Source organism: Anomaloglossus baeobatrachus, chromosome 4, assembly GCF_048569485.1.
Source record: "Anomaloglossus baeobatrachus isolate aAnoBae1 chromosome 4, aAnoBae1.hap1, whole genome shotgun sequence".
Lineage (NCBI taxonomy): Eukaryota > Metazoa > Chordata > Amphibia > Anura > Aromobatidae > Anomaloglossus > Anomaloglossus baeobatrachus.
In genome coordinates, this window is record NC_134356.1 from 659,605,611 (window position 1) to 659,719,418 (window position 113,808).

Below are 113,808 nucleotides of genomic sequence, written 5' to 3' on the forward strand. Positions count from 1 at the left end.
GAGGAGATTGAAGAAAAAAACCCCAAAAAGTTAAAAAAAAAAAAAAAATTTTTCTTTCCTGCAGTGTTTTTATTTCTTGCATTTTTTGCTGTATACACTGTAGGTGTTGGCCCTGCTGGTATCACTATGCCCCATGCCATCCTATCACAATATTTGCTTTCACACCCCATGCATTTCTTGTTTTCGGGCTGTGAGGAGCCATTTGTGAGCCGGGGCGGGGTGCACAGCATGGAAAGTGGGTCACACTGGCAGCCACACTCCGCTATGTCACAAAAATACCAGCTACCCCACGGGCTGGATGGGCTCAGTCACGTGATCCTCCTCAGCCGCAGTGGAGCACCAACTGCGCATGCGTCACTTTTTTCGCCCAGTGCGGTCCAAGCCTCGCAGAGATGGAGACGCCGCATCCAGCAGATGATTGGCAGCCGGCGAATGAATGAGTGGCCACGCCCCTTTCTCACTCTCCAGCCTTCCAGCCCGCCCCTCGGTGTCACGTGGCCGGCATTGTTGAAGCTGGCGCCGCCATCTTAGTTAGGCCGGCTGCTCCATTATTCTTGGAAACAAAGGGTGTGAGGAGAAGTTCCTGAGGACAAGGGACACTGTCCTGTAATAAACACATGTGCACTCATGAAATATCCACTAATGGAGGGACAAGGTCGTCAATAAAAAGTAATACAAGAAATAATTCGTTTAAAGTCAGTGGAAGAAGAAAAAAAAACATGAAGAGGGCTCTAATAAAAAAAATGTGAAAAATGGACTTTATATTGTCACTGAGTGCAGGATGATTCCATGTTACATGAGCTGGAGAGATGATTGCCGTAGTGATTATATATAAGCGGCCTATGGTGTAACCCGCGGCAACCAGTAATCCACAAGCGTGACCTCTGACAACTCCTATTCCCAACACTATGACTCTGAGGGTCCGGTGTCATCCAGAGGAAGGGGCTCAGCTCCATTCATTACAGGTCACTGCCCTGCCTGAGGTCATGATCTCCAGGGGTCTCAGTAGTCTGACCCCTAGAAATCTGTAACTTACCCCTTATTCAATGGCTACAGGGTTATGTATAGGGGATGTCCATTGAAGATCCTCTGCAGCAGGGGTCCCCAACCCATGGCTCGCAGGCCGGTGATGTGCGGCTCGGGGGCCTGTAATATATGGCTCGTAGGCCTATGATGTATGTCTAGTGGGCCTATCATATGTGGCTTGCAGGCCTATGATATGTATCTCGTGGGCCATGATGTGTGGCTCGAAGGTCTATGATGTTTGGCTCGCAGGCCTGTGATGTGTGGTTTGCGAACCCATGATGTGTGTCTCACAGAATCATAAAATCTCACAGACATTTGATGTTTGACTCGTGGGCCCGTGATGTGTGGCTCGTGGGCTGTAGTGTGTGGCTCAAGGGCCCGAGATGTGTGGCTCGTGTGTGATATGTGGCTTGTGGGCCCGTGATGTGTGGCTCGTGGGCTGTAGTGTGTGGCTCACAGGCCCGTGATGTGTGGCTCGTGTGTGATGTGTGGCTTGTGTGTGATGTGTGGCTTGTGGGCCCATGATATGTGGCTCGTGGGCTGTAGTGTGTGGCTCACAGGCCCGAGATGTGTGGCTCGTGTGTGATGTGTGGCTCGTGTGTGATGTGTGGCTCTTGGGCTGTAGTGTGTGGCTCACGGGCCCGTGATGTGTGGCTCGTGTGTGATGTGTGGCTTGTGTGTGATGTGTGGCTTGTGGGCCCGTGATGATGTGTGGCTCGTGGGCTGTAGTGTGTGGCTCACGGGCCCGAGATGTGTGGCTCGTGTGTGATGTGTGGCTCGTGTGTGATGTGTGGCTTGTGTGTGGTGTGTGGCTTGTGGGCCCGTGATGTGTGGCTCGTGGGCTGTAGTGTGTGGCTCACGGGCCCGAGATGTGTGGCTCGTGTGTGATGTGTGGCTCGTGTGTGATGTGTGGCTCGTGTGTGATGTGTGGCTTGTGTGTGATATGTGGCTCTTGGGCTGTAGTGTGTGGCTCACGGGCCCGTGATGTGTGGCTCGTGTGTGATGTGTGGCTTGTGTGTGATGTGTGGCTTGTGGGCCCGTGATGTGTGGCTCGTGGGCTGTAGTGTGTGGCTCACGGGCCCGAGATGTGTGGCTCGTGTGTGATGTGTGGCTCGTGTGTGATGTGTGGCTCGTGTGTGATGTGTGGCTCTTGGGCTGTAGTGTGTGGCTCACGGGCCCGTGATGTGTGGCTCGTGTGTGATGTGTGGCTCATGCGTGATGTGTGGCTCGCGGGCCTGTGATGTGTGGCTCGTGTGTGATGTGTGGCTCGTGTGTGATGTGTGGCTCGTGTGTGATGTGCGGCTCGTGTGTGATGTGTGGCTCGTGCGTGATGTGTGGCTCGCGGGCCTGTGATGTGTGGCTCGTGTGTGATGTGTGGCTCGTGTGTGATGTGTGGCTCGTGTGTGATGTGTGGCTTGTGTGTGATGTGTGGCTTGTGGGCCCGTGATGTGTGGCTCGTGGGCTGTAGTGTGTGGCTCACGGGCCCGAGATGTGTGGCTCGTGTGTGATGTGTGGCTCGTGTGTGATGTGTGGCTCGTGTGTGATGTGTGGCTCGTGTGTGATGTGTGGCTTGTGTGTGATGTGTGGCTTGTGGGCCCGTGATGTGTGGCTCGTGGGCTGTAGTGTGTGGCTCACGGGCCCGAGATGTGTGGCTCGTGTGTGATGTGTGGCTCGTGTGTGATGTGTGGCTCGTGTGTGATGTGTGGCTCGTGTGTGATGTGTGGCTCGTGTGTGATGTGTGGCTTGTGGGCCCATGATGTGTGGCTCGTGGGCTGTAGTGTGTGGCTCACGGGCCCGAGATGTGTGGCTCGTGTGTGATGTGTGGCTCGTGTGTGATGTGTGGCTCGTGTGTGATGTGTGGCTCGTGTGTGATGTGTGGCTCGAGTGTGATGTGTGGCTCGTGTGTGATGTGTGGCTCGAGTGTGATGTGTGGCTCGAGTGTGATGTGTGGCTCGTGTGTGATGTGTGGCTCGTGTGTGATGTGTGGCTCGCGGGCCTGTGATGTGTGGCTCGTGTGTGATGTGTGGCTCGCGGGCCTGTGATGTGTGGCTCGTGTGTGATGTGTGGCTCGTGTGTGATGTGTGGCTCGTGTGTGATGTGTGGCTTGTGTGTGATGTGTGGCTTGTGGGCCCGTGATGTGTGGCTCGTGGGCTGTAGTGTGTGGCTCACGGGCCCGAGATGTGTGGCTCGTGTGTGATGTGTGGCTCGTGTGTGATGTGTGGCTCGTGTGTGATGTGTGGCTCGTGTGTGATGTGTGGCTTGTGGGCCCGTGATGTGTGGCTCGTGGGCTGTAGTGTGTGGCTCACGGGCCCGAGATGTGTGGCTCGTGTGTGATGTGTGGCTCGTGTGTGATGTGTGGCTCGTGTGTGATGTGTGGCTCGTGTGTGATGTGTGGCTCGTGTGTATGTGGCTCGTGTGTGATGTGTGGCTCGTGTGTGATGTGTGGCTCGTGTGTGATGTGTGGCTCGTGTGTGATGTGTGGCTCGAGTGTGATGTGTGGCTCGTGTGTGATGTGTGGCTCGAGTGTGATGTGTGGCTCGTGTGTGATGTGTGGCTCGTGTGTGATGTGTGGCTCGAGTGTGATGTGTGGCTCGTGTGTGATGTGTGGCTTGTGTGTGGTGTGTGGCTCGTGTGTGATGTGTGGCTCGTGTGTGATGTGTGGCTCGAGTGTGATGTGTGGCTCGTGTGTGATGTGTGGCTCGTGTGTGATGTGTGGCTCGAGTGTGATGTGTGGCTTGTGTGTGATGTGTGGCTCACGGGCCCGAGATGTGTGGCTCGTGTGTGATGTGTGGCTCGTGTGTGATGTGTGGCTCGTGTGTGATGTGTGGCTCGTGTGTGATGTGTGGCTTGTGGGCCCGTGATGTGTGGCTCGTGGGCTGTAGTGTGTGGCTCACGGGCCCGAGATGTGTGGCTCGTGTGTGATGTGTGGCTCGTGTGTGATGTGTGGCTCGTGTGTGATGTGTGGCTCGTGTGTGATGTGTGGCTCGTGTGTGATGTGTGGCTCGTGTGTGATGTGTGGCTCGTGTGTGATGTGTGGCTCGTGTGTGATGTGTGGCTCGTGTGTGATGTGTGGCTCGAGTGTGATGTGTGGCTCGTGTGTGATGTGTGGCTCGAGTGTGATGTGTGGCTCGTGTGTGATGTGTGGCTCGAGTGTGATGTGTGGCTCGTGTGTGATGTGTGGCTCGTGTGTGGTGTGTGGCTCGTGTGTGATGTGTGGCTCGTGTGTGATGTGTGGCTCGAGTGTGATGTGTGGCTCGTGTGTGATGTGTGGCTCGTGTGTGATGTGTGGCTCGAGTGTGATGTGTGGCTTGTGTGTGATGTGTGGCTCACAGGCCCGAGATGTGTGGCTCGTGTGTGATGTGTGGCTCGTGTGTGATGTGTGGCTCGTGTGTGATGTGTGGCTCGTGTGTGATGTGTGGCTTGTGGGCCCGTGATGTGTGGCTCGTGGGCTGTAGTGTGTGGCTCACGGGCCCGAGATGTGTGGCTCGTGTGTGATGTGTGGCTCGTGTGTGATGTGTGGCTCGTGTGTGATGTGTGGCTCGTGTGTGATGTGTGGCTCGTGTGTGATGTGTGGCTCGTGTGTGATGTGTGGCTCGTGTGTGATGTGTGGCTCGTGTGTGATGTGTGGCTCGTGTGTGATGTGTGGCTCGAGTGTGATGTGTGGCTCGTGTGTGATGTGTGGCTCGAGTGTGATGTGTGGCTCGTGTGTGATGTGTGGCTCGTGTGTGATGTGTGGCTCGAGTGTGATGTGTGGCTCGTGTGTGATGTGTGGCTTGTGTGTGGTGTGTGGCTCGTGTGTGATGTGTGGCTCGTGTGTGATGTGTGGCTCGAGTGTGATGTGTGGCTCGTGTGTGATGTGTGGCTCGTGTGTGATGTGTGGCTCGTGTGTGATGTGTGGCTCGTGTGTGATGTGTGGCTCGTGTGTGATGTGTGGCTCGTGTGTGATGTGTGGCTCGAGTGTGATGTGTGGCTCGTGTGTGATGTGTGGCTCGTGTGTGATGTGTGGCTCGAGTGTGATGTGTGGCTCGTGTGTGATGTGTGGCTCGTGTGTGATGTGTGGCTCGAGTGTGATGTGTGGCTCGTGTGTGATGTGTGGCTTGTGTGTGGTGTGTGGCTCGTGTGTGATGTGTGGCTCGTGTGTGATGTGTGGCTCGAGTGTGATGTGTGGCTCGTGTGTGATGTGTGGCTCGTGTGTGATGTGTGGCTCGAGTGTGATGTGTGGCTTGTGTGTGATGTGTGGCTTGTGTGTGGTGTGTGGCTCGTGTGTGATGTGTGGCTCGTGTGTGATGTGTGGCTCGTGTGTGATGTGTGGCTCGAGTGTGATGTGTGGCTCGTGTGTGATGTGTGGCTCGTGTGTGATGTGTGGCTCGAGTGTGATGTGTGGCTTGTGTGTGATGTGTGGCTTGTGTGTGGTGTGTGGCTCGTGTGTGATGTGTGGCTCGTGTGTGATGTGTGGCTCGTGTGTGATGTGTGGCTCGTGTGTGATGTGTGGCTCGTGTGTGATGTGTGGCTCGTGTGTGATGTGTGGCTCGTGTGTGATGTGTGGCTTGTGTGTGGTGTGTGGCTCGTGTGTGATGTGTGGCTCGTGTGTGATGTGTGGCTCGAGTGTGATGTGTGGCTCGTGTGTGATGTGTGGCTCGTGTGTGATGTGTGGCTCGAGTGTGATGTGTGGCTTGTGTGTGATGTGTGGCTTGTGTGTGGTGTGTGGCTCGTGTGTGATGTGTGGCTCGTGTGTGATGTGTGGCTCGTGTGTGATGTGTGGCTCGTGTGTGATGTGTGGCTCGTGTGTGATGTGTGGCTCGTGTGTGATGTGTGGCTCGTGTGTGATGTGTGGCTCGTGTGTGATGTGTGGCTCGTGTGTGATGTGTGGCTCGTGTGTGGTGTGTGGCTCGTGTGTGGTGTGTGGCTTGTGTGTGATGTGTGGCTCGTGTGTGATGTGTGGCTCGTGTGTGATGTGTGGCTCGTGTGTGATGTGTGGCTTGTGTGTGGTGTGTGGCTTGTGGGCCCGTGATGTCCCAGCTCGTTGCATTAGCACACTGTCTGGCAAACAACTATGAATGACCCTTTAAAATGCTCAGTGGGAACCAAGAAGCCCCCGAGCTCCTTCTAAGCACCTAACAGAAGGTTACGAGGGAAAGGAGAACAAGGAGGACGTTATAGTTATGGGGTAGAATGGCAGGCGTGACATCCCCGGGGTGTAATGGTGGAGGGTTGGGGCTGGTAATGCACAATTAACCCTACATATTCTCATGATTTCTTTATACGTAGGCTTTATAATTTCAGAAACCCCATTAACACACATGGGAAGTGCATTGTGCATAAAAACGGCCATACTGGTCCGATCCCACTAATAGTGGGCCGTTATATATCACAGCGCCCCCTTGCCCCATGCTGATGCCATATAATATAAATATGACACAGAAGACACCAGATCTTGTTTTCCAGCATAGTCACTTCAATAGAAAAGTGTCATCCTGTGACTGAAGCTGACAACTACATGAAGCCCCAGACTGTATGAAAGTGGTACCTGCCCTTTTTAAAGATGGCGTCTCTCTCCCCCAGCCGTTTCCATGGCAATCAATGCCATCCTTCATTTCTATAGGACAAAGAAGATGCAGCGTCATGACGTCACGCGTCCATGCCGCCTTTGGTGTATATAATACAGAGGGGGAGGGGAAGAGCAGCTTAGTTGAGCAGTGTTGGCGGCGGGAAAGGGGCTGGAGTCGGCTGTGTCCCGGAGACCGGTGGCTGCCGGAGGTGTGGACAGGTGAGGGGCGGGCTGTGGCGGCCTCTAGGGGGCGCTGTGCCCCGGACAGAGGGGAGGAGGAGGAGGGGAGCGGACTGGGCAGTCATTGAATGAAGTGGGCGGGCAGTGGGAGGCGCCGCAGGGACAAAGGGGCCTGATAGCAGCGAGGAGCTCCAGGTATTGGGGTGCCGGGGGCAGGGCTGGAGGGGTGCGGGCACTGCCCACCTGTGAGGGGCAGGCGGGGTGATGGGCGCCCCTGGCACTGGCCGCTGCCATTCTTTGTGCCATGTCCCTGGCATCATGTGCCCCCATACAAGGCAGTGATGACTCTACTTTCTATAAGTTGTCCCAAAAGTTGGCATTGACCTTGGTTTTTGTTGCTTGTGATGGGCAAGTGGCCCTGTCACCTTGGCCGGGGCAAACTAATGACTGGCACTGATTGGAGGGGTCCCTGGGGGTGAAGCCCACTGATGGCAGATGTAATAGCAGCGATGATAGTGATGGGCACTGGGTGGCACAGACTTGGTCTTTGCATGCGTTACAATCGGCCAGTATCTGGGGGCACGCTCCTGCATATGGAGGTGCCATTCTCTGCCATCGCAGTGTATACGGCAGGTGCCATGAGTCTGGAGCAATGGGCGTTTGTTGGGCACAGGCTGGCATTGGTGACTTCCCAGACTCCTCCTGGATGAGGGGCATCATGGTGCCCAGCGGGCATAACTGGCTGCTTATTGCTGGACCTTACTGGGCACAGGATGCCCGGAGCCATATAGCACTGTTATGCCCATTGGAAAGTTGTCACTTTCTACATGCCCAGGGTGTGATGGTGTGACTGGCATGTGTGGTAATTTGTCCACATCTGAATTGGTGGTATGTACCGGTATGTGGCATACTGTTGGCACAGCCTTTGACATGTTATGCCCATCAATATACCCTGGATCAGGTGGGCTGCAAACAATGAGGACACGGGCATAATAGGCAGGGGGCAACCTCTGAGCATTGCTCACTATGGCGCTCTTCTGTATGGTGTCTTGTGCCATGCGGCACTTATATACGTTTTATTCCTGTACCCCTTTTGTTCCCCTCACAGCTGCCCTCGGGGTGGGTATAGGGTTATGTACAGACAATACAAAGGAAATGCCCGTGTCTATTCCATTCCGACTCCCCCATAAATAAAAAAAATCTTTAGTTTTATATAGCGCTATTAATTCTGCAGCGCTTTACATACATTAGGAACACTGTCCCCATTGGGGCTCACAATCTAGAGTCCCTATCTGTATGTTTTTGGAGTGTGGGAGGAAACCAGAGTACCCGGAGAAAACCCACGCAAACACGGGGAGAACATATAAACTCCTGGCAGATGTTGTCCATGGTGGGAATCGAACCCAGGACCCCAGCGCTGCAAGGCTGCAGTGCTAACCACTGAGCCACCGTGCCGCCCATACACATGCATGCTTTATTTGGCTGAGTGTACATGTCTACTCGATAGGGGACAGGTGCCAGCTGCTGCTAGACATCTCCAAGGGGCAAGAATGGGTTGTGTTGTAATCCTACCGTCAAGACGTCTTCATGAGCTTGGAATGTGATGGGTCTGTTTTGTTTTACGTTTGGCCACTTACAGACGGCTGGGGAGAGGGGGGCAGTCAGCTGCAGGAAGCATTTTTCCGACTGAAGAAAAACATTTCCCTGATGTCGGCCAATAGGGGACAACGGGCAGGATATGGTTCTGGAAGTGGCCCTGGTGGCCAAGGACTAGGAGTGGTTCTGAAGTAGAGGGAACTTCTGCCAGTGGCCATGGTGGCTCTAGTGCGGAGGGGTTCTGGAAGTGATCGAGGTGGATTCTGGGAGTGGCTCGAGTGCGGGGGGGGGGGGGGGCTAGGAGTGTCTTTGGTGGGTCAAGGGTAGGGACATACTCGTGGCTCAAGGAGTGTTGGAAGTGGCTCTGGTGAATTGTGGGTGCTTGAAGTGGCTCAAGGGGATGCTGGTTGTGTCTCTGGTGTCTTGCGATGGGTTAGGATGCTGGTGGTGGCCCTGGTTTCTCAGGGAGTGCTGGGATTTCTGGAAGTGGCCTTTGTGTCTTATTGGGGGGGGGGGGTGTCTGGAAATAGCCCTGGTGGTTGGGTGGAGTTGTGGAAGTGGTGCTTGTTGCTTGAAGGGGAGGTGGTGCTGGAAGTGGCCTGGGGAGTTTTGAAAGTGGCCCTGGTGGCTCAAGGAGGGACGTGCTGAAAGTAGCCCTGGTGGCTCAAGGAGGGACGTGCTAAAAGTGGCCCTGGTGGCTCAATGAGGGACGTGCTAAAAGTGGCCCTGGTGGCTCAATGAGGGACGTGCTAAAAGTGGCCCTGGTGGCTCAATGAGGGACGTGCTAAAAGTGGCCCTGGTGGCTCAATGAGGGACGTGCTAAAAGTGGCCCTGGTGGCTCAAGGAGGGACGTGCTAAAAGTGGCCCTGGTGGCTCAAGGAGGGACGTGCTAAAAGTGGCCCTGGTGGCTCAAGGAGGGACGTGCTAAAAGTGGCCCTGGTGGCTCAAGGAGGGACGTGCTAAAAGTGGCCCTGGTGGCTCAAGGAGGGACGTGCTAAAAGTGGCCCTGGTGGCTCAAAGAGGGACGTGCTAAAAGTGGCCCTGGTGGCTCAAGGAGGGACGTGCTAAAAGTGGCCCTGGTGGCTCAAGGAGGGACGTGCTAAAAGTGGCCCTGGTGGCTCAAGGAGGGACGTGCTAAAAGTGGCCCTGGTGGCTCAAGGAGGGACGTGCTAAAAGTGGCCCTGGTGGCTCAAGGAGGGACGTGCTAAAAGTGGCCCTGGTGGCTCGAAGGGGAGGTGGTGGTGCTGGAAGTGGCCTGGGGGGTTCTGAAAGTGGCACTGGTGGCTCAAGGAGGAAAGTGCTGTAAGTGGCCTTGGTGGCTTGAAGGCTTTTGTGGCACTGGTGACTTGGGGACAGGGGTGGTAGTGCTAGACGTTTCTCAGGTGGGTGCTGGTAGTGACCCTGCTGGCTCTGGGGGTGGGGTTGGTGTTAGCGGATCTGGCACCTCAGGGGGTCCTGGTAGGTGGTTGGTATTGCTGATTGCTTACAGAAGGGGGACTGATTGTGGGATCGGTCCTGGTGGTATTGAGGTCCACTGCTTGCTTTGGCCATAAGGGGTAATGCTGGCTAGATATATATCGGCGCCTATGGTGACCCCCTCCTCCCCCATGGTGGTTTAGAGCCGGACCCTTTCCGTTTTCCCTGCACATCACTGCACCCGCTCCGTTCACTGTAATGGGGTCTTGCCGCTATTCATTGCGCCTCAGGTTGCTGGCAGTCGCTGCTGTGCACTGGGCCCGGCGCTGCTCCACAGCAGTAGGACGTGATTTATCTCCTCCATTCTCCTGGGACCTTCGGTTTGTGAGTCTTGTGCCGCGTTCGTCCTCTGCTGCTCCCCCATTACCGACCATTGTTATCCTCTGTCCCTGATGGTCACGAAAGAAAAGCCGGTGTCAGAGGGCGAAAAGGAGGAATAATGGAGGTGACGGAGCAGAATGGCACCATTGTTCTGTAATACAAGTGAAGGGAGAGTGTCTCGCTGCTTTCTCCCTTCCTCACGTGCACTGGACGTTTTATGCTGCTATCCTCTCACTGATGGCACCGAAGCGCGGTGACTGTCCGAAACACTTTCTGCCTATAACTGGGACCCCCCCCCCCCTTCCCTGCTCTCTATGCCCTGCATCGCTCCGCTTTGATTTGCCCTTTAAATATTCTGACTCTAGAGCCCGATTCATTATTTGTGATCTTGAAGTAAACCTTGTTTTTTTTTGTTTTTTTTTTGTACTATATGCGGTTTTGTTGCGCCAATGTTTTCAGAATGGTTCACAAGTGTCTGGAAGAAAAGATGGTTTTATTTTTTTATTTTTTTTTTTTAAAGAATTTGACTTTTGGTGCTGAAAAGTCACAAAAAAGGTTAAATGCCTCAAATTGAAAACTGGTCCAGAAATATTTCATTCCAGGCAGGGACCGGAGTCAGATGCTGCAAAAAAGAGACATTTAATAAAAGTTGCATTTCACGACTCTGTCTTAAACGTCGGGATAAGAAAAGTTATTGAAAAAAAAAGGACGACTTAAAAAGTGGCGCAAAAGGAATAATTAGGTGCAAATACTAAAGTCACTGAAAAGGAGCAAATGACTCCAGAAAATGATGACTCGGGGGCCTGATGTTTTGTGTAGTGATGAGGAGGAAGTTATTTGGTCTCATAATGAAGAATGCCAGAGTCCCTTATTACCCGGGAGAGGGTCTGCACCGGGCGCACGTGCAGCGGGGAAATCTGCGGAAGAACCTGGGGTTTCAGCATTGGGTAATGAAAGGATTTCTACAGATGATCTTGGGAGAGGAGTCCATCCGCAGGGGGTGCAATGTGCAGATAAAGCTAAGGACCGTCCTCCTGTCACTGCGCATGCACTGCCTCCTGTATCACTCGCTGGTCATTTAGCGGCCACAGATCCTCTTGGAGGGGGGCAAGCGGTGAAGGTTGTATTAGCCTGGAGGGGGGGGTGACAGAGGCCCCATTTGTATGGGCCTGGAGGGGCAGCAAAGGCCCCGGTCGTATGGACCTGCGGGGGGTGGTCACAAAGGCCCTGGCCACTTGGGCCTGCAAGGGGGTGCACAAAAGCCCCCGGTCGTATGGCCCGCAAAGGGGGGGGGGTGGGGCAAAGGCCCCCGGTCGTATGGCCCTCAAAGGGGGGGGGGTGGGGCAAAGGCCCCCGGTCGTATGGCCCGCAAAGGGGGGGGGTGGGGCAAAGGCCCCCGGTCGTATGGCCCGCAAAGGGGGGGGGGCAAAGGCCCCCGGTCGTATGGCCCGCAAAGGGGGGGGTGGGGCAAAGGCCCCCGGTCGTATGGCCCGCAAAGGGGGGGGTGGGGCAAAGGCCCCCGGTCGTATGGCCCGCAAAGGGGGGGGGTGGGGCAAAGACCCCCGGTCGTATGGCCCGCAAAGGGGGGGTGGGGCAAAGGCCCCTGGTCGTATGGGCCCGCAAAGGGGGGGGGGAGTGCCTTGCCGTTTGGCAGGTCACTAATTGCCGCCGGTTCCCATGCCGCCGTTTGTTGGGCTGCCGATTGCTGCCGTTTACCGGGCCGCCGCTCGCTGCTGTGTCTCTTCCAGGGCACATAAAAATCCTTCAATAATTAATGCCGTTTCTTTGAAGCTTCTTTTCTGCTTGCTCCTTCTCTCCCTTGTGCTTTCCCCCTTCGTCTGGGTAAGCAGCGTCTTGCTCTAGAAACGCCTCGCGCTTTCTCCTTGAGAAGAACAGATTGTGTTTTATCTCTCTCCTCCATCCTAATTTAATTCATTTTCTGCCGTACCTGGACGTCGCCGGCCCGGCCTTGTAATTAACACAAGCAAGACATCAAAGTGCGAGTAATTTCCCGCTACAATCATAGAAGGGCGTTAATCAGATTCTTTGCTTTAATTAAATCTCCCAGTGCCCTATAAAATGAGCTGCCGGGAAGCGCCGGCCCCCCCTCCCCGCTCCGTGCCATAAATCGTCGCATTACTGTCGGCGGGCACCTATGAAGCGTTCCTCTGTGTTTAGTCAGTGACGGTCGGTGGCGTGGGCGGCTGCGTGTAACCTGACAGCTCCATTTTCATATTCTGCCTCCAGCCGGGAGCTGCTTGATCATTTTCTTTTTTTTTTTTCCCTCTGTTCTTGATTAATTTGTCACCTCTGCATTGTGCATGCGGCGGAGATCTGTGCACGTTGCGGAGTGTCTGCGGCTTTTCTAGATGGCGGTAATGCTGGCAATCTGGAATGAAAGCGAGGGAGCCTCCTGGTTGGGAGAGCCGTGCTCAGGGGTATCAATGAGGCTTTTTAATTGAAGGGGAATGCATAGTTTAGATGCCGCTCAGATCACATTCACCTCTATAGGAGCTGAGCTGCAGTACCGACAATGGCCACTACACGGTGTGTGGCGCTGTGGTGTTTGGTCTCCAGTCATGTGATCGGTGGGGCCGCCTAAGGTCGGACCTCCACTCATCTGATATTGATGGCCTTTCCTAAGGACAGGTCATCGTTACCCATCCCTGTTAAATGATTGAACATTTGTGCTCATGGTGGCCTGTAATGGCAGAGAACGGGGCACGAGGTGAGACGACCGCTTTAATGCCCCAGCGGCGGGTATATTGCACAATATTTGGTTATCTCGTTCGACTTTGTGAAAAGTAAGACACAAAAGGAAGAAAGTGACTCCGGCATCCGACTACGCAGGGTCTGCTTGTAGTCTGTTACCATGGAGACTCATAGGTCTGAATGGGAGCTGTAGATCCTATTGATTTTGGTGATGTACTCCCTCCTCCTGAAGCTGTCCTCTGCGGCCCTCAGGGCACCGGAGACCTCCCTGGGACAGCAGAGAGGCGGCACCCCCTAATGACCTCACACCAGAGCAGAGGCGACTCTTTTCCTTACGTGCTGTTGGACCACTGCTTTTGGGTATTTTTTTTTTTTTTTTTAAACCTTCCCGACATCCGACATATGAGGTGACTTTCCACAAACCGCCGTCCATGGCGCCACCGCAATCAGGTGTCTGCTGTGTATTATAGCTCACACCCTACTGCAACGTCCACGATCTGTATTAATGCCATTTAACTTCTTAGATACCCCCCCCCATCATTGCGTTATTTGCGATAGGTGAGGGGGGTCCCAACTTTAAGCCTGTCGGCACCCCGTAATTGTGGGTTGTCGGTATTTGCCATGATAATCCCAGGCTAAGTATTTGCCTTCGGGTCAGCCAGTCAATAAGTGTCCTTGTAAGGCTGACAGATCTAATATGCCGCAGTCCACAGGTTGCTCCTTTATCCTCTCTCCTCTTAGTTCTGATTTGGGGTACCCTCCACAGGTTGCTCCTTTATCCTCTCCCCTTTGTTCTGGTTTAGGGTTCCCTCCACAGGTCGCTCCTTTATCCTCTTCGTTCTGATTTGGGGTGCACTGCACAGGTGGCTCCTTTATCCTCTCCCCTCTTTGCTCTGATTTGCGGTTCCCTCCACAGGTCGCTCCTTTATCCTCTCCCCTCTTTGCTCTGATTTGCGGTTCCCTCCACAGGTGGCTCCTTTATCCTCTCCCCTCTTTGTTCTGATTTGGGGTGCACTGCACAGGTGGCTCCTTTATCCTCTCCCCTCTTTGTTCTGATTTGGGGTGCACTGCACAGGTGGCTCCTTTATCCTCTCCCCTCTTTGTTCTGATTTGGGGTGCACTGCACAGGTTGCTCCTTTATCCTCTCCCCTCTTAGTTCTGATTTGGGGTTCCCTCCACAGGTCGCTCCTTTATCCTCTCCCCTCTTTGCTCTGATTTGGGGTGCACTGCACAGGTTGCTCCTTTATCCTCTCCCCTCTTAGTTTTGATTTAGGGTTCCCTCCACAGGTCGCCCTTTATCCTCCCCTCTTCGTTCTGATTTGGGGTGCACTGCACAGGTGGCTCCTTTATCCTGCCCCCCCCCCCCTCTTTGTTCTGTTTTGGTACATATGGGGTGCTCTCCACAGGTCACTTCTGTATCCTCTGCCCTCTTTGTTCTGTTTTTGGTACATTTGGGGTGCCCTCCACAAGTCGCTCATTTATCCGGTCCCCTCTTCGTTCTGATTTGGGGTGCACTGCACAGGTCGCTCCTTTATCCTCTCCCCTCTTCATTCTGTTCGGTCTGTATCGGATTTGCTACATGACTGCTCTATGTGCAGCTCCCATGGCCGCCGGTCAGACGGAGGAGGCGGCCGTTTCCCTCCGTTGATTTATGCGCTCGGTCTGGAGCTGCAGTCTCTGTACCTTGGAGTAAGGTCAATTATTTCTGAATTACACCAGGAATCCTGACGGTGCAGATTTTCAGGGCACCGCGGCTGCCGGAGAGCTCATCTTTCATACTAAATCGTCCTGACTTGGTCCTCCCGGCTCCCGGCTCCCTGTAGTCGCGACATCTCTGCCGTATAGACACTGTGCCATGATGGGGTATAGGTGGTATTGGGGCTACAGGAAAAGTGGAGCTTGAAAAATGAGCTGGAGTGGACTAAGCCAGACCATGGCAGCCGATATATCGCTCGGTCCTTACTGTTCAGGATCTTTAATGTTCATATGCCGAATCGCTTTATGGTAAAAGCTGCAAATGATCCTGTACAGTGATCTAGAACTAACGTTGTCCTCTTCTCTTACAGATAAACATTGATAGAACCTCATCACCGAAGCAATGTCCACCCCAGATCCGCCTATGGGCGGCACCCCGAGGCCTGTCCAGTCCCCAGGGCCAGGCCCTTCTCCTGGTGCCATGATGGGCCCCAGCCCTGGGCCGTCTCCTGGATCAGCGCACAGCATGATGGGACCGAGCCCTGGGCCACCAATTCCCCCTCAAGGACCCAGCGGATATCCTCCTGAAAATATGCACCAGATGCATAAGGTTGGTCTTTTATACATGTGGGACTTGCAAGAAATCGACCCGTCACTTACGCTCAACCTGAAGATATTGGGCGGCATGACCACCCTCTGTTAGCCAGAGGAAAAAAATGTGTCTTGCCCTTCAGAACCTGATGCTGCCATGAATACAGCAAAACACGGACAAGCCTAAAGCTGTACCATTGCCGACATCTCACCACCACGGAGGGACTAATGAAAGGGAGGGACTAATGAAAGGGAGGGACTAATGAAAGGGAGGGACTAATGAAAGGGAGGGACTAATGAAAGGGAGGGACTAATGAAGACCAGTTAGCCCACTATCTAGTCTGTATGAAGGTTAGCCTTACATGATCTTTTTCCATTTTCCTGTGGTAGCCCATGGAGTCCATGCATGAGAAGCCTATGCCAGAAGACCCACGTTATACCCAGATGAAGGGGATAGCCATGCGGCCAGGTGGCCATTCTGGAATGGGGCCACCGCCGAGTCCGATGGACCAGCACTCACAAGGTAGATATCGCACAGATGGCTCCATATATATACTGTTATGAGCTGGCACTGTATACTCTGGCGGTCCTAGTCGTATAACTTGGATCATTCATGTCCCAGATACCACGGTGATTGCACTGTACATCGTTCTGATGAGACTGGTATATAATTGTCCGTTTTTCTCTACCCACAGGTTACCCCTCTCCCCTAGGCAGCTCAGAGCATGTACCAAGCCCGGTGCCCTCTAATGGCCCACCCTCCGGACCTGCTATCTCCTCGGGCTCAGGAGGGGTGACCATGGAGAATGCGGAGCCTCAGCAGCAACAGCAGCAGCAGCCGCCTCCTCCTCAGCAGCAACAGCAACAGCAGCAGCAGCAGCCGCCTCCACAGCAGCAACAGCAGCAGGCGACCCGCAGCCCAACACCTTTCAACCAGAATCAACTACATCAGTTAAGAGCGCAGATAATGGCTTATAAAATGCTGGCCAGGGGGCAACCAATACCCGATCAGCTACAGATGGCTGTGCAAGGCAAGAGGCCCATGCCAGGGATGCAGCCACAGATGCAAACACTACCTCCACCCGCTGCTTCCGGGACTGGACCGGTGCCCGCCTCGGGGCCAGCACCACCCAGCTACAACAGACCTCACGGTGAGAGGGTAACATAATCCCAAGCCTTTGATGTAATGCAGTGATTTCCATGCCAGTATTGATAAGTACAAGATGTCATATATTACATGACTGATATTGCCTCCCTGTTGTAGGAATGGCTGGACCAGCCATGCCACCTCCAGGGCCTTCAGGTGCTCCTCCCGTTATGCCAGGACATCCTCCAGGTGCACCCCCCAAACCTTGGCCTGAAGGTAACATTACAATATCACAGACCTGAAATCTGACTGGAAATGTGATCCTCGGCCTTCCCAGGCTTATTCTGTACCCTAATGGCTGGGATGCTAAAATCCCAGTTCTGTAACCCTCTGATTGCCATGGTCCTGCTCGTTCCTTCAGATTTTTTTGTTGTCTTTCAGGTCCGATGGCTAATGCCGCAGTTCCGGCCACTGCCCCTCAGAAGTTGATTCCTCCACAGCCAACTGGTCGCCCATCTCCTGCACCCCCTGCAGTGCCGCCTGCGGCTTCTCCTGTCATGCCACCCCAGACGCAGTCCCCTGGTCAGCCTGCCCAACCCCCGCCTATGGTCCACTATCATTCCAAAGCCAACCGTATCACTCCCATCCAGAAGCCCAGAGGCCTGGATCCAGTAGAAGTGCTACAAGAGCGCGAATATCGGTACGTCACAAGAAGACATTCCTTCACCTGACCGATTTATGAAGAATGTGTTGACATGTCAATATATGTCAATATATATTTTAATTTTTTGCACACAGGCTCCAGGCCCGCATCGCACACAGGATCCAGGAACTGGAGAATCTCCCCGGGTCTTTAGCTGGTGACCTTAGGACCAAAGCGACCATAGAACTAAAAGCTCTGCGGCTCCTGAACTTCCAGAGACAGGTCGGTCCCCTAAGACCTCTGTGGTAGGACTTGACCAACCATCTCCCAGATCATTCACGTTTTGTTCTCCTGTCCAGCTCCGACAAGAGGTTGTGGTCTGTATGAGGAGGGACACCGCCCTGGAAACGGCCCTAAATGCCAAGGCTTACAAGCGCAGTAAACGTCAGTCACTACGTGAAGCCAGAATCACAGAGAAGCTGGAGAAGCAGCAGAAGATCGAGCAGGAGCGCAAGAGACGGCAGAAGCACCAGGTGAGAAGGAGTTAATAGTCGGAAACCATATTCCAGGTAATGGTGGCTACAGCAGACTAATCCTGGCTGGATGTCTTCTTACAGGAATATCTGAACAGCATTCTCCAGCATGCTAAAGACTTCAAGGAGTTCCACCGCTCCGTCACAGGGAAGATCCAGAAACTGACCAAGGCCGTGGCCACGTATCACGCCAACACAGAAAGGGAGCAGAAGAAGGAGAATGAGCGGATCGAGAAGGAGAGAATGCGGCGTCTCATGGTGGGTCCTGATCAAGCAGTCTTTTCTCAAATGGGTTACCCGGCGGAGGTGAGGGACCATCTTTAACATTACCTGCGGTGATCTTCCAGGCTGAAGATGAGGAGGGCTACAGGAAGCTGATTGACCAGAAGAAGGACAAGCGCTTGGCCTACCTCCTACAGCAGACGGACGAGTACGTGGCCAACCTGACCGAGCTGGTGAGGCAACACAAAGCCGCCCAGGTACTAAAAGAAAAGAAGAGGAGGAAAAAGAAAAAGGTGAGAGCATCACATATGTTAGTGTGGAAGAATAGTGCTGCACCCATGTCATAAACCATCTGATATACCGTGTCCTGTATGTGCCAGATCCTGGAGAGCACTGTAGACGGACAGCAGCCGTCACTGGGACCAGACGGAGAGGTGAGGACAAAAGACGGGATGTTGGTGATGTACCGTATATGTTAGAAGGTGGGAGTTTCCTTGGATAACTACTTCTTCTTTTTCTTCACAGCCTCTGGATGAGACGAGTCAGATGAGTGACCTACCTGTCAAAGTTATGCACGTGGAAAGCGGCAAGATCTTGACTGGTGCGGATGCTCCGAAGGCAGGACAGCTAGATGCCTGGCTGGAGATGAATCCTGGGTGTGTGAGGAGTATTGAAGCTTTATAGGTCTAAAGGACAGTGTGCTCCTCCTAGTGGTGTGTGCCAAACCTTTGGCCAGTGTGGTCCCCTCTAATGGTGCATGCTAAACCTTTGGCCAGTGTGCTACCCCCCCTTCCCCAGTGGTGCATGCCAAACCTTTGGCCAGTGTGCTTCCCCTAGTGGTGCGTTCCAATCCTCACCTTTGGCCAGTGTGCTCCCCCTAGTGGTGCGTGCCAATCCTCACCTTCGGCCAGTGTGCTTCACCCCCCCCCACCTAGTGGTGCCAATCCTCTGCAGTGTGCTCTCCCCCCTAGTGGTGCCAATCCTCTGCAGTGTGCTACCCCTGGTGGTGCCAATCCTCTGCAGTGTGCTTCTCCCCCCCCCCCCCCCCCAGTGGTGCCAATCCTCTGCAGTGTGCTCCCCCCCCCCCCTAGTGGTGCCAATCCTTTGCAGTGTGCTCCCCCTAGTGGTGCCAATCCTCTGCAGTGTGCTCCCCCTAGTGGTGCCAATCCTCTGCAGTGTGCTACCCCTAGTGGTGCCAATCCTCTGCAGTGTGCTCCCCCTAGTGGTGCCTGTATGGTAGTTTGTTTGTTTTGGTTTTGTTTTGTATTTCTTTTGGCCTTTGGTCAGTCCATGACTCCATTCTTATTCTATGTAGATATGAAGTTGCACCGAGATCGGACAGCGAGGAAAGTGGATCTGACGAGGAAGAGGAGGTGAGCGATTCGCTTAGTGTGTGTGTGAATCAAAATCTCCCATTTTATTCAGTCGTTCATGTCCTCCCATAATTAATTCCAGGAAGAGGAGGAGGAGCAGCCGGCGCCTCCTGTCACCAATATACCTGTTGTGGATGAGAAGAAGATTCCCGACCCAGACAGCGATGAAGTATCAGAAGTCTACGCTCGGGAGATTATCGCGTGAGTGAAGGCTAATGCTGCAGGTTGTCTCACTATTGGGCTGGTCTAACATTCAGGTGGTCTCCATCCAGAGGGTGCACCTTGTATGCAGCGTACAGGTGGTCTTGCAAAGCAAAGAGTGAAATCTGCTGTTTTCTTCGCACACTTTTTGGAATGATTCTGATGTTATCACTGCCCGATATTCGCAGTTAATCCATTCCGTATGTTATCGCCTTAAAGAGAGGCCAAGTCACTTACTCCAAAACTTGATAAATCCCTGGGCTCCCCTGATTCGGACGCTTTTTTCCATTTTGCTCTACATCGCTCCTTTCCATAGATACTCCCTTTTATTGCTTTTTGGAGTGCACAATGTGAAATCTCTGTTTGTAGTACAACTGCGCGTTCCTTCTTGGCTTTCTCTGGGGGTGTACACTTTCATCCCTCCCTCCCAGATGTTGCCAGTCACACCTCAGCAGCCTCACACTGCTAGGCTGCCATATCGGTACGGTGATTCACCCCTTCCAAATGTCAGAGAAAACGTTGAAGGAATGCCCCGTTGCACTAAAAACAGAGATTTCATGTATTGTGCTCCAAAAACAATAAATGTGAATATCTCTGCAATGGAGTGCAATTGAAAGGAGCTTCAGAATCAGACGAGCTTGAGGATTTTACAGGTTTGACTTTAATTTTTGTGCAAGTGAGAGGTCTTCCTTTAATAGCCTCTGTAGGGGGCTTGAAGCTGTAGTCATCTGTTCGCTTGTGTTATACATAGCAGTGCATCAGCGCTGCCATGTATAGTAAAATCACAATTTATGAACGCCAGTTAAAGACTGGCTTTCACAGGAGGAGTACCGTAATGACACACACAGGGGTCTTCAGCAGACCTTCGACTGTCATGGCAGGCCATCAGCACCCCATAATTACGTTGTGGCCGCACTGATGGGCACATGGGATGGTGCTCCCCATTGCCAGTGCTTGTTAAATGCATTTCTTTGTCGCTCCATTGGGAGACCCAGACAATTGGGTGTATAGGTTCTGCCTCCGGAGGCCACACAAAGTATTACACTTTAAAAGTGTAACCCCTCCCCTCTGCCTATACACCCTCCCGTGCATCACGGGCTCCTCAGTTTTATGCTTTGTGTGGAAGGAGGCACACATCCACTCATGCATTCTCAGATTAGTTATATCGGTTGGAAGAAAAGAGGACCCCCACGGGGCCCCCGGCATGTTCCCTTCTCACCCCACTATGTCGGCGGTGCTGTTAAGGTTGAGGTACCCATTGCGGGTACAAAGGCCGGAGCCTCATGCCGTTTTCCTTCACCATCCCTTAGTGGCTCTGGGAGAAGTGGGATCCTGACCGGTCATCCATTCACTGGGACCGGGCTCCCTCCGCAGCCCCTGTGGGAATCTGCCGGACAGGAGTCTAGTCATCCTCAGGGACCGGGCCCTGCATCTATAAGGTACTCTGTGTCCCCATGGGGACTGTGCATGGAGCGCCTTCTTCCCGGACGCTGCAGCAGCTGCTGATTTGTGAAGACCGGCGGACTTCTGCGCCGACGGCGCCTGCTTGTCGGCCGCGGTCTTAAATTTAGTCCCCGGCTTCATCGCGGCCTAGTAGCAAAAATCCCGCCCCCGGGCCTGCCTGTCAGGGGTAAGGGCGGGACGGCCGGCCTGACGTCGGATGTGAGGGCCGGAGCATCCTGTATGTTTCCTCCCCCCTCACTGATCACTGTGGGGACCCCAGATTCCCGCACTTTTTCTAGCACCGCCCACGGCTCCACTCCTCCCCTGAGAGCTCCGGCAGCCATGTTTTTGGCATTCTGCCGGTGGAGGATTATCAGAGAAGAGCTCTGCAGCTCTGGGAGACCTAAGGCAGGGAATCTGGAGGACACACACTCCGCTTTTTAGCGGTCGGTAAGCCACACCGGTCACCCGGTGCTGGTCCCCCCTAGGGTGACGGAATAGATACGTATTTATATACATATTTCTGTTCGGTCGGGCTGTATACCCCTTCCCATTATACCCTCAGTGATCACTCTCCTAGGAGACAACAGCATGTCGTCCACAAGGAGCAAAGGTGCTAAGGCACAGGGTTTTTTTGCGACCTGTACCTCTTGTGGGGCTATGTTACCTGCGGGTTCCACCTACCCTCACTGTGAGCAATGCTCGACCCCTGTTTCGCTTGCTCAGCCGGAGCCTCGGTCACTAGTGGGCCCCTCCGCTCAGGTAGACCCTCCTGCTCCCCCTGTCCAGGCGGCAGGGACGGAGTTTGCTGCGTTTGCTGAGAAATTCTCTGAGTCACTTTCACAATCCATGGCTCAGTCTATGGACAAATGGTCTGCCAAGCTGCTAGAAGCTTTGCAGTCCAGACCGGTCCTTACACAGGCCCCGGTCCCCGTTGGATCGTCGCCTCCAGGCCCCTCTCGGTCCGCGCCGCAGCGCGCTCCCAGGTTGGGCCCTAGGTCCCACGTGGAGGACTCCTGCCCGGACCACAGTCCCAGACCGGCTAAGCGGGCCCGCTGGGAATCTTCCCCGACTTCTTCACGCTGCTCGGGTTCCCAGCTTGAGGACTCTCTGGAGGACGAGGCGGACGTCGCAGCTCAGGGCTCTGAACCTGACGTTTCCCTCAATCTTGATACACCTGAAGGGGACGCCTTAGTAAATGATCTTATCTCGTCCATCAACCAGGTGTTAGATCTGTCTCCCCCGCCTCCACCTGTAGAGGAGTCGGCTTCTCAGCAGGAGAAACACCAGTTTCGGTTCCCCAAACGTACACGGAGTGCGTTTTTCGATCACTCTAACTTCAGAGATGCTGTCCAGAAGCCCAGAGCGGTTCCGGACAAGCGCTTTACTAAGCGCCTTACTGACACACGTTACCCCTTCCCCTCTGACGTAGTTAAGGGTTGGGCTCAGTGTCCCAAGGTGGATCCTCCAGTCTCTAGATTGGCGGCTAGATCTGTGGTATCGGTGGCAGATGGTTCATCGCTAAAAGATGCCACTGACAGGCAGAGCTCCTGGTGAAATCCATCTATGAAGCCACGGGCGCGTCTTTTGCCCCGGCCTTTGCAGCCGTGTGGGCACTCCAAGCTATCTCAGCTTGTCTGGCTGAGATTAATACAGTCACACGTAATTCTGCTCCGCAGGTTGCGTCTCTGACTTCTCAAGCGTCAGCTTTTTCTTCCTACGCCATGAACGCAGTCCTAGACTCTGCTAGCCGTACAGCGGTGGCATCCGCTAATTCTGTGGCAGTCCGCAGGGCCATGTGGCTGCGCGAATGGAAGGCAGACTCTGCCTCCATGAGGTTCTTAACCGGTTTGCCGTTTTCTGGCGACCGATTGTTTGGCGACCGATTGGATGAGATTATTAAGGAATCCAAGGGAAAGGACTCCTCCTTACCCCAGTCCAAACCTAAGAGACCTCAGCAACGGAAAATTCAATCGAGGTTTCGGTCCTTTCGTCCCTCCGCCAAGTCCCAATCCGCTTCGTCCAGCAGGCCGGAGAAAGGCCAGAGGAACTCCTATGCGTGGCGGTCTAAGTCACGCCCCCAAAAGGCCGCCGGAGGCACTGCCTCCAAGGCGGCCTCCTCATGACTCTCGGCATCCCCGAACCGCATCCTCGGTCGGTGGCAGGCTCTCCCGCTTTTGCGACGCCTGGTGGCCACATGTTCAAGACCGATGGGTGAGAGACATTCTGTCTCACGGTTACAGGATAGAGTTCAGCTCTCGTCCTCAGACTCGTTTCTTCAGAACCTCTCCGCCCCCCGCTCGGGCCGACGCACTTTTTCAGGCAGTGGCCACTCTGAAGACAGAAGGAGTTGTGATCCCTGTTCCCCCTCAGGAACATGGTCGCGGCTTTTACTCCAACTTGTTCGTGGTGCCAAAGAAGGACGGATCATTCCGTCCCGTTCTGGACCTCAAACTACTCAACAGACATGTGAGCACCAGACTGTTTCGGATGGAATCTCTCCGCTCGGTCATCGCCTCGATGTCACAAGGAGACTTCCTAGCATCGATCGACATCAAAGATGCTTATCTCCATGTGCCGATCGCACCCTAACATCAACGCTTCTTGCGTTTCGCCATCGGGGACGAACACCTTCAGTTCGTGGCATTGCCTTTCGGCCAGGCGACAGCCCCACGGGTGTTCACCAAAGTCATGGCATCCGTTGTGGCGGTCCTACACTCTCAGGGCCACTCGGTGATTCCCTACTTAGACGATCTCCTAGTCAGGGCACCTTCTCGGGTGGCGTGTCAACACAGCCTTACCGTCGCTCTGGCGACTCTCCAGCAGTTCGGGTGGATAATCAACTTCCCAAAATCCAAGTTGACACCGACCCAATCACTGACTTACCTCGGGATGGAGTTTCATACACAGTCAGCGGTAGTCAAGCTACCGCTGGACAAACAGCTTTCTCTGCAGGCAGGGGTGCAATCTCTTCTTCGGGGTCAGTCACACCCCTTGAGGCGCCTCATGCACTTCCTGGGGAAGATGGTGGCAGCGATTGAGGCAGTGCCGTTCGCGCAATTCCATCTGCGGCCACTCCAATGGGACATTCTCCGCAAATGGGACAGGAGGTCGACTTCCCTCGACAGGAACGTCTCTCTGTCCCTTGCAACCAAGACGTCTCTTCAGTGGTGGCTCCTTCCCAATTCTCTATCGCAAGGAAAATCCTTCCTACCCCCAACCTGGGCTGTGGTCACCACGGACGCGAGCCTGTCAGGGTGGGGAGTGGTTTTCCTCCACCACAGGGCTCAGGGAACCTGGACTCCGATGGAGTCTTCACCTTCAGATCAATGTTCTGGAGATAAGGGCAGTGTACCTAGCCCTATTGGCTTTCCATCGGTGGCTGGAGGGCAGACAGATCCGTATACAGTCGGACAACGCCACTGCCGTCGCATACATCAACCACCAGGGCGGCACGCGCAGTCGTCAGGCCTTCCAGGAAGTCAGGCGGATTCTGCAGTGGGTGGAAGCCACAGCCTCCACGATCTCCGCAGTTTACATCCCGGGCGTAGAAAGCGACGGGGTTCGCAGGCTTCCAAGTCAACCTTGGCTCGGTGGATCAAGGAACCGATTCTTGAAGCCTACCGTTCTTCTGGGCTTCCGCTTCCTTCAGGGCTGAAAGCCCATTCTACCAGAGCCGTGGGTGCGTCCTGGGCATTGCGGCACCGGGCTACGGCTCAGCAGGTGTGTCAGGCAGCTACCTGGTCTAGTCTGCACACTTTCACGAAACACTATCAGGTGCATACCTATGCTTTGGCAGACGCCAGTCTAGGTAGGCGAGTCCTTCAGGCGGCGGTTGCCCACCTGTAAGAGGGGGCCGTTTCGGCTCTTTTTATCGAGGTATTCTTTTACCCACCCAGGGACTGCTTTTGGACGTCCCAATTGTCTGGGTCTCCCAATGGAGCGACAAAGAAGGGAATTTTGTTTACTTACCGTAAATTCCTTTTCTTCTAGCTCCTATTGGGAGACCCAGCACCCGACCCCCTGTGCCCTTCGGGCTGGTTGTTCTTTTGTGTACACATGTTGTTCATGTTGAATTGTTCTTTTGGTTCATGGTTTTCAGTTCTCCGAACATCCTTCGGATTGAATTTACCTTAGACCAATTTATAAGTTTTCCTCCTTCCTGCTTTTGCACCAAAACTGAGGAGCCCGTGATGCACGGGAGGGTGTATAGGCAGAGGGGAGGGGTTACACTTTTTAAAGTGTAATACTTTGTGTGGCCTCCGGAGGCAGAAGCTATACACCCAATTGTCTGGGTCTCCCAATAGGAGCTAGAAGAAAAGGAATTTACGGTAAGTAAACAAAATTCCCTTCTTTACAAGTTATCAGCCCCGGGCAGAGGTCTGCCCCACCTGCTGCTGTTAAAGGCACATGATGGTTGATTTAATGAGCTATCATCTGCCGGGAAAGATGTGAACTTGGTGTGCGAGCCTGCGTCAAAATTATGGACATGACGTGTATGTTCATCATATGCCATGACTGGGTTAAATAGATTGTCCGTAAGAACACATCATCACCTATACATAGGATAGGTGATCTATTTCTGTTTGGGTGTCTGCCCGACTGCTGCTCCACTCATTCTCTATGGGGCTGCTTGAAAAAGCCAAACGCAGTGCCATAGAGAAGGAATGGAGCGCAGGTCGCGCAACGCAATGCTGTTCCATTCTAAAGACCCTGTCACACGCAACGACGTATCTAACGATATATCGTCGGAGTCACGGATTCCGTGACGCACATCCGGCATCGTTAGCGACGTCGTTGCGTGTGACACCAACGAACGACCGTTAACGATGGAAAATGCCAAATCGTCCATCGTTGACACGTCGTTCATTTTCAAAAAATCGTTGATTGTTGAGGTTGTAGGTTGTTTGTCGTTCCTGAGGCAGCACACATCGCTACGTGTGACACCCCGGGAGCGACGAACTGCAGCTTACCTGCGGCTTCCGGCAATGAGGAAGGAAGGAGGTGGGCGGGATGTTACGACCGCTCATCTCCGCCCCTCCGCTTTTATTGGGCGGCCACTTAGTGACGTCGCTGTGACGCCGAACGAACCGCCACCTTGGAAAGAAGGCGATTCGCCGGCCACAGCGATGTCACTAGGCAGGTAAGTCTGTGTGACTGCTCCGAACGATATTGTGTACCACGGGCAGCCATTTGCCCGTGACGCACACACGACGGGGGCGGGTACGCTCTCTAGCCATATCGATTGGTGATAACTTGTTTCACCTGACAACCCCTTTCAGATTGAACTGTATTAGTGATGAGCGGGCACTACCATGCTCGCGTCTCGTAACGAGCAGTCGGATGCTCGGACGGGCTCGACTCCTCTACAGAGTACAAAGGAAGTCAATGGGGAAACTTGAGCGGTTTTCCATAAGATCATCTGGAAAAAATGCTTTAGTTCCCCATTGATTTCCATTGTACTTGAGTGGAGCCCGTCCAAGCGTCTGACTGCTGGTTACGAGACGTGAGCATGGGAGTCCCCGCTCATCACTAATGTTTACAGTTTATGGCTATCTGCCTTAACACAGTTATAACCACACCAGTCCAGTCCTATCCTCTGCCGTACATTGTGCCCGTCTCACACGGTGCCGTCTATGCCCATGTGCAGGATGGTGTGATGCTGCCACCTGCTGGTTACATTTAATATGATCTGTAAAACATTAAAAAAAAAATTTTTTAAAAGGAGTCTGTCAGCATGTCTGACCGTGCAGCGTTGCTGACTGCACTATGTAGGTGAGGGGGATTGCAATCATGCCTAGACGTCTTCTCTGCCCTCTGATAGCCGTCTCCTAGATGGTAATGTTCTCCGCGTTGCTTGCTGACTGTCTCCCTCCCTCCCCTCAGGAACGCCCGGCAGGATGTGGATGACGAGTACAGCATCTCCCAGGTGGAGGCCGGACTGCAGTCCTACTACGCCGTGGCACACGCTGTCACCGAGAAGGTGGAGAAGCAGTCTAGTCTGCTGGTGAATGGCATCCTGAAACAGTACCAGGTAAGGACCATGTAGTGTCTGGGGGGGGCGAAGGACAGCGGCGCACATATGGCTCCTGCTCACTCACCTCACATCTTATTTTTCAGATCAAGGGACTGGAGTGGCTCGTGTCTCTGTATAACAATAACCTGAATGGGATCCTGGCGGATGAGATGGGTCTGGGGAAGACTATTCAGACCATCGCTCTGATTACATACCTCATGGAACACAAGCGCATTAATGGACCCTTCCTCATCATAGTGCCACTGTCGTGAGTAGCTTTACTGTCTCTAACCCATAACTTCTAACTCGGCACTTTCTGTATCAGATTAGTGAGGGTCTGCGCCACCCAAACCCACCCTGTCTGCTGAGCTGCTGATAATTGGCTGATCAATGGGTCCCCCAGCAATCTTCAGATTATTGCTCTGTAACCCCTGGAATGGGATCATCACATATATATATATATATATATATATATATATATATATATATATATATATATATATATATATATCTATCTTTTCTTTCCCTTTTCTTTCCCTTTTCTTTCCCTTTTCTTTCCCTTTTCTTTCCCCTTTCTTTCCCCTTTCTTTCCCCTTTCTTTCCCCTTTCTTTCCCCTTTCTTTCCCCTTTCTTTCCCCTTTCTTTCCCCTTTCTTTCCCCTTTCTTTCCCCTTTCTTTCCCCTTTCTTTCCCCTTTCTTTCCCCTTTCTTTCCCCTTTCTTTCCCCTTTCTTTCCCCGCGGGGGGGGGGGGGGAAATACAAATTTAAGCTTCTGGTTCCTTAAGGGGCTAGTGTCTGGAATACGTGTTTAATGAATCAACCACTTGCAACAATAATGGATGAAGCCGTTCCATGGGTGACACTGGCATAGTGATGTAGCACCTACTGGCGAGTCGCTCCCATCCGCAGTGTAGGCTTTTATTTCCAGTCTGTGGGTTTAGGATGTAATATGAGCAGCACGTCTCTTTCTAGGATCACTATCTGATTTGTCCTATTTGTTTTTATTTTTCTCCTTTTTCAGGACGTTGTCTAACTGGGTTTATGAGTTTGACAAGTGGGGGCCGTCGGTGGTGAAGGTGTCGTACAAGGTAACTTGGACTGTATTTGCGCCCGGCATCTATCGCTTGTCTATACGTTGTGTAACCTCCGCTCCTTCCTCCAGGGGTCTCCTGCTGCTCGCCGCGCTTTCGTTCCCACACTACGTAGCGGAAAGTTTAATGTTCTCCTCACTACATATGAATATATCATTAAGGACAAGCACATCCTGGCCAAGGTATCGGCAGCCGCGGGTGGTATTAACAATATAGTCTGGGTCCTGATGACTTTTGGATCTTGACATTTTTTTCTATCATGGGTCTAGATCCGCTGGAAGTACATGATTGTGGATGAAGGTCACCGCATGAAGAACCATCACTGTAAGCTGACGCAGGTCCTGAACACACATTATGTCGCTCCCCGTCGCCTGCTGCTCACCGGGACGCCGCTGCAAAACAAGCTGCCGGAGCTGTGGGCCCTGCTGAACTTCCTGCTCCCCACCATCTTTAAAAGCTGCAGCACCTTCGAGCAGTGGTTCAACGCTCCCTTCGCAATGACTGGAGAGAAGGTATGAGGCTGGGGCCCTCTTACTTAAAATGAACCAAAAACTATATGTGCAATTGCAGTTTCCATCTGTTTAGCTTCCATGCAGGTATGAAGAGAGATTTACCACCATCTGTTGCTGCGGATGATTTTCCTATGTCAGGGGTGTTACATATTGGGTCGTTTTTGGCTCTGTAGGTTGAAGCCAAAATATACTATGCAATACACAGTATGGCGCCACCTGGTGTTCAAAGCATATAAGCATGTGCACATCCAGCTAAAGTGAGCTGCGCGCATGAACACAGGACAATTCTGACATTTTTCCCCACAGTGATCCTCGGTATATTGCAGCCAATCAAAATAGCTTCTGCCTTGCTCGTCAGGGAACGAGCGGATCCTCTAGCAGTATAGCAGAGAAGAGAGAAGGGACCATATTGTCAGCTGCAAGGTGGGGAAGGAGTCTGATCTTGGCAAGAGCTTGCCATCTCTAAAGAACACATGTAAATAACTTTCTTTGGACTTTGCAGGATGTACAGAGATAAGTGTTCAGTTTCCGTCTGAAAGTTAGTGTCACGACAGTGACAGGAAGGGGTGACTGGATGGGAGCCCCTGTGCTGTCCCTCAGACTAAGCGTAATCAAGGCTATCCTTTAACCCAGAGGTACGTTAAATGGTAGCGAGGTCTGAGCCCCCAGCGTCTCCCTATCTCCTGTCCTTGACCCTGATTGTAAAGGCCCCGTTACACGCGTCGATTTATCTGGCGATATGTCGTCAGGGTCACGGATTCCGTGACGCACATCCGGCATCGTTTGCGACGTCATTGCGTGTGACACCTACGAGCGACTCTGAACGATCGCAAATAGGATGAAAATCGTGGATCGTTGACACGTCGTTCATTTTTAAAAAATTGTTCGTTTTGGGTAAACAGCCGACATATTGCTCCGTTTGAAACCCTGCCAACATCGAACAACATTCAAACGACCGCCTGGGTCCAACAATATATCGTTGATCGCTGATGCGTCGATTTTGAGATCGTTACGTGTTACAGAAAATAAACGACCTATAAGCGATACCGGCAAATCGTAAATACGATCTGGGCGTGTTACGTCGCACATGCGATCGCACGATAAATCGACGTGTGTAAAGTGGCCTTAAGACCCCCTCCACGACCCACCACCCAGGAGGAAGGGGCTAGGACAGAAGTCAAAAATCCTACCAACTAATAGACTGACAAGGGTAACAACAAGACGAGCGCACACCTAAAACCGTCACCAGGGAACTACAAAAGGTGTACAGGGAGAGGGGTAATAAAAGGAGAAATTAAGGATGGTTTCTCACATCCGGTTTTTCCTGTCAGGCACAATTTGGCGAAATGCGGATAAAACGGATCCGGTGCTGGATCAGTTGTATTCCCCATTGACTTGTATTGGCGCTGGATTGTGCCGGATGGCCTTGCGTTGCATGCGACGTCCGCCGGATTTCTTCGTCCGGCTGCCGGAAAGGACGCAGCATGCAGCGCTTTTTGTCTCCGGCAAAAAAACGGACCACGCCGGATCCGGCGCCGTCCGGCATGTTGTATAATTGAAGCCTATGGGTGCCGGATCAATCGTCATCTGGAATATGACTGAATCCAACGACTGATCCGTTTTTTTTTTAACTGCACATGCTCAGTATCACAATGGATCCGCCAAACGGAAGTACCGCATGGGAAAAAACTGATCAGTTTTTTTTTCGCCGGATTGTGCCTGATGGCAAAAAACGGATGTGAAAGCAGCCTAACAAAACTGGCCTCAGGTGATAAACGCGATTCCAACCCTGAGCCTGTTACTAATGTCAAAAAGAGAAGACCATGACATACAGTTTTAGCGATCCAAATTGCTTGTTACAGAGGACAGGAGATGTTCCAGAGAAGTCTTGGATGCGGTTGTAGGAGCAGCATACAAGAGTGGAGGAGAGAAACAAATCTTGTGAGGATCGGAGATTACATGTGGGGAGGTATCGGGAGCTTAGTTTGTCGATGTATGGAAAAGACAGATTATATTCGGGCTTGTAAGGTAATTTTTAGTAGTTAAATATTGATTGGCTGAGGAATTGGAAGCTAATTAAGTCGGAGGAGTAACTGGTGGAGAGGAGGATTAATTAGGCAGTGGAGATAAGAGGTTCTCAAAAAAATGTAATAAACTGGACTGAATCACGAAATTCATGTCATGTGTAAAGACTGACTGCTGTGTGAAAAAAAAAAAACACAGCTCCCGAGATCTGTGTCTCAACTGTCAGAGGAGCTGTATTATAAGAACACAAACTGGAGCTTCTTGGAGAAGGGCTGTGACAGGAGAAGAAATAGATATTCTCCTCAGGTGACTGATTATGGAGGACTGAGGCTGGAGAGAAAAACGTTGTGCTCAGTCAGCTGAGGTTTCTGCGGTGTGTCCTCCAATGAAGACTCAGAAGAAAAGGATTTTATGGTGAGTACCCAAAATCTTCTTTCTCCTTGATGTTTTGGTAAGTGTACTTACCAGAGATGAGTGGATTGCTTCATGCAACCATGGTCCAGGTCAGTGCTCTCTGGCCATGGACAGAAGCTGCACAAATTTCCCTGTTCTGTAGGATCCCAGACTCCGCTTATGATTAGCTAAGATGGCACTTGTGTGCCACACTAATGTCACACTAGGTCAATAAAACAAATCCTGTGATGGCGAACCCAGAAGCTCAGGAAATTTTGTGTAGGTCCTGTCCATGGCAGAGAGTTGGATCTAGACCACAGACCAGTGTTGCGTGAAACAATCTGCTCATCTTTAGTTTTTAGTACACTGCTCCTCTGACAGTTGAGACACAGGTCTCGGGAGCTGCGTTTTAGACTTCAGCCCATCCTGACATGTCATTTATGTGACCGGGCTCATTTTATTTTTGAAGAACTCCATTTGGGATAGACGCAAAAAGGTTAGTTTGAAGGTCACAGAGAAGATCTTTCAGCAGTTGAGGCGGGATATGGAGGGCGTACATTTTTCTTGATTTGAGGCGAAAGTATTTTTCAGTTGGATAGTGACCTGACCGCAGGACCAGGGACATGTCAATCGTTTTGCTGAACTGGTGTCAGCCAAGCATTGCAACCAGATCTAAATCCGTTACCAATCATTCCTGAGCCTGAAGTCCAGGGTTAGGGCAGACAAGAGAGAAAGACCAAACTAATGCAGAGCACTGACATCTACAGAAGATCCCTCTCAGTGCTGTTCATTAGCCATGGGAGGATCATAAAAGCATCTATATCTGCACTGTTATTACCCCACCCCTCCTGCTCACACGTATATTTATGACAGAGACTAAATCGCAAATGTAAGCTCAGCCTATCTGCTGGAAATAGTAGTGATGGACCCCATTATAATCATCGGTCAGTCACATAAACATGTCATTTTTGGTTTTCTGGCTCTGATGAAATTGTCTACACGGGATGTTCCATAAGGAAAATATTGTTATAAATGGGATTAAAGTTTGACCATGTATAATTGAAAACGGCCATGCTTAAAGCCCCAATACCTAGTAAATGGCTGTCGGCCAGCGGCTATCTCTCAGAGGTCCACATATACAGATTTGTTGGGCCGGGCTCCCCTGCCTCGGGCCCTTAAGTGTAAAGTTAAATTAGATTATCCAGTGCCTCTTAATTTCCCATGATGGCCTCTTACCAGGGATTGATAGCTTTCTTGCATGGCTGGCATTGTTCACATAGCCTCCCTCGAAAAGCGAGAGGAACTGCAAAGCTCTTTTTTATGGGGATCTGTCACCAGGTTTTTAGTATGTAATCTGAGACCTGCATGATGTATGGGCAGAGACCCTGATTGCAGCAATTTCACTTTACTGGGCTGCTTGCTGCAGTTTTTGCTAAAGTCCCTGTTTTGTCTGCTACAGATCTACCTGTTCTCTGACGAGCTCTGTATAACCCCGCCTGCGCCAGTGATTGGCAGCGGTCTGTTTACTCTGTGCATAGGCAGAAAGCTGCCCATCAATGGAAGGATTTATACAGAGATCATAAATAGAGGACTGCATGGTGGCAGGTTTACTAGTCCTCTATGGATGATATCTGGATAAAACTGTGATTATCAAAACTACAGCAAGCAGCCCAGTAACTGACATATCGTGCAAATGGGAGTGTTGCATTCTGCTGCTCTCAGATTAGGTGACCGATTCCCTTTTAAAGATCATCTTCCACTTGACCTAAAAGATCTGTTGGGGCAGGATCTCCGCACTGTTTTATAGGATGTATGGGCAGATACGAGTGACTGATCTCTGCTCCTGTTTTCCAGGTGGATTTAAATGAAGAAGAAACCATCCTCATCATCCGTCGTCTTCACAAAGTCCTGCGTCCCTTCTTACTGCGGAGACTCAAGAAGGAGGTGGAGGCTCAGTTACCGGAGAAGGTGGGTAACAGGCAGCACCCCTAGACTGACACGTGGGGCCCCTGTCGTCCTCACATTCTCCTCAGGGGACCCTTCTTCGGCTTAGTATGTCTTAGCGTCATGTTAATAATCCATTAGGGGCAATGTGGTGATTTTCTATTTGGACGATTTCTCGTCTTCAGGTGGAATATTCGATTAAATGCGACATGTCTGCGTTACAACGGGTCTTATACCGACACATGCAGGCCAAGGGCGTTCTCCTCACAGACGGATCGGAGAAGGATAAGAAGGTAAGCGTTTGTCCTCGGGGCCTCCATCTCTACTGGGGGAGATGACGTATGGTTCTCATGGCATATCCCCATTCCTCCCGCAGGGTAAAGGTGGCACCAAGACTCTCATGAACACTATCATGCAGCTTAGGAAGATCTGCAATCACCCATACATGTTCCAGCATATAGAGGTAAGTTGTCTTCAGTAATCGATATGATGGCGGTGTTGTGTAGTGAAATGGTGCGATACAAGATCCTAACTAGTAGGGAAAACCCAACACTTGCCTGGAGTATACTCGTTCATATAGTTAGGGCTAGGAGGGGACGTGCTACCCAGATTACCCCATTACTGACCCTACTGGAGACACCGTGGCCATTGACATAGTGAATATATTCCTGTACCAGCCTAATGGATAATTGTGGGAAGGCTTCGCTCTGGTCTGGAGCTTATTTTGATATTTTTCTTCTTCAGGAGTCCTTTTCTGAACATTTGGGTTTCACAGGCGGCATCGTGCAGGGGTGAGTCTTCCATATAATGCGGCACCAGAATCCTATTTTGTAGGCCTCGCTGAGCTATTTCGTCCCCTCTCCATAGGCAGGACCTCTACCGAGCCTCTGGAAAGTTTGAGCTGCTTGACCGCATCCTTCCCAAGCTTCGAAACACCAACCACAAAGTCCTGCTCTTCTGTCAGATGACCACGCTCATGACAATCATGGAGGACTACTTTGCTTATCGTGGCTTTAAATACCTCCGGTTAGACGGTGCGTAAACCGAACCCCATCACCGCAACACGTGGGCTGTGCCTGTAATGGCTTCTGCACTGATTTTTAGGGTTAGGATAATTGAGCCATATGCGTCCTAATGTAAATATTGGTGTACAGACCCTCCGTGTCCCCCTCTCACTGCATCAGGAATATTTCTTTGTCGCTCCATTGGGAGACCCAGACAATTGGGTGTATAGCTATTGCCTCTGGAGGCCACACAAAGTATTACACTTAAAAGTGTAAGGCCCCTCCCCTTCTGGCTATACACCCCCAGTGGGATCACTGGCTCACCAGTTTTGTGCTTTGTGCGAAGGAGGCAACACATCCACGCATAGCTCCACTTTTTAGTCAGCAGCAGCTGCTGACTATGTCGGATGGAAGAAAAGAGGACACATATAGTGTCCCCAGCATGCTCCCTTCTCACCCCACTGTATGTCGGAGGTGTTTGTAAGGTTGAGGTACCCATTGCGGGTACGGCGGCAGGAGCCCACATGCTGATTCCTTCCCCATCCCTTTTTACAGGGCTCTGGGTGAAGTGGGATTTACCGGTCTCCAGGCACTGAGACCGTGCTCCATCTACAGCCCCTGGAGAAGATGCTGGATGGAGCGGAGTACATCAGGGACATGGCCCTGCTTCCTCAAGGTACTCTGTGTCCCCGTGCATTTGGCGCTCACACCGCAGCATGCTGGGTGTTGTAGTGCGCCGGGGGACATCAGCGCTGCGGCGCCTGTGCCATAGCCTCATTCAGCTTAGCTGAAGCAGGCACACTTATGGGACTCGGCCGCGCCGGCCGCTGGGACTGCGGCACGGCTGGCACTTGTAGTGCGCCGGGGACTTCAGCGCGGCCTGCGCTTTTACGGCGGCCGCGCTGATAACTCGAGTCCCCGGCTTTTGCGGCCTGCTTCCGTTCGTTCCCGCCCCCAGACCTGCCAGTCAGGAGAGGGGCGGGACGCTGGCCACTTCTAGGACTCGGGCGCGCCGGCCGCTGGAACAGCGGCGCGGCTGGCACTTGTAGTGCGCCGGGGACTTCAGCGCGGCCCGCGCTTTTACGGCGGCCGCGCTGATAACTCGAGTCCCCGGCTTTTGCGGCCTGCTTTAGTTCGTTCCCGCCCCCAGACCTGCCAGTCAGGAGAGGGGCGGGACGCTGGCCACTTCTAGGGCGGTCGCGCCGGCCGCTGGGACTGCGGCGCGGCTGGCACTTGTGGTGCGCCGGGGACTTCAGCGCGGCCCGCGCTTTTACGGCGGCCGCGCTGTTAACTCGAGTCCCCGGCTTCTGGGCCTAGTCTCCCTTCGTTACCGCCCACAGCCCTGACAGTCAGGGTAGGGGCGTGACGCTGCATAGAGCAGCGCTGAGAGCTGGAGTATGTTTTGCATACTCCACCCCTCTCACTGTGTGCACTATGAATCCGGATTCCCGCACTTTCTCAGGCACGCCCACGGCTTCCTTCTCTACAAGGACACCGGCAGCCATTAGTGTCAGTTTCTGTACGATACAGAGACAAGTGTGGAAGACCCTGGCATTCTGATAGTCACACAATCGCTGTAACAGGCGTTAAGCAGCACCTGTGGTGCTAACCCCACTAGTGCAGAAGTGCACTTATAGATATGCTTGTACTATATACATTGCACTGTTTGGTCGCACGTTGTATATACCCTCCTGGATTATGCGGAGGAGTTATCAGCATATTCTCTGTGTAAAACAAAGGTGCAGAACCACATGTTTTTCTATACAGCTGGTACAGCATGTACGGCTATACGGCCGGCAGGTTACATAGACTCCCATTGTATGCACTAATGGCCAGGGGATGAGGACGGTGTCTGCAGTATTTACTGACAGTTTTTCTGAGACTATGGCTATGATACTAGAAGCCTAGCAGTCCGGACATGTCTCTCACAATATGGGCACTGTTGAATCATTGATCCATGGCCCCCCTCAGTGTGAATAACTAACAGCTCCGGGAATGTCACACGCATCCCAGAGTCACGGCTCTGCACGGACGTCAGTCCCAGACAGCCTAAGTGGGCTCGCTATGAGCGGCCTCGGTTTCATCAGGGTCCTAACAGAAGGACTCGCTGTGTAATGAGGCGGAAGTAGCGGCTCAGGATTCTGATCCTGAGACCGCTCTCAATCTGGATACACCTGATTGTGACGCCATAGTAAATAATCTTATAGCGTCCATCTATAGAATGTGGGTTATTTCTCACAACTCCTCCAGTGGAGGAGTCAGCTTCACGTATTTTTCTGGACCACTCTGCCTTCAGAGAGGCAATCCAGGAACACCACGCTTATCCAGATATGCGCTTCTCCAAACGGCTTAGGATACACGCTATCCCTGTCCCCTGACTTGGTCAAGGACTGGACCCAATGTCCCGAGCGGCATCCTCCAATCTCCAGACTTGTAGCTAGATCCATAGTTGCAGTGGGAGATGGAACTGCAAACTCAAAGATGCCACTGACAGACAGATGGATCTCTGGTCGAAAGCCATCTATGAGGCTGTCGGCGCACCGTTGGCTCCGGCATTCTCTCCCTTGGGGCACTCCAAGCTATTTCAGCTTGTCTTACACAGATTGACACGGTTACACGTACATCTGTGCCGCAGGTGGCATCCTTAACCTCTCAAATGTCTGCATTTGTTTCTTACGCGATTCAGGTTGTCCTGGACTCTGCGAACCGTGCGGCGGTAGCCTCCGCTACTCCGTGTTTTTAAGCAGAGCCTGGTCTGCTCGTTAAGTGAATGGAAGGCAGATTCTGCTTCCAAAAAAGGTTGCCTAACCAGTTGCCTTTTTCTGCTGACCGACTGTTTGGTGAGCGTTGGATGTAACCATCAAACAGTCCAGGGGTAAGGATTCATCCTTTCCTCAGCCCGGACACAACAAACCCCAACAGAGCAAGAGGCAGTCGGGGTTTTCGGCCTTTTCGAGGCTCGGGCAGGTCCCATTTTTCCTCGTCCAAGGTGGACTCAAAAGGATCAGAGGAGCTAAGATTCTTAGCGGGCTCAGTCTCGCCCAAAAAAGCGACAGTCGGAAAACCCGCTTCCAAGGCGGCTTCCTCATGACTTGCGGCCTCGGTCGGTAGCAGGCTCTCCCGCCTTGGCGATATTTAGCTGCCATAGGTCAATGACCATTGAGTGTGAGACATTCTGTCTCACGGGTACAGGATAGAGCTCACTTCTCGTCCTCCAACTCGATTCTTCAGAATTTCTCCACCTCCCGGCCGGGCCGCTGCTCTTCTGCAAACAGGGTGCACTCTATAGGCAGAAAGAGTGATGACCCCCGTTCCTCTTCAGGAACAAGGTCACGGTTTTTACCCCAAATTCTTTGCGGTACCTATAACAACGGGCCGTTCCGTCCCGTTCTGGATCTAAAAATGCTCAGCAAGCTCGTGGACACCAGGCGGTTCCGGATGGAATCCCTCCGCCATGTCATCGCCTCAAGGTCCCAAGGATATTTCCTAGCATCATTAGGCATCAAGGATGCTTATCCACACGTGCCGATTGATCCAGAGCACTAGCGTTTCTACGCTTCGTTATAGGAGACGAACACCCTCTGTTCGTAGCTCTACCTTCCGGCTAGCGACAGTCCAACTGGTCTTCGCCAAGGTCAGGGCAGCAGTAGTCACAGTCCTGCACTCTCAGGGTCACTCTGTGGTCCCGTATTTAGACGATCTACTTGTCAAGGCACTCTCTTAGGAAACATGCCAACACTGCCCGAACGTTGCGCTGGAGACTCTCTAGAGTTTTGGGTGGATCATCAACTTTTTAAAGTCAGATCCGACCCCGACCCTATCGATAACATATCTAGGCATAGAGTTTCTTACTCTCTCAGCGATAGTGAAGCTGCCGCTAGACAAACAGCATTCACTACGGGCTGCAAGCTCTTCTTTAAGAACCAGTCGCACACATTGACACGCCTCATGCACTTCCTACGTAAGATGGTAGCAATGGAGGCAGTTCCTTTCGCGCAGTTTTACTGCGTCCACTACAATGGGACATTCTCCGCCAATGGGACGAGGAGTCGACGTCCCTCAACAGAGTCGTCGTTCTTCTCAGGCGGCCAAGGAATCTCTACGGTGGTGGCTTCTTCTCACCTCTTGGTCAAAAAGAAGGTCCTTCCTATCCCCGTCCTGGGCGATAGTTACGACAGACGCGAGTCTATCAGGGTGGGGAGCAGTTTTTCTCCACTACAGCGCTCAGGGTACGTGGACTCAGCAAGAGTCCACTCTTCAGATCAATGTTCTTGAACACAGAGCAGTGTATCTTGCCCTACAATCCTTCCAACAGCGGCTGGAAAGCAAGCATATCCGACTTCAGTCGGACAGCTCCACAGCGGTGGCATACATCAACCACCAAGGAAGAACGCGCAACCGGCAAGCCTTCCAGGAAGTCCGGCAGGTTCTGATGTGGGTGGAAGACACGGCATCCACCATATCCACAATTCACATCCCAAGTGTGGAAACTAGGAAGCTGACTTCCTAAGTCGCTGAGGTGTGGCCGAAAGAGTATGGTCTCCTCACCCGGACGGGTTTCAGGAGATCTGGCGCCGCTGACAGAGGCCGGACGTCGATCTAATGGCGTCACGGCACAACAACAATGTGCCAGCTTCATGGCACGGTTTCACAATCATCGAGCTCTGGCGGCAAACGCCTTCGTTCAGCATTGGTCGCAGTTCCAGCTACCTTAGGTGCCACCTCTGGCATTGTTGCCCAGAGTACTGCGCTAGATCAAGACCGACTGCGGCCGCGCCATCCTCGTCGCTACAAATTGGCCGAGGATGTTGTGGTACTCGGTTCTGTGGTGCCTCACGGTAGGCTAACCGGGGGCACTACCAGACCAATCAGACTGGCTGTCTCAAGGGCCATTCTTCCATTTGGATTCTACGGCCCTCAACCGGATGGTGTGGCATTGAGTCCTGGAACCTAGTGTCGTCAGGATTACCTCAGGACGTGGTTGCCACCATGAGACAGGCTAGCATACCAACGTCCGCCAAGATTGACCACAGGACGTGGAAGATGTTCTTATCTCGGTGCTCGGCGCAGGGTGTTTCTCCCTGGCCGGTTGCATCGTCTATGTTTCCTTCCTTCCTGCAATCTAGGTAGGAAAATGGGTTGTCGCTCAGTTCCCTTTAGGGACAAGTCTCAGCGCTATCTGTATTTTTTCAGAAACGACGACTTCCTCAGGTACGCACGTTCCTACGGGGAGTTTGTCTTCTCAGCACTCCGTACAAGCGGCCGTTAGAGCCCTGAGATCTGAACAAGGTTCTAATTGCTCTCCAGATGCCGCCTTTCGAGCCTTTGAAGGATGTCTCCCTTCCCGTTTTTCACGGGAAGTGGCCTTCTAGTAACGGTCTCGTCTCTTAGGAGAGTTTCCGAGCTAGCAACGCTCTCATACAAACTCCCTTCCTGGTCCTTCACCAGGACAGGGTAGTTCTGCGTCCGGTTCCGGAATTTCTCCCTAAGGTGGTATCCCATTTTCATATCAATCAGGATATCACCTCACCTTCTTTGTGTCCTCGTCCAGTCCATCAATTTCAGAAAGATTTGCATCTGTTGGTTCTGGTGAGAGCACTCAGGTTCTACTTCCCGCATGGCGCTCCTGCGCCACCCGGATGCACTCTTTGTCCTTGTCGCTGGTCGGCGTAAACAGTCGCAAGCTTCCAGATCCACCCTTGCTTGGGGGCTCGAGGAACCAATTCTTGAAACCTACAGTTCTACTGGGCTTCTGGTTCTCTCAAGGCCGAAGGCCCATTCTACCAGAGCCGTGGGTGCATCCTGGGCATTACGGCACCAGGCTACGGCTCAGCAGGTGTGTCAGGCACCCACCTGGTCGAGTCTACTTACTTTTACCAAGCATTATCAGATGCATACCTACGCTTCGGCAGACGCCAGCCTAGGTAGATAAGTCATTCAGGCGGCGGTTGGCCACCTGTAGGAGAGGGCCGTTTGACGGCCCTATCATGAGGTATTCTTTTACCCACCCAGGGATTGCTTTTGGACATCCCAATTGTCTGGGTCTCCCAATGGAGCGACAAAGAAGAAGGGAATTTTGTTTACTTACCGTAAATTCCTTTTCTTCTAGCTCCAATTGGGAGACCCAGCACCCGCCCTGTTTTCTCGGGGTTTTTCTGTTTTTTCGGGTACACATGTTGTTCATGTGGTATGGTTCAGTTCTCCGATGTTTCCTCGGATTGAATTGGTCTTTAAACCAGTTATTGGCTTTCCTCCTTCTTGCTTTGGCACTAAAACTGGTGAGCCAGTGATCCCACTGGGGGTGTATAGCCAGAAGGGGAGGGGCCTTACACTTTTAAGTGTAATACTTTGTGTGGCCTCCAGAGGCAATAGCTATACACCCAATTGTCTGGGTCTCCCAATTGGAGCTAGAAGAAAAGGAATTTACGGTAAGTAAACAAAATTCCCTTCTTCTCCAACCTCTACTGCATCTATTGACTAATCTTGCTTGTGCAATTTATTTATATATATATTTTATTTTCTTTATCGTTCTATGGGAGACCCAGACATTGGGTGTATAGCTTCTGCCTCCGGAGGACACGCAAAGTACTACACTCAAAAGTGTAGCTCCTCCCTCTGAGCTTATACACCCCCTGGAGAACCAGATCTAGCCAGTTTATCGCTTTGTGTTTCAGGAGGCACACATCCACACATGCATTCTCATCTGATTTTTCATTTTTGGAAAGAGTTTGAAGAAAAGCGGGTCCAAGCCTGGACTCCCGGCTTGTCCCTTCTCACCCCACTGTGTCGGCGGTGCTGTTAAGGTTGATTCCAAGGCTGGAGCCTTACATGCCGTGCTCCTTCACCATCCCTTTGGGCTCTGGCTTGAAGTGGGAGCCAGCACGGTTCTCCATGCTTGGCAGGAGACCGGTCTCCATCCGCAGCCCTTCAGGATCCTGCTGGACCGGAGCACTCATCCCCAGGGACTTGGAACCCTGCGTCTCAGCAAGCTAAGTACCTGAGACGTTTATATAGGGGGTCCCTTGTACTTTATTGTTGTGGGAGAGTGTGCTGAGTGATTTTTGTGACGTTTCCGGCGGGTTCTCTGGCTGTCGCCTGAGAACCGCGCCGATGGTGCCTGCACGTCGGCCGCACCGCTCAAATTTAGGCCCTGGCTTCGCCAGAGGCCTACTTTCGGTTTCACTGCCCTCGCATGTCATTCATGCAGAGGGACAGTGCGGCTCCGCCCAGCGGCCGTTCTGCACAGGGGAGGGACACTCCTCACTGAGTATATGTCTCCTCCCCTGTAGGTCTCTATGGCCCTCCAGATCCCGCTCTCAGTGAGTCCCGCATCTCTCTTCGCTCCGGCGCCATTTTCTCAGCGTTCTTCCCTGCGATCAGCGCTGACTGCAGCATCCCTGCTGAGGTGTTTGGGATCTGGAGGGCACACAAACCGCTCCAGCAGTCTGGTAAGCCACAACCTCCGGTTGTGGACCTTCTGTATATACTCTCTGGGGGTCATTCTGGCAGAGCCCCCACTCCAGCAGCATGTCTCACACGAGGAGCAAGGCTCCAAAGCTGTATTCAGTATGCGCTGCATGTAAGCTCCTATTGCCTAAACCGAGCACCTATCCACATTGTGATGCCTGCTCTACCTTGGCGGTGCCACAGCCTGGAATTGCACCCCCAGTGGTCTCTCCGGCTGCTCCGGCTCCTGTGGCTGAACCCCCGGCTTGGGTAGAATCCTTATCTAGGTCTATCTCCCAGTCTTTTGCCGATTCCATGGGACAGCTGTCCAGAACTTTGCTGAGCATGCATCAGCCCCCTTCACAGGGTGCCTCTGCTGCTGGGGCTCTCTCAGCGGAGCTCACAGAGGATTCATCATCTGGTCCCAGACCCCGTCCTCCTAAAAGGAGACACAGGGCTCCCTCTCCTTCCTCGTCCCGCGGCTCTGTTTCAGACGCTGACTCGCGAGACGAGGAGGATGCCTTTACTGGGGGCTCGGAGGCTACCTCCATGTGCCCCATTGATCTTTCCGAGGGTGACTCAGATCTTAGTGACTTGATTGCTTCCATTAATTATGTACTGGATCTCAATCCGCCAGTATCGGAGGAGCAACCATCTCTGGCAGAAAAGCACCAGTTTACCTTGCCTAAGAGAGTAAAGAGTGTGTTCTTTAACCACTCCAGTTTTCAGGCCGCTGTGACCAAACCCAGGGCCTGTCCTGACAAACGCTTCCCGAAGTGTGGTTCTGATGACCGTTTTCCCTTTCCACCTGAGGTGGTCAAGGAGTGGGCTCACTCCCCAAAGGTAGACCCTCCGGTGTCTAGGCTCTCAGCCCGGACCGTTGTATCAGTGGCTGATGGCACCTCCCTTAAGGATTCCACTGACCGTCAGATTGACCTTCTGGCCAAATCCGTGTATGAAGCGGCGGGGGCCGCGTTTTCCCCAACTTTTGCAGCAGTGTGGGCTCTCAAAGCCATCTCTGCTTCTCTAGAGGAGATGCATTCCCTCACCAGGGAATCTATGCCCGAGATGGTTGCCTTAACTTCTCAAGCTTCAGCTTTTTCATTTTATGCCATGTCTGCCATGCTAGAGGCTTCTCACCGCACTGCGGTGGCTTCGGCTAATTCCCTCGTTATCCGCAGGATCTTGTGGCTTCGAGAGTGGAAGGCAGATGCTTCTTCTAAGAAATACCTTGCTGGGCTCCCTTTTTGCTGGGTCCCGGCTGTTCGGAGAACAGCTGGATGAAATTATCAAAGAAGCTACTGGCGAGAAGAGTACTTCCATGCCACAAACCAAAACCAGGAAACCTGCCCAGGGTAGGAATCAGTCGAGGTTTCGCTCCTTTCGTTCCTCCAACTGGTCGTCCTCTAAGCCCTCCGCCTCGTCCGCTAACTCAGCTAAGGACCAGAAATCCAACTGGCGCCCAAAAGCGCGTCCACAGAAGACCGCAGGAGGTGCTGCCGCTAAGGCAGCCTCCTCGTGACTCTCTGCCCGCTCCGGCAACGTCCTTAGTCGGTGGCAGGCTCTCCCACTTTGGCGACGCTTGGTTTCAACACGTCTCCGATCAGTGGGTGAGAGATATAATCTCCCACGGCTACAGGATAGAATTCTCTTCCAGCCCGCCAAACAGATTTTTTTCTCTCAACTCCCCCCTGCTCCAAGGCCGCCGCCTTCTCACAGGCCGTGGCAGCCTTGCAGGCCAACGGAGTAATTGTACCAGTTCCCGCCCGTGAACGGTTCAGAGGTTTCTACTCAAATCTCTTCCTAGTTCCCAAAAAGGACCGTACCTTCCGGCCCATCCTGGATCTCAAGCTTCTCAACAAGCATGTTCAGGTGCGGCACTTTCGCATGGAGTCTCTGCGATCAGTCATTGCCTCAATGACCCAAGGGGATTTCCTGGCGTCCATCGACATGCCTATCTGCATGTGCCAATTACGGTTTCACACCGACGTTGGCTACGTTTTGCAATAGCAGAAGATCATTTCCAATTCGTGGCTCTACCCTTCGGGTTAGCCACGGCCCCTCGGGTATTCACCAAGGTCATGGCAGCAGTGATTGCGGTTCTGCACCTCCAGGGGTTGGCAGTGATTCCTTACCTGGACGACCTTCTAGTCAAGGCTTCGTCCAGCGCAGACTGTCAGCGGAGTGTCTCGCTCACTCTCGCCACTCTAGCCCAATTCGGGTGGCTTGTCAATCTTCCCAAGTCCACTCTGACTCCGACCCAGAGTCTCACGTACCTAGGGATGCAGTTCGAGACTTTGTCGGCTCTAGTGAAGTTGCCCTTAAACAAACAGCTGTCACTCCAGCTGGCGGTGCGCTCTCTTCTGAGGCCCCGCCGTTATACTCTCAGGCGTCTGATGCAGGTGCTGGGTCAAATGATGGCGTCCATGGAGGCTGTTCCCTTTGCCCAGTTCCATCTGCGCCCCCTGCAGCTTGACATTCTCCGCTGTTGGGACAAGCGGCCTTCCTCCTTACACAAGTTAGTGGCTCTGTCGCCATGGACCAGGAGCTCCCTTCAGTGGTAGCTTCGGCCCCTCTCCCTGTCCCAAGGGCGCTCCTTCCTGGCCCCGTCCTGGGTGATTCTCATCACGGATGCCAGTCTATCCGGCTGGGGAGCGGTATGTCTCCACCACAGAGCGCAGGGCACTTGGACTCCGTCTGAGTCAGCCCTTTCAATCAATGTGCTGGAAACCAGAGCCGTGCTTCTAGCTCTCCCAGCTTTTCACCACCTGTTGGCGGGCAAGCACATTCGAGTCCAGTCAGACAACGCGACAGCGGTTGCCTACATCAATCACCAAGGCGGGACACGCAGCCGCCTGGCAATGATGGAGGTACAACGCACCCTCCAATGGGCGGAGGACTCAAAGTCCACCATATCCGCAGTCCACATCCCAGGCGTGGAAAACTGGGAGGAAGATTATCTCAGCCGTTGGCTGGCTCAGGTCCGCACCTTCATGCAGGGCGCGTCTCACATCATTCCGCCGTATCGGCGGCCCTTGGATCCCTGGGACCTTAACTTGGTCCTCATGGTATTGCAGAAACCCCCTTTTGAGCCTCTTAGGGAGGTTTCTTTGTATCGTCTTTCTCAGAAAGTGGCCTTTCTGGTTGCCATAACTTCTCTCAGGAGAGTCTCTGATTTGGCTGCGCTCTCTTCGGAGTCACCTTTTTTAGTCTTTCATCAAGACAAGGTGGTTCTCCGTCCGACTCCGGACTTTCTTCCTAAGGTGGTCTCTCCTTTCCACCTTAACCAGGACATTACCCTACCTTCCTTCTGTCCGGCCCCTGTTCTTCGCTTTGAGAAAGCGCTGCATACTCTAGATCTGGTGCGTGCTCTCCGGATCTATGTGTCTTGCACCGCTGCGCTTAGGCGCTGCACCTCTCTTTTTGTGCTTTGTGCTAACAGGGCCTCCCTGCTTCTAAACCGACCTTAGCCCGTTGGATTAGATCGACCATTTCGGACGCCTACCAGAGTACTCAGGTGCCTCCCCCGCCGGGGATCAAGGCACACTCGACCAGAGCTGTCGGTGCCTCTTGGGCTTTTAGGCACCAGGCTACGGCTCAACAAGTCTGTCAGGCTGCCACTTGGACTAGCCTGCATACCTTCTCGAAGCACTACCAAGTGCATGCTCATGCTTCGGCAGATGCGAGCTTGGGCAGACGCATCCTTCAGGCGGCTGTCGCCCATTTGTGAAGTTAGGTTCTGCCTACTTCCTAGTTTTTCTGTTTATTCCCACCCATGGACTGCTTTGGAACATGCCAAGGTCTGGGTCTCCCAAAGGAACGCTAAAGAAAAAGAGAATTTTGTTTACTTACCGTAAATTCTTTTTCTTATAGTTCCGTATTGGGAGACCCAGCTCCCTCCCTGTTGCCTGTTGGCAATTTCTTGTTCCGCGTGTTATCAACGGCTGTTGTTGTGGACAGAGTCTCCGGTTGATCCGCCTCTTGCTCTGTTCTACTTGTGGGTGGCTATTCTCCTTCAGCTTTTGCACTAAACTGGCTGGGTCTGGCTCACCAGGGGGTGTATACGCTCAGAGGGAGGAGCTACACTTTTGAGTGTAGTACTTTGTGTGTCCTCCGGAGGCAGAAGCTAAACACCCAAGGTCTGGGTCTCCCAATACGGAACTATAAGAAAAAGAATTTACGGTAAGTAAACAAAATTCTCTTTTTTTTCAATATACCATATTTTTCAGTTTATAAGACTCACCCCAATTTTTAGAGGGGGGTTAGGAGGTAAAAAAAAAAAAGAGGTCCGTCTTACAATCCAGTGGTGTCTTACCAGGAACTGGCAGTAGCGGTGGTGGAGGGAGGGTCACAGGTGGCAGGGGCAGTGGTGGAATAGGGTGATGCTGCGGGCAATGTGCGGGGGCTGCGGGCAATGTGCTGGAGCTCCGCTATGCTGCACTGGGGCTGCGTGCACCATCATGAAAATGTTGGCGGTGTGGACTTTAAATAATGGCGCCCGGAGTCGGTGTGTGAGTGCGCAGATGGAGCTCTTGGCTCAAATCTCATCCGCGCATGCGCGCGCCTCTGGCCCATTGCTCTCCCAGCAGCAGACTTGGCACCCCGGATGAGTTCTTGAGCCACAGCACAGCTCCAGCAGAGCAAAGCCCCCTCTGCCCACAGCACAGCACCCGCGGCATTTGTCCTGTGACCCCTCTCCACCGGTTCCCGGTAAGCAACATTTGGATTATAAGACGCAACCCTCATTTTCCTCCCACATTTTTGGGAGGAAAAGTGTGTCTTATAATACGAAAAATACGGTATATCGCTTTTTATTTTTCTATGGGCTGCATTCATTTTTTTTATTTCCTCCTCCGAACAGGAACCACAAAAGCAGAGGACCGTGGTATGTTACTGAAGACGTTTAATGAGCCGGGGTCTGAGTACTTCATCTTCTTGCTCAGTACCCGGGCCGGGGGTTTGGGTCTCAATCTGCAGTCGGCTGATACGGTTATCATATTTGATAGCGACTGGAACCCACATCAGGTATGCGGCAGTACAAATGTCTACTTTACTTTTTTGGGGTAGGAGTCCGCCATAGCCTAAAGAAGCCGCTTCTGCTCATTTTCTGCCCTGGACCAATGCAATCTATTCGAGTCCAGGCTACAGTTGCCTTACAGGTGACATAGTTACATAGTTACATATAGTTACATAGTTACTTAGGTTGAAAAAAGACCTAGGTCCATCTAGTTCAACCTTCCTCCACCAGTTCTACATTTAGTCACTAAATGTGACCACTCGCCTTTTTCTTTTTCTCCATGCGACAGTCGTTAATGATTTCTCTCCCCTCGCTCTTGCAGGATTTGCAGGCCCAGGATCGCGCTCATCGTATCGGACAGACGAACGAGGTGCGCGTGCTGCGTCTGTGCACGGTCAACAGCGTGGAGGAGAAAATCCTGGCTGCGGCTAAATACAAACTGAACGTGGATCAAAAAGTCATCCAGGCTGGGATGTTCGATCAGAAATCCTCCAGCCACGAAAGGAAAGCCTTCCTGCAGGCCATCCTGGAGCACGAGGAGCAAGACGAGGTGAGAGCAACTAGATAAGAAGGGTATGTTTAACCATGGTCCTCACCACCACGATCGTATCGGGTCCGCGATCTGCTATATTCCACTGTTTTATGAGTACATGCTGGGAGTTGTTGTTCCACAAGTACTGGAGTACCTCATGTCACTGACTTTGCTACGGTCGCTGAATGATATTTGATTTGACCCCAGCAATCTTCTGTGCCAATAGACTGGTAGTGCGGCTGTCACTGTTGAGGGTACGAATTGAGTAATCTAAACGTCTCTGGATATCCAAAACGAAGACTTAATTAGCAGTCTTCACCCAAATTCCTCCCTTGACATCACCACCTGTCCATTCAGTTACATGGCACTGACGGACCCCCGTTCTGATCAGTTAAAACTCCCACATCCTCTATTTTTGGACCTATACTTACTTTGGACCATGTCTGCCATTAGGAGGAAGACGAGGTACCCGATGATGAAACTGTCAATCAGATGATTGCAAGACACGAGGAAGAATTTGACTTATTTATGGTAAGTCCCACACAAGGTTCGATGCTATACTCCCTGTATAGTGATAGTGATAATCAATAATTCTACCATGGGGTTAATTGTCGGTATTTGTTAGTCATGAACCCATTTTTACAGTGTTCTGGGCTTCTACCTTTTTTTTTTTTTTTTTTTTTTTTTTTTTTTTTTTGTCATTAGTGTTTTGGGTTTGTTTTTGATTTTTTTTTTTTTTCTTTTTGCACTTATTTTTTTCCTTCTGAATTTTCAGAGAATGGATTTAGATCGGCGGCGAGAAGAAGCCCGCAACCCCAAACGTAAACCCCGATTAATGGAGGAGGATGAGCTCCCGTCCTGGATCATCAAAGACGATGCCGAGGTTGAGCGTCTGACGTGTGAAGAGGAGGAGGAGAAGATGTTCGGACGTGGATCCCGTAACCGAAAAGAGGTGGACTACAGCGATTCCCTCACAGAGAAGCAGTGGCTGAAGGTTTGTGCTATTATCAAAGGCGCAAATGGTAACTTTTCATGTGGCGTTAGTGCCGCACTGTTTCGAACAACCCATGTGTTTGTACGATCACTGATCTTTGCCTCTGGTCTCTAAACTCGATTTTTGGTCTCGGGACCCGAGTTTTGGCCTCTGGTCTCGGGACCCGAGTTTTGGCCTCTGGTCTCGGCACCCGAGTTTTGGCCTCTGGTCTCGGCACCCGAGTTTTGGCCTCTGGTCTCGGCACCCGAGTTTTGGCCTCTGGTCTCGGCACCCGAGTTTTGGCCTCTGGTCTCGGCACCCGTTGAGTTAGTGTCGGGAGACTAGTCCGCCCTTGGGCTGTGAATGTCGGATTTGTGATGCTGCTTTTGAGCTGAAACTCCACCCACTTGGCAGTCAGACACCACTGATGGGCATAGTTTTGCGTATTGTTCTGTGTAGTATTTATACAAAAGATAAGTGGTTTTTCTTTGTCGCTCCATTGGGAGACCCAGACAATTGGGTGTATAGCTATGCCTCCGGAGGCCACACAAAGTATTACACTAAAAGTGTAAAGCCCCTCCCCTTCTGCCTATACACCCCCCGTGCTCCCACGGGCTCCCCAGTTTTCATGCTTTGTGCGAAGGAGGCAGACATGCACGCATAGCTCCACAGCTTAGTCAGCAGCAGCTGCTGACTATGTCGGATGGAAGAAAAGAGGGCCCATAACAGGGCCCCCAGCATGCTCCCTTCTCACCCCACTCTTGTCGGCGGTGTTGTTAAGGTTGAGGTATCCATTGCGGGTACGGAGGCTGGCGCCCACATGCTGTTTCCTTCCCCATCCCCTTTAGGGCTCTGGGTGAAGTGGGATCCTAATCGGTCTCCAGGCACTGAGACCGTGCTCCATCCACAGCTCCTGGGGACTCTGCTGGATAAGGAGCCGAGTATCGTCAGGGACAAGGCCCTGCTACTTTAAGGTACTCTGTGTCCCCGTGGGGACCGCGCACAGAAACACTCCAGCATTGCTGGGTGTGTTAGTGCGCCGGGGACCGCAGCGCTGACCGCGCTTGTGCCATCACACACTGCAGTGTGCTGGGTGTGTTAGTTTATGGGGACTACCGCGCTGACCGCCGCTGCCATTTTTACACTGCGGCGCGGCTGGGACTGTTAGTGCGCCGGGGACTACCGCGCCGACCGGGCTTATACGCCAGCCGCGCTTATAACTTTAGTCCCCGGCTTTTGCGGCCTAGTCTCACTTTTTCCCGCCCCCAGGCCTGCCAGTCAGGGGAAGGGCGGGACGCTGTACAGGACGTCAGCGCTGAGGGCTGGAACATGCTTTGCATACTCCACCCACCTCACTGTGCACAGTGGGGCACCAGATTCCCGCACTTTCTAGGGCACGCCCACGGCCCCCTCCTCTCCTCAGGACGCCGGCAGCCATTCCTGTCATCTCTTCTGACGCTGGAGAGGGGAGACAAGCTCGGGGAGACCCAGGCAGGGATTCTGGTGACCACACAACCGCTTTGAGCGGGCGGTAAGCAGCACCTGAGGTGCTGGCCCCACTTGTGCAGAAGTGTACTTATAGATTATATGATTATAGGCTATACTTTACACTGTATGGTGCACGGTTGATTTTTGGCTATATACCCTCCTGGATTGCCCAGGGGAGACAACAGCATGGCGTCCACAAGAAGCAAGGGTGCCAAAGCACAGGCTTACTATGCTGCCTGCGCCGCATGTACGGCTATACTACCGGCAGGTTCCACTGACCCTCATTGTGTGCAATGCTCGGCTCCTGTAGCACTTACTCAGCCGGAGCCTCTGCTAAGGGTGGCCCAGGAGGAACCACCTGCTAACACTGTCCAGGTGACAGGGACGGAGTTTGCAGTTTTTACTGAAAGACTTTCTGAGACTATGGCTAAGATACTAGAAGCTTTGCAGTCCAGACCGGTATCTCAGACCATGGGCACTGTGGAATCATTGCTCCCTGGTTCCCCTCAGTTGGAACAACAATGTCCTCCCGGGGTGTCTCATAGATCCCAGGGTGAGGTCTCTGACACGGACCGCAGCCCCAGACCGCCTAAGCGAGCTCGCTGGGAAATTCCCTCGACATCATCACATTGTTCAGGGTCTCAGCGGGAGGACTCTCTGTATGATGAAGCGGAGGTAGCTGATCAGGATTCTGATCCTGAGGCCGCTCTCAATCTTGATACTCCGGATGGGGACGCCATAGTGAATGATCTTATCGCGTCCATCAATCAAATGTTGGATATTTCTCCCTCAGCTCCTCCAGTAGAGGAGTCAGCTTCTCAGCAGGAGAAATTCCGTTTCAGGTTTCCCAAGCGCACAACGAGTATGTTTCTGGACCACTCTGACTTCAGAGAGGCAGTCCAGAAACACCGAGCTTGTCCAGATAAGCGTTTTTCCAAGCGCCTTAAGGATACACGTTATCCCTTCCCCCCTGACGTGGTCAAGGGCTGGACTCCGTGTCCCAAGGTGGATCCTCCAATCGCCAGACTGGCGGCTAGATCCATAGTTGCAGTTGAAGATGGGGCTTCACTCAAGGATGCCACTGACAGACAGATGGAGCTCTGGTTGAAATCCATCTATGAAGCTATCGGCGCGTCTTTTGCTCCAGCATTCGCAGCCGTATGGGCACTCCAAGCTATCTCAGCGGGTCAAGCGCAAATTGACGCACTCACACGTACGTCTGCGCCGCAAGTGGCGTCCATAACCTCTCAAACGTCGGCATTTGCGTCCTACGCTATTAATGCTGTCCTGGACTCTGCGAGCCGTACGGCGGTTGCAGCCGACAATTCGGTGGCAATACGCAGGGCCTTGTGGCTACGGGAATGGAAGGCAGATTCGGCTTCCAAAAAGTGCTTAACCGGTTTGCCATTTTCTGGCGACCGTTTGTTTGGTGAGAGATTGGATGAAATCATCAAACAATCCAAGGGAAAGGAAACATCCTTACCCCAGGCCAAACCAAACATACCCCAACAGAGGAGGGGACAGTCGAGGTTTCGGTCCTTTCGGGGTGCGGGCAGGTCCCAATTCTCCTCGTCCAAAAGGCCTCAGAAGGATCAGAGGAACTCCGATTCATGGCGGTCTAAGTCACGCCCTAAAAAGACCGCCGGAGGTGCCGCTACCAAAGCGGCTTCCTCATGACTTACGGCCTCCTCACACCGCATCCTCGGTCGGTGGCAGGCTCTCCCGCTTTTGCGACACCTGGCTGCCACAGGTAAAAGACCGTTGGGTGAGAGACATTCTGTCTCACGGTTACAGGATAGAGTTCAGCTCTCGTCCTCCGACTCGATTCTTCAGAACATCTCCGCCTCCCGAGCGAGCCGATGCTCTTCTGCAGGCGGTGGGCACTCTGAAGGCAGAAGGAGTGGTGGTCCCGGTTCCTCTTCAGCAACAGGGTCACGGTTTTTACTCCAACCTGTTTGTGGTTCCAAAGAAGGACGGGTCTTTCCGTCCTGTCCTGGACCTAAAACTGCTCAACAAACACGTAAAGACCAGGCGGTTCCGGATGGAATCCATCCGCTCCGTCATCGCCTCAATGTCCCAAGGAGATTTCCTTGCATCGATCGATATCAAGGATGCTTATCTCCACGTACCGATTGCTCCAGAGCACCAGCGCTTCCTGCGCTTCGCCATCGGAGACTAACACCTTCAGTTCGCGGCACTGCCGTTCGGCCTGGCGACAGCCCCACGGGTTTTCACCAAGGTCATGGCTACAGTAGTTGCGGTCCTCCACTCTCAGGGTCACTCGGTGATCCCTTACTTAGACGATCTGCTGGTCAAGGCACCCTCTCAAGAGGCATGCCAACACAGCCTCAACGCTACTCTGGAGACTCTCCAGAGTTTCGGGTGGATCATCAATTTTCCAAAGTCAAATCTGACACCGGTCCAATCGCTGACATATCTTGGCATGGAGTTTCATACCCTCTCAGCGATGGTGATGCTTCCGCTGAACAAACAGCGGTCACTGCAGACAGGGTTGCAATCTCTCCTTCAAGGTCAGTCACACCCGTTGAGGCGCCTCATGCACTTCCTGGGGAAGATGGTGGCAGCAATGGAGGCAGTCCCTTTCGCGCAGTTTCACCTGCGTCCTCTTCAATGGGACATCCTACGCAAATGGGACAGGAAGCCGACGTCTCTCGACAGGAACGTCTCCCTCTCTCAGGCAACCAAAGCTTCCCTTCGGTGGTGGCTTCTTCCCACTTCTTTATCGAAGGGGAAATCCTTCCTACCCCCATCCTGGGAGGTGGTCACGACGGACGCGAGTCTGTCAGGGTGGGGAGCAGTCTTTCTCCACCACAGGGCTCAGGGTACGTGGACTCAGCAAGAGTCCTCACTTCAGATCAATGTTCTGGAGATCAGGGCAGTATATCTTGCCCTAAAAGGGTTCCAGCAGTGGCTGGAAGGCAAGCAGATCCGAATTCAGTCGGACAACTCCACAGCGGTGGCTTACATCAACCACCAAGGCGGAACACGCAGTCGGCAAGCCTTCCAGGAAGTCCGGCGGATTTTGATGTGGGTGGAAGCCACGGCCTCCACCATCTCCGCAGTTCACATCCCGGGCGTGGAAAACTGGGAAGCAGACTTTCTCAGTCGCCAGGGCATGGACGCAGGGGAATGGTCCCTTCACCCGGACGTGTTTCAGGAGATCTGTTGCCGCTGGGGGATGCCGGACGTCGACCTAACGGCGTCCCGGCACAACAACAAGGTCACGGCATTCATGGCACGATCTCACGATCACAGAGCTCTGGCGGCAGACGCCTTAGTTCAGGATTGGTCGCAGTTTCAACTCCCTTATGTGTTTCCTCCTCTGGCACTGTTGCCCAGAGTGTTACGCAAGATCAGGGCCGACGGCCGCCGCGCCATCCTCGTCGCTCCAGACTGGCCGAGGAGGTCGTGGTACCCGGATCTGTGGCATCTCACGGTCGGCCAACCGTGGGCACTACCAGACCGACCAGACTTGCTGTCTCAAGGGCCGTTTTTCCATCTGAATTCTACGGCCCTCAACCTGACTGTGTGGCCATTGAGTCTTGGATCTTAGCGTCTTCGGGATTATCTCAAGAGGTCATTGCCACTATGAGACAGGCTAGGAAACCAACGTCCGCCAAGATCTACCACAGGACGTGGAAAATATTCCTGTCGTGGTGCTCTGCTCAGGGTTTTTCTCCCTGGCCTTTTGCCTTGCCCACTTTTCTGTCCTTTCTTCAATCCGGATTGGAAAAGGGTTTGTCGCTCGGCTCCCTTAAGGGACAAGTCTCTGCGCTCTCTGTGTTTTTTCAGAAGCGCCTGACCAGACTTCCACAGGTACGCACGTTCCTGCAGGGGGTTTGTCACATCGTCCCTCCTTACAAGCGTCCGTTAGAACCCTGGGATCTGAACAGGGTGCTGATGGTTCTTCAGAAACCACCGTTCGAGCCAATGAGGGATATTTCTCTCGCACGCCTTTCGCAGAAAGTGGTTTTCCTAGTAGCAGTCACTTCACTTCGGAGAGTGTCTGAGCTAGCAGCGTTGTCATGCAAAGCCCCTTTCCTGGTGTTTCACCAGGACAAGGTGGTTCTGCGTCCGGTTCCGGAATTTCTCCCTAAGGTGGTATCCCCCTTTCATCTCAATCAGGATATCTCCTTACCCTCTTTTTGTCCTCATCCAGTTCACCAATGTGAAAAGGATTTGCACTTGTTAGATCTGGTGAGAGCACTCAGACTCTACATTTCTCGTACGGCGCCCCTGCGCCGCTCGGATGCACTCTTTGTCCTTGTCACTGGCCAGCGTAAAGGGACACAAGCTTCCAAATCAACCCTGGCTCGGTGGATCAAGGAACCAATTCTCGAAGCTTATCGTTCCTCGGGGCTTCCGGTTCCTTCAGGGCTGAAGGCCCATTCTACCAGGGCCGTGGGAGCGTCCTGGGCCTTGCGGCACCAGGCTACGGCTCAGCAGGTGTGTCAGGCAGCTACCTGGTCGAGCCTGCACACTTTCACGAAACACTATCAGGTGCATACCTATGCTTCGGCACATGCCAGCCTAGGTAGGCGAGTCCTTCAGGCGGCGGTTGCCCACCTGTAGGACGGAGCCGTTACGGCTCTATTATGAGGTATTATTTACCCACCCAGGGACTGCTTTTGGACGTCCCAATTGTCTGGGTCTCCCAATGGAGCGACAAAGAAGAAGGGAATTTTGTTTACTTACCGTAAATTCCTTTTCTTCTAGCTCCAATTGGGAGACCCAGCACCCGCCCCTGTTTTTTTTTTTGTGTACACATGTTGTTCGTGTTGAATGGTTTCAGTTCTCCGATATTCCTCTGGATTGAATTTACATTAAACCAGTTTATAATTTTTTCCTCCTTCTTGCTTTTGCACCAAAACTGAGGAGCCCGTGGGAGCACGGGGGGTGTATAGGCAGAAGGGGAGGGGCTTTACACTTTTAGTGTAATACTTTGTGTGGCCTCCGGAGGCATAGCTATACACCCAATTGTCTGGGTCTCCCAATTGGAGCTAGAAGAAAAGGAATTTACGGTAAGTAAACACAATTCCCTTCATAAATGCTAAAGGCTTCCATCTTTTTCTGCCTACATGGCACTTTGCCACCACCTGGTGCTTTCTGGGTTTTCCTCAGCTCAGTGGAACTGTTGTGTTTTTGTAGGTCCAGATAAGTTCTTCTATTGCGGCTCCTATGGATGCCAATAAATCGCCCACTAAATGTGGCAACTACCAAGTTTTACAGCTGTTTTTCTTTAACCCAGACAGCCCCTAGGAAGGATAAAACAGAAGTTGTAAGTATCTGCTGCAGCTATTTTATTATTCTCCAGGCCATTGAGGAAGGTACGTTAGAGGAGATCGAAGAAGAGGTTCGTCAGAAGAAGACCACCCGTAAGCGGAAACGAGATGTGGATGTTGGAACACCAATGACCAGCACACGACATCGGGAGAAGGAGGATGATGGCAGAAAGAAGAAACGAGGGCGACCTCCGGCAGAAAAGCTTTCCCCTAACCCTCCTAACCTCACCAGGAAAATGAAGAAGGTCGTCGATGCTGTGATCAAATATAAGGACAGGTAATGTATCCCGCCTTTTTCACTACTTTGTGGTATTGCTAAGAATCGCAGTTGGCCTCACCATGTTTTCCCGTGGTAGTGGCTCCGGGCGGCAGCTCAGCGAAGTTTTCATCCAGCTTCCATCCCGTAAAGAGCTCCCAGAGTATTATGAACTGATCCGGAAGCCGGTGGACTTCAGAAAGATCAAGGTTGGCAGAGGATCGCACTGCACACTGACGACATTTGGGGCTTTTCTTCCAACAGGAATTAATCTAGAATTTTACTTCTCTTTCAGGAGAGGATTAGAAACCACAAGTACCGCAGTCTGAATGATCTGGAGAAGGACGTCATGCTGCTCTGTCAGAACGCACAGACCTTCAACCTGGAGGGATCTCTGGTGAGTCCGTCCACATCAGACCGCTCTAGTCTGCCTGTATACTAATCTAATGTCTGTGACAGCGACTTCCCCGCCTCCATACAGAGACCCCCATAACTAAAGTTTTCTAGACGTGCAGGATTAGATAAAAAAAACACCAAAAAACTGAGCTGTAACAAAAAAAACAGTAAACATGCAACGTTACAAGCATGTAAATGGCAGCCTCTAGACAAGAATAAACCAAAGAGAAAAATTGTATGAAAAATACCCTGAATAATAATGAATAAAATGCAAGTGCTTAAAGGGAACCTGTCACCAGAATTTTCGCTATTAAACTAAAAGAATCCCCTTCTGCAGCTCCTGGGCTGCATTCTAGAAAGGTTCATCTTGCTACTGGCCCCCCTTTCAGACCTAAGTAACAACTTTATAAAATATTACCCTTTGGTATGGTAATGACGTTTGTTGGCATTTGTTGGCCCCGGAGGCGAGCTGTATTTCGTCTGCTATTTCCCCCTCGTGCCGCTGTTCGCCGCAGGGCTGTGGAGTCAGAGTCAGAGCTCATTTTGGTGGAGTCGGTATAAAATGCACCGACTCCGACTCCTAAAATATATAATTGGGCACAGTAGTGCAATGCAGAATGTGCTGAAAATTTTTTCATAGGAATTTGGGAAAGTTATGAAATTTCCTATAAATGGCTGTTCTATTCCTGATCTAAGGCTGCATTCACACACAGCGTTTTTGCTGAGTTTTTTGCGGATACGTTTTTCAGCTGCAAAAGCAGATCCGCATCACCTGAAAGGTTTTTGAGCTCATAAATAATGTTTTCAATAGCAAAAGCAGATTAGAAAAAGGACACACAAACTGACTGCTCATTCTCTGTGAGGATCCTCACAATACGCTGTGTCTGAATGTCCTATCTTTTCACCCATTGCCTTTGCTGGGTGCCAGAGTCACTACATTTCACTGAATTATTTTGCCATCTATGTTCGATATGTTTGTAACAAGAAAGAAATTGTTAGCAAGACACTGGCAGTAAAAGATAGTAAAGCTCATCACACTGGCCAGTTTCTCCAGGCCTTAGTGGAAAAAGTTCTGCAAGATTAGGAACTCAAAAAAGAACAGGTTCTTGCCTTTGTAACGGAAAATGCTTCAAACAGAAGTACAATTAAACTGATGAATGAGAGTAATGAACAACATCTAGAAGAACATTTAGGATTTAGTATGTGTGAGATGGAGCCACAGCGCTGCTCATGTAACTGAGGAACAAACAGATATTACAACAGAAGAAATGCAAAATGATACTCTAGGATTAGATGATCTTGTTGAAGCTGCTTCAAAACACTTTCCTGTTCATCACATGCGCCGTGTTGTGCACACGCTTCAGCTGGCAATAAGAGAGAGTCTGCAAGAGGGACCCCGATTTCACACACATCTTTTCGCCGGTTTGGCGCATACAGTGCACTCCAGTACAGTGTATACAGTACAGTGGCAGCATGACAAACGACGGTCAAGCACAAGAGGACTTGGGGCCTGACAGTGCTACTGCTGCCATATCTTCATCCTCATCAGATGAGGAGTTTAACTTTGACAAGTATTTGGATGACATGGAGCAGGCAAAGCATTACCACAAGGAAAAAGATTTCACTCAGTCTCCTATAGCAGCAGATTGACCAGATTTCAGTAAAATTTTCTTTATCGTTCCTTTGGGAGACCCAGACCATGGGTGTTTAGCTTCTGCCTCCGGAGGACACACAAAGTACTACACTCAAAAGTGTAGCTCCTCCCTCTGAGCTTATACACCCCCTGGTAGCCAGTTCTAGCCAGTTCTAGTTTTGTGTTCAGGAGGTCATACATCCACACATGCATTCTCATCTGATTGTTTGACTTTTGGAAATAGTTTGAAGAAAAGCGGGTCCATGTCTGGACTCCCGGCATGTCCCTTCTCACCCCACTGTGTCGGCGGTGTTGTTAAGGTTGATTTACAAGGCTGAAGCCTTACATGCCGCGCTCCTTCACCATCCCTTCTGGGCTCTGGCTTGAAGTGGGAGCCAGCACGGTCTCCATGCCAGGCAGGAGTCCGGTCTCCATCCACAGCCCCTTGAGGATTCTGTTGGACCGGAGCACTCAACCCCAGGGACATGGCCCTGCGTCTCAGCAGCTAAGTACCTGAGACGTTTATGTTGGGGGTCCCGGTTCTTTATTGTAAGGGGAGAGTATGCTGTATGTGATTGTTTTAACTTTTCCGGCGGGTTCTCCAGCTTTTGCCTGAGAACCGCGCCGATGGTGCCTGCTTGTCGGCCTCGCCGTTTAAATTTAGGCCCCGGCTTAGCCGGAGGCCTAGTTTCGTTTTCCTGCCCTCGCATGTCACTCATGCAGAGGGACAGGTTCGGCTCCTCCCGGCAGCCGTTCTACACAGGGGAGGGACACTCACCACTGCTGGGGCGTCCCTCCTTCCCGGCAGGTCTCTATAGCCCTCCAGTTCCCGCTCTTTTATAGGAATGCCCCTAGTCTCGCCCCCTCCATTTCTCAGGCAGAGTTCACTCTGCTCTGGGGCATCCTGCATTCTGCATCTCTGCTGAGGTGCTGCGCTCTGGGGGACCGGGCTTCGGGATCTGGAGGGCACACAACACCGCGCTCAGCGGTCTGGTAAGCCACAGCCGGTCTCCGGTTGTGGACCTCTGTATATTCTCCCTGGGGTTCATTCTCTGCAAAGCCCCCACTCCAGCAGCATGTCTCACACAAGGAGCAAGGCTACAAAGCTTTATTCTGCATGCACTGCATGTAAGCTCCTGCTGCCTGAGCCGAGCATTTATCCACACTGTGATGGTTGCTCTAACTTGGCGGTGCCACAGCCTGGAGTCTCACCCCCAGTGGTCTCTAGGCTGCTGCTGCACCTGTGATTGAACCCCCGGCCTGGGTAGAGTCCTTTTCTAGGTCCATATCCCAGTCATTTGCTGAGTCCATGGGACTTTTGTCCAGGACTTTGAATATGCATCAGCCCCCGTCTCAGGGTGCCTCTAATACTCTTGACAGAGGACTCCTATCATCTGACCTCCGTCCATCAGAGCTCACGGAGGATTCATCATCTGATCCCAGACCCCGTCCTTCTAAGAGAAGGCGCAGGGTTTCCTCCCCCTCCCCATCCCACGGCTCTGTCTCAAGAGCTGACTCTCAAGATGAGGAGGATGCCCTCACTGGGGGCTCGGAGGCTATGTATCCCATCGATTTCTCTGAGAGTGACTCAGATCTTAGTGATTTGATTGCTTCTATTAATTCTGTGCTGGATTTCAATCTGCCAGTATCAGAGGAGCAACTCTTTGGCAGAAAAACATCAGTTTACCTCGCCTAAGAGAGTGAAGAGTGTGTTCTTTAACCACTCCAGTTTTCAGACCGCTGTGACCAAACCCAGGACCTGCCCTGACAAACGCTTTCCAAAGCGTGGTTCTGATGACCGGTTTCCATTTCCACCTGAGGTGGTCAAGGAGTGGTCTCACTCCCCAAAGGTAGACCCTCCGGTGTCTAGGCTATCAGCCCGGACCGTTGTGTCGGTGGCTGACGGCACCTCCCTTAAGGATTCCACTGACCGTCAGATTGACCTTCTGGCCAAATCTGTGTACGAAGCTGCGGGGGCCGCGTTTTCCCCGACTTTTGCAGCAGTGTGGGCTCTCAAAGCCATCTCTGCTTCTCTAGAGGAGATGCATTCCCTCACCAAGGAATCTATGCCTGAGATGGTTACCTTAACTGCTCAGGCTTCAGCTTTTTCATCCTATGCCATGTCTGCCATGCTAGAGGCTGCTCACCGCACTGCGGTGGCTTCAGCTAATTCTCTTGTTATCCGCAGGATTTTGTGGCTTCGAGAGTGGAAGGCAGATGCTTCGTCCAAGAAGTTTCTTGCTGGACTCCCTTTTGCTGGTTCACGGCTGTTTGGTGAACAGCTGGATGAAATCATTAAAGAAGCTACTGGCGGGAAGAGTACTTCCATGCCACAAACCAAGACCAGGAAACCCGCCCAGGGTAGGAATCAATCAAGGTTTCGTTCCTTTCGTTCCTCCAACTGGTCATCCTCTAAGCCTTCCACCTCGTCCGCTAACTCAGCCAAGGATCAGAAATCCAACTGGCGCCCAAAAGCGCGTCCGCAGAAGACCGCAGAAGGTTCTGCCACTAAGGCAGCTTCCTAATGACTCTCGGCCCGCTCCAGCCACGTCCTTAGTCGGTGGCAGGCTCTCCCACTTTGGCGACGCTTGGTTAAAGCAGGTCTCCAATCAGTGGGTGAGAGACATCATATCTCACGGTTACAGGATAGAATTCTCTTCCAGCCCTCCAAACAGATTTTTTTCTCTCTACTCCCCCCTGCTCCAAGGCCGCCGCCTTCTCACAGGCCGTGGCGTCCTTGCAGGCAAACGGAGTGATTGTCCCAGTTCCCGCTCAGGAACGGTTCAGAGGTTTTTACTCAAATCTTTTCCTAGTTCCAAAAAAGGACGGTACCTTCCGGCCCATCCTGGATCTCAAGCTTCTCAACAAGCGTGTCCGGATGCGGCATTTTCGCATGGAGTCTCTGCGATCAGTCATTGCCTCTATGACCCAAGGGGAGTTCCTGCCGTCCATCGACATCAGAGATGCCTATCTACATGTGCCAATCGCAGTGTCACATCAGTGTTGGTTACGTTTTGCGATAGGAGAGGATCATTTCCAATTCGTGGCTCTCCCCTTCGGGTTAGCCACGGCCCCTCGGGTATTCACCAAGGTCATGGCGGCAGTGATTGCAGTCCTGCACCTCCAGGGGTTAGCAGTGCTTCCTTATCTGGACGACCTTCTGGTCAAGGGTCCATCCAGCACAGACTGTCAGCGGAGTGTTTCGCTCACTATCGCCACCCTAGCCCAATTCGGGTGGATTGTCAATCTTCCCAAATCCACTCTGACTCCGACCCAGAGTCTCACGTACCTAGGGATGCAGTTCGAGACTTTGCCGGCACTTGTGAAGTTGCCCTTAATCAAACAGCAGTCTCTCCAGCTAGCGGTGCGCTCTCTCCTGAGGCCCCGCCGTTATTCCCTCAGGCGCCTGATGCAGGTGCTGGGTCAAATGGTGGCTTCAATGGAGGCGGTTCCCTTTGCCCAGTTCCATCTGCGTCCTCTGCAGCTGGACATTCTCCGCTGTTGGGACAAGCGGCCTTCCTCCTTACAGAGGTTAGTGGCTCTGTCGCCACGGACCAGGACCTCTCTTCAGTGGTGGCTTCGACCCCTCTCCCTGTCCCAAGGGCACTCCTTCCTGGCTCCGTCCTGGGTGATTCTCACCACGGATGCCAGCCTATCCGGCTGGGGAGCGGTACATGTCCACCACAGAGCTCAGGGCACTTGGACGCCGTCCGAGTCAGCCCTTTCAATCAATGTGCTGGAAACCAGAGCTGTGCTTCTAGCTCTCCTAGCCTTTCACCACCTGTTGGCGGGCAGGCACATTCGAGTCCAGTCAGACAACGCGACAGCGGTTGCCTACATCAATCACCAAGGCGGGACACGCAGCCTCCTGGCAATGTTGGAGGTCCAACGCATTCTTCAATGGGCGGAGGACTCCAAGTCCACCATATCCGCAGTCCACATCCCTGGCGTAGAAAACTGGGAGGCAGATTTTCTCAGCCGTCAATCCGTGGACGGTGGCGAGTGGTCTCTGCACCCGGCAGTGTTTCAGTCAATCTGCCGCAAGTGGGGCACTCCGGACGTGGACCTAATGGCATCCCGTCACAACAACAAGGTTCCGGTTTACGTGGCTCGCTCCCACGATCCTCAGGCCTTCGCCGCGGACGCTCTGGTTCAAGACTGGTCCCAGTTTCATCTGTCCTACGTGTTTCCCCCTCTAGCTCTATTGCCCAGAGTCCTGCGCAAGATCAGAATGGAGGGCCGTCGAGTCATCCTCATTGCACCGGACTGGCCCAGGCGAGCTTGGTATCCGGACCTGCTCCAACTGTCCGTGAAGATGCCGTGGCATCTTCCGGACCGTCCAGACCTGCTCTCGCAAGGTCCGTTTTTCCGCCCGAATTCTGCGGCACTCAAATTGACGGCGTGGCTCTTGAGTCCTGGATTTTGACGGCTTCTGGTATTCCTCCTGAAGTCATCTCCACTATGACTCGGGCCCGTAAGGCTATGTCCGCACGTTGCTTTTTACCTGCTTTTTACCTGCTTTTTTGCTGCTTTTTCAACTGCAGCGTTTAATGCCAAAATGGTTGTGTTCTGCTTTTCAAGCAAAGTCTATGGGAATTTGGGTTTCTTGTCCGCACTATGCAGTTCAAACTGCAGCCTTTTTGTTGCAGAACTTTGGTCAAAAACTCAGCTTTGCAGTGCAAAACCCAAATGGCAAAAACAACTGACATGTGAATTGTTTTTGCCATTTGGGTTTTGCACTGCAAAGCTGAGTTTTTGACCAAAGTTCTGCACCAAAAAGGCTGCAGTTTGAACTGCATAGTGCGGACAAGAAAACCAAATTCCCATAGACTTTGCTTGAATAGAAGAACACATCCATTTTGGCATTAAACAGCGCAGAAGAAAAAGCAGCAAAAAAGCAGGTAAAAAGCAGGTAAAAAGCAACGTGCGCACATACCCTAAGTCTTCCTCCGTCAAGATCTATCACAGGACTTGGAAAATTTTCCTGTCCTGGTGTCGCTCTTCCGGCCATTCTCCTTGGCCATTTTCGTTGCCGACCCTTCTGTCTTTTTTACAGTCCGGTCTGCAGCTAGGACTGTCCCTCAACTCTCTCAAGGGACAGGTCTCAGCTCTATCAGTGCTGTTCCAGCGGCGTCTCGCCCGGCTGGCTCAGATCCGCACCTTCATGCAAGGTGCGTCTCACATCATTCCGCCTTATCGGTGGCCCTTTGATCCCTGGGACCTTAACTTGGTCCTCACGGTATTGCAGAAACCCCCCTTTGAGCCTCTTAGGGAGGTTTCTTTGTATCGTCTTTCTCAAAAGGTGGCCTTTCTAGTTGCCATAACTTCTCTCAGGAGAGCCTCTGATTTGGCTGCGCTCTCCTCGGAGTCACCTTTTTTGGTTTTTCACCAAGACATGGTAGTTCTCCGTCCGACCCCGGACTTTCTTTCTAAGGTGGTCTCTCCCTTCCACCTTAACCAGGATATTTCCTTGCCTTCCTTCTGTCCGGCCCCTGTTCATCGCTTTGAGAAAGCGCTGCATGCTCTAGATCTGGTGCGTGCTATCCGGATTTATGTGGCTCGCGCCGCTGCGCTTAGGCGGTGCACCTCTTTTTGTGCTAACCACAGGGCGGCGCAAGGGTCTCTCTGCTTCTAAGCCGACCTTGGCCCATTGGATTAGATCGACCATTTCGGACGCCTACCAGAGTACTCAGGTGCCTCCCCCGCCGGGGATCAAAGCACACTCGACCAGAGCTGTCGGTGCCTCTTGGGCTTTTAGGCACCAGGCTACGGCTCAACAAGTCTGTCAGGCTGCCACTTGGACTAGCCTGCATACCTTTTCGAAGCACTACCAAGTGCATGCTCATGCTTCGGCAGATGCGAGCTTGGGCAGACTCATCCTTCAGGCGGCTGTCGCCCACTTGTGAAGTTAGGCTCCGCCTACTTCTTAGTTTTTACTGTTTATTCCCACCCAGGGACAGCTTTGGAACGTCCCATGGTCTGGGTCTCCCAAAGGAACGATAAAGAAAAAGAGAATTTCTTCGGCGCTCCATTGGGAGACCCAGACGATTGGGTGTATAGCACTGCCCTCCGGAGGCCACACAAAGCATTACACTAAAAAGTGTAAGGCCCCTCCCCTTCTGGCTATACACCCCCAGTGGGATCACTGGCTCACCAGTTTTCTGCTTTGTGCGAAGGAGGTCAGACATCCACGCATAGCTCCACTGTTTAGTCAGCAGCAGCTGCTGACTATGTCGGATGGAAGAAAAGAGGGCCCATACTAGGGCCCCCAGCATGCTCCCTTCTCACCCCACTTGTGGTTTGTAAGGTTGAGGTATCCATTGCGGGTACGGAGGCGAGAGCCCACATGCTGTTTTCCTTCCCCATCCCCCTGAGGGGCTCTGAGGAAGTGGGATCTTACCGGCCTCCAAGCCCTGAGGCCGGGCTCCGTCCACAGACCCATTGAACCTGCTGGATAAGGAGCCGGGGTACCGTTCAGGGACAAGGCCCTGCAACATTCAGGTACTCTGTGTCCCCCTATGGACTGGCCGCGCACACTCCAGACTTGCTGGGTGTGCTAGTGCGCCGGGGACAGTAGCGCTGCGCGCTGGGGTTTGAGTCACTGCAGCTTGGCTGAGTGACTTTATGTGTTGGGAACTACCGCGCCGGCCGCTCCGGGAGCGGCGGCGCGGCTGGGACTTGTAGTGCGCCGGGGACTTAGCGCCGACCGTGCTTTTACGACGGCGGCGCTTATAAATCTAGTCCCCGGCTTTTGCGGCCTAGCTCCGCTTCGTTCCCGCCCCCTCCCTGTCAATCAGGGAAGGGGACAGGCGTTGTGCAATCGTCAGCGCCGAGGGCTGGAGCCTTATTTACATGCTCCAGCCCTCTCACTGGGCACAGTGGGACGCAGGTTTCCCGCTTTTTGTCTGAGCACACCCAGGGCCCGCCCCCCCTCCACAGAGACGCCGGCAGCCATTCCTGCATGCAGTCTGGCTGGGGAACGGACACAGGCTCTGGGAGACCCAGACAAGGGATTTCTGGCGACCACACACCCGCGTTAAGCGGGCGGTAAGCAGCACATTCGTGCTGGCCCCACTAGTGCCACAGTGTTATTTGGTGTACTTTCTTCGTCGCTCTATTGGGAGACCCAGACGATTGGGTGTATAGCACTGCCTCCGGAGGCCACACAAAGCAATTACACTAAAAAGTGTAAGTCCCCTCCCCTTCTGGCTATACACCCCCAGTGGGATCACTGGCTCACCAGTTTTCTGCTTTGTGCGAAGGAGGTCAGACATCCACGCATAGCTCCACTGTTTGTAGTCAGCAGTAGCTGCTGGCTATATCGGATGGAAGAAAAGAGGGCCCATATGGGGCCCCCAGCATGCTCCCTTCTCACCCGCGGTGGTGCTTGTAAGGTTGAGGTACCTATTGCTGGTACAGAGGCTGGAGCCCACATGCTGTTTTCCTTCCACATCCCCTGGAGGGCTCTGTGGAAGTGGGATCTTGCCGGCCCCCAAGCCCTGAGGCCGGGCTCCATCCACAGACCCATAGAACCTGCTGGATTTGGAGCGGGAGTGCCGTTCAGGGACAAGGCCCTGCAACTTTCAGGTACTCTGTGTCCCCGGCAGGCACGGACACTCTCAGGCTTGCTGAGCGTTATAGTGCGCCGGGGACAGTAGCGCTGTGCGCCGGGGTTAGGTCACTGCAGCTTTGCTGAGTGACGTTTCATGTTGGGAACTACTGCGCCGACCGCTCCTGGAGCGGCGGCGCAGCTGCGACTTGTAGTGCGCCGGGGACTTTGCGCCGACCGCGCTTTTACGGCGGCGGCGCTTCTAACTTTAGCCCCCGGCTTCTGCGGCCTAGTGCCGCTTCGTTCCCGCCCCCACCCTGTCAATCAGGGTAGGGGAGAGACGCTGCTCAATTAACAGCGCCGAGGGCTGGAGCTTTATTTACATGCTCCAGCCCTCTCACTAGGCACAGGGGGAAGCAGACTTCCCGCTCTTCGTCGGTGTACGCCCAGGGCCCGCCCCCCCCTCTCCACAAGGACGCCGGCAGCCATTACACATGCGGTCTGGCTGGGGAAAGGCAGCAGGCTCTGGGAGACCCAGACTAGAGGGATTTCTGGCGTCCACACACCGCTCCTAAGCGGGCGGTAAGCAGCACAGTAGTGCTGGCCCCTCTAGTGCCTCAGTGTTATATTAGTGTACTTTTTTCTTGGTACCATATATATATATATTTATATAGTGCACTGTAAGGTCGCTTCTTGGCTGGACACCCTGTACTGCTCTGAGGAGGCAGCAACATGTCATCCGCAAAACGCAAGGGTGCCAAGGCACAGGCTGTGTACACTGTTTGTACTGCATGTGGGGCTAATCTACCAGCAGGCTCCAACGACTCTCATTGTGTGCAATGTTCAGTCCCAGTGGCACTTCGTCAGCCAGAGCCTATTGTGGTGGTAGCCCAGGCAGAGGCGCCTGTGAACCCTGCCCCGGTGACGGGGACAGACTTTGCAGTTTTTGCTGATAAAATGTCTGTGACTATGGCAAAAATCCTGGAGACCTTGCAGTCCAGGCCAGTTGCTCAGACCATGGACACTGCTGTGTCTATGCTCTCCGGTCCCCCTCAGTTGGAACTAATCCGTACTTCAGGGGGGTCTCAAGCATCACAGGCTGAAGTCTCTGACTCAGATGACAGTCCCAGGCAGCCTAAGCGAGCTCGCTGGGAAAGACCCTCCACGTCTTCACACTGTTCAGGGTCTCAGCGACAAGAGTCTCTCTGTGATGAGACTGAGGACGGTGACCAGGATTCTAATCCTGAGGCCCCTCTCAATCTGGATGCCCCTGATGGCGACGCCATGGTTAATGACCTTATATCGGCAATTAATAGGCTGTTGGATATTTCTCCCCCAGCCCCTTCTGCAGAGGAGGCAGCTGCACAGCAGGAGAAGTTCCATTTCCTATATCCCAAGCGTAAATTAAGTGCCTTTTTGGACCACTCTGACTTCAGAGAATCGATCCAGAAACACGACGCTCATCCAGACAAGCGTTTCTCTAAACGTTCTAAGGATACCCGTTATCCTTTTCCCTCTGAGGTGGCCAAACGCTGGACCCAGTGTCCAAAGGTGGATCCCCCAATTTCCAAGCTTGCGGCTAGATCCATAGTCGCAGTAGAGGATGGCGCTTCACTTAAAGATGCCAACGACAGACAGATGGACCTTTGGTTGAAATCTGTCTATGAAGCTATCGGCGCGTCGTTTGCTCCAGCATTCGCGGCCGTGTGGGCACTCCAAGCTATTTCAGCTGGTTTAGCACAGGTGGATGCTTTCATACATCCAGCAGTGCCGCAAGTGGCGTCCCTAACTTCGCAAATGTCTGCGTTTGCGACCTATGCTATCAATGCTGTCCTAGAATCTACGAGCCGTACCGCTATGGCGTCCGCCAATTCTGTGGTTTTGCGCAGAGCCTTGTGGTTAAAGGACTGGAAAGCAGATGCTGGTTCCAAAAAATGCTTAACCAGCTTGCCATTATCTAGAGACAGACTGTTTGGTGAGTCATTGGCTGAAATCATAAAACAGTCCAAGGGTAAGGACTCTTCCTTGCCACAGCCCAGAGCAAGTAAACCTCAACAGAAAAAGTGGCAGTCGAGGTTTCGGTCCTTTCGAGGCTCGGGCAAGGCCCAATTCTCCTCGTCCAAAAGGACTCAGAAAGAACAAGGGAGCTCAGATTCCTGGCGGGCTCACTCACGCCCCAGGAAAACAAATGGAGGAACCGCTTCCAAAGCGGCTACCTCATGACTTTCGGCCTCCTCCCTCCGCATCCTCAGTCGGTGGCAGGCTCTCCCGCTTTTGCGACATTTGGCTGTCACAGGTCAAAGACCGGTGGGTAACAGACATTCTGTCTCGCGGGTACAGAATCGAGTTCAGTTCTCGGCCTCCACTTCGGTTCTTCAGAACCTCCCCACGCCCCAACCGAGCAGATGCCCTGCTGCAGGCGGTGGACTCTCTAAGAGCAGAAGGAGTCGTGATCCCTGTCCTCCCTCACGAACGGGGGCGAGGATTTTACTCCAATCTCTTTGTGGTTCCAAAAAAGGACGGCTCCTTCCGTCCTGTTCTGGACCTAAAACTGCTCAACAAGCATGTGAACGCCAGGCGGTTCCGGATGGAATCCCTCCGCTCAGTCATTGCCTCAATGTCTCAAGGAGATTTCCTAGCATCAATAGACATCAAAGATGCTTATCTCCACGTGCCGATTGCTACAGAGCACCAATGCTTTCTACGCTTCGTGATAGGAGACGACCATCTTCAGTTCGTAGCTCTGCCATTTGGTCTGGCGACAGCCCCTCGGGTGTTCACCAAGATCATGGCGGCAGTGGTAGCAGTCTTGCACTCTCACGGACACTCTGTGATCCCTTACTTGGACGATCTACTGGTCAAGGCACCCTCTCAAGAGGCATGCCAACTCAGCCTGAATGTTGCACTGGAGACTCTCCAGGCGTTCGGGTGGATCATCAACTTCCCAAAGTCAAATCTGTCACCGACCCAATCACTAACGTATCTTGGCATGGAGTTTCATACTCTATCAGCGATAGTGAAGCTTCCGCTGGACAAGCAGCGGTCTCTACAGACTGGGGTGCAGGCTCTCCTTCAAAGTCAGCCGCACTCCTTAAGACGCCTCATGCACTTCCTCGGGAAGATGGTGGCGGCAATAGAGGCGGTTCCGTTTGCGCAGTTTCATCTGCGTCCACTTCAATGGGACATTCTCCGCCAATGGGACGGGAAGTCAACATCCCTGGACAGGAAAGTCTCCCTTTCCCAGACGGCCAAGGACTCTCTGCAGTGGTGGCTTCTTCCCACCTCATTATCACAGGGAAGATCCTTCCTACCACCGTCTTGGGCGGTGGTCACGACAGATGCGAGTCTGTCAGGGTGGGGAGCAGTCTTTCTCCACCACAGGGCTCAGGGTACGTGGTCTCAGCAGGAGTCCACCCTTCAGATCAATGTTCTGGAAATCAGAGCAGTGTATCTTGCCCTACTAGCCTTCCAGCAGTGGCTGGAAGGAAGGCAGATCCGAATTCAGTCGGACAACTCCACAGCGGTGGCATACATCAACCACCAAGGGGGGACACGCAGTCGGCAAGCCTTCCAGGAAGTCCGGCGGATTCTGATGTGGGTGGAAGCCACAGTCTCCACCATATCCGCGGTTCACATCCCCGGCGTAGAAAACTGGGAAGCAGACTTCCTCAGTCGCCAGGGCATGGACGCAGGGGAATGGTCCCTTCACCCAGACGTGTTTCAGGAAATCTGTCGCCGCTGGGGGGTGCCGGACGTCGACCTAATGGCGTCACGGCACAACAACAAGGTCCCAACCTTCATGGCACGGTCTCGCGATCAAAGAGCGCTGGCGGCAGACGCCCTAGTGCAAGATTGGTCGCAGTTCCGGCTCCCTTATGTGTTTCCACCTCTGGCACTCTTGCCCAGAGTGCTACGCAAGATCAGATCCGATTGCAGCCGCGTCATACTTGTCGCCCCAGACTGGCCGAGGAGGGCGTGGTATCCGGATCTGTGGCAGCTCACGGTCGGCCAACCGTGGGCACTCCCACACCGACCAGACTTACTGTCCCAAGGGCCGTTTTTCCATCGGAATTCTGCGGCCCTGAACCTGACTGTGTGGCCATTGAGTCCTGGATCCTAACGTCTTCAGGATTGTCCCAAGGTGTCGTTGCCACCATGAGACAGGCTAGGAAGCCCACGTCCGCTAAGATCTACCACAGAACGTGGAGGATATTTTTATCCTGGTGCTCTGCTCAGGGAGTGTCTCCCTGGCCATTTGCATTGCCTACCTTTCTTTCTTTCCTGCAATCTGGGTTAGAAAAAGGTTTGTCGCTCGGCTCCCTTAAAGGTCAGGTCTCGGCGCTATCCGTCTTTTTTCAGAGGCGTTTGGCACGCCTTCCTAAGGTGCGCACGTTCTTACAGGGGGTTTGCCATATCGTACCCCCGTACAAGCGGCCGTTAGATCCATGGGATCTGAACAGGGTACTAGTTGCCCTCCAGAAGCCGCCCTTCGAGCCTCTGAGGGAGGTTTCACTTTCTAGACTATCACAGAAAGTGGCTTTTCTGGTAGCGATCACATCTCTTCAGAGAGTGTCTGAGCTGGCAGCACTATCATCCAAGGCTCCCTTCCTGGTCTTCCACCAGGACAAGGTTGTGCTGCGTCCTATTCAGGAGTTTCTCCCGAAGGTGGTATCCTCTTTTCATCTTAATCAGGATATCTCTTTGCCTTCGTTTTGTCCTCATGCAGTTCATCGGTATGAGAAGGATTTACATTTGTTAGATCTGGTGAGAGCACTCAGAATCTACATTTCCCGCACGGCGCCCTTGCGCCGTTCGGATGCACTCTTTGTCCTTGTCGCTGGTAAGCGCAAAGGGTCGCAGGCTTCTAAAGCCACCCTGGCTCGATGGATCAAAGAACCAATTCTTGAAGCCTACCGTTCTGCTGGGCTTCCGGTTCCATCAGGGCTGAAGGCCCATTCTACCAGAGCCGTGGGTGCATCCTGGGCATTACGACACCAGGCTACGGCTCAACAGGTGTGCCAGGCAGCTACCTGGTCGAGTCTGCACACTTTCACCAAACATTATCAGGTGCATACCTATGCTTCGGCGGACGCCAGCCTAGGTAGAAGAGTCCTGCAGGCGGCAGTTGCCTCCCCGTAGGGGAGGGCTGTCTTGCAGCTCTAACATGAGGTATTTCTTTACCCACCCAGGGACAGCTTTTGGACGTCCCAATCGTCTGGGTCTCCCAATAGAGCGACGAAGAAGAAGGGAATTTTGTTACTTACCGTAAATTCCTTTTCTTCTAGCTCTTATTGGGAGACCCAGCACCCGCCCTGTTGTCCTTCGGGATTGTTGGTTTGTTTGCGGGTACACATGTTGTTCATGTTGAACGGTTTTCAGTTCTCCGATGTTACTCGGAGAGAATTTGTTTAAACCAGTTATTGGCTTTCCTCCTTCTTGCTTTTGCACTAAAACTGGTGAGCCAGTGATCCCACTGGGGGTGTATAGCCAGAAGGGGAGGGGCCTTACACTTTTTAGTGTAATTGCTTTGTGTGGCCTCCGGAGGCAGTGCTATACACCCAATCGTCTGGGTCTCCCAATAAGAGCTAGAAGAAAAGGAATTTACGGTAAGTAACAAAATTCCCTTCTTTTCCTGTACCAGATATATCTATATATATTGCACTGTAAGGTCGCTTCTTGGCTGTATACCCCTATTGCTCTGAGGAGACGACAACATGTCATCTGCAAAACGCAAGGGTGCCAAGACACAGGCTGTGAACGCTGCTTGTGCCGCTTGTGGGGCTAATCTACCGGCAGGTTACAATGACCCCCATTGTGTGCAATGTTCGGTCCCTGTGCCACTTCGTCAACCGGAGCCTATGGTGGTAGTGGCCCAGGCAGAGTCGCCGGTGAACCCTGTCCCGGTGACGGGGACAGAGTTTGCTGTTTTTGCTGACAGGATGTCTGTCACTATGACAAAAATCCTAGAGACCTTGCAGGCCAGGCCAGTTACTCAGTCCATGGACACTGCTGCGGCAATGTTCCCCGGTCCCCCTCAGTTGGAGTTAATCCGTGCTTCAAGGGGGTCCCAGGCATCTCAGCCTGACGGCTCTGATTCAGATGACAGTCCCAGGCAGCCTAAGCGTGCTCGCTGGGAGAGACCCCCCACGTCATCACGCGGATCAGGGTCTCAACGAGAAGAGTCTCTACATGATGAGACAGAGGAGGGGGATCAGGAGTCTAATCCTGAAACCGCTCTCAATCTGGATACTCCTGATGGTGACGCCATGGTAAATGACCTTATAGGGGCCATCAATAGTCTATTGGAAATTTCTCCCCCTGCCCCTTCTGCAGAGGAGGCAGCTGCACAGCAGGAGAAGTTCCATTTCAGGTATCCCAAGCCTAAACTGAGTACTTTTCTGGACCACGCTGACTTCAGAGAATCAGTCCAGAAACACCATGCCTACCCAGATAAGCGTTTCTCCAAACGTCTTAAGGATACACGTTATCCCTTTCCCCCTGACGTGGTCAAACGCTGGACCCAGTGTCCAAAGGTGGATCCCCCAATCTCCAGGCTTGCAGCTAGATCCATAGTTGCAGTGGAAGATGGGGCTTCACTTAAAGATGCCAATGACAGACAGATGGACCTTTGGTTAAAGTCTGTCTATGAAGCTATCGGCGCGTCGTTTGCTCCAGCATTCGCGGCCGTGTGGGCACTCCAAGCTATTTCAGCTGGCCTGGCACAGGTGGACTCTATCATATGTCCAGCAGTGCCGCGAGTAGCGTCCCTAACCTCGCAAATGTCTGCGTTTGCGACTTACGCTATCAACGCTGTCCTGGACTCTACAAGCCGTACCTCAATTGCGTCTGCCAACTCTGTTGTCTTGCGCAGAGCCTTGTGGTTAAAGGAATGGAAAGCGGATTCTGCTTCCAAAAAATGTTTAACCAGCTTGCCGCTATCTGTAGATAGACTGTTTGGTGAACAATTGGCTGAAATCATTAAGCAATCCAAGGGTAAGGACTCCTCCTTACCCCAGCCCAGATCAAGCAAACCTCAACAGAGGAAGTGGCAGTCGAGGTTTCGGTCCTTTCGAGGCTCCAGCAAGACCCAATTCTCCTCGTCCAAAGGGACTCAGAAGGAGCAAAGGAGCTCAGATTCCTGGCGGGCTCATTCACGCCCCAAGAAAGCAACCGGAGGAACCGCTTCCAAGGCGGCTGCCTCATGACTTTCGGCCTCAGCCCTCCGCATCCTCGGTCGGTGGCAGGCTCTCCCGCTTTTGCGACATTTGGCTGCCACAGGTCAAAGACCGGTGGGTAGCAGACATTTTGTCTCACGGGAGGATAGAGTTCAGTTCTCGTCCTCCGCCTCGGTTCTTCAGAACCTCCCCACATCCCGACCGAGCAGATGCCCTTCTGCAGGCGGTGTGCTCACTAAAAGCAGAAGGAGTGGTGATCCCTGTTCCTCTGCAGGAACAAGGGCAAGGTTTTTACTCCAATCTCTTCGTGGTTCCAAAAAAGGACGGCTCGTTCCGTCCTGTTCTGGACCTAAAGCTGCTCAACAAGCATGTGAACGCCAGGCGGTTCCGGATGGAATCCCTCCGCTCTGTCATTGCCTCAATGTCTCAAGGACATTTCCTTGCATCAATAGACATCAAAGATGCTTATCTCCACGTGCCGATTGCTACAGAGCACCAACGTTTTCTACGTTTCGTGATAGGAGACGACCATCTCCAGTTCGTAGCTCTGCCATTTGGTCTGGCGACAGCCCCACGGGTTTTCACCAAGGTCATGGCGGCAGTGGTAGCAGTCTTACATTCTCAGGGACATTCGGTGATCCCTTACTTAGACGATCTACTTGTCAAAGCACCCTCTCAAGAGGCATGCCAACACAGCCCGAATGTTGCGCTGGAGACTCTCCAGACTTTCGGGTGGATCATCAACTTTTCAAAGTCAAACTTGGCACCGACTCAATCACTAACGTATCTTGGCATGGAGTTTCATACTCTCTCAGCGATAGTGAAGCTTCCGCTGGACAAGCAGCGGTCTCTACAGACAGGGGTACAATCTCTCCTTCAGGGTCAGTCGCACCCCTTAAGGCGCCTCATGCACTTCCTAGGAAGATGGTGGCAGCAATGGAGGCAGTCCCGTTCGCGCAGTTTCATCTGCGTCCACTTCAATGGGACATTCTCCGCCAATGGGACGGGAAGACAACTTCCCTAGACAGGAAAGTCTCCCTTTCTCAGACGGCCAAGGATTCTCTGCTATGGTGGCTTCTTCCCACCTCATTAACGCAGGGAAGATCATTCCTGCCCCCATCCTGGGCAGTGGTCACGACAGACGCGAGTCTGTCAGGGTGGGGAGCAGTTTTTCTCCACCACAGGGCTCAAGGGACGTGGACTCAGCAGGAGTCCACCCTTCAGATCAATGTTCTGGAAATCAGGGCAGTGTATCTTGCCCTATTAGCCTTCCAGCAGTGGCTGGAAGGAAAGCAGATCCGAATTCAGTCGGACAACTCCACAGCGGTGGCATACATCAACCACCAAGGAGGGACACGCAGTCGGCAAGCCTTCCAGGAAGTCAGGCGGATTCTGATGTGGGTAGAGGAAAAAGCATCCACCATATCAGCAGTTCACATCCCGGGCGTAGAAAACTGGGAAGCAGACTTCCTCAGTCGCCAGGGCATGGACGCAGGGGAATGGTCCCTTCACCCGGACGTGTTTCAGGAATCTGCCGCCGCTGGGGGGGTGCCGGACGTCGACCTAATGGCGTCTCGGCACAACAACAAGGTCCCGACCTTCATAGCGCGGTCTCGCGATCAAAGAGCTCTGGCGGCAGACGCCTTAGTGCAAGATTGGTCGCAGTTCCGGCTCCCTTATGTGTTTCCACCTCTGGCACTCTTGCCCAGAGTGTTACGCAAGATCAGATCCGATTGCGGCCGCGTCATACTCGTCGCCCCAGACTGGCCGAGGAGGTCGTGGTACCCGGATCTGTGGCATCTCACGGTCGGCCAACCGTGGGCACTACCAGACCGTCCAGACTTACTGTCCCAAGGGCCGTTTTTCCATCGGAATTCTGCGGCCCTGAACCTGACTGTGTGGCCATTGAGTCCTGGATCCTAGCGTCTTCAGGATTATCCCAAGGGGTCGTGGCCACCATGAGACAGGCTAGGAAGTCCACTTCTGCTAAGATCTACCACAGAACGTGGAAGATTTTCTTATCCTGGTGCTCTGCACAAGGAGTATCTCCCTGGCCACTCGCGTTACCTGTCTTTCTTTCCTTCCTGCAATCTGGGTCGGAAAAGGGCTTGTCGCTCGGCTCCCTTAAAGGGCAAGTCTCGGCACTATCCGTGTTTTTTCAGAAGCGTCTAGCACGACTTTCTCAGGTGCGCACGTTCCTGCAGGGGGTTTGTCATATCGTACCTCCGTACAGGCGGCCGTTAGATCCGTGGGATCTAAACAAGGTCCTTGTTGCTCTCCAGAAGCCGCCCTTCGAGCCTCTGAGGGATGTGTCACTTTCTCGACTCTCACAGAAAGTGGCCTTTCTGGTAGCGGTCACGTCTCTTCGGAGAGTGTCTGAACTAGCGGCGCTGTCATCCAAAGCTCCTTTCCTGGTGTTCCACCAGGACAAGGTAGTGCTGCGCCCCATTCAGGAGTTTCTCCCTAAGGTGGTATCCTCTTTTCATCTTAATCAGGATATCTCCTTGCCTTCCTTTTATCCGCATGCAGTTCATCGGTATGAAAAGGATTTACATTTGTTGGATCTGGTGAGAGCACTCAGGATCTACATTTCCCGCACGGCGCCCCTGCGCCGCTCGGAGGCACTCTTTGTCCTTGTCGCTGGTAAGCGCAAAGGGTCGCAGGCTTCCAAAGCCACCCTGGCTCGATGGATCAAAGAACCAATTCTTGAAGCCTACCGTTCTGCTGGGCTTCCGGTTCCATCAGGGCTGAAGGCCCATTCTACCAGAGCCGTGGGTGCGTCCTGGGCATTACGACACCAGGCTACGGCTCAACAGGTGTGCCAGGCAGCTACCTGGTCGAGTCTGCACACTTTCACCAAACATTATCAGGTGCATACCTATGCTTCGGCGGACGCCAGCCTAGGTAGAAGAGTCCTGCAGGCGGCAGTTGCCTCCCCGTAGGGGAGGGCTGTCTTTGCAGCTCTAACATGAGGTATTTCTTTACCCACCCAGGGACTGCTTTTGGACGTCCCAATCGTCTGGGTCTCCCAATGGAGCGCCGAAGAAGAAGGGAATTTTGTTACTTACCGTAAATTCCTTTTCTTCTAGCTCCTATTGGGAGACCCAGCACCCGCCCTGTTGTCCTTCGGGATTTTTGGTTGTTTTTCGGGTACACATGTTGTTCATGTTGAATGGTTTTCAGTTCTCCGATGTTACTTCGGAGTGAATTTGTTTAAACCAGTTCTTGGCTTTCCTCCTTCTTGCTTTTGCACTAAAACTGGTGAGCCAGTGATCCCACTGGGGGTGTATAGCCAGAAGGGGAGGGGCCTTACACTTTTTAGTGTAATGCTTTGTGTGGCCTCCTGAGGGCAGTGCTATACACCCAATCGTCTGGGTCTCCCAATAGGAGCTAGAAGAAAAGGAATTTACGGTAAGTAACAAAATTCCCTTCTTTGTTACTTACCGTAAATTCTTTTTCTTATAGTTCCGTATTGGGAGACCCAGCTCCCTCCCTGTTGCCTGTTGGCAATTTCTTGTTCCGCGTGTTATCACCGGCTGTTGTCGTGGACAGAGTCTCCGGTTGTTCCGGTTCTTACTCGGTTCTACTTGTGGGTGGCTATTCTCCTTCAGCTTTTGCACTAAACTGGCTAGAACTGGCTACCAGGGGGTGTATAAGCTCAGAGGGAGGAGCTACACTTTTTAGTGTAGTACTTTGTGTGTCCTCCGGAGGCAGAAGCTAAACACCCATGGTCTGGGTCTCCCAATACGGAACTATAAGAAAAAGAATTTACGGTAAGTAAACAAAATTCTCTTTTTTCACTTTCTCTCAAAGAAATAGAAAAATTCAACCGTTCATCAAAACTGACTGTGCATGAGGCAATTACTTTATACCCGGAAATTGGTAGAGATGTTCCCATGTGGTTACGGCTTTGCCTCCAACCCAAGTTACTGTAGAGAGGTTGTTCTCTAGCCTTAAAATTATTAGGTCAGATTGGAGGTCATCTGTGAAGGAGGATCTGATGGAAGCAATTCTATTTCCTACAACAAATTCATAGACTGCACAAATGTTATTTACTATGTGTTCGTTGAAAACTGTTTTTTGCCGCTTACATAGTGTATTACATAGTGATTATATATATATATATATATATATATATATATATATATATATATATATATATATATATATATATATATATATATATATATATATATATTTATCATAAATCTCATAGTGTATTACATAGTGTTATATATAATACTATGTAAGTGGCAAAAAACAGTTTTCAACAAAAACATACTAAATATTTAGTATATTGCTTATATTTAAGTGAAAAATGTATTGTAGTACAATGTGAACATCAGACATTTAATCATTTTTATGATACAATAATCAAGATATTTAGAACATAAAATATATTTATTGGAATACAACTTTAGAAAACACTGTACTAAATGGTAAATGTTATACAATATGTAATATACAGTAATTACATATATATCTTGTGTATGTATAATACAATATGTAATTATATATATTTACATATTGTATTATACATACACACAAGATATATGTAATCTACTGTATATTACATATTTTATAACATATTTACAATTTATTACAGTTTTTTTTGTGTTCTAAAGTTGTATTCCAATAAATATATTTCTTTGTCGCTCCATTGGGAGACCCAGACAATTGGGTGTATAGCTTCTGCCTCCGGAGGCCACACAAAGTATTACACTTTAAAAAGTGTAACCCCTCCCCTCTGCCTATACACCCTCCCGTGCATCACGGGCTCCTCAGTTTTTATGCTTTGTGTTGAAGGAGGCACACATTCACTCGAGCTCCCATTTTAGTCAGCAGCAGCTGCTGATTGTATCGGATGGAAGAAAAGAGGGCCCCTAACAGGGCTCCCGGCATGCTCCCTTCTCACCCCACTGAGTCGGCGATGCTGTTAAGGTTGAGGTACCCATTGCGGGTACAAAGGCTGGAGCCACATGCCGTTTTCCTTCCCCATCCCTTAGAGGCTCTGGGAGAAGTGGGATCCTAACCGGTCATCCAGGCACTGGGACCGGGCTCCCTCCGCAGCCCATGTGGGAATCTGACGGACAGGAGACTGGGTATCATCAGGGACAGGCCCTTCATCTAAAGGTACTCTGTGTCCCCTTGGGGACGGTGCATGGAGCACTTTGGTCTCAGACGCTGCAGCGGCTGCTGTATTTGTATGACGACCGGGACTACCGCGCCGACCGCGCCTGTTTGCCGGCCGCGGTATTAAATTTAGTCCCCGGCTTTTGCGGCCTAGTGCCTTAAACTCCCGCCCCCGGGCCTGCCAGTCAGGGGTAAGGGCGGGACGGTCGGCCTGACGTCGACAGTGAGGGCTGGAGCACACTTGAGGTGTCCTCCTCCCCCCTCACTAATCACTCTGGGGCACCAGATTCCCGCACTTTATTAGTCACGCCCACGGCTCCCTCCTCCCCTAAGAACGCCGGCAGCCATGTTTTAAACACATTCTGCCGGTGGAGGACTTCTGGCTGCAGCTCTTGGAGACCCAAGGCAGGGAATCTGGTGGACACACACCGCTTGAGCGGTCGGTAAGCCACACCGGTCACCCGGTGCTGGTCCCCCTAGGGTGCCGAACTTATATATATATATATATATATATATATATATATATATATATATATATATATATATATATATATATATATATATATATATATATATATATATATATATATATATATATATATATATGTGTATATATATATATATATGTGTATATATATATATGTGTATATATATATATGTGTATATATATATATATATATATATATATATATATATATATATATATATATGTGTATATATATATATATATATATATATATATATATATATATATATATATATATGTATATATTAATTATTATATTATATTTGTATACATTTTCTCGGTTCGGCCGCAGGGTTTAGCTTTTGGCTATATACCCTCAGTGATCACTCTCCTGGGAGACAACAGCATGTCGTTCACAAGGAGCAAGGGTGCCAAGACACAGGGTTATTTTGCAACCTCTTGTGCGGCTATGCTACCTGCAGGTTCCACCTACCCTCACTGTGAGCAATGCTCGGGCCCTGTGGCACTCGCTCAGCCGGAGCCTCGGGCACTGGTGGGACCCTCGGCCCAGGTAGAACCGCCGGCTTCCCCTGTCCAGGTGGCAGGGACAGAGTTTGCAGTTTTAGCTGAGAAACTCTGAGAGTCACTTTCACAATCCATGGCTCAGTCTATGGACAAATGGTCTGCTAAGATACTAGAAGCCTTACAGTCCAGACCGGCCCTTACACAGGCCCCGGGCACTGCGGGGTCATCGCCCCCAGGCCCCTCTCGGTCTGCGCCGCAGCGTGCTCCCGGGGTGGCCCCTAGGTATCACATGGAGGACTCCGGCACGGACCGCAGTCCCAGACCGGCTAAGCGGGCTCGCTGGGAATCTTCCCCGACTTCATCACGCTGTTCGGGGTCTCAGCTTGAGGACTCTCTGGAGGATGAGGCGGAGGTCGCAGCCCAGGGCTCTGACCCTGACGTTGCTCTCAATCTTGATACACCTGAAGGGGACGCCATAGTAAATGACCTTATAGCGTCCATCAACCAGGTGCTAGATCTTTCTCCCCCAACTCCACCTGGAGAGGAGTCGGCTTCACAGCAGGAGAAACACCAGTTTAGGTTTCCCAAACGTACACGGAGTGCTTTTTTCGATCACTCCAACTTCAGAGATGCTGTCCAGAAGCACAGAGCTTTTCCGGACAAGCGCTTTACTAAGCGCCTTAATGACACACGTTACCCCTTCCCCTCTGACGTAGTTAAGGGTTGGGCTCAATGTCCCAAGGTGGATCCTCCAGTCTCTAGACTGGCGGCTAGATCCGTAGTATCAGTGGCTGACGGTTCATCGCTCAAGGATGCCACTGACAGGCAGATAGAGCTCCTAATGAAATCCATCTATGAAGCCACAGGCGCGTCTTTTGCTCCGGCCTTTGCAGCCGTGTGGGCTCTCCAAGCTATCTCAGCTTGTCTGTCTGAGATTAATGCGGTCACACGTACCTCTGCTCCGCAAGTAGCGTCTTTGACTTCTCAGGCGTCGTTATTTTCATCCTACGCCATGAATGCCGTCCTGGACTCTGCTAGCCGTACAGCGGTAGCATCCGCCAATTCGGTGGCAGTCCGCAGGGCCATGTGGCTATGCGAATGGAAGGCAGACTCTGCTTCCAAGAAGTTCTTGACCGGTTTGCCTTTTTCTGGCGACCGATTGTTTGGCGAACAATTGGATGAAATTATTAAGCAATCTAAGGGAAAGGACTCGTCCTTACCCCAGTCCAAACCAAACAGACCTCAGCAACGGAAAATTCAAGCTAGGTTTCGGTCCTTTCGACCCTCAGCCAGATCCCAATCCTCCTCGTCCAACAGGCCACAGAAGAGCCAGAGGAACTCTTCTGCATGGCGGTCTAAGTCACGTCCTCCAAAGACCGCCGGAGGCACCGTCTCCAAGGCGGCCTCCTCCATGACTTTCGGCCTCCCCAAACCGCATCCTCGGTCGGTGGCAGGCTCTCCCGCTTTGGCGACGCCTGGTGGCCACATGTCCAAGACCGATGGGTGAGAGACATTCTGTCTCACGGTTACAGGATAGAGTTCAGCTCTCGTCCTCCGGCTCGCTTCTTCAGAACATCTCCGTCCCCCGAGCGAGCCGATGCACTTGCTCAGGCGGTGGACACTCTGAAGACAGAAGGAGTTGTGATCCCCGTTCCCCTTCAGAAACGTGGTCGCGGTTTTTACTCCAACCTGTTCATGGTGCCAAAAAAGGACGGATCATTCCGTCCCGTTTTGGACCTCAAATTGCTCAACAGACATGTGAGAACCAGACGGTTTCGCATGGAATCCCTCCGCTCTGTCATCGCTTCGATGTCCCAAGGAGACTTCCTAGCATCAATCGACATCAGGGATGCCTATCTCCATGTGCCGATCGCACCAGAGCATCAACGCTTCCTGCGTTTCGCCATTGGGGACGAACACCTTCAGTTTGTGGCACTGCCTTTCGGCCTGGCGACAGCCCCACGGGTCTTCACCAAGGTCATGGCATCCATTGTGGCAGTCCTACACTCTCAGGGCCACTCGGTGATCCCTTACTTAGACGATCTCCTAGTCAAGGTACCCTCCCGGGTGGCATATCAACACAGCCTGACCGTTGCTCTGGAGACTCTCCAGAGGTTCGGGTGGATCATCAATTTCCCAAAGTCAAAATTGACTCCGACCCAATCACTGACTTACCTCGGGATGGAGTTTCATACTCTCTCAGCGATAGTCAAGCTACCGCTGGACAAAAAAGCGTTCGCTGCAAACAGGGGTGCACTCTCTCCTTCGGGCCCAGTCACACCCCTTGAGGCGCCTCATGCACTTCCTGGGGAAGATGGTGGCAGCGATGGAGGCAGTCCCCTTTGCGCAGTTTCATCTGCGTCCACTCCAATGGGACATTCTCCGCAAATGGGACAGGAGGTCGACGTCCCTAGACAGGAACGTCTCTCTTTCTCTGGCAGCCAAAACCTTTCTTCAGTGGTGGCTTCTTCCCACTTCTCTGTCGAAGGGAAAATCCTTCCTGCCCCCATCCTGGGCTGTGGTCACGACGGACGCGAGTCTGTCAGGGTGGGGAGCGGTTTTTCTCCACCACAGGGCTCAGGGAACCTGGACTCCGACAGAGTCCTCCCTTCAGATCAATGTTCTGGAGATAAGGGCAGTGTATCTAGCCCTAAAGGCGTTCCATCGGTGGCTGGAGGGCAGGCAGATCCGCATACATTCGGACAACGCCACGGCGGTAGCGTACATCAACCACCAGGGCGGCACTCGCAGTCGTCAAGCCTTCCAAGAAGTTCGGCGGATTCTGCTGTGGGCGGAGGCCACAGCCTCCACCATCTCCGCAGTTCACATCCCGGGCGTAGAAAACTGGGAAGCAGACTTTCTCAGTCGCCAGGGCATGGACGCAGGGGAATGGTCTCTTCACCCGGACGTGTTTCAAGAGATCTGTTGCCGCTGGGGAACGCCGGACGTCGATCTCATGGCGTCTCGGCACAACAACAAAGTCCCGGCATTCATGGCACGGTCTCAGGATCACAGAGCTCTGGCGGCGGACGCATTAGTTCAGGATTGGTTGCAGTTTCGACTGCCTTATGTATTTCCTCCTCTGGCAATGCTGCCCAGAGTGTTACGCAAGATCAGGTCCGACTGCCGCCGCGCCATCCTCGTCGCTCCAGACTGGCCGAGGAGGTCGTGGTACCCGGATCTGTGGCACCTCATGGTGGGTCAACCGTGGGCACTCCCAGACCGACCAGACTTGCTGTCTCAAGGGCCATTTTTCCATCTGAATTCTGCGGCCCTCAACCTGACTGTGTGGCCATTGAGTCCTGGCTCCTAGCGTCCTCAGGGTTATCTCAAGTTACATCACTCCGAAGAGTGTCAGAGCTTGCAGCGCTGTCATGCAAAGCCCCCTTCCTGGTTTTTCACCAGGATAAGGTGGTTCTGCGTCCGGTCCCCGAATTTCTCCCTAAGGTGGTGTCCTTTTTTCATCTCAATCAGGATATCTCCTTACCTTCATTTTGCCCTCATCCAATTCACCAATGTGAAAAGGATTTGCACTTGTTAGATCTAGTGAGAGCACTCCGGCTCTACGTGTCTCGCACGGCGCCACTGCGCCGTTCTGATGCGCTCTTTGTCCTTGTCGCCGGCCAGCGTAAGGGGTCGCAGGCTTCAAAGTCAACCTTGGCTCAGTGGATCAAGGAACCGATTTTTGAAGCCTACCGTTCTTCTGGGCTTCCGATTCCTTCAGGGCTGAAAGCCCATTCTACCAGAGCCGTAGGTGCGTCTTGGGCATTGAGGCACCGGGCTACGGCTCAGCAGGTGTGTCAGGCTGCTACCTGGTCTAGTCTGCACACTTTCACGAAACACTATCAGGTGCATACCTATGCTTCGGCAGATGCCAGTCTAGGTAGGCGAGTCCTTCAGGCGGCGGTTGCCCACCTGGAAGAGGGGGCCGTTGTCGGCTCTTTTTATCAGGGTATTCTTTTACCCACCCAGGGACTGCTTTTGGACGTCCCAATTGTCTGGGTCTCCCAAAGGAGCGACAAAGAAGGGAATTTTGTTTACTTACCGTAAATTCCTTTTCTTCTAGCTCCTATTGGGAGACCCAGCACCCGCCCCTGTTCCCTTCGGGCTGTTTTGTTCTTTTGTGTACACATGTTGTTCATGTTGAATTGTTCTTTTGGTTCATGGTTCAGTTCTCCGAACATCCTTCGGATTGAATTTACCTTAGACCAATTTATAAGTTTCCTCCTTCCTGCTTTTGCACCAAAACTGAGGAGCCCGTGATGCACGGGAGGGTGTATAGGCAGAGGGGAGGGGTTACACTTTTTAAAGTGTAATACTTTGTGTGGCCTCCGGAGGCAGAAGCTATACACCCAATTGTCTGGGTCTCCCAATAGGAGCTAGAAGAAAAGGAATTTACGGTAAGTAAACAAAATTCCCTTCTTTATGTTCTATCTAAATATCTTTATTATTGTATCATAAAAATGATTAAATGTCTGATGATCACATTGTACTACGATACATTTTTCACTTAACTATAAGCAATATATGTGGGAGTCGGTGCAAGGGAAATTGAGGAGTCTGAGTCGACGGTTTGGCTTACCGATTCCACAGCCCTGGTTCGCCGTCCCCCAGTGTTCATTTACATAGAAGAGGCCGCCGCCCTCATCTTCCGCAGTGCTCCGGGAGTCTCGCGCATGCGCAGTGGCACATCGCAGGACTGAGCACTGTTTTCAAAAAAAGGTAAACTGGGATGATAAAAATAAGCAGTGGCCAGCGCAAGCGCATAACAGTAGAGGCAGAGGTAAAAGCGCGGGCACGAGATTGTGGACTGGTACTTGGATGACGCTGGTGATGACATTCACAGCGCCGCCCATAATCTTGCGCCTGCGCAATAACATCACTGGCGCTCGCGATTTGAAAACAGTGCTCTGTCCCACGATAGTGCCACTGCGCATGCGCGAGACTCCCGGAGCACTGCGGAAGATGAGGGCGGCGGCCTCATCTATGTGAATGAACACTGGGGGACGGCGAACAGTAACAGGAGGGGGGATAACAGACGAATTACAACCCGCCCCCGGGGCCAGCAAACCTCATTACCATAGCAAAAGGTAATATTTTATAAAGTTGTTATTTAGGTCTGAAAGGGAGTCCAGTAGCAAGATGAACCTTTCTAGAATGCAGCCCAGGAGCTGCAGAAGTGGAGTCTTTTAGTTTAATAGTGAAAATTCTGGTGACAGGTTCCCTCTAATAACAGGGTACTTAGTATATATATTTTTGCAAAAATGTAAAAAGCCATCCTACCTCGTCACGGTGTACCCATCTGGGATGGTCCCTCACCAACTAAAGTTAAAACCATTATCTATACACCTGACTTGTTACCATTCACATTGGTGTTTTTGATAGACACAAGTGGTCAGCTGGGTCCCAGATTAAATACACAGCAAAGTGGGAAGCAATTGGTTATTCAGCCTCCAGTATAAGGAGGGCTGCGCCCCCAACTTGCCCCCAAAAACAGCAAAAAACTGAGCTGTAACAAAAAAAAAAAAACAGTAAACATGCAACATTACAAGCATGTAAGTGGCAGCCTCTAGACAAGAAAAAACCAAAGAGAAAAATTGTATGAAAAATAATGAATGCAGGATTAGATCGTAGCATCAGAATGAGCATAATTAGACCTGCAGGAGTGGCATTTAGGTCCACACCACACAAAAAATGTTGGGGATTTTAGCTGCACTGGTAACACCCACGACAGGCTACAGTACTAGACTTGCTGATTTCGCATTCTTATGCTGAAGAATTTTTCAACAAGTAAGTTTCGTTTTTAATCCTCATTATGTCAATGTGTGACAGAAAAATTGACATCTTTGCCCTTTCATCTTGTGATCTAAACAAGGCCCATGTCTAGCTGTATCACTAGTAGAAATGAACAATCTGTTCTTTTCTTTATTGCGTCACTGGAGGACACAGGATCCCATGGGTGTATGCTGCTGCCACTATAAAGCACATTATGCAAAAACAAAAAAACAAAAAAAAAACGGATCTCCTCCTCGGTAGGAGACACCCACCAACAGGAGCCAAGATGACCAGTTATAGTTTAGTTTCCATAGGAGGCAGACAGGACTTCACTCAGCCCTGTTTCTACCAGAATTTTGTTGTTTTTAGAGATGATTTCCACTTTTTCTTTCAGGTACGGGCTTGTGATTGGGCAACAGAGTGACTGAGAGCAAGTGTGGGGCGGTGTCACTACTGTTGTCTCTCAGGTCTGAGGCAGGACCCTAAAATCCTCCTCCCCCAACACGTCCATAGAATTGGGGGCTTTTCAGGTGGATTGGTCCTTGTCCCCCATACCCCTGCCCGCTCAACAAGTGCTCTGTCCACTGCCTCTGCCTAGTGAAACCTTTCTCCTTCCATGTAACACATGGCTGCTCACAACGGATGTGGCCACCAACGTTCTACCACGCACCATATAGCTGACGGCAGTAGTGGTCCAAGTGCTCTCGCCACTTCCTATTGAGTTCTTTCGCTTTCCACATAACACATGGCTGATCACAGCTGCAGTCCATGTGCTCCATCCTCTATCCAGTGACTCAGATCCACTAAATACCATGACCTCATGGCTGAGGTCTAAATGCTTTGTCCTCTATTGTTTCAAACTCATTATATACCACGAGACACGTAACTCATTGCAGCAGTCCAAGTACTCTGTCCTCTATCCAGAGAGTTGTATCCATTATATTCCAGGATTACATGACTGATAGCAGTGCCAACCAAGTCACCTTGAGCGATTTTATTACCTCAATTTCAATGTCTGTCCGCACTACCTCTTAATTTGTTAAAAAAAATCGGATCATCCACAGACTAGGTACAAGACCCTCTTCAGCACAGATTACGAACTTCATGGAAGCGGATCCTCTTCTCCTACAAGAATTTTTATCCTTTTTCAGTATCTCTGGTCTTCTCTCTATTGACTAGATCAGGACCCTCAGGTTCAGCGCGGTCTCAAATGGACATCACACACCAACATGCAGAGTTCCTGGCTAAGTCTGCGGTCTACTATGGGTTGCACTGGTGACTGTCTTCCTCTGTTCAGATTTCCTGCTCCAGGTTTCCTTCTGGGGTCCATCTGGTAGTCAGACTTCACAGAGCAGGTTTTGCTCATAGGAACCAGTCGCCGAACATCATGAAAGTGGACCATCATCTCCTACAATAAAGTGTATCCTCTTGCAGCATTGCCAGGTGGTCTCTCCTGGACAGCCCATATCTGCATACAGAATTCCTAGCTAAGTCTGCTCCTGCGGTTCTCAGGGTCAGCCCTCATGCCCAGTTTTCTCTGCTGATTGTGTCAACGAAGCAGTCTCTGTCCAATTCCCCATTCCAAGCATCCTTCCGGGGTCCCTTCCACAAGTTGTTGGCCCTCGTGCCATGCGAGGAAGTAGCTCTATTGTTCTTTCCTTACAGCTGCTGACAGTTCCCTCGTCATGACGATCTTTCGGGCTTTGGATCATGTCGAGATAAATGGTTCTGCATTTGGAGGATCCGTTGCCTTTCTTTCTTCGGCGCTCCATTGGGAGACCCAGACGATCGGGTGTATAGCACTGCCTCCGGAGGCCACACAAAGCATTACACTAAAAAGTGTAAGGCCCCTCCCCTTCTGGCTATACACCCCCAGTGGGATCACTGGCTCACCAGTTTTCTGCTTTGTGCGAAGGAGGTCAGACATCCACGCATAGCTCCACTGTTTAGTCAGCAGCAGCTGCTGACTATGTCGGATGGAAGAAAAGAGGGCCCATACTAGGGCCCCCAGCATGCTCCCTTCTCACCCCACTTGCGGTTTGTAAGGTTGAGGTACCCATTGCGGGTACGGAGGCGGGAGCCCACATGCTGTTTTCCTTCCCCATCCCCCTGAGGGGCTCTGAGGAAGTGGGATCTTACCAGCCTCCAAGCCCTGAGGCCGGGCTCCGTCCACAGACCCATTGAACCTGCTGGATTAGGAGCCGGGGTACCGTTCAGGGACAAGGCCCTGCAACATTCAGGTACTCTGTGTCCCCCTATGGACTGGCCGCGCACACTCCAGACTTGCTGGGTGTGCTAGTGCGCCGGGGACAGTAGCGCTGCGCGCTGGGGTTTGAGTCACTGCAGCTTGGCTGAGTGACTTTATGTATTGGGAACTACCGCGCCGGCCGCTCCGGGAGCGGCGGCGCGGCTGGGACTTGTAGTGCGCCGGGGACTTAGCGCCGACCGTGCTTTTACGACGGCGGCGCTTATAAATCTAGTCCCCGGCTTTTGCGGCCTAGCTCCGCTTCGTTCCCGCCCCCTCCCTGTCAATCAGGGAAGGGGACAGGCGTTGTGCAATCGTCAGCGCCGAGGGCTGGAGCCTTATTTACATGCTCCAGCCCTCTCACTGGGCACAGTGGGACGCAGGTTTCCCGCTTTTTGTCTGAGCACACCCAGGGCCCGCCCCCCCTCCACAGAGACGCCGGCAGCCATTCCTGCATGCAGTCTGGCTGGGGAACGGACACAGGCTCTGGGAGACCCAGACAAGGGATTTCTGGCGACCACACACCCGCGTTAAGCGGGCGGTAAGCAGCACATTCGTGCTGGCCCCACTAGTGCCACAGTGTTATTTGGTGTACTTTTTCCTGTACCAGATATATCTATATATATTGCACTGTAAGGTCGCTTCTTGGCTGTATACCCCTATTGCTCTGAGGAGACGACAACATGTCATCTGCAAAACGCAAGGGTGCCAAGACACAGGCTGTGAACGCTGCTTGTGCCGCTTGTGGGGCTAATCTACCGGCAGGTTACAATGACCCCCATTGTGTGCAATGTTCGGTCCCTGTGCCACTTCGTCAGCCGGAGCCTATGGTGGTAGTGGCCCAGGCAGAGTCGCCGGTGAACCCTGTCCCGGTGACGGGGACAGAGTTTGCTGTTTTTGCTGACAGGATGTCTGTCACTATGACAAAAATCCTAGAGACCTTGCAGGCCAGGCCAGTTACTCAGACCATGGACACTGCTGCGGCAACGTTCCCCGGTCCCCCTCAGTTGGAGTTAATCAGTGCTTCAAGGGGGTCACAGGCATCTCAGCCTGACGGCTCTGATTCAGATGACAGTCCCAGGCAGCCTAAGCGTGCTCGCTGGGAGAGACCCCCCACGTCATCACGGGGATCAGGGTCTCAGCGAGAAGAGTCTCTACATGATGAGACAGAGGAGGGTGATCAGGAGTCTAATCCTGAAACCGCTCTCAATCTGGATACTCCTGATGGTGACGCCATGGTAAATGACCTTATAGGGGCCATCAATAGTCTATTGGAAATTTCTCCCCCTGCCCCTTCTGCAGAGGAGGCAGCTGCACAGCAGGAGAAGTTCCATTTCAGGTATCCCAAGCCTAAACTGAGTACTTTTCTGGACCACGCTGACTTCAGAGAATCAGTCCAGAAACACCATGCCTACCCAGATAAGCGTTTCTCCAAACGTCTTAAGGATACACGTTATCCCTTTCCCCCTGACGTGGTCAAACGCTGGACCCAGTGTCCAAAGGTGGATCCCCCAATCTCCAGGCTTGCAGCTAGATCCATAGTTGCAGTGGAAGATGGGGCTTCGCTTAAAGATGCCAATGACAGACAGATGGACCTTTTGGTTAAAGTCTGTCTATGAAGCTATTGGCTCGTCGTTTGCTCCAGCATTCGTGGCCGTGTGGGCACTCCAAGCTATTTCAGCTGGCCTGGCACAGGTGGACTCTATCATATGTCCAGCAGTGCCGCGAGTAGCGTCCCTAACCTCGCAAATGTCTGCGTTTGCGACTTACGCTATCAACGCTGTCCTGGACTCTACAAGCCGTACCTCAATTGCGTCTGCCAACTCTGTTGTCTTGCGCAGAGCCTTGTGGTTAAAGGAATGGAAAGCGGATTCTGCTTCCAAAAAATGTTTAACCAGCTTGCCGCTATCTGTAGATAGACTGTTTGGTGAACAATTGGCTGAAATCATTAAGCAATCCAAGGGTAAGGACTCCTCCTTACCCCAGCCCAGATCAAGCAAACCTCAACAGAGGAAGTGGCAGTCGAGGTTTCGGTCCTTTCGAGGCTCCAGCAAGACCCATTTCTCCTCGTCCAAAGGGACTCAGAAGGAGCAAAGGAGCTCAGATTCCTGGCGGGCTCAGTCACGCCCCAAGAAAGCAACCGGAGGAACCGCTTCCAAGGCGGCTGCCTCATGACTTTCGGCCTCAGCCCTCCGCATCCTCGGTCGGTGGCAGGCTCTCCCGCTTTTGCGACATTTGGCTGCCACAGGTCAAAGACCGGTGGGTAGCAGACATTTTGTCTCACGGGTACAGGATAGAATTCAGTTCTCGTCCTCCGCCTCGGTTCTTCAGAACCTCCCCACATCCCGACCGAGCAGATGCCCTTCTGCAGGCGGTGTGCTCACTAAAAGCAGAAGGAGTGGTGATCCCTGTTCCTCTGCAGGAACAAGGGCAAGGTTTTTACTCCAATCTCTTCGTGGTTCCAAAAAAGGACGGCTCGTTCCGTCCTGTTCTGGACCTAAAGCTGCTCAACAAGCATGTGAACGCCAGGCGGTTCCGGATGGAATCCCTCCGCTCTGTCATTGCCTCAATGTCTCAAGGAGATTTCCTTGCATTAATAGACATCAAAGATGCTTATCTCCACGTGCCGATTGCTACAGAGCACCAACGTTTCCTACGTTTCGTGATAGGAGACGACCATCTCCAGTTCGTAGCTCTGCCATTTGGTCTGGCGACAGCCCCACGGGTTTTCACCAAGGTCATGGCGGCAGTGGTAGCAGTCTTGCATTCTCAGGGTCATTCGGTGATCCCTTACTTAGACGATCTACTTGTCAAAGCACCCTCTCAAGAGGCATGCCAACACAGCCTGAATGTTGCGCTGGAGACTCTCCAGACTTTCGGGTGGATCATCAACTTTTCAAAGTCAAACCTGGCACCGACTCAATCACTAACGTATCTTGGCATGGAGTTTCATACTCTCTCAGCGATAGTGAAGCTTCCGCTGGACAAGCAGCGGTCTCTACGGACAGGGGTGCAGTCTCTCCTTCAGGGTCAGTCGCACCCCTTAAGGCGCCTCATGCACTTCCTAGGGAAGATGGTGGCAGCAATGGAGGCAGTCCCGTTCGCGCAGTTTCATCTGCGTCCACTTCAATGGGACATTCTCCGCCAGTGGGACGGGAAGACAACTTCCCTAGACAGGAAAGTCTCCCTTTCTCAGACGGCCAAGGATTCTCTGCTATGGTGGCCCCTTCCCACCTCATTAACGCAGGGAAGATCATTCCTGCCCCCATCCTGGGCAGTGGTCACGACAGACGCGAGTCTGTCAGGGTGGGGAGCAGTTTTTCTCCACCACAGGGCTCAAGGGACGTGGACTCAGCAGGAGTCCACCCTTCAGATCAATGTTCTGGAAATCAGGGCAGTGTATCTTGCCCTCTTAGCCTTCCAGCAGTGGCTGGAAGGAAAGCAGATCCGAATTCAGTCGGACAACTCCACAGCGGTGGCATACATCAACCACCAAGGAGGGACACGCAGTCGGCAAGCCTTCCAGGAAGTCAGGCGAATTCTCATGTGGGTAGAGGAAAGAGCTTCCACCATATCAGCAGTTCACATCCCGGGCGTAGAAAACTGGGAAGCAGACTTCCTCAGTCGCCAGGGCATGGACGCAGGGGAATGGTCCCTTCACCCGGACGTGTTTCAGGAAATCTGCCGCCGCTGGGGGGTGCCGGACGTCGACCTAATGGCGTCTCGGCACAACAACAAGGTCCCGACCTTCATAGCGCGGTCTCGCGATCAAAGAGCTCTGGCGGCAGACGCCTTAGTGCAAGATTGGTCGCAGTTCCGGCTCCCTTATGTGTTTCCACCTCTGGCACTCTTGCCCAGAGTGTTACGCAAGATCAGATCCGATTGCGGCCGCGTCATACTAGTCGCCCCAGACTGGCCGAGGAGGTCGTGGTACCCGGATCTGTGGCATCTCACGGTCGGCCAACCGTGGGCACTACCAGACCGTCCAGACTTACTGTCCCAAGGGCCGTTTTTCCATCGGAATTCTGCGGCCCTGAACCTGACTGTGTGGCCATTGAGTCCTGGATCCTAGCGTCTTCAGGATTATCCCAAGGGGTCGTTGCCACCATGAGACAGGCTAGGAAGTCCACTTCTGCTAAGATCTACCACAGAACGTGGAAGATTTTCTTATCCTGGTGCTCTGCACAAGGAGTATCTCCCTGGCCATTCGCGTTACCTGTCTTTCTTTCCTTCCTGCAATCTGGGTTGGAAAAGGGCTTGTCGCTCGGCTCCCTTAAAGGGCAAGTCTCGGCACTATCCGTGTTTTTTCAGAAGCGTCTAGCACGACTTTCTCAGGTGCGCACGTTCCTGCAGGGGGTTTGTCATATCGTACCTCCGTACAGGCGGCCGTTAGATCCGTGGGATCTAAACAAGGTCCTTGTTACTCTCCAGAAGCCGCCCTTCGAGCCTCTGAGGGATGTGTCACTTTCTCGACTCTCACAGAAAGTGGCCTTTCTGGTAGCGGTCACGTCTCTTCGGAGAGTGTCTGAACTAGCAGCGCTGTCATCCAAAGCTCCTTTCCTGGTGTTCCACCAGGACAAGGTAGTGCTGCGTCCCATTCAGGAGTTTCTCCCTAAGGTGGTATCCTCTTTTCATCTTAATCAGGATATCTCCTTGCCTTCCTTTTATCCGCATGCAGTTCATCGGTATGAAAAGGATTTACATTTGTTGGATCTGGTGAGAGCACTCAGAATCTACATTTCCCGCACGGCGCCCCTGCGCCGCTCGGATGCACTCTTTGTCCTTGTCGCTGGTAAGCGCAAAGGGTCGCAGGCTTCTAAAGCCACCCTGGCTCGATGGATCAAAGAACCGATTCTTGAAGCCTACCGTTCTGCTGGGCTTCCGGTTCCATCAGGGCTGAAGGCCCATTCTACCAGAGCCGTGGGTGCGTCCTGGGCATTACGACACCAGGCTACGGCTCAACAGGTGTGCCAGGCAGCTACCTGGTCGAGTCTGCACACTTTCACCAAACATTATCAGGTGCATACCTATGCTTCGGCGGACGCCAGCCTAGGTAGAAGAGTCCTGCAGGCGGCAGTTGCCTCCCCGTAGGGGAGGGCTGTCTTTGCAGCTCTAACATGAGGTATTTCTTTACCCACCCAGGGACAGCTTTTGGACGTCCCAATCGTCTGGGTCTCCCAATGGAGCGCCGAAGAAGAAGGGAATTTTGTTACTTACCGTAAATTCCTTTTCTTCTAGCTCCTATTGGGAGACCCAGCACCCGCCCTGTTGTCCTTCGGGATTTTTGGTTGTTTTTCGGGTACACATGTTGTTCATGTTGAATGGTTTTCAGTTCTCCGATGTTACTTCGGAGTGAATTTGTTTAAACCAGTTCTTGGCTTTCCTCCTTCTTGCTTTTGCACTAAAACTGGTGAGCCAGTGATCCCACTGGGGGTGTATAGCCAGAAGGGGAGGGGCCTTACACTTTTTAGTGTAATGCTTTGTGTGGCCTCCGGAGGCAGTGCTATACACCCGATCGTCTGGGTCTCCCAATAGGAGCTAGAAGAAAAGGAATTTACGGTAAGTAACAAAATTCCCTTCTTTTTCAAAACAATCGCCTGTCTGAGACTGACACAGACTTGGTCCCTCATCAGTGATGGCTCTTTGCCACTTTCCTCCCATATGCTAGAAGAAACCCTTGTTTCTATAAGAAATCCTAATAGGGTTTTTTTCTTTTATTTTTTACCTCTTGGTTAAACGGTGGGATGGTACCGCCTATAACAGTTTGGTTCTCAGGCTTACAGACTGCAGTGTCAATCTACGCATTCCAAAATGGATTCCCCGCTATCACGGATAACCTCCAGGGAACCTGCGGCTGCTTCTGTTATGTGGACTTGAATATACCTTTGCTCATCTATTTGTTTTCTGGACTACCAGGAATTCAGAAGTTTCACTTTCCTGTGATGACGTTACACTTTGGCTTAAACACCTTCCCAGCATCCTCTCGAGGGTCAGGTTAGTATCATAGCCATCCTATGCCACAGGAGAACCTCTGTTTCCTTACACAGGTTTCAAGACTCTTACTCTTCAGTACACGGCAAAAGTTTTCAAGTCCCTAAAGAATGCTGCTCCTTCAGGATCAATCTCAACAGGTCATCTCTTATTCAGAGTCGGTTTATAGCCCTCTCTGTAGTTAAATTTTCTAATCTTTTTTTGGTTTTTGAGCAATTTAATTTCTCCTTAGCGATTCCCTTGGTATAACACATCCCTCACTAGTCACTTAATCTTGGCCTGGGGTTGGTGTTTTTTTTAATTCCTTGCAGGACTCGTTCCTAATTGTTGGCAGGTTGTGCTGTCCACCTCCTGTCGCCTCAGTTGGAGATCTTTATCCAGTTTCCACTATTCAGGATCACTGGTGGAATTAGTAAGGCTTCTCTCCTTTCATTATCTGGACCTCATTGCCTACCCTCTGCTTGTAGGCACTTCAGTGAAGCAGCCCTCCGCATCTAATAGACATCGCCGTGACACTCCTCATTCACTAACCCTATCCGGTTTGGTCACAGCTCAGGCTTCTGATCATGATCTGAACAAGATGTTCCTGTTTACAGCAATTCATAGTCCCAAAGCAAGATCTGGACTGCCGACTTATTTACCGGCAAATGGCTTTCAACAGGAGATGTGATTGCCTCTTCAGACTGTTCTCTTCCATATTCGTTACAGCACAGCACCCTTGACGTTGATCTGATGGCTTCCAGAGTGCTCGATAGGATCCCTCAGTTCATGTCCAGGTTCTGCAGCACTCAGCAAGCAATTGTCTCCGTCGTTCTGTTGGTCTCCTGCACTATCCATTCTCCCCTTCCTTCTGTCCTTCTCTGGTTCCACAAAGATCAAAGGATTCGGGTCTACAAAGGTAGTCTACTGCTCCATGGATCTGGTCTACCTTCTTGCAGACAACTTGTAGAAACTTCCTTATATTTTTCCCTGTACCTTCCACCCCCCCCCCCCCCCCTTCCTCCTCACAAACTACTGTTTCTCCAATCTGCTCATTGATCATTATCAAAGCAGGTTAGTCCTCCTCCATTTGTACCCATCTTTGCTCATGTCCTTCTCTCCTTCCCTCCAGACCTCTATGATGTCGAGCCTTGAGTCCAGCTTGTTCCTTTGCTCTCTCAAGGTTCGATCTCTAGCATCCGTTTCACAGATCAGGTTTTCCCGTGAGGTGGACACATTTAGTTAATCTATATTGGCCTACAATTGACCTCTGTGATCTTGTCTGGAGTCTACTGTCTTACAGCTTCCCCCTTTTGAATCCATCCTTTCTTTATCGCTTCATTGGGGGACAGAGAGACCATGGGTTGTATGCTGCTGCCACTAGGAGGCGACACTAAGCAAAACAAGGAAAAACTCCTCCTATGCAGTATACACCCACCAACTGGCAATCGTTCCTTAGTTTAAGCTTAGTGTCCATAGGAGGTGGACACACTTGGGGCTGCTCCCAGCCCCTTAGGTTTGTATTTTTAATTTTTTTCCCCTTTTTTGTTTCAGATACAGCTCGTCGGACGACAGGGTGTAATAGCTCACCCTGCTCTCCCCCCTAGAGACCGGTCGCACAGAAGTGGGGTCCGTCCGCCATTTCCGTTGTCCTCCGTGTCTGTCTGGCAGGACCCTACCCCCCTAACACGCTCAAGACTGTTTTGGGGGCATCCGCACAGAGGGACAGGCGGATGGTCCTTGCCCCCCTCCCCCTGCACGTTCGCCCTCCACAGCCGGCCTGATCAGGGAGGGGAGACGAAAAATTATCAGAAGATACCAGTCTCCCTCCGTATTTCCCAGGTGGCCAGGATCAAGCACAGGAGCAGGAGGACTTTCAGCCATCGGGACAGGTACCCATCCCTTGTCCCGGGTCATGGGGGGCTCAGTTTAAAAAAAAAAAAAAGGGGGGGAAAAGAAGGAATTAAGATCCATAGCACAGCTTACCCCTGGTCAGCCCCCCTTTAGACAGGCTCTGCCCCTGCTTTCGTCCTCGGCGCCGTTCTCTGGCTCCCCCTGCGGCCTCATTCCAAAATTTAGCCCCCGGCTTCTCTCCAGGCCTAGCTCTTGTCCGGCCACGCCCCCTCCCGGCCGACCTATCGCGCGGGTCCTTCCTTCCCAGCAGGCCCGCCCGCTCTAGCAGCCATTCCCTGCAGGCCTCCGCGCGCTTTCTGTCCACTCACGGCTCTCCTTTCACTTAGCCAATCCCTGCTCCCGGCAGCGCTCCGTTTTTTCGCGCTTCTTCCCTGCTCCTCCCCCAGCCCGGACTCCCTCAGCAGCGCCATTACAGCCTGAGATCCCTCTGGGCAGCGGCAGCGTTCCGGTGCAGCTTCCCACATAGTATCCTGCAGCTCTCCGGAGCCCCCACCTCTGCTCCCTCAGCCTGCAGCTTCAGGACACAGCGCCAGCTTCAGACAGCAGCACCAGCACACACAGGACGCCAGAGTCTGGGTAAGCTCTGCCACTGGGAGGCAGCTCCTTCCCCAGTCCCCATCCTCCTGGCATCCTCTGCTCTGTTCCTTCTCTCTCCTTTCTCTCTCCCTGCTGTCCCATGTCCAGCACAAGAGCGACCCGCTCTCAGCCACAGGCCATAGTACTTCACTTCGCCTGCACCTCTTGTCTAAAAAAGTTTCCCTCAGGGCAGTCCTCCCCCATCTGCCTAGCCTGTAGCACCCCTAGCATGACTACTACGGAGCCCCCCACCGCCCGTAACGAAGACTCGGCCCCCATGCCTGGGGGGCCTCAGCTCTCTCTCAGTCCGTGGACAACCTAACTAAGATGTCTCAAACCTTAGCCTCGGCAATAGAGCGTCTGCCCGCCTCCACCTCTGGAGTCCCCCCGGTGACCCAGAGCGAGTCTGAGCCCGCAGCGCCTCCAGCCCGGCAGGGCAGAACACACAGGAGGTCTAGGAAGCTGTCCCTCTCGGGGTCTACCTCCAGCTCCCCTAGCCCCTCTATGGCCTCCAGAGTAATACGCTCTCTATTTCCTACCTCATCTGCGGCAGCCCCAGATTCGGACCAGGACTCTGTTTCTGACTCCGATCTGGACTCTGAACATATCTCCAAGCTGACCAGTATGGTGGACAGTCTGGTCATTGCTGTCAATCAGACCCTAGAGGTGAAGGATGTAGATCCGGCTCCTTACCAGTCAATCGGTCCCTTTCAAAAGGGCCAAGAAACTGCCAAGAAGCTTTGGCAACCACAGGGAGTTTGAGGACGTTTTTTCTAGACAGTGGGAACATCCCGACAAGCGTTTCCAGAGGCGCAAGCGGGCACAGGTCCTTTATCCCTTTCCACCGGAACTTCTTCAGAAGTGGTCAGTGGCCCCTTCAGTGGATCCTCCGATCTCCCGACTTTCGTCCAGCACCACCTTGCCGCTGTCTGATGGCGCCTCCCTCAAGGATCCCTCGGACAGGACCATAGAATCCTTAGCCAGGTCGGCCTTTGAAGCCTCCGGCTCCGCCATCACTCCAGCCTTTGCATCCACCTGGGTCTCCAAGGCTGTCTCCGCCTGGGCAAAGCTCCTTCGGCGTGGCTAAAGCTCCCAGACCCGAGCTGGCAGATCTCGCAGATCAGATCGCACATGCCGAAAAGTATCTAGTTGCTGCGTCCCTCGACTCTGCTGCATCCGCAGCCCTGGCAGCCGGCAACATTACTGCAATCCTCAGAGCCTTGTGGCTTAAAGCGTGGAACGCGGACTCCGCATCCAAAAAGTCTCTCTCCAGTCTTCCCTTTTTTGGTGCCAGACTCTTCGGAGAAAAGCTGGACAAGATCATCTCTGAGGCTACGGGGGGGCAAGAGTACCTTCCTTCCCCAACGGAAGATCCCCCGTGCCCCTCCAAAACGGCAGGCTTTTCCCTTTCGCCAATTTTCTACCAACACCAACACACGTCGGGAGCGGTCCCCAGCACGTCAGGAGAGACGGAAGCCCTCCTTTAAGGCAACACCCCACTGGCGTTCCTGGCGTTCCCGGCGTTCCCGTGGCCAGCAGTCCAAGCCCTCCAGCTCCAGATCCAACAGATTCTCCTCCGCATGACTGGGCTCCCGTCCCCGGATCCTCATCCAGGGTCGGCGGTCGTCTCCGCATGTTCAGAAGCGCGTGGCTTTCCGTGATGACGCCTGGGTCCGAGACGTCGTCTCTCACGGCTACAAGATAGTTTTCTTCTCTCCCATGCTTGCGCTTCGTCAAGTCCAAACCCCCCAAGGATCCCACGCTCACCAAGGGCTTCTTCGCAGCCATCCAGTCCATGCGAGACTCTGGCGTCATCACCCCCGTCCCCCCTCAAGACAGATTCCGGGGTTTTTATTCAACCCTCTTCGTTGTCCCGAAGAAGAATGGCACAGTCCGTCCCATTCTGGACCTCAAGCGCCTCAACAAGCGGGTCCGTCTCCGGCGATTCCGCATGGAGTCTCTGCGCTCAGTGATAGCATCCATGGAACCCAGGGAGTTCCTTTTGTTCGGTGGACATCCAGGACGCCTATCTCCACATCCCGATCTTTCCAGCTCCTCAGAGATTCTTACGCTTCGTGGTTCAGGAGCAACACTTTCAATTCACAGCTCTCCCATTCGGGCTCTCGACAGCTCCCAGAGTCTTCACCAAGGTGATGGCAACTGTCGTGGCTATTCTTCGGACCCGGGGAATTCTAGCCATCCCGTACCTGGACGACGTTTTGATCAAGGCTCCCTCGGCGTCGGAGTGCCGCGACAGTCTCAACATCACTCTGGATACTCTAACCCGTCTCGGCTGGTTGATCAACAGACCAAAGTCATCTCTGATCCCGGCTCAATGCATCTCATTCCTCGGCATGATCTTCGATACCACGCAGGCGAGGGTTCTTCTGCCCAAGGACAAGCTCTCAGCTATCCTCAGGGGGATTTGGAAGCTCCAACGCGCACCCCGTTTCTCTCTTCGGTACTGCATGAGCATTCTCGGGAAGATGGTGGCGTCAATGGAAGCGGTGCCCTACAGTCAATTCCATACTCACCCTCTTCAGGGTCTCCTTCTAGCAACATGGGACAAGTCTCTTCACTCCCTGGATCGGCCAATTGTGCTCCCTCCTCGAGTCAGAGAGTCATCGGAATGGTGGAAACACTCTCTCCTCACCCTCCAAGGGAGATAATTTCTTCCCCTTCGATGGAAGGTCATCACGACAGACGCCAGCCTGCTAGGCTGGGGAGCCACGCTCCAGGACCTCACAGTTCAGGGTCGCTGGACCGAGCCGGAAACCAAGCTTCCCATCAACATCTTGGAACTCAGGTCAGTTCGCCTAGCTCTCTTTCATTGGAAGTCCCTGCTTCGCGGACACCCAGTTCGGGTACAGTCCGACAATGCAACCACTGTGGCCTACATAAACCATCAGGGCAGAACACGCAGCCGAGCGGCGATGAGGGAGGTATCTCAAATTCTCGACTGGGCCGAACAGAACATCTCGGCGGTCCACATCCAGGGCGTGGACAATTGGGCCGCCGACTTCCTCAGCCGAGAAGGACTCGACGCGGGAGAGTGGTCCCTCAATCCCAGAATCTTCCAGCAGATCTGTTCCAGGTGGGGGGGGGACCCCCGACGTGGATCTCCTGGCCTCCAGGTGGAATCACAAGGTGCCCCAGTTCGTCTCCAGAGCAAGAGACCCACTGGCGCTCGCAACGGACGCCCTAGCGATCCCCTGGTCGCAGTTCTCTCTGCCATACCTCTTTCCTCCGCTTCCGCTTCTCCCCAAGCTAGTCAAGAAGATCAAAGCGGAAGGAGTTCCGGTGATTCTCGTGGCCCCAGATTGGCCCCGTCCCCTGTGGTACGCAGAGCTCGTGCACCTTCTCGCCGACATTCCGTGGAGACTTCCAGACGTCCCGGACCTTCTCACTCAGGGACCTTTTCTTCACCAGAATTCACAGTCGCTCAATTTAACGGCATGGCTGTTGAAGCCGCAGTACTAACTTCCTCGGGATTCTCAGAAAGGGTCGTCCAGACAATGATCAAAGCACGGAAGCCTTCCTCTTCCCGCATCTACCACCGTACGTGGAAGGCCTATTTCTGCTGGTGCGAAGCTAACCAGGTCACAGCCATGACCTTCTCCTTGCCAGTTCTGTTGTCCTTCCTGCAGTCTGGTCTGGATGCTGGGTTAGCACTCAGCTCTCTCAAGGGGCAAGTGTCTGCTCTTTCCATTCTCTTTCAAAAGAGGATTGCCTCTCGCTCAGAGGTTCGCACATTCATTCAGGGGGCTGCTCATTCGGTGCCCCCCGTTCAGCCTCCAGTGGAGCCCTGGGACCTCAACCTGGTTCTGTCTGTTCTCCAGCATTCCCCCTTCGAACCTATGCAAGAGGTGTCTCTAACGTTCCTCTCTTGGAAGGTCGCCTTCTTAGTTGCCATCACGTCAATCAGGCGGGTATCTGAACTAGCGGCGCTTTCCTACCGCTCTCCATATCTTGTCTTCAACCAGGATAAGGTAGTCCTCCGTCCGGTACCGTCCTTTCTGCCCAAGGTGGTCTCCTCTTTCCATCTTAACGAGGACATTGTTCTTCCCTCTTTTTGTCCGAACCCTTCGCACCCTCGTGAGTTTCTTCTCCACAAGCTGGACTTGGTCAGAGCTCTCCGCCTGTACATTTCCAGGACGTCTCAATTCAGAGGGTCGGATTCCCTCTTTGTGCTTTCGTCCGGCCTGCGCAGAGGCCTACCTGCCTCCAAGTCCTCCATTGCGCGATGGATTCTCTCTGCCGTACTGGAAGCCTACCGGGTAAGAGGGAGAACGCGCCCACTCAGGATTACGGCCCATTCCACCAGGGTGGTGGGAGCCTCATGGGTGGCCCGTCACCACGCTCCAGCGTCGCAGCTTTGCAAAGCGGCCACCTGGTCTTCGCTCCACACTTTCACAAAGTTCTACAGGGTCCACACTTTTGCATCCTCCGATGCGAGCCTCGGTAGACTAGTTCTGCAGGCTGCAGTGGACCGAGGTCAGCCCTGAGAGTAACATTAGACCCACCCGTGGGACTGCTTTAGGACATCCCATGGTCTCTGTGTCCCCCAATGAAGCGATAAAGAAAAGTAGATTTTGGGTACTCACCGTAAACCTCTTTCTTGGAGCCTTCATTGGGGGACACAGCACCCGCCCTTGTGTTGGACTTATGTTACTGTTCAATGTTACTGTTGAATGTTGAGTTGGATGTTCACTTCTGTAAGATTGTTCGTTCTTTACTGTTGTCTCCTATTGCTTTCTCACTAACTGAGGAACGATTGCCAGTTGGTGGGTGTATACTGCATAGGAGGAGTTTTTCCTTGTTTTGCTTAGTGTCGCCTCCTAGTGGCAGCAGCATACAACCCATGGTCTCTGTGTCCTCCAATGAAGGCTCCAAGAAAGAGATTTTACGGTGAGTACCCAAAATCTACTTTTTCTTCTTTACCTTGTTTTCTGAAAGTTCTCTGAACTATATTATACCTGGCAGAGTGCGTCTCGGCACCTTTTTCTTTCCAGAACAGCCTTCTTAGGTGCTTGATTTCCTTGTTCGTGTCCCGGAGAGTCCTCATAATGGTTTTCCTGTGTCCCCCAATGAAGCAATAGAGAAAAGAGGATTTTGAGTAATCACTGTAAAATCTATTTTGGAGCCTTCATTAATAGACGCATCCACCCCTTCATAGATGTCTGTTAGGCCAGAATATATTTTTTTATTTCAGGTTTTTCCTACTGCTTTCACACTTACAGGTCAGCTGGGCTCTGGTCAGTGGCTGTAGCCTACTGAGTGTTGTGTTAAAAGGTGTCCTCATTTTGTTTGATGCTGATCCATTCTGTTCTGCAGATATATGAAGACTCCATCGTGTTACAGTCCGTCTTTACCAGTGTTAGGCAGAAGATTGAGAAGGAGGAGGAGAGTGAAGGAGACGAGAGCGAAGAAGACGAGGAAGTGGAAGAGGAAGGATCAGAATCGGAGTGTGAGTGCCTCCTCTCAGTATATTCTGGTGTTGCCCTCTAGTGGTAGAAATTTTATATTTATAGTACTGGTGCTATCTTCCTTCCCTGATTCTGCTGTGGCTGCTATCGTAGCCCTTTTAATAGATAATGGGGTCGGGATAGGGGCACCATGTAGATTATCGCTGTGGATATTATATACCTTTTTAGGAAGGGGAAGAAAAACGTCCAATACCCTGACACACTTGGTTCATTTGTTCCATAGCTGGTCTGTACTAGTCACTGCTTTACTTAAAGGGGTAAAATTTAGTGATGAGCAGGCACTACCATGCTCGGTATGCGTAACTAGTGATGAGTGAGCACTACCATGCTCGGGTGCTCGGTACTTGTAACTAGTGATGAGCGGGCACTACCATGCTCAGGTGCTCCATATTCATAACTAGTGATGAGCGCGCACTACCATGCTCGGGTGCTCGGTACTTGTGACTAGTGATGAGCGGGCACTACCATGCTTAGGTGTTTGGTACTCGTAACTAGTGATGAGCGGACACTACCATGCTCTGGTGCTCTGTACTCACTCATCACTACTAAAATTGCAAACTTGGTAAAACAAGTAACTTACCTTTGCAATTTACCGTTTATTAAATATCTTATCTGTACCAAAAAATTAGGAATTGTTAATTCTGTAGTGTTCCGCCCGTTGCTGGGTTACTGGCCACCTCAGAGGTGGTTGGTCTGTTAGGCAAGGAATACAGCACTTGCAATCTTGATAGCAAAGAGCTTTTATGTCCTACTCGGAAGTGAGCCGGATGGATGGATCTGGCCAGTTTCGGTGCACCTGTGCTTCAGCCATGTTGCAGAGGAAAAGCGGTCAAAGCATCAAAGCTTGCACAGTTAGTCAGAGGTGCATCCATACTGCCATCTGCCCAAATTGTGAGTCTTCAGGAGGGTGTCCTTTCCCTGACAAGTAGAGGAGTAGTGCGCTCCTGAAAGTGGGAACATTGACGACCTCTTTTAACATGCTGTTTTTTACCTTTCAGCACGCTCGGTCAAGGTGAAAATTAAGCTAGGTCGTAAGGAGAGGATGCAGGAGCGAATGAAGGGGCGCAGGCGCACCAGCCGAGGATGCAGGGCCAAGCCTGTAATCAGTGATGACGATAGTGAGGAGGACCAAGAAGAGGTGAGAGTAATCAGTGCCGGCTTTGTGCGTTTCTACTTTTTTTTTTTTTTTTTTGTTTGTTTTTTTTATACATGACCGCATGGATCTTGATACAAAGATTTGACAGCGACTAATATTGCAAAATGCATGAGAAACCTCTCCAAACATTTGGAAAAGTCGAATCCTGATTCTGGAGATTCAAGAATGAGCGTGATTTAGAGGCTTTAGTTTGGGGGTATAGTTGAAAAACTTGCAGAATTTTGATTGTAATTTTATATTTAACTGCTTCATGAGTTTTGACCTAAATGTACATCAAAAGTAGTCTCCCTGCCTTTGATGTGGGCTCACATCCTATGCCTGCATTTTTCCTGGCATATGATGGCTGATTTAACCCCTTAACGACCGCGGGCAGTAATCTTCCTTCCTAGCGGTCATAGTGTTACTGCCCGCGGTCTGCCGCATGAAGCGATCGGCGCACATCTCAGCTGATTTATACAGCTGAGATGTGTGCCTGCCAGGCACAAGCGGAATCGTTATCCTCCCGTGCCTTTTTAACCCCTTAAATGGCACACTCAATATGTGACAGCGCCATTATAATCGCATCAGCGGTAAACATTTACTCACCATCCGATACCGGAAGTCACGTGTCGTGATCACGTGACTTCCGGTTATTGTCATGTAGCTGACATGACTCACTTCCTGCCTCACACAGCCTAGAGCTGGGTGAGATAGGTTAGGAGCATATCTGCTATTCACAGCTGTGTAGCTGTGATCAGCAGATATGTCAGAGCGATCAGATTGCTGATCCATATAGTCCCCTAGGGGACCTAGTAACATAAAAAAAAAAGTAAAAAATTAAAAAAAAAACCTAAAAGTTCAAATCACCCCCCTTTTGCCCCATTTTAAAATTAAAGGGTTAAAAAAAAGATATATACACACATTTGGTATCTCTGCATTCAGAAATGCCCGATCTATCAAAATATACAATCAATTAATCTGATCGGTAAACGACGCATCGGCAAAAAAATTCCAAACGCCAAAATTACGTTTCTTGGTCGCCACAAATTTTGAGCTTAATGCAACAACTGGCGATCAAAATGCAGCATCTGCACAAAAGTGGTACCGTTAAAAACCTCAGCTGGAGATGCAAAAAGTAAGCAGTCACTGAGCCATAGATCCTGAAAAATGAGAACGCTACGGGTCACGGAATATGGCGTAAAACGCACACCACTTTTTTCGGATTTATGGCGCTATAATAATTTATTTTTTTGTAACCCCTTAGATAAAAGTACAAGTATACATGTTTGGTGTCTATCTACAAACTCGCACCGACCTGAGGCATCACACAGACACATCAGTTTTACCATATAGTGAACACAGTGAATAAACCAAATCAAAAACAATAGTGCGATCGCACTTTTTTTTGCAATTTTTCCGCATTTGGAATTTTTTTTACAGTTTACCAGTACAGTATATGGTAAAACTTATGGTTTCATTTAAAAAGTACAGCTCGTCCTGCAAAAAAACAAGCCCTCATATGGCAAGATTGACAGACGAATAAAAGTTACAGCTCTCAGCAGAAGGGGAGCAAACACCCCCCCCCCCCCCCACGCCGAAAAACGGATAATCGCCCAAGGGTGAAGTGGTTAAAGTCTATGGAGAAATAGGAGGAACATATAAAGTAATTGGTAATTTTTGCCGTTTTCCAGTACAATATATGGTAAAACTTATGGTTTCATTTAAAAGTACAACTCGTCCCGCAAAAAACAAGCCCTCGTATGGCAAGATTGGCTGAAAAATAAGAAAGTTATGTCTTTTGGAAAGAATGGCAAAAAAAACCCCTGAAAGCGCAAAATTGGCCGGTCGTGAAGGGGTTAATTGGCAGTTCTCCCGCAGCTGTTAACCTATGAAATCCAGCTATCTGTCTCTGACAGTGATATTCAACACGACCCGGGGGGAAGATGCGCCCGTCACTCCTTGCTCCCATGATGTGATCGTGGGGGGGGGGGGGGGGCTGCCAGAGTTATGGGGGGGGATTTTGGCCGCTGTGACATTGCAATAAAGTACAATAAGAGGTGACCAAAGCGTATGTACACAAATTGTATCAATAAAAGCATCAGCTCAGGGCGAAAAATGTCAGCCATCACTTACAGTTTGTGTTCTCTTTGCAGGACCGCTCCGGCAGCGGGACAGAAGACGACTGATACTTTTCAGAACATTCCGACTTGACGCTCCATGTCTCATTCCACCGCGTGCCACCACCGGCGCGCCTACTCCACCACTTTGCCCGCCCTTTCGCCCTCTTCTCTTTCCGTAGGACGCTAACGGGTAGCCTGAAATGTAGTGAACTGTACAAAAAAATGAAATTCTTCCATATTTATATAACTGAGGAGCCGTAGGGACGTGACCGCCTGTAGCATTAACGATCTGGCCGCACCACTAGGCCTCTCAGGATAGGTTAAGAGGAATATGACTTTTGATTTATAAATAAATCTATTTTTTTTTTCTTTTTTTGACGGCTGTACTGTTGGAGTTACAGTATGGGAATCACTATAGTGTCAGCCGTGGATGCATGCAGTTAGCAATCCACTCATTAGTACTGTATTTTACAAGAAGAAAAACAAAAAAAAACACAGGTCAAATAAGCCGCGTCCCCTTCCCCCTTCTCGCACTGCACAGGGAGGGTCCGGCAGTGGTAGCTGTATGTATGTGTGTCAGTGTCACTGGATTATAAATTAAAACCAGATGAAATACCTCGCCCAGACTGACTGGTATCTTTCTGTATACTTTACTTTTCTTTTCTTTTTTTTTTTTTTTCTCGTGTATTTTTTTTCGTTTGTTTTGTTATTAATGTCATCGGACAATGAAATAAAACTATGAAATCTTGATAAAGAGAGGAGCAGTGCGAGGCGTCTGTCTTCATTCTGACAATGTGGTTTTATCTTACATAAGGAGGGAGGAAAAGATTCAACATTGGGACTATGGGAATATTTGAAACGCTCTGTCTGGAGAAAAGTAATGGACTCAATGTGTTGTAATGACAATGATTCCTGTTTCTCATTCAGTCCCATTGTTCCCTGGTGTATAAATAAACTCCAGCTCTAACAGCTGTACATCACCAAGCAAAATGCAGAGCCGTACACCACCAAGCACAATGCAGAGCCGTACACCACCAAGCACAATGCCGAGCCGTACATCACCAAGCACAATGCAGAGCCGTACACCACCAAGCACAATGCCGAGCCGTACATCACCAAGCACAATGCCGAGCCGTACATCACCAAGCACAATGCAGAGCCGTACACCACCAAGCACAATGCCGAGCCGTACACCACCAAGCACAATGCAGAGCCGTACACCACCAAGCACAATGCAGAGCCATACACCACCAAGCACAATGCAGAGCCGTACATCACCAAGCACAATGCAGAGCCGTACATCACCAAGCACAATGCAGAGCCGTACATCACCAAGCACAATGCAGAGCCGTACACCACCAAGCACAATGCAGAGCCGTACATCACCAAGCACAATGCCGAGCCGTACATCACCAAGCACAATGCCGAGCCGTACATCACCAAGCACAATGCAGAGCCGTACATCACCAAGCACAATGCAGAGCCGTACATCACCAAGCACAATGCCGAGCCGTACATCGCCAAGCACAATGCAGAGCCGTACATCGCCAAGCACAATGCAGAGCCGTACATCGCCAAGCACAATGCAGAGCCGTACATCGCCAAGCACAATGCGGAGCCGTACATCGCCAAGCACAATGCGGAGCCGTACATCGCCAAGCACAATGCGGAGCCGTACATCGCCAAGCACAATGCGGAGCCGTACATCGCCAAGCACAATGCGGAGCCGTACATCACCAAGCACAATGCGGAGCCGTACATCACCAAGCACAATGCGGAGCCGTACATCACCAAGCACAATGCGGAGCCGTACATCACCAAGCACAATGCGGAGCCGTACATCACCAAGCACAATGCGGAGCCGTACATCACCAAGCACAATGCGGAGCCGTACATCACCAAGCACAATGCGGAGCCGTACATCACCAAGCACAATGCCGAGGCATACATCACCAAGCACAATGCCGAGCCGTACATCACCAAGCGTTGGATGGAGCGGTGTAAAGCCACTGACTCTGGAGTAGACGTGTTCTGTGCAGTGACGGCTAACACTTATCTATCTGCTTCTGGGTTTGGTGATGGAGAATGTTACCCTCTGACTGCATTGTAGTTTGGTGGAGAAAGATAATGCTCTGGGCTGTTATCAGAGGTCGCCCTAGGCTTCTAAGGCCAATGGCGCACTAGAAAGTGACTTTCTTTGTCGCTCCATTGGGAGACCCAGACAATTGGGTGTATAGCTTCTGCCTCCGGAGGCCACACAAAGTATTACACTAAGTGTAAAGCCCCTCCCCTTCTGCCTATACACCCCCCGTGCATCACGGGCTCCTCAGTTTTTATGCTTTGTGCGAAGGAGGCTGACATCCACGCATAGCTCCACATCTTAGTCAGCAGCAGCTGCTGACTATGTCGGATGGAAGAAAAGAGGGCCCATAACAGGGCCCCCAGCATGCTCCCTTCTCACCCCACTCTGGTCGGCGGTGTTTAAGGTTGAGGTACCCATTGCGGGTACATAGGCAGGAGCCACATGCTGTTTTCCTTCCCCATCCCTTAAGGGCTCTGGGTGAAGTGGGATCCTAATCGGTCTCCAGGCACGGGGACCGTGCTCCCTCCGCAGCCCCTGGGTAATCTGCTGGACAAGAGCCGGGTATCGTCAGGGACAAGGCCCTGCTACTGTGAGGTACTCTGTCCCCTTGGGGGACCGCGCATGGAGCGCTTGTGCCATACACACTGCAGCACTGCTGAGTGTGTTAGTGCGCCGGGGACTACCGCGCCGACCGCGCTTATTTGCCGGCCGCGCTTATAACTTTAGTCCCCGGCTTTTGCGGCCTAGTATCGCATATTCCCGCCCCCAGGCCTGCCAGTCAGGGGAAGGGCGGGACGCTGCACAGGACGTCAGCGCTGAGGGCTGGAGCATACTTTGTATCCTCCTCCCCCCTCACTCAGCACAGTGGGGCACCAGATTCCCGCACTTTCTAGGGCACGCCCACGGCCCCCTCCTCCCCACAGAACGTCGGCAGCCATTCCTGTCAGCACTTCTGACGCTGGAGAGGAGAGACAACATGGCTCTGGGAGGCCCAGGCAGGGAATCTGGTGATCACACAACCGCTTTGAGCGGTCGGTAAGCAGCACCTGAGGTGCTGGCCCCACTGAGTGCCGAAGTGTACATATATATATATATGCTTATATGCTATACATTTACACTGTACGGTCGCACTGTTGATTTTTGGCTATATACCCTCCTGGATTGTACTCAGAGGAGACAACAGCATGTCGTCCGCAAAAAGCAAGGGTGCCAAAGCACAGGCTTACTTTGCAACCTGTACCTCATGTGCGGCTATACTACCGGCAGGTTCCACCGACCCTCATTGTGTGCAATGCTCGGCCCCTGTGGCACTTACTCAGCCGGAGCCTCTGCTACTGGTGGCCCAGGTGGAACCACCTGCTACCACTGTCCAGGTGACAGGGACGGAGTTTGCAGTATTTGCTGACAAACTGTCTGAGAGTATGGATAAATGGTCTGCTAAGATACTAGAAGCCTTACAGTCCAGACCGGTGACTCAGGCCCCGGGCACTGTTGAATCATTGACCCCAGGCCCCCCTCAGTTGGAGCAGCAAAGTGCTCCTGGGGTGACCCATAGGTCCCAGGGTGAGGTCTCTGACACGGACCGCAGTCCCAGGCCGCTTAAGCGGGCTCGCTGGGAAATTCCCTCGACTTCATCACAAGTTCAGGGTCTCAGCACGAGGACTCTCTGGAGGATGAAGCGGAGGTAACAGATCAGGATTCTGATCCTGAGGCCGCTCTCAACCTAGATACACCTGAAGGTGACGCCATAGTGAATGACCTTATAGCGACCATCAATCAGGTGTTGGATATTTCTCCCCCAGCTCCTCCAATTGAGGAGTCAGCTTCTCAGCAGGAGAAATTCCGTTTCAGGTTTCCCAAGCGTACAATGAGTACGTTTCTGGATCACTCTGACTTCAGAGAGGCAGTCCAGAAACACCGAGCTTGTCCAGATAAGCGTTTTTCCAAGCGCCTTAAGGATACACGTTATCCCTTCCCCCCCTGACGTTGTCAAGGGCTGGGCTCAGTGTCCCAAGGTGGATCCTCCAGTCTCCAGACTGGCGGCTAGATCCATAGTTGCAGTGGAAGATGGGGCTTCACTCAAAGATGCCACTGACAGACAGATGGAGCTCTGGTTGAAATCCATCTATGAAGCTATCGGCGCGTCTTTTGCTCCAGCATTCGCAGCCGTATGGGCACTCCAAGCTATCTCAGCTTGTCATGCGCAGATTAATGCAGTCACACGTACGTCTGCTCCGCAAGTGGTGTCCTTAACCTCTCAGGCGTCGGCGTTTGCGTCCTACGCCATTAATGCTGTCCTGGACTCTGCGAGCCGTACGGCGGTAGCATCCGCCAATTCGGTGGCAGTCCGCAGGGCCATGTGGCTACGTGAATGGAAGGCAGACTCTGCTTCCAAAAAGTTCTTAACCGGTTTGCCATTTTCTGGCGACCGCCTGTTTGGTGAGCGATTGGATGAAATCATTAAACAATCCAAGGGAAAGGACTCATCCTTACCCCAGTCCAAACCAAACAGACCTCAACAACGGAAGGTACAATCGAGGTTTCGGTCCGCGGGCAGGTCTCAATTCTCCTCGTCCAAAAGGCCTCAGAAGGATCAGAGGAACTCCGATTCATGGCGGTCTAAGTCACGTCCTAAAAAGACTGCCGGAGGAACCGCTCCCAAAGCGGCCTCCTCATGACTTTCGGCCGCCTCACACCGCATCCTCGGTCGGTGGCAGGCTTTCCCGCTTTTGCGACGCCTGGCTGCCACAGGTAAAAGACCGTTGGGTGAGAGACATTCTGTCTCACGGTTACAGGATAGAGTTCAGCTCGCGTCCTCCGACTCGATTCTTCAGAACATCTCCGCCCCCCGAGCGAGCCGATGCTCTTCTTCAGGCGGTGTGCACTCTGAAGGCAGAAGGAGTGGTGATCCCTGTTGCTTTTCAGCAACAGGGTCACGGTTTTTACTCCAACTTGTTCGTGGTGCCGAAAAAGGACGGATCCTTCCGTCCTGTTCTGGACCTAAAACTGCTCAACAAACACGTAAAAACCAGGCGGTTCCGGATGGAATCGCTCCGCTCCGTCATCGCCTCAATGTCCCAAGGAGATTTCCTAGCATCAATCGACATCAAAGATGCTTATCTCCACGTACCGATTGCACCAGAGCATCAGCGCTTCCTGCGTTTCGCCATAGGGGACGAACACCTTCAGTTCGTGGCACTGCCTTTCGGCCTGGCGACAGCCCCACGGGTCTTCACCAAGGTCATGGCAACAGTAGTAGCAGTTCTGCACTCTCAGGGACACTCGGTGATCCCTTACTTAGACGACCTGCTTGTCAAGGCACCCTCTCAAGTGGCATGCCAACACAGCCTGAACATTGCTCTGGAGACTCTCCAGAGTTTCGGGTGGATCATCAATTTTCCAAAGTCAAATCTGACACCGGCCCAATCACTGACATATCTTGGCATGGAGTTTCATACTCTCTCAGCGATAGTGAAGCTTCCGCTGGACAAACAGCGTTCACTACAGACAGGGGTGCAATCTCTCCTTCAAGGTCAGTCACACCCCCTGAGGCGCCTCATGCACTTCCTAGGGAAGATGTAGCAGCAATGGAGGCAGTTCCTTTTGCGCAGTTTCATCTGCGTCCACTTCAATGGGACATTCTCCGCAAATGGGACAGGAAGTCGACGTCCCTCGACAGGAACGTCTCCCTTTCTCGGGCAGCCAAGGCTTCCCTTCAGTGGTGGCTTCTTCCCACTTCTCTGTCGAAGGGGAAATCCTTCCTGCCCCCATCCTGGGCTGTGGTCACGACGGACGCGAGCCTGTCAGGGTGGGGAGCGGTCTTTCTCCACCACAGGGCTCAGGGTACTTGGACTCAGCCAGAGTCCTCCCTTCAGATCAATGTTCTGGAGATAAGGGCAGTGTATCTTGCCCTAAAGGCGTTCCAGCCGTGGCTGGAAGGCAAGCAGATCCGAATTCAGTCGGACAACTCCACAGCGGTGGCATACATCAACCACCAAGGCGGAACACGCAGTCGGCAAGCCTTCCAGGAAGTCCGGCTGATTCTGCTATGGGTGGAAGCCACAGCCTCCACCATATCCGCAGTTCACATTCCGGGCGTAGAAAACTGGGAAGCAGACTTTCTCAGTCGCCAGGGCATGGACGCAGGGGAATGGTCCCTTCACCCGGACGTGTTTCAGGAGATCTGTTGCCGCTGGGGGAAGCCGGACGTCGACCTAATGGCGTCCCGGCACAACAACAAGGTCCCGACATTCATGGCACGGTCTCAAGATCACAGAGCTCTGGCGGCAGACGCCTTAGTTCAGGATTGGTCGCAGTTTCAACTCCCTTATGTGTTTCCTCCTCTGGCACTGTTGCCCAGAGTGTTACGCAAGATCAGGTCCGACTGCCGCCGCGCCATCCTCGTCGCTCCAGACTGGCCGAGGAGGTCGTGGTACCCGGATCTGTGGCATCTCACGGTGGGCCAACCGTGGGCACTACCAGACCGACCAGACTTGCTGTCTCAAGGGCCGTTTTTCCATCTGAATTCTGCGGCCCTCAACCTGACTGTGTGGCCATTGAGTCCTGGATCCTAGCGTCTTCAGGGTTATCTCAAGAGGTCATTGCCACTATGAGACAGGCTAGGAAACCAACGTCCGCCAAGATCTACCACAGGACGTGGAGGATATTCTTATCTTGGTGCTCTGATCAGGGTTTTTCTCCCTGGCCATTTGCCTTGCCCACTTTTCTTTCCTTCCTTCAATCCGGATTGGAAAAAGGTTTGTCGCTCGGCTCCCTTAAGGGACAAGTCTCAGCGCTCTGTGTTTTTTCAGAAGCGCCTAGCCAGACTTCCACAGGTACGCACGTTCCTGCAGGGGGTTTGTCACATAGTCCCTCCTTACAAGCGGCCGTTAGAACCCTGGGATCTGAACAGGGTGCTGATGGCTCTTCAGAAACCACCTTTCGAGCCAATGAAGGATATTTCTCTCTCACGCCTTTCGCAGAAAGTGGTCTTCCTAGTAGCAGTCACATCACTTCGGAGAGTGTCTGAGCTAGCAGCGCTGTCATGCAAAGCCCCTTTCCTGGTGTTTCACCAGGACAAGGTGGTTCTGCGTCCGGTTCCGGAATTTCTCCCTAAGGTGGTATCCCCCTTTCATCTCAATCAGGATATCTCCTTACCCTCTTTTTGTCCTCATCCAGTTCACCAATGTGAAAGGGATTTGCACTTGTTAGATCTGGTGAGAGCACTCAGACTCTACATTTCTCGTACGGCGCCCCTGCGCCGCTCGGATGCACTCTTTGTCCTTGTCGCTGGCCAGCGTAAAGGGTCACAGGCTTCCAAATCAACCCTGGCTCGGTGGATCAAGGAACCAATTCTCGAAGCTTACCGATCTTCTGGGCTTCCGGTTCCCTCAGGGCTGAAGGCCCATTCTACCAGAGCCGTGGGTGTGTCCTGGGCTTTGCGGCACCAGGCTACGGCTCAGCAGGTGTGTCAGGCAGCTACCTGGTCGAGCCTGCACACTTTCACGAAACACTATCAGGTGCATACCTATGCTTCGGCAGATGCCAGCCTAGGTAGGCGAGTCCTTCAGGCGGCGGTTGCCCACCTGTAGGAAGGGGCCGTTTTACGGCTCTATTACGAGGTTTTACTTTACCCACCCAGGGACTGCTTTTGGACGTCCCAATTGTCTGGGTCTCCCAATGGAGCGACAAAGAAGGGAATTTTGTTTACTTACCGTAAATTCCTTTTCTTCTAGCTCCAATTGGGAGACCCAGCACCCGCCCCTGTTCCCTTCGGGCTGTTGTTCTTTTGTGTACACATGTTGTTCATGTTGAATGGTTTCAGTTCTCCGAAATTCCTTCGGATTGAATTTACTTTAAACCAATTTATAACTTTTCCTCCTTCTTGCTTTTGCACCAAAACTGAGGAGCCCGTGATGCACGGGGGGTGTATAGGCAGAAGGGGAGGGGCTTTACACTTTTAAGTGTAATACTTTGTGTGGCCTCCGGAGGCAGAAGCTATACACCCAATTGTCTGGGTCTCCCAATTGGAGCTAGAAGAAAAGGAATTTACGGTAAGTAAAATTCCCTTCTTATCTCAAGGAAAATCCGGTCTCTCTTAAAGAATCCCACACCTGCGGTAAAAAAACCGCAACAAAACCGCAACAAAATCTCCATGTGGTTTTGCCGCGGTTTGGTGTGGATTTGCCGCGGTTTTTCTGCAGGTTGGTCCCTGATTTTTAACATTATCCATGGCAAAAAACGCAGGTACCTGCGGAAAAGAAGTGACATGCACATTAATTCCAAAGTGGAAAATCAACAGGTAAATCCGCAGGTATAAAAAAGCGAAGTGTGCACACAGCATTTTTTTTATACCCATAGGATTTCCTAGGGAATGTCTGCAGAAATGTTAGACACCTTTTCTGCAGCAAATCCGTGGTAAAATCAGCAGTAATTCCGCAGCGTGTGCACATGGCCTAAGTCCCATGGAAGTGAAATCTTAATTGTTCAGCACACAACATTGTGGACAATTGTAGCTTCCTGCTTTGTGGGAACAGTTGGTGAAGCTTTTGGTCCCTCATGACTGTGCCCGGTGCTCAAGGTCCATAAGGACATGTCTGTATGATGTGGACAAAGCCCAGCCCTCAGCCCCACCCAGCAACTACATTACAGTTATTGGAAAAAATTAGATACTTAGATCGTATCGTGTGACGCCCGCATATCGTGTGATCGCACGAGCGATCGTACCCACCCCCGTCGTTTGTGCGTCACGGGCAAATTGCTGCCCGTGTCACACAAAGTCCTTAAACCGCCGTCACACGTACTTACCTGCTGAGCGACGTCGCTGTGGGTGGCGAACATCCACTTCCTGAAGGGGGTGGTTTGTTCGGTGTCACTGCGACGTCACACAGCGGCCCCCCAATAGAAGCGGAGGGGCGGGATGTAAACATCCCGCCCACCTCCTTCCTTCAGCATTGCTGGCGGGACGCAGGTAAGCTGTGTTCATCGTTCCCGGGGTGTCACGGAGCGATGTGTGCTGCCCCGGGTACGATGAACAATCTGCGCAAATAAGATTAAACGATTTTATAAAAATGAGCGACTGGTACACGATACACGATTTATTTGCGAACGTTAAGAGTCGCTCTTGAGTGTCACACAAGACTGCGTCGTGAACGATGCCGGATGTGCGTCACGAAAACCGTGACCCGGACGAGATATCGCACGATAGGTCGTCTCGTGTGACGCCCGCATTAGTTTACAAATTGGCCAATTCGTGTAAGCCCTGACAGCTGGCAAGGCGTACCTATTTTTGAGCGAGTACCTAACTATTCGTACTCTCTATAGTCATAACGAGTACTGTCTAACACTCGCATTGCACTCGCTATTCGGATTGAATACGTGAGTATTACACAGTATTCGTTACGAGTATAGCGAGTACGAATAGTTAAGTATTCTCTCAACTCTAGCCGGGACCCTAACCTAATACGCCTCTATCTGGGTTAAAAAAAAAAAAACTACATGTAATGGACAGGTTGGATACAGCTAAATGAACACGTTCTGGCTGGAGGGCGGAGCAGTACGTCTTGTCGTCGGCTGTCGGGCTTACACGAATTGGCCAATTTGTAAACTAAAATATCTAATTTTTTCCAATAGCAGTAATGCAGTGCCAAAATTACCATATATATCATGTTTACATATTTTAGCTTTTCTGAGTGCCGCTGTGCATATTTTTTGTAACTTTGTTGAATTTTCAGTGTGCACACTTAGTGGATATGCTGGTCAGTCTTTCTTTTTATATTAGTACCACCCAGCAACTAGACCAGAAATTGTGACCCCCCCCCCCGACCTCTCCCAACATCATTGTCTGACCTCACAAATGTTCAAATACCTCTAAAATCTTGAAGGAATCTTTCCAAGACTAATAGAAGCAGATATATCAGAGGAGCAGAGTCCAAATTATTGTCTATGGATGTAGGATGGGAGGTCAGAAAAGCTCCTGCAGTGTAATGTGGAGGGGGCACAGACTTGTGCCAACACAACTGATTCCATATGTCTGTTGAAGCTATATGGCTTTAGGACCCCTAACGTTCATGTTTCCAGTACATGTATCTATGGCGCCCTGGACTAGCCAGGTTGTCACAGGTACTACAACACACCCCCCCACCCTGAGACAGGCACATCAGCCAGACACAAAATCCTTGTTGCCTCCCTCCAGGGGCTGATGTCCACACCAGGTGGGGTGGAGCCAGGCGGTTGGCCCCACCCACTGAGGAGTTCACAGGCCTGCAGGCGGGAAAAGGAAGTCATTTCAGTGAGGGAAGTGCAAGTGGAGGAGTGAAGTAGTAGTGGAGGAGTAAACTGACCGTGTCCGGGTACGTAGCCCAGGCACTAAGAGCAAGGTTGGCAGACGGTGGTGGCCGTCTGCAGGAGAGGCCGATCAATGCAGAATCGTTGGACCGGGGACGGGCGGTGGCCCGCCGGTACCGAACCGGGGCGCGAAGTGAAGCCAGCACACTCAGGCAGGGCCTGCGGACCCCGACCAGGCTTGGAGCCGCCATTAGAGGTCAAATTCGTCAGTGACCGGAACCCCAGGGGTTTCCTAACAGCCAAGACCCGATTGAAGGCAACCGTCCGACCAGCAAAAGGAAATACAGCTGCCGCCACAGCTAGAGTTCCAAGGGCCAGAGCCTGTGGGCAAAAGGGCTCCTCCGGCACATATATACGCTGGGGAGCGGGTTACCGGTGGGAATCCATCGGGACCGAACATACACAAAGGTGCAGGGAAAGGCAGCCACCACCAACCATCTGGGAGAAGTCACAGCAGCCGGCTGCGGGACCCGTCCATCCAGCCGCACCTTGCCAACCGTGCCTCCCCGTCACCTCACCGGGCCCCGGGACCACCAACCCCTACCCACGGAGGGGGGAAACAACATCCCAGCTGCTCCCTACCATCGCTCCCGGGATCCCCGTCACCAGCAGCGGTGGTGTCCAACCTCACCACA

The 113,808-nt window shown here is 52.1% G+C and overlaps 1 protein-coding gene across 3 annotated transcripts; it reads left to right on the forward strand.

Annotated features, from left to right (window-relative positions):
• The first annotated feature begins 6,688 nt into the window (after positions 1-6,688).
• SMARCA4 (SWI/SNF related BAF chromatin remodeling complex subunit ATPase 4) lies at positions 6,689-103,458 on the forward strand. Of its 3 annotated transcripts, none has more exons than XM_075346532.1 (34): positions 6,689-6,783; positions 14,926-15,164; positions 15,536-15,668; positions 15,841-16,296; positions 16,410-16,508; positions 16,674-16,932; positions 17,031-17,157; positions 17,235-17,408; positions 17,493-17,666; positions 17,756-17,923; positions 18,011-18,064; positions 18,156-18,286; positions 18,946-19,003; positions 19,086-19,204; positions 26,534-26,681; positions 26,768-26,931; positions 27,684-27,750; positions 27,825-27,935; positions 28,023-28,265; positions 32,538-32,651; positions 32,813-32,920; positions 33,004-33,090; positions 33,372-33,418; positions 33,495-33,661; positions 45,939-46,102; positions 46,417-46,644; positions 47,080-47,157; positions 47,402-47,620; positions 54,423-54,667; positions 54,747-54,855; positions 54,942-55,043; positions 99,338-99,470; positions 100,488-100,627; positions 102,778-103,458. In XM_075346532.1, exons 2-34 carry the CDS (start codon positions 14,958-14,960, stop codon positions 102,808-102,810), a joined length of 4,866 nt encoding a protein of 1,621 aa, XP_075202647.1. In that variant the 5' UTR covers positions 6,689-6,783; positions 14,926-14,957; the 3' UTR covers positions 102,811-103,458. The 3 variants fall into 3 exon arrangements, with proteins under 3 accessions (XP_075202647.1, XP_075202645.1, XP_075202646.1); XM_075346530.1 differs by having other exon boundaries at positions 6,697-6,793; XM_075346531.1 differs by lacking the exon at positions 6,689-6,783 and adding an exon at positions 6,894-6,949.
• The last annotated feature ends 10,350 nt before the right edge of the window (positions 103,459-113,808 follow it).

Coding starts and splice junctions, on each gene's coding strand:
- SMARCA4 (XM_075346532.1), top strand. CDS start 14,958: ATGTCCACCCCAGATCCGCCTATGGGCGGCACCCCGAGGCCTGTCCAG. Junction 18,065..18,155: donor CACTGGGACCAGACGGAGAG/GTGAGGACAAAA, acceptor TTTTCTTCACAG/CCTCTGGATGAGACGAGTCA. Junction 26,932..27,683: donor CTCATCATAGTGCCACTGTC/GTGAGTAGCTTT, acceptor CTCCTTTTTCAG/GACGTTGTCTAACTGGGTTT.